General features: G+C 57.0%; 6 protein-coding genes across 15 annotated transcripts; 3 read left to right on the forward strand and 3 right to left on the reverse strand.

The window, feature by feature from the left end:
• Positions 1-30,155: 30,155 nt before the first annotated feature.
• Positions 30,156-31,726, forward strand: Ier5l (immediate early response 5 like). Its single transcript, XM_004849139.4, has one exon. The coding sequence runs from the start codon at positions 30,344-30,346 to the stop codon at positions 31,547-31,549; it is 1,206 nt and encodes a 401-aa protein (XP_004849196.1). The 5' UTR covers positions 30,156-30,343; the 3' UTR covers positions 31,550-31,726.
• A 1,560-nt stretch (positions 31,727-33,286) lies between these two features.
• LOC147826053 (uncharacterized) lies at positions 33,287-37,031 on the forward strand. Its single transcript, XM_087182725.1, has one exon. It carries the CDS (start codon positions 33,396-33,398, stop codon positions 34,467-34,469), a length of 1,074 nt encoding a protein of 357 aa, XP_087038851.1. The 5' UTR covers positions 33,287-33,395; the 3' UTR covers positions 34,470-37,031.
• Positions 37,032-51,355: 14,324 nt separating this feature from the next.
• On the reverse strand, positions 51,356-80,383 carry Ptpa (protein phosphatase 2 phosphatase activator). Of its 3 annotated transcripts, none has more exons than XM_087182726.1 (10): positions 80,245-80,383; positions 73,428-73,525; positions 71,404-71,490; positions 66,129-66,254; positions 63,845-63,962; positions 62,669-62,768; positions 61,750-61,874; positions 60,260-60,360; positions 56,089-56,196; positions 51,356-52,690 (listed from the first exon to the last, which is right to left on the reverse strand). In XM_087182726.1, exons 2-10 carry the CDS (start codon positions 73,449-73,451, stop codon positions 52,613-52,615), a joined length of 867 nt encoding a protein of 288 aa, XP_087038852.1. In that variant the 5' UTR covers positions 73,452-73,525; positions 80,245-80,383; the 3' UTR covers positions 51,356-52,612. The 3 variants fall into 3 exon arrangements, with proteins under 3 accessions (XP_087038852.1, XP_004849197.1, XP_012929121.1); XM_004849140.4 differs by lacking the exon at positions 80,245-80,383 and adding an exon at positions 78,163-78,398; XM_013073667.3 differs by lacking the exon at positions 80,245-80,383 and adding an exon at positions 78,163-78,373 and having other exon boundaries at positions 61,813-61,874.
• Crat (carnitine O-acetyltransferase) lies at positions 78,464-89,867 on the forward strand. 7 transcript variants are annotated; one of them, XM_021261894.2, is made up of 14 exons: positions 78,466-79,351; positions 81,165-81,428; positions 83,908-84,026; positions 85,351-85,404; positions 85,989-86,154; positions 86,261-86,435; positions 86,650-86,828; positions 87,216-87,316; positions 87,524-87,643; positions 87,726-87,848; positions 87,928-88,063; positions 88,387-88,449; positions 88,528-88,665; positions 89,055-89,867. In XM_021261894.2, the coding sequence occupies exons 2-14, from the start codon at positions 81,201-81,203 to the stop codon at positions 89,268-89,270; spliced, it is 1,818 nt and encodes a 605-aa protein (XP_021117553.1). In that variant the 5' UTR covers positions 78,466-79,351; positions 81,165-81,200; the 3' UTR covers positions 89,271-89,867. The 7 variants fall into 7 exon arrangements, with proteins under 7 accessions (XP_087038835.1, XP_021117553.1, XP_004849204.1 ...); XM_004849147.4 differs by having other exon boundaries at positions 78,473-79,105; XM_004849145.4 differs by lacking the exon at positions 78,466-79,351 and adding an exon at positions 80,346-80,540.
• A 2,029-nt stretch (positions 89,868-91,896) lies between these two features.
• Positions 91,897-99,764, reverse strand: Dolpp1 (dolichyldiphosphatase 1). The gene is made up of 8 exons (XM_004849149.4): positions 99,536-99,764; positions 96,356-96,456; positions 96,083-96,167; positions 95,894-95,993; positions 95,615-95,713; positions 95,047-95,175; positions 94,515-94,604; positions 91,897-93,103 (listed from the first exon to the last, which is right to left on the reverse strand). Exons 1-8 carry the CDS (start codon positions 99,609-99,611, stop codon positions 93,067-93,069), a joined length of 717 nt encoding a protein of 238 aa, XP_004849206.1. The 5' UTR covers positions 99,612-99,764; the 3' UTR covers positions 91,897-93,066.
• A 5,051-nt stretch (positions 99,765-104,815) lies between these two features.
• On the reverse strand, positions 104,816-121,597 carry Miga2 (mitoguardin 2). Of its 2 annotated transcripts, none has more exons than XR_015439730.1 (16): positions 121,472-121,597; positions 118,965-119,203; positions 118,023-118,233; positions 115,555-115,667; positions 114,944-115,061; positions 114,645-114,781; positions 112,613-112,730; positions 111,869-111,969; positions 111,326-111,441; positions 110,640-110,712; positions 110,442-110,528; positions 107,578-107,676; positions 107,330-107,464; positions 106,922-106,975; positions 106,460-106,649; positions 104,816-106,286 (listed from the first exon to the last, which is right to left on the reverse strand). XR_015439730.1 is itself a non-coding variant. In XM_004849154.4 (16 exons), exons 2-16 carry the CDS (start codon positions 119,058-119,060, stop codon positions 106,080-106,082), a joined length of 1,782 nt encoding a protein of 593 aa, XP_004849211.1. In that variant the 5' UTR covers positions 119,061-119,203; positions 121,472-121,597; the 3' UTR covers positions 104,816-106,079. The 2 variants fall into 2 exon arrangements, 1 of the variants encoding a protein (XP_004849211.1); XM_004849154.4 differs by having other exon boundaries at positions 106,460-106,576.
• Positions 121,598-121,896: the final 299 nt, after the last annotated feature.

The raw sequence follows: 121,896 nt of genomic DNA on the forward strand, positions 1-121,896 counted from the left end.
TTGCTCAGGAGCAAGCCAGGTCCCTCTCCTCTCCGAGGTGGCGACTTCACAGAGCTTCCTGTGCAAAGGAGGCACCTCAATCTCTGGAGGCAGAGAACTGAAGACCATGGGAGAAAACCCACTTCTCAGCTCCCACCGGCCATCAGACTCCCTACTGCCTCGGACCCTCTTCCTGTGTCAGCTGAGTCTGCACCCCTCGGATGGAGCCCAGGTGTCTGTGGCCCTCAAATGAACAGTGATGCCTGCTCTCCGGCTTTATGGTGCCACTCTGAGTCCTGGACAGGTCATCGGGCTGCCGGAGCAGAGCCTGGTGCAGAGCAGGGGCCCCAGGAAGACAGCCCCAAGCCAGGGCAGGCAGTGAGGATCCAAGCAGAGCCCGGGGTCAAGGGCCAGAGGTCAGAGGTCAGAGGCAGTCAGATTCAAGAGGAAGATGTGGTGGTGCATGCCTGTAATCCTAGCTCTCAGGAGGCTGAGGCAGGAGGATCACCTCAAGATCACCCAGGGGCTGGGGGCTGCTTCCTGAAGGCAAAAGCAGAAAGGAAAGGAAATTCCCTGTCCTCCTCCATCCTGGATCCCACCCTACTGGAGTCCTTCCATGCTGGGGTTACCCCGACAGCCCCCATCCATCCCATAGCTAGTGATAAGCCCTAGCTTAGTGTCAGCCCCACACCGGGGTGGGGCCACCTGCTGTGGCAATGCCAGGGCCCTCCATGCCCTCTGCCCCCACAGACCTCCACCCGGAGCCCCCACCTCCTCTTCAGAGATGAGATTTCAAGTCAGAAGCACCCCAAAGCTGGGCACGGGAGTGCACACCTGTCATTTCAGCACTCTGGGAGGCTGAGGCAGTACGATTGCATGTTCGAGCCCAGCCTCAGCAATTTAGGGAGACCCTGCCTCAAAAATTACAGAAATTTAAAGGGCTGGAGAGGTAGCTCAGGGAAAAGGCCTGGGTTCGATCCCCAGCATTGCATAAAATCTTTTCTACCAAGACGGGAACATTAGCCCTTCATACGTGGTGAAGTGAGCAGGGACCAGCATGCTTTGGCTCACAGCTCTGTGTGGTATGTGCCTGGCCACTTTAGCCAGAGGTCCTGGGTTCAAATCCCAGTGCTGCTACTTACTGGTCCCAGGCAGACTCAAGCTTCACCTGCAAAAGCCAGGAAGGCCCGGGAGCCCAGCATGGCTCTCTCCCCTTCTGACCCCTGGCCCCACACCAGACTCCTCAGATCCATTTCCAGAGCACGCTTGGCCCTGGCTGGCTGCCCCTACCACCAGGTGGCTTTTGTCAGCTGCTTGGGACCGGGACAGGTGGCCATGATATACCAGGGCCACTTGTCCAAGCAGCCTGGCCCTCTCTGGCCAGACAAGTCTGCCATCAGGGCAGGGCCAGCTGCCTATCTCACAGCACATGCTTGCGGGAGTCACTATGACAGTTTAGCTGAGAGCTGAAGGTCCCCAGCCGCAAGCTCAACAAGCCAAGGAGAGCATTTTAGGACAGGAAGCGGTGTGTGCAAAGGCCCTGGGGCAGCTGGAGCCTGACTCACTCTGGGACCTGAACAGAACTCAGAGAAAGGAAAAGATGAGGGAAATTGTGCAAAACCCAGCTCTGCACAGCTGCAGGGGCACAAATGCTTGTGCCTTCAGGTGGGCATCAGGCCCTAAACTCCACAGGTCTCCCACAGGCACCAACCTTGCAGGCAGGCTCCGAGCCTTCTCAAGTGGCAGAGCCACCATGACAGCCCAGGACCCGGGCCCGGGAGGCGGGGACCCTTCAAGCCAAATCCCTGAGCTTCCCGTACCTCCCTCCGGGCAGGCCGCCCCAGAGGGGCTGGGAGGGGGTGCTGTCGTCCACCCCTTCTCCCAGCCTCAGGGAGGTTATAGATTTCTTTTTCAAAACCATGGAAAGGGTACGGAGCAAGATGGTGCGTGGCTGTCATACCAGCACCCACTCGGGAGGCTGAGGCAGGAGGATCATAAGCTCGAGGCCAGCCTGGGCTACACAGTGAGTTTGAGGCCAGCCTGGGGCTGAATGAACTGAAAAAGAAGAAGGGAGCTGGAAGGCAGCAAAGCAGGTGGGACCAGGTGCGGGGTGGGTGGGAGCCGGGGGAAAGCGCCAAGCCGAACCTGTGTCTCCGAGTCCTCATCTCCCTCTTTTCTGTTCATGCGGCTGCAAATATTTGAAGTGAGGAATTTCTCCTGATGAAGAGAGGCTGATTTGGATTCCGCCTCAAGTTTTAGGATTTCGGGGAGCACCCGGGAGAGGGTCTCTGGCAGGTACTCCCCTCCCCCACCTGCCCCCGTTGGCCGAGCCCAGGCCCCCAGCAGAGTCCCCCAGGGCTGGGACCAGAGCAGGTGGCACCCGCCCTGCAGGGCTGCTCCTTCTCCTCAGCCTCCGGACTCCGAGACAAACCCTGGGCCTCTGGCTGTCCCGGGCTCAGTTTACCCCCAGCCTTCCCTGCTCCAGAGCTCCTCGCCCACCCTGGCCAGCACAAGCTGGGCCTGGCACCTCACACTCTTTGACACTGACACCCTCTGCTGATGCCCCGTCGGCTGGTGCCACTTGCGACCACAAGGAAGGTGGAGACCCCAGAGCTGGATGGGCCCTGGGGAGGGGCCCCGTGCTCCCCCCATCCTCCCGGGTGGCTCCCCGATAAATGGCACAGCCACGTGGCTTATTTCTGCCTAAGGAAACAGATTCTTTTTTGTTTGTTTTTTTGGTACCAGGGATGGAACTCGGGTCCTTGTGCTTGCCAGGCAGGGAGTGGCACTACTGAGCTCAATCCCCAGCCCAGGAAAAAGATTCTTAAGAAGAGTGTTTCCTGAGATCCACGCAGAAGATGATGGGGGTCTCTCTCTCTTCTCCAGTACTGGGGCTGGAACCCAGGGCCTCTGAACAGAGCTCCATCCCCAGCCCTTTTTATTTTTTATTTTGAGACAAAGTCTTGCTAAGTCACCCAAACTGGACACAAACTTGTGATCCTCCTGCTTCAGCCTGGGGCCTAGGAATGACGGGAGGACCACTGTGCGTCCTGGCTCCTCTCTGACAACCTTGCTCCTCCTTCAGGAAGGAATTCATGCACCCGGCCCAACGTCACAGATATCTGTCTGTTACTCACTCAGCAAACATTTATCCAGCACCTGCTGTGCAGGACACCCACCAAAACCCCAGCAGTATTGAACCCTACCTGTGGTGCTTTTTCATAGACAGATGAACTTTCACCTTTGCACTTTTTTTAATTTTTTGAGACAGGGTCTCACTGTGTAGTGCAGGCTGACCTTGAACTCACAGTGATCCTCCTGCCTCAGCCTCCTAGTGCTGGGATGACAGGCACTCGCCACCCCGCCCACCATCTTGGTACTGAAAGAAGCTCTTCAGGTTCTTCTCTGGCCTGTTCAAACTGCCAGTGCCACTGCTCTTGGGCCTCGGACCATTATTAAGTAGCATAAGGGTCACTGAAGTACAAACACTTCAAGCTCCAAACAGTGGATCTGACATCTGCGGCGGCTCCCAAGTGACTCGGGCAGGTAGTGTGCACAGCGAGATGCTCTGAAGGAGGCGACTCAGGACCTGGCTGAGGAGGAACAGCGTGATTCGTGATTTTGCCACACTCCTCAGGACAGCGCAAATCCAAACTTAAGAGTCATCATCACTGGTCATTTGAGAGATGCACATGAAAACAACACTCAGATTCCACCTCACTCCAGAAAGAATGGCTGCTATCAAGAAATCAACAAATAACAAATGCTGGTGGGGTTGTGGGGACAAAGGAACCCTTCTCCATTGTTGGTGGGAGTGCAGACTGGTGCAACCACTGTGGAAATCAGTGTGGAGATACCTCAAAGAACTAGGACTGGAGGTCCCATTTGACCCAGCTATTCCCCTACTGGGGATCTTCCCAAAAGAATTAAAAGAATCATACCACAGTGATATATGTGCACCCATGTTCATAGCAGCACAGTTTGTAATAGCGAAAGCTTGGAAATAACACAAGTGCCCATCAACTGGAGACTGGATAAAGAAGATGTGGGGTTTTTTTAATAAAATAGAGTACTACTCAGCCATAAAAAATGAGAAACTAGAGTCATTTATAGCTAAATGGATGCACATTGAGGTGATACTCTTTTTTTTTTTTTTTCCAGTACCAGGGATCGAATTTGGGACTTTGCGCTTGCGAGGCAGGCACCAGAACCACTGAGCTAAACCCCTGGCCCCTTGAAGTGATACTCTCAAGTGAAATAAATAGGACACATATGTAAATACCAAATAGTTTCTCTAGTGTGAGAAACTGAAAGTATAAATAAGGGTTAAAATGAATAATTGATAATTTGAAATAGGAACAAAGGTCCAAAGGGGTAGGGGAAGAGGGAGGGGAAGGGGAAAGGAAAGAAGGGAAAGGAAAAATTATGAGAAAAGAAAAAAATGGGGCCGGGGATTTAGCTCAGTGGTTCCGCCACCTGCCCTGCAAGTGCAATCCCTGGTACCAAAAAAAAAAAAAAGGAAATGAAATCTATGTAAACAGGGAAGGGTGGAGGGGGTGAAGGGCGCACAGGGAATGGGGAAAAAATAAGAACCCAGATACATCATGTTCAGGTACAAGCACCCAGTGATAGATGTAAATGTATTGTATACCTAAAATGCACCAATAAACGAATTTAAGAATAAAAAAAAGAGCTAGAGTTATTGGCTTCTGGAATTTTCTGAATTTGACCACAGGCAACTGGAACCTCAAAAGGCAAAACCACACCGGAGGAGCATGACTGTCTAATTATTACTAAAGTGTGAGCGGCTTACCTGGGTGTCTTTCGCAAAGGAGAGGGAAGAAGTGAGCCTCGAGGAGCCGGGGGAAGAGAAGGAGGAAATGATTCTAGAGATGCAAAATCCCCACAGGGGAATTTTCTACAGTAATTTTGCAATTTCCTTTTTCTTTTCAAAAAGTCTCTGCCCAGGCGTGTGTGTGGGTCCCGTCCTGCCCCACTGCTGTAAGATTAGAGGCCACGGCTTCAGGCAAGGGGCCTGGAGTCTCACCCCCAGGAAGCCCCATTGACCCTGCTTGGCTGGGGGTGGCAGGGCGGGAGGAACAGCCCTCACCCTGCAAGGGCTCCCCAGGCCCGGCTCCCCACAGCCCTCAGGACCCAAGGATGAACAGTGGAAAGAACTTGGCCTCTGACTTTGAACCTGGCAGCCCTCAGCTCCCCACTTTGGGGTACATCCTACATCCGGTCCCTGCCCGCTGTGCTGCATCCTGGTCAGTGTCATCCTTGGCATTGGGGGGGAGGGTGAGACAAGGTCTTGCTACATGGCCTAGGCTGGTCTCGAACTCGCAGTGATCCTCCTGCCTCAGCCTCCTGAGTGCTGGGATCACAGATGTGCATTCTGGCCCCCAGCACCTTTAGGACGCAAGTGTGTTGTCACCCCATTTCCCAGATGAGGACTTTGAGGCTGAAGAATCCCAAGGCAGGAGTCCAACCCTAGGACACATTGCCTGGGGCCAGAGACCCCACCCCTGTGAGCCTCAGTTTCCCTTTTTATAAAACAGGGGCAACCAAGACTCCTTTTTTTTTTGGTACCGGGGCTCGAACTCAGGTCCTTGCGCTTGCACAGCAGGCAGCGGAGCCACTAAGCTAAATCCCTGGCCCAACCAAGACTCCTTTTCCAGTTGATCTTGACAATTACTCACCTCCAAAGTGACCCATGGAAGTGGGACCCCAGGAGGGCTTCACCCAACAGGCAGCTTCCTTCCCTCTCTGGGACAGTAGCCTTGTTCTGCAGCCAGGCATGTCGCTGCCTCAGTTTCCCTTGTATGAGGGGGAGGAGGCCGATGCAGGAGAGAGGAAGGCAGCAGGCACCATGTGGGCCCTGTTCCGAATCCCCGCTGCCACCAAGGTCCCCAGGCTCGCAGAGGGCATTCGAGGAGGGGCCCGGCCACCCCCGCCCACCTCCCGTGTCTCCCCATGGCGTCAGGGTTTTCTTTGGGTGGGTTTTTTCCTTTCTGTTTTTCTCTTTTTCTTTATTTCATCCGCTCCGCGGTCCCGCCTCCTCCCGCCTCTTTGCTGGTGGCTGTCACTGACAGACATTTTTAGTGGTGACAGCTGGCCTTGTGGAACTCAGCTCTCATATGGGAATGGTTTTTAAAAAAAGAGCCAGCCAAACCAGCCCCACTTTAAATAGCTCTGCCGCGGAGGAGCGCAGAGAGCAGGGCTGTTGCAGGCTATGCACCAGCTCACGAGGGGGAAGGCCTTGCATGGGGACCTCGCCAGGAACCGAGGCCCAGCGTCCCTCCCAAGGCCGCAGGCTGGGGCAGCAGGGCGGCTCACCCCGGCTGGGACTCGACGTTCTGACAGCCTCGGGATTTCTGATGCTTGGTCTGCAGCCTGTCACCTGGCCCCATGTCGTCCCTCTGCATGGCCTGATTGATCAAGGCCCCCATGGTGCTCACCGTGGCCACAGACCTGGGTTCAAATCACCTCTCTCAGTGTGGGCTCTGCAGCTCACATGCCACCCCAAGCCTCCACTGCCCCTCTGTGAAATGGGAACGAGAGAATCAAAGCCAGGCGTGGGGGCGCACACCTGTCATTCCAGCACTCAGGAGGCTGAGGCAGGAGGATCACACGAGTCTGAGGCCCGGCTGGGCTACAGAGTGAGACACTGTCAAGAGACAGAGAGAGAGAGAGAAACAGATATATATATATATATAGAGAGAGAGAGAGAGAGAGAGAGAGAGAGAGAGAGAGAGAGAGAGAGAGAGAGAGGTAAGTTGTTCTTGGGAGAAGGCAGCAGGGCCCTGCACTGCATGGAGGCCCAGAGCCCAGACCCAGCCTGGCAAGTGACGCCCTCGGTGCTGACCCCAGGCCAGGGCTTCTCCCCAGCCAGGTCCCTGTCTCTGCCCCGCGCCCCTCTGCCTGTGCCTTTCCCTGGGGCCCGCCCAGCACAGAGCCCCTGACAGGGAAGGGACAGGACACCCCACCCCTGGGCCCTGGGAAGAGCCCCAGGCTCCAGGGACTGCCTGGCCATCCCTGCTGTCACCCGGTCCCCATCCTGTCCTGTCCGACACTCGCCCCCAGGGCGGCCGCTTCCCTGCGCCCCGCATCCCGCCCGGCCCAGAATGCGGGCACCTGAGGACAGGACCTTCCCCGGGGCCTGGGGCACCGCAGCGCATGCGCAAGAGAGCTCCAAGGGTCCCGATGACCGGGAAGGCCAGGGCTGCTGATAAATGCTGGAGCTGGGAAGCTGCGGCGGAAGAGGAGGACATGCACAGCAAGAGGGGGGTTTTCTATCCTGGGTTTTCTATCCTCCTTGTGCCTCTCCTGCTGGAACCTCCTGGGTTCTCCACCTCTAATTCTCATGGTGCCCCAGGAGGAGGGTTTTTTTAAATTACAGGGAAGGTCATTAGGCTCAGAGAGGTCAATACATTTGCCCAAGATCACACAGCAGTAAATGCAGGATCCCGTGGGGTTTTTTGTGGTTTTTTTTGGGGGGGGTTGCTTTTTTTGGTACTGGGGATCGAACTCAGGACCTTGTGCTTGCAAGGCAGGAGGTAGCACCACTGAGCTAAATTCCGGCCCAGGATCCAGTGATTTAACCCTCTAGCCCCAGAGCCTGACTTCTTGCTATTAACAACCTCCAGCCCCACCCAAAGGAGGCATCCTGCATCTGACCAAAGTGAGGAAGATTCCAAAATTAAACTGACAGGCATGTGAGGCAGTGAGCTCCCCATGGTCAGAAGGATTCAACCAGAGGTTGAGCAAGCACTGGATGGGACAGGGTGACCTAGATGTTTCTCAGGTCTCCATGCCAAGAGATTTCCATTCTATGATGCATATCCCAGGCTGTGGGCTGCATATATTATATCTGTGTTTATTTTTTATTTTATTTTATTTTTTTGGTACCGGGGATCAAACTCGGGTCCTTGCGCTTGTGCAGCAAGCAGTGAAACCACTCAGCTAAATCCCCGGCCCCTACCTGTGTTTATTTTTAAATGTAGCATCTCATTTAACCCACAAACAGTCCTGTGGGTGCACATTATTATTACATGTGGCTTAGTCAGGTTCGGCTGTGATAATGCTGTGTAACAAACAGCCCCAGTGATCTGGTGGTGGCCACCACGTTTATTTTCAACTCATGAGCCTGCAGGCCAACTAGAGGGACTTTCTTCATTCTGTGGCTGACTTGGACTCCAGGCCCCGGGGCGGGCGTAGGTCAGCTCCAGGATGCCTGGAACATCACCTCCTGGAACACTTTTGCCTTGTCACAGACCGGAGAAGCGCAAGCAGCTCTGTCACAACCACAGGTGGCTGTGGGCCATGGCCAGGCCCATACTTCAGAGAGATGAGGACGCGCTCTGCCTGCCCCAGTGGGAGGGGCAGCACGTCATTCTCCAAAGAGCGTGACATAAAATCAGGATGCCAAGGGAATTCCCAATGAGAATGCAGGGCCTTCCACAGGGACACAAATGGCCGAGGTCACAGCCGCTCAGTGTGATTCCAAGTGGGATTCTGGTCAGGTCCATAGCAGTAAAGAACCAGACCTTGGTTACAGTGCACTCAACAAACCTGGTCTATTGCAGTCAGTTAAACCTTAGGGAAACTGTTACAGTATTCCTAACCAGAATTCTCAGTGAACAAATCATCAATTTAGTGAATGAAATGTTACTACCTTCCTGCTATCTCCCCAGCCCTTTATAAATTTTACTTTGAGACAGGGTCTCGCTAAGCCCAGGCTGGGCTCGAACTTGCAACCTTAACTTGCAATCTTCCTGCCTCAGCATCCCAGAGCACTGGGATTATAGGCCTGCACCACTGCACCCAGCGCAAGAGGATTTTGAAAAATGTCAGCAGAGGGCTGGGCCTCAGAGCCCTCAAGTGAGAAGCAGGGAGGCTCGAGGGTCTTTGTGGAGCTCGGATTATAGAGAGGGGACAGCAGCCCCCTCAGGGAGTCTTGGGAGGCGAGGGAGGGCCTGGTTTTCTCTAAAAGCCAAGGCGGGGAGAGAGAGAAGGGGCTGGGGAAAAGGAAAGGCTGAAAAAGAGAGCCTGCCCTCCGGGACCCAGGGCCATGGGTCCTGTGACTGGAGACAGAGCACAGGTACCCAGGCCACGATTGGGCACAGGTGCCTACTGGACCACAGCCAGGTCCAGTATCCACCTGTCCTCCACCTCCCAGGCTGCAGGAGCAGCCAGCAGAGAGGCTGAGCAGCAGCAAGGTTCCGGCCTTGGCCAGCGGGGCCCTTCTGACCCAGATCCCAAGTCACACATCACCCAGAGCCTCCACGGGCAAAGTGAGGAGGCTGCATGACAAGAAAAGGACCAAGCTCAGGAGGCAGAGGCAGGAGGATCACTGTGAGTTCGAAGCCAGCCTGGGCTATGTAACAAGACACCATGTCAAAGAACAAGGCTGAGGGAAAAGGACCAAACTCGGGCCCTCCTTGCCCTGGAGAAACCAGGTCTCCTCAGCTGTGACAAGGCCGGGACTGCGCTCTAGGAATGGGATTCCCTGCACTCCATGCCCTTCCGGCCGGCAGGCCCAGCTCTGACCCCCAGAAGGAGAAGCCAGAGACTTCAGCTCCCCACGACGCTGCTCACCCAGTCAGCAAATCCGAGGCCCCAGAGCATCTGGACCGAAGGCTCACAGGTCAGCTCCCAGGGACGTAAGCAGGGAGACAGGGTGCTTTCTCAGGGACAAGCACATCCAGGGAGACACAGGGGCGGGCCCTGGCCGGAAGAGGCTGCAAGGACGAATCTGCCAGTTTCCTTATTTGGATCCACTCACGTGAAATAACGCCCATGGGTGACAGGTGTGTGTGCTTTCCCCCAGTGCTGGGGAGTGAACCCCGGTCTTCCCACTGAGCTGCCCCTCCACCAAGTTGCTAAGTTCCTGGGTTTGAACTTGTGACCCTCCTGCCTCAGCCTCCCAGAGAGCTGCTTCTATATCTCACATACTATGCAATTATGTAATATATTGCAATTGTACAAAAATATGCAACTTTAATACCTATATAGTTATATATTAATACATAAGTACCTTTAATGTATTAAATTTATACAGAGGGCATCGGAAGCTCGGTAACTCCTTACATGTGTTTAACATACATGATTATGTGTTAAATAATTTACACTTACAAATTGGGGTTTTCAGGTATTGTGGTTACGTGACAGGTGAAGCACTGTAATAGAGCCCCTTGGCTTCAGAGTAAATTGAGGACAGTCAGAATGACAGCGACCACAGGGTCCTGGTGTGGCCAGGAGGCAGCAAACAGCCTCATTACACCACTCGCTCTGGTTTGGGGAAATGCTTTAATCCCAGCTACTCTGGAGGCTGAGGCAGCAGGGTTTTGAGTTCAAGACCAGCCTGGGCCATGAAGTGAGACACTGTCTCAAAAAGAAAACGGGGGGAGATAAAAATTAAATAGAATTAAATCCTGGACACCCAGAACACCCCAGCGAGCAAGACAGCTGCACCTGGCCTGGGGAAACTGCCTTGCTCTATCCAGGCCCTGACAGGTCATGGACTGGCGTCCTGGCACTGGGGCTCAGGCCTGTGCACTCCGAGCTGGGCAGGGGGGCCGGATGGAGGGCGACAGTCCTCGCCAGCGCCTAACAAACTCACCGACACATCAGGGTGAGGGTGGGACCCAGTAGAGGGGCAGAGAGATAAGATGGGCCTGATTTTTACCCAGGGCACTGGGGAGCCATGGACTGTTCACCAACAGAGGCCCCATCGCCCTGGCCACAGCAGGAGAGACCAGAAGGGGAGAGGGCAGGCGGGAGAGACCTGCAGCATCCCAGAGGGGGTCCCTCCCGATCCAGGGCACCCAGCAGCAGCCTCTTCCGCCCACCCCTAGCCAGAAGCTCCAGAATCCCCAGGGCTGCTCTCTGGCCTCCACCCCACCCTCTCCCGAAGTGTCCAGGATGCAGAGCCCTGGAAGAGTCCACCTGCACCCCCAGAAGCTGGAACCCTGCAATCGAGGTCAGAGAGCCCTGCTGTGCCACTCGGTGTCCGCACAACCTCGAGAGGGTCGCCACCTCTCTGGGCCTCCGTTTCCCCGCCTGCAAAAGGGAGGCAATACAGGCTGTCTTTACAGGGCGGCAGAGTTAGTGAGAAAATAGATGTCGCCTCTGGCATGGCGCTTGTGAAACATCCGCTGGTGACTTATCGCTGGTGGTACTAGTGAGTACTGTTACACAGCCCCCAAGGCCCGGGAAACCCCAGCCCACCCACAGCACAGGACTCGAGGGTCCCGGTCTTTTCCACCTCTTTTTTTGTTTTGATCTGCTGTGAAAGGTCCCCTTCCTGATTCTCAAGCCATCAAAGCCCCGTCCAAAAGATACCTCCTCCAGAAAGCCCCCCTAGATTTCCCCAGTCCCCAAAAGTAGTGCTGCTGATCCCCGCAGCCCCCAGGCTCCAGCTCGAAGTGTCTCCTGTCCTAAAAAGCGCATGTCACTTTGTCACCTCCCACTTGAAACAGCTGGGAGCAGGTTGCTGCCCAGGGACCTGTAGGCAGCAGGTGGGCAGATGGACCGACAGATAAACGTGGGAAACAACTTCCCACAGGGGTCAAAACCAGCGCAAGAGCAGGAGCCCATGCCGAGCCGTCCTGCCCACAGGGACAGGTAGCCTCTGGCTGGGCTGCGCCAGGTGTTCAAGGCCCCCCACCCTGGCCCTGGCCCTCCCTGTCTCTCAACTGGCTGGGGTCACATGACCACCCCTCCCAGGAGCAGCTCGGGCTGGGCGGGGAGGAACAGCCACACCCACATTCCTGGTGCCTGGGGTTGGACCTGCAGGCCAGGCCCGGGTGAGGAAGGCCCGTTTTGCAGACAGAGCTGTGGGATGGGATGGATGCGGGAGGCGGAGGAGGCCCGTGCTCCAGGCAGGTCAGGGGCAGGCCCTTCCCATGTCCCGGCTCACTCCCACCCTGCAGAAGCTGAGACACCGGCCAGGCCAGCGTGTGCCCAGCCTCTCACCCACAGAGGCCTGGGGCAGCAGACCTGAGGTCAGTGCACGGCAGGGCAAGGGCAGGCGACCTCAAGCTCAGGTGGGGGGGGCATCGCAGCCCGCCACTTCCCGTGTGCTTGCAGCCTTTCCTGTACACAAGGTGTCTTCCTGCCAGCTGACTCCAGTCTGCCAGGGGGTTGCTGACTGACTTCCCCAGTTTTTATTAAGCCAAGACAACCCACAAGCAAGCGGGCTGGGATCTGGGGACTCCGTGTCCTGTGAGACGCCCGGATGGGGAGGCTGGGCTCCAGCGTGCTGCCTTTCTGGCCGGGGTGACGAGCGGAGAGCATGGCCCCTGGGTCTCCTGGCCGTCAGGTCCACAGGAGGCCGACAGAGCAGCCCCGAATCACCTCCACTTCTCCACAGCCAGCTCCAAACACGGCAGCTCCCACCCCAGGTAATGTGGGCTCCACGGCCCCCAACATCTTGGCCCGAATCCTTTCTGCCTCCGCCACACCTGGGGCAGGGGAGGGGCTCCTCCGGAGAGCGCCTGCAGCAGGGTCTGGACCAGGCTTTTCTTAGAGTCCCTAGAGGCCAGCCTCAGAGGGCCTCAGTTTCCCCTCCATGCAGCAGAAAGCCTGGGGTCAGGGCATCTGGGCTGCCCCGGGTGGGGGGGATCTGCCTGGATCCCCAGCCTCCGCAGTGAGCACCTACTGTGTGCCCGGCCCTGTGCTGACCTCCCTCGGGACAGACAGATGTGGTCTCTGTCTTCGCTGTGCCCTCAGACACCAAGAAGGATAGGGCATTTAGTTGACGGGTCTGAGGGAGAACACTGGCCAGGGCCATGAGCAAGGGGTGGGCACAGACGCAGACAGGGCAGAGGGTGGACTGGAATCGCACAAACTGGAAGGGTGAACTTGGTGGGCGGCTTGGGAGAATCTAGGATAGACCCTCTCATTAGCCCACTGAAGAAACTAGGAAGGTGGGGGGTGTCGCTCAGGGGTAGAGCACTTGCCTAGCACGTGGGCAGCCCTGGGTTCCATCCCAAGGATCAACAAAAAAAAAGAAAAAAAAGCCTGGCTTGGTGGCACACGCCTGTCATTCCACCACTCTGGGAGGCTGAGGCAGGAGGATCTTAAATTCAAGCCTAGTCTGGGCAATTTAGAAGCTTAGCGAGACATGGTCTCAAATTAAGAAATAAAAAGGGGGTGGAAAAAGGAGGTGTAGCCCAGTGGGAAGATCCTAGACTCAATTCCCAGTATCAAAAAGAAAGGAAGAAGAAAGAGAGAGAGAGAGAGGGGGATCGAGAGAGAGAGAGAGAGAGAGAGAGAGAGAGAGAGAGAGAGAGAGGAAAAGAAAAGAAATTGGCCCAAAGAGGTGAGGGCACTTGCCAGAGTGGAGTCGTCAGCAGCTCAGAGGCAGTTGACCCAAGGACAGGACCAGGTCTGGTGCCACCTGCTAGATGCCCCCACCCACAGCTCCCTACCATGTGTGCATGTGAGGGAGAACCCGGACAGAGGCATCTCGCGCCCGTCACTGGTTCCATGAAAACCCTCGGCCAGGGGCTGGCAGAGACCCCCGAGGGAGCAGAGAACGAGGGTTCCAACAAGGCCCCCAAGCTGAGCAGACAGAGGAGCTGCCCGGCCGGCGGCATCGAGGGCCAGCGTCACTTCTGCTCCGTGCCCAAAGCAACGCCAAGCAATGGCCGTGCGGGCCTGTGCAGGTACAGGCTGCCAGGCTGGGGGTGTGCACAGGAGAGGCCATGGGGCCAGGTCTCCTCTGAGCAGTTGGGGTTTCATCTGCACCCCGGGATTCCCTACATCTCCAAGCTTAGCTGGGCCTGGGAGTGGTGGCATGTGTCTCATGAGGCTGAGGCAGGAGGATTTCAAGCCAGCAACTTAGTGAGACTTTGTCTAATAAGTAAATAAATGGCAGCGCTTCAGCACAATCTGACCGCATCACCCTCCTGAAAAGCCACCCGTGGCTCCTCCGTGTCCCCCAAGATGAAGCTCCTGCCACTTCTTTCCTTTCCACCGCCTGATGTCACCCAGGCATGGACTGACACCCCAAATGCCATCCAAGTCCTTGCCCCTTCCTTTCCTCCACTACCGAGACCAGCACAGTTCTGTTTCATTTTGTTTTGTTTTTGGTACCGGGGATCGAACTCGGGACCTTGCACTTTCGAGGCAGGTGGCGGCACCACTGAGCTACATCCCCGGCCCCCAGCAGTTTTACCTTGCCTTTCCTGCCTCACCTGTAGGTCGAGGGATCCATGTGGCCGATTTCCAGCCAATGAGCTAGAACAAAAATCCCCAGGGAAGAAATTCCCTTTCTCAGTGACACACGGAGCCTGGCAAGAAAAGGCCCTCTCTTGCCAGGCACAGTGATGCACACCTATAATCCCAGCACTCGGGAGGCTGAGGCAGGAGGACTGCCGAAAGTTCAAGGCCAGCCTGGGCTACATGGTGAGTTCAAGGCCAGCCTGAAGCACATATTGAGACCCCATCTCAAAAAACCAAAAAAGAAAAGGCCCTCTCACCCTGTGCTCTTTGGTCTTCTACCCCTTTCTCACCTTTCTGCCTAGAACATGTACGTGAGGCTTGGAGCTGCAGCAGCTAGATTGTGACCATGAGGCAGTTAATGTGACAGGACAAGGCCTCCACACATGAGGATGATGAAAACAAAGAAAGCACAGGGAGCCTGGTGGCCTCCCTGACGCTCACTGCCCACCCCAGGCTTACTGTTGACTAAGTCAGGCTCCCTTGTCTGTAAGCTGAGCTGTGCTCAGGCCTCAGGCCTCAGGCCCTTTGCACCTCCAGGGTCCGATAAGAGCTGCTCCCTGTCATTCTTCCATCTCAGCTAAACTGAGTCTCCCCACCACCCCTGCCCCATGGCCCTGCGCATTTTCCACTGCCCTTGTGGTTGCTTTCTCCATACTTGCTTCTTCCTTTCTTTCTGCACCCAGTGGGAGCTTCCCCAGGGGACTGGGTTTCTTGCCTTCCTTGTTTGCCTCTGTATTCTCAGGGCGTGGCATACAGGGGCACTCCAGAAAGGCTAGTTGAATTCATCAATCCACAGATTTGCGAATGCTCCTCAATGTTTGTTTTCTTTTATTTTTGAGACAAGGTCTGGCTATGTAGCCCAGGCTGGCCTCAAACTGACATCGATCCTCCTGCCTCAGCCTCCCACCTGGCCACTACTCTAATGTGTTCACTCCCCCTCCCTACCCTGGGCTCCCACGCTTTCCCCTGGGCCACCTGCCCCCCTCGGGTCCCTTGCAGTGCCCAGGCCGGGCCGGGCGGCCCTGCTGTTGGCTCCCATGAGCCTCGCCCCTCCACCCCGCACACTCACAACGGCAGGGTGCTAGACAGCGTCCCCGGTCGCAGGGCATCTCCCCTTCTGGGCCATCAGCCCCAGGAGGGCGGGGATTCTTCTTTATTCTTTCTGCCCCTGGATAAATGAATAAATGATGGGCGGAGCAGCTCCAGTGCCTTGGTTCGCCGTCCCAGGCTGGAACACGCGGGTGTAGAGGGCCAGGACCACCCAAGTCCCGTCCCTGTCCACCCCCACGCCCTGCTGCCAGAAACCCTCTCCCGCCCGCCCGGCACGGATCTGCGGCGAACAAAAACCGGGACCGCAGCGACCCCGCCCCCCCACTGGTCCCGCTCCTCCAAGTCGCCCGCGCCCTGGGCCTTGCGCACCAGCGCCCACGTCGGGCGCTTTGCAAACGCGAGCTCATTAGCGCGGCCCCTGACACCGCGGCTCCCGGCGGGAATCTGAGTCACCGCTGCAGTTTACCCGCAAAAACAAGTTTTCCCACGCAGCAGATGCGGACGGGAGGAGCGGGAAGGCGTGGGGTGCGAGCACCGGGAGCTGAGGGCATGGGGTCCCCCAGGCCCCTGCCCGGCTCCTCCCCACCCCAAGCTCCCTCTGCCACCTTGTCCACGCCGACACAGCCCAGCAGCCACTGAGGGATTTCTTTTGCTTTGGTTTGGTTTTTTATTTTTTGAGGCACTGTCTCTCTTTGCAGCTCAGAGTGGCTTTGAACTCACTGTGTAGTCTCGACTGGCTTCAAACGCATGGGGATCCCCCTGCCTCGGCCTCCTGAGTGCTAGGTTTCAGGCGTGCACCACACCAAGCCCACTCCTGGTTCACTTTGGGGTTGAAGAGACCTGAGTTCAAATCTCAGTCCCACACTCAACTCACAAGTGGGGTGCAGTGGTAGTGACTTTGTTTTTTGGTCTGTGGAACGAGGGTCCCCTGGCCCGGGGGTATTTTGTGCGTGGTCTTGGCACACGTGGCATGTGGGAGGCGACTGTGTTCTCAGCAGAGGTGGCTTCCAGTGTCACAGGCTCCAGAGGGGACAGGGGCTTGTGACTCAGGGGAGGGCACAGGTCACAGAGGGGCCGAGGTTACGCTCCCTCAGGAGCCCAGCCACAGCACCCACCACCATGAGACGCAGAGCCAGGGCACCTGCCCCACCTCCCAGGCTCCATAAGTACCCAGGAAAGATGCCACCTACACTCCTCCTGGTCCAGGGGATACCGATTGGGGCTTCAAAGGGAGGCAGCCCCCAAATGTAGGCTCCTTGTGGGCGGGGGCCAACAGGCACCTGTGTCACCCCACATTCCTTCCCTTAGCCGGCAAATATGCCTGGATAAAATATTCACCTCTCCTGGCACAGTGGTCCACACCTGTAATACCAGAACCCTGGGAAGCTGAGGCAGGAGGATCACATCAACCTCAGCCAGGGCAACTCAGTGACTTAGCAAGACCCTGTCTCAAAATTAAAAAAAAAAAATTATGGTGGGGCTGGGGATGCAGCTCAGTGGACAGATCTTGGGTTCAATCCCCAGAGTAAAAAAAAAAATTTTTTTTAATTTTTAAAAAATTCCCCTCCCAGACTCCTTTGCAGCTAGCTGGTACACTTGGCCCAATTTTGGCCACGAGATGAAGTCAGGAGTTTCCTGTTAAGAATGTCCACAAAATCAATTATTTTTTTAATAAAAAGAGAAACTCACCAGGGAGATGTTTTTTGTTTTTGCCCTTCCCCTCTCCCCAGTCTCCATCCCAATTTTTCAGCCTGGAATGCTGTCATGATTGATGGAGATGAAGCAGCTGTTCTGTGCCACAAGGATGAAAGTGATGTGCTAGGGAAGCCAGAACAACCCGACTGACCTCTCCATTTAAGCCGTTTTGGGGACCTGGGGGAGCTCAGCAGAGGGACCAGGAGCCTAGACCTGAGGCCCAGGAACAGAACGGCAACCCCGGCCAGTAGGGGCGTGTACCCCCAGCAAGTTCCTTCGCTCTCTGGGCCACATTACTTGGAGGCACTTGGCGCTCTTCAAAGCGGCCTGTGGGTGTGAAGGAGCCCCTGTCACCCTCAGGTTCAGACTCCCTGCAGGGGACAATACGGGAGGAGCCACTGGGGGGCTATCATGGGGAAGAGGTGGCACTAGGAGCTGCCCCAGCGACAAGAGCCCTGTGTCACCTCTCAGTCTCAACACCACCCAGAAAACCGGTGTTGTTGTTACCCCTATGTGGCAAATGAGGAAACTGAGGCACAGCCCCAGGCCACAGAGAGACGCAGAGGCAGTTCCGGGACAGACCTGGCTTCCTCTCCCGAGTCTGTGCCCTGGCCACTCTTTACCCACTGGGAGGCCACTGAGGGGAGAAGGCTGGGAGGACCAGGGTGGGCCCAGTCCCACCAATGAGTGCTGGGCTGCACAGGCAGCGCCTGGGAAGGGAGAGCCATGGGCAGTTCTGACCGGGACCCTGAGGCGTGGACAGAGAGGGACCAGCTTCCTGGAACCGAGGACCACAGGGTGGCTGGAGCTGCGGAGCAGTGGCCTTGACCCTGCCTCTGTCTCAGAGCCCGCCCCGCCCCAGGCCTCCTCTCCCGCCCCAGGCTGGGGTGGCTATGTGTAACAGAAGAGGCAGGAGACGGGGCAGGCGAAGCCAGGTTCACCCATCCCCACCTCTCCCTCCTCCTGGGAGCCCCCAGGATCCCCAGTGGGTGGGGGCGGAAGTGCCCACTGGGGCGGAAGGTGAGAGGTGTTGGGAAGCTCTGGGTCAGACACGAGCTTGGTCAGTGTGGCCCTGCCCTCCCCCGGGATGGCCCAGCTCCTGGGCTGACTCCGAGGCCCTGACTTAACATCTGCAAGCTTCGGTTTTCTCATCTGGAAATGTGAGTGTGGCAGTGCCACCCCCTGGCATAGCTTCGAGGACAGGCACGGTACTGTGATTCCACAAACTACCATTTGTTTTGTCTTAAGACAGGGTCTCACTATGTAGCCCAGGCTGGCCTTGTACTCCTGGTGATCCTCCTGCCTCAGCCTCCCAAATGCTGAGATTACAAGTGTATGCCATCATGCCCAGCACAAATGCTGCTTTTAAAAGCCAAATTTTATCAATAAAGAGGAGAATGTAATGTGGTAATTAGCTGAGGGAAAAGCAAAAAAGCAAAGAGACCAGAAACCCAAACCCAGCCTATTCTACCCACCCCAAGCACACTCAGCGGGAGCCAGATATTAATTAACTGCTCCCTCCTTTTGGACTCCCCGTATGCAGGATTTGTTCTTGTTTGCTATAACAAACACCGCGGGAGCCGACCAACAAACCTGTCTCTTCAGAAGAGCCTGGAGTGGCTAGGAGAAATGGACACCTGGGCAGCTGGACATTGGGGAATTTTCTCTTTAAACAAATCACCTCAATTTTGCAGTTATTTGTATGTGATACCAACGAACACACAGGAGTGAACACACTTACCTGGATTACAAGTCTATGCAGGTATGTGGAGCTGTCAAAATTTTACAACCAGGCACACATGGTGGCACACACCTGTAATCCCAGCACACTAGGAGGCTGAGGCAGGAGGACTGCACATTTGAAGCCAGCCTGGGCTACAGAGCGAGTTCAAGGCTGGCCTGAGCTATACAATAAGGCTCTGTCTCAAAAAATAAAACCAGAAGCCAGACGTGGTGGCACACATCTGTCATCCCAGCACTCAGGAGGCTGAGGCAGAAAGATCACTGTGGGTTGGAGGCCGGCTTGGAATACGAAGTGAGACCTGTGTCAAAAACCAAAACAAAAAACAAAAAACAAAAACAGAGGAAGAAATTTACACCCTTGAAAATAGTAATCCCATGGAACATTTAAATGATGATCATGATTTTAGGACAATAAGACAAATGCAACAAGTTCCAAAGTAAAATACATTCTCAACAGTGAAACAAAAAATGCAAATGAATAGCTAGAGAATTCTTTTTAAACATTTAACTTGGTGGAAATTTGAAAACTCTTCCAAATGACTCTTGAGATAAGGAGGGAATCTGGGAGAAGATGACCTACTGGTGAGAAGCTTCACACTCTCTGGATGTTAGATAAAATGAGAGGCTCACACATGACAACCTAGATGTGGCCCCAGCCACACGCGGAGGAGAAATCGTATCAACATAGACCTAGAAAGTACTAGGTGCCCAGAAAAGAGACTTCACAGAACAGAGAGGTCGCCTCTCGTTCAACAGCCCCTGGTGAGGGGCAAATTCTGAGAACATCCGGTTCCTTAAAGCTTGTACAGGGCCAGGGGTTTTAGCTCAGTGGTTCCAGCACCTGCCTTGAAAGCGAAAGGTCCCGAGTTTGATCCCCGGTATCAAAAAAAAAAAAAAAAAAGCTTGCACAACAGAAGAATCGTTAATGCACAGTTTTCCTTCCAAAACAATTATACATAAAACTCCAGGAGCAGTCCAAGATGCATCCCTATACAGTTGGTCCCCTGCTTAGGATGGTTTCACTCATGGCATCATTTGTTTTTTTCAAGACATGGTTTTGCTATGTAGTTCAGGCTGGCCTCGAACTCACCGAGATCCTCCTGCCTCAGCCTCCTAACTGCTGGGATGACAGGCATGCGCCCCCATGCCCAGCTTACAATGGGTTTATTAGAACATGGTCAGTGGAGGAGCATCTGTATGTACATTGGGCTTTTCATCTCCACTCGGCAGATAGGGAAAACAAGCTAGAAAATGTACCTGCAGAGAACCCTTGCTCCCAATTCTTTTCTCATGGCTGTCTGCACTTTCCTGGAGCCTCCAGAAGGGGAATCTAAAGAGGCCAAAATTCCTCACCCTGGCTCTTCTACTCATTAGCTATGCAGACTTAAATTGCTTGACATTTGTAGAGCAGTCAGCATTCGCCCTAACAATGCTGTGTAACAAACATCCCCAACCCCCACAGGCTTCCTGCACAGACACACAGCCTGATTGCCTTTGGCTGCTCTAGCTGGGCTCAACTTGGTTTTGTTGCAGGTGGTTGATCGGCTTAATCTGGCTTTGGGTTGAGCTCACATCTGATCCACATATCTCCATACCCTTTGGGGACAAGTAGTTCAATGGGATTTCTTTTTCTTTGGTACTGGGGATCGAATTTGGGACCTTGTGCTTTCAAGGCAGCCGCTAGAACCACTGAGCTAAATCCCTGGCCCTCAGTGGGATTTATTTTTGCCAGGACACATTACAAATGCAGAGGAAGAGCAGGAACAAGCAACATGCTGGGTGTGGTGGCACACACCTATAATCCCAGCACCTGGGAGGCTGAGGCAGGAGGATTGCCATGAGTTTGAGGCCAGCCTGGGCTACATGTGAGTTCAAGGCCAGTTTGAACTAGATAGTAAGACCTTGTCTCAACAACAACAACAACAACAACAACAACAAATAAGCAACATTTCTAGGGCCACCTCTTAGCTGCTATGTTGTCTCCTCTACCCATAGTCCATTGTCCAAAGCATGCCGTATGTATGGCCGAGGCCAAAGCCAGTGAAGCAGGGGAATTTATTCTGCCCCAGGCAAATGAAAAATTGTTGAACCATAATCCAATTTAGCACGCTTTTTTAGCCTCAGTTTCCTTGTCTGTAAAATGGAACTGATAAAACTTCCGGCCTCACAGGAACCCAAGAGCACCTGAGCACCACACTGGTTGGCATTACAAGTGCCAGAGGGAGCTGGCAGTCCTGCAGCGGGGGTACACACCATGCTGTCCAACCCACAGAGCTCACCCTGAAATACGCCTTCTTGTTTTTTTTTTTTTGGTACCGGGGATCGAACTCGGGTCCTTGTGCTGCGAGGCAAGTGCTGGAACCACTGAGCTAAATCCCTGGCCCACGCCTTCTTGTTAACAATCAAGTTTAGGGCTAGGGATTTAGCTCAGTGGTTTCACTGCCTGCTGCACAAGCACGAGGACCCAAGTTCAATCCCTGGTACCAAAAAAAAAAAAACAATCAAATTTAGCTACTGGCTTCCGGAAATTGCTTAAGCCCAATGAAGATGTTTACAAGGGTCACCTCCATCACCAGGCCCCTCTGGTCACAACTTCTGTCACCTGCCTGTCAGCTCCGTGGGACTCTCAATCCTTCCCCATATCAGGACGTCCCCATCTGCCTATCCGGAGTCGGCCAGATGCAGAAGAGAGTCACTAGCATCTGAGTTCTGGGCAGGAAAAGCCGGGCTTCCAACTGCAGCCCTGCCACTCTCTGGGCTTGAAAATTGAAGCAGAGTAGGAGAGCTCCATGTACCTCAGGTCCTTCACCCAGGAAATGGGGTTGCTGGGGTGTCCCCAGGGTGGACCACAGCATAGTGGGATGGCTCAGGACTCAGGCTCTGCAGCAGGGTAGTGCTGGCTGGAACCTGTTGTGGTTAAAACATCCCTCATGTCTCAGGTATTCAGAGGTGGGGTGTTTGAAAGGTGATTGGACCATCAGCAAATCAGTAGTTATCCGTTAATGAGCTCATGGCTCAACATCCTGGCTAGAGGCATGGCCCGGCTAGAGGAGGGTCCCTGCGGACCCCTGGAGGGGTTTACTGTGCTCCTCCCTTCTCTCTCTCTGCTTCCTGGTTGCCATGAGGTGAGCAGCTGTCCTCCGCCAGGCCCGTCAACCATGCTGTTTCCGCCTTGAAGCCGCCAACCATGAACTAAAACCATGAGTCAAAATAAACCTCTCCTTCTTTAAATTATAGACATTGGGTATTTTGTCCTAGGGACAGAAAAGTGACAAGTACAGAACTGAGCGTCTTCTAATGAGGGATGCTAGAAAAGCTCTGGTCTCCTAATTGGTAAAACGGGTACAATACAAATGCTGGATGGAGTGTTTACAAAGTCTTGTGTCAGGCACCACAAGCACACAGCTCCGGATACATTCAGTTCTCAGTAAAGAACAGTTCCTTCCCTTCTCAATGGCCCTAAACTACGGACTAGGCTGCCTTAACCAAGCTATGGACAGCACACATCACAGACTGTGGAACCGTGAGGGGTGAGGTGTGTTGTATGATGCACCTGTTCCAGATGTTAACTAGCCCGTGAGTAAAGAACCCAACCTTTGTCAGCTCTAAGGTGTGCTTGGTGGTGAGATAGTTTCTGTCAGCAAAAATGTAGATGGGCAGAAGTGGGTGCCTGTTAGAGTGCATGGTCCATCTTTCTATTCATTAAAGTGAATCAACAATAATGACTCTTGTGCCCATCACCAGGGGAAGGGCAAGGCCAGCTACATATTTTTTAAAAGAGTGAGTTCCATGCTCAACTATGTTAAAATACATTTTCATACATGTCTGATACACACAAAGCTAGCCAGGGATGTAGCTCAGCAGTGCTGTGCCTGCCTGGCAAGCACAAGGTCCTGAGTTTGATCCTCAGTACTGAAAAAAAAAAAAAAGAATGTTGATACACACAGCACTGAAACAGTTGTTCATCAGAATCCTTTCACATAGATGTGTTGGTTCATTGAGCAAACACTAACTGAGCATCTATTATTTTCCAGAGACTCAGGAAGCTACCAAGCCCAGAGGTGGACAGCCCTGCCTTCAAGGAATTTACCATTTAACAGGGAAGACAAATAGGCAAAAAAATATTTTTTTCCACTGTCATTTGATATGTGCCCACCCCACCCCCAGCTAAGAGCATTTCAGCTTACTTTTACCACCCACAAGGTAGTCAAGGCACTTCATTTGCATCCCTCAAGGTCTTTGTGTCCATGACAATGCTGTGTATTATGCACTGACCTGGGTCATTTGCCACCTTAGTACATCTGAGGACTACATTTCCCAGGCTCCCTTGCAGCTAGGTGGTGCTGTGTGACTTGGTACTAGCCAGTGGAAGGAAGGGATGCTAATTAGGGATTCACCATAAAAGATCCTGCTTCTACCTGCCACACTGTCTCATCTCCCTTGTCTAGAAGCTCCAAACTCTGGGATGTTAGAGCCACACAATGAGAGGACCCTGGAGCCAGGGTAGGGGAAGGGGTCTGGCCTACTTTGGACTGCACCATGAAAAGGAAATACACTTTTATTGAGTCAAACCTCTACAATTTGGAGCGTTGTCTGTTACTGTGGCAAAACAGAGCCTGACTTATACAGACTGTATAAAACCACTCCTGCCATCTCATGAATGAGGCAGTGGGACTGAAGGTGTCCTTGTTGCCAAGCAGGAAAACCAGGAGCTGCAGAAAGATTCTGGTCATGAGGATGCACATGGGGAGCGGAGACCCAGGCTGGGAAAGAGCAGTCATGGTCAGAGCACAAGATGGAGCGACCAGGGTGGAGGGATGGATCAGGTGGTGTCAGAAGTTCACAGATGCCCATGCACCTGTGCTCTCAGGCCCAGAGGCCATCTTCTCCTGCCTGACAGGTGCCTCCCAGGGCTTAAAGGTCAGCTCTGTAAGCCTCCAGTTGAGGTCCTAGCCACTGCACCTCTCTGATTCTCAACCTCCTTGCCTGTGAGATGGGCCCAATAATGAGTTGCTCAATCAGAGGTCCCACAAGGATTCAGTAAGACCAGTCAACTGAGGAACTTCATGACCAATGCCCAGAAAGTACCCAGTACATAAGCCAAGAAGAGGGCATTGGGAGCCATCAAGTGGGGTACAAGACAGTAAGCCAGGTATGGTGGTGCAGGCCTGTCATCCAGTGCTCTGGAGGCTGAGGCAGGAGGATCACTGCAAGTTTGATGCCAGCCTGGGCTATACAGTGAGTTCAAGGCCAGCCTGAACTACATAGTGAGACTCTGTTTCAAACAAACAAATGGGCTGGGGATTTAGCTCAATGGTGCTGCACCTGCCTTGAAAGTGCAAGGTCCTGAGTTCAATCCCTGGTATCAAAAAACAAACAAACAACAAACAGCACAGGGCAGAGACATGCTCTGCTGTCCTGGGGTCAGCTCTGGGGAAAGACCACACCCTTGACACTCGGCTCCCCTCTCCTACCATCTCTCCCCCTTCTCCCTTCCCCTCCTCAGCCTCTCCGAGGCCTCAGCCTAGGCCCTCCTGAGGCCAGAGCTGAGATTTTAGGAGACACACTTTGCACGGCACTCTGTAGTGAGAAGGTCACGTCCACTGCCACCTCAGTTTCATCTGTATGACAAGGTGATATTAGTACCTGAGCCCTGGTGGGGCGAGGACCTGTGTCGCGTCTCTACCTCGTGCCCTTCCATCCGCACCAGGTCTAGAGCTGAAATCCCACTGGGCTCTGGGTTTTTCGTTTGTTTGTTTTGTTTTTCGTCTGTTAATTAAACAAGAATAGAAAGGAGCTTGCGGGATGAATTGAGGACAGACACGCAGTACTCATAGGCTGTCTCGCTTTCTGTCTCACTTCACACACACACACACACACACACACACACACACACACATATAGTTGAGAAATGAGTTTTTGAGAAATGCTCTCAGAAACAAAAACAAAAAACTCTGCTTTGTTCCATGGAACCAGCATTAAAAATTCACCAGTTGTGGGGAGCGGGAGAGACCAGAGAGCAGCCGGAGCCTCCGAAGCCTGCAGTGCGCAGAGGGGGCCAGGGACAGAGAGGCTGCAGGGCTCTGGGGGCCGATGCCGGCCCTCCCTCCAGCCCCTCTCCCAGCCAGGCTTGTGTCCTCCACCTTCCCCGCTTCTGGAGGCAGGGAAGTTTCCAGGCGCAGGGATGGCCCGGCCTCAGGCTCACGGTAGGCTCTTCATATTTGGGAAAGAACGGAGGAATGTGTGAGGACAGGAGCGAATCAAAGAATGGGAGAAAGAGCAAGGGTGACGCACAGCTGGTCCAAGAGGCGTGAAGACAAGGGGCCAGGAGTGTGGCTCAGTAGTGAGTGCTTTGCACACGTGTGTGAGGCCCTGGGTTCCATCCCCAGCACCACAAAGACAAACAAACAGATAAACCAAGTGGATGAAAAGGGCTTTCTCAGCTCAGACAGACTTGGGGCCTCACAGCAGCCAGGGCATGTCTGACCCTGCTGTAGAACTCCACTTCTGTGGGGCTCGGTTTACTCAACTCTCCAATGGAGATTCTAGTCCCCCCACGTCATTAGATCATTTTTGTTTTGTATTGTTTTGAGACAGGGTCTCGCTATGCAGTTCAGGCTGGCCTTGAATTTACTGTGTAGCCCAGGCTGGCCTCAAACTCACAGCAATCCTCCTGTCTCAGCCTCCCAAGTGCTGAGATCACAGGCATGTGCCAACACTCCCGGGTCTTGTTAGGTCATTTTGAGGATTAAGGAGAAGGAATTCACTCTCAACTCCATCCTGTCACAAAGGAGTCTGCAGTTGTTACTCACTGAGCAGGGAGGTGGGGAGGCAGGCAGCATATTCACCAGCCCTCCCTGCTCGAACGAAAAGCTAAAACTGCCATTCAGAGCTGAAGATCCAAGGGGCCTCTCACTCCTTGGAAACCCCCAGCTGAGTGGCAAGGGGACAAAGGTCTGTACTAAGTGAGTTATAAAAACAGCTTGGAGCCAGGAGCCGCTTCGACGACCCCCACCCACTCCCTCAGCCACCCCCGCCCAGTGTGTCCTGGTATTAACTCCAGCCTGGCCAGGCCCAGCTCCTGGCAGCATTTTGAGAAGGAGGAAAGAGGGGAGGGGGCAGCTTCCAGACCAATCCCCTCTGCCATTCTTGGCTCCACTTTGCAAAGCACCTGTGAGTCCTCTGATGTCATGGTACCTCCTAGAGGAAGGTGACAAATTGGGAAGCTGAAGCCTGAGAGAGCAATGCATGCTACCTAGGGATAACAAGGCCATTCTGGGGCTAAAACCCATTTCTCCTGACCCCCAGCCCTGCTCTCTGCCAAATCCAGATCAACCCAGTGTGATATCCTCCTCCTACTCTGCACACTGGCCACAGTGGCTCATGGCCAGCCCTTGGCAGACATCACTAATCGATTGGGCACAGGCTGAATCCCTGACAACCCAGAGCTCCAGCAGACCCTACCAGTTGATCAGATTTGGCCCAGGGGATTTAAAGGATCCTTCAGCTGACTCCAGGCAGTGAGATCTTCTTGGTGTTCTTCCTGCAGCACAGCACACACCTGCACATTGGCCCTTACTGAACGAGGGAGGAAGGGAATGAATAAATGAATGAATGAATGGCAAATGCACACTCAGCCTGTGCCAGCTGCTCAGACAGAGACTCAAAGTGTGAGAGGTCACCCTACATGTTATGCACATCCCACCAGTAAGTACAGTGTCACCCAAAGACCCGTTGGGGCCCCATCTGGCCCCAGAGCCCGGTTGCTCCTCGTTGTGACCCCAAACAAAACATCCGAGCTCTCCAGGCCTCAGTTGCTTCTTCCATGACACAGACGATATAACTGAACCTGGGGACTTGGGGGAGCTGGACTTGGGCCTGGTGAGAGCCAGAGCTCCGGGTGGCAGAGCCCCCGTGCACCTTTTTCCTTATCCTCAAACCCAGGCCTGGTGTCTTCCTGGGTCCTGGGTCTGTGCCAGGATTGTACAGAGCAAACACAGCCATTGGTGGCTCATTAACTTCCCCCACAGCCAGCGGCGGGTGTGGTCCTGCGGGGCTGCCCAGGCTCTGGGACCCCAGCCTCGCTCCCTGCTCCCTGGGGCCTGCTGGCCACAGAACAGCATCTCTGGAACGGAGCTCAGAGCCTCTGCACCCACGTGGCCCCAGTGCTGAGAGGACTCAGCAGGGACCCCCTTGCTGGCCACGCACCACTGTCCTCCCTCGATGCTGGCCCAAGCCCGGAGTATCCGTCCCCATGGCACAGTTTGCTCCAAGCTGTCCATTTGTGCATCCTGTCTGCTTCCCCCTGAATCGTGGCCTCCTGGGAGACTCATGCTTGTCCCCGCATCTACTTGCAGGGGCCCCAGAGAATGACTGCGTGAAGTCCAGATCTCTCTCCCCTTCTTTCAACACAAGTCCCTCCATAAGGTCTTTGCTTCTGCACCCTCAGCCCCAGCCCAGCCCTGAAAGCCTGCTGGGCAAGTCCCCATGCTGACCAGCCACCTCCTCACCACGTCACCCCCAGGCCTGGTGACCAGAGGCATCCCGGGCACCTGTACACTTGCAAGGCACTCACTGATGGCCACTCCTGAGGGCTGACAGGAGCCCAGGGCCCTGGCCCTGCTCTGTGCTGTCCCAGCAGACACTCAGGTAAATACTGAGACATTTACTAACTTCCTCCAGGGAGCGGTGACTCAGGCCAGATGCAATCTCCCAGCGAGGCTGGGGGAGGTGAGCAGCCCAGCCTTGCTCAGGTGTCCAGACAAAGCCAGCATGTTACCCTGACCGCACCCCCCAACCTATGCACATTTGTGACTTCCAGTTTTGTGTGCCCCCCCAGCCACCCTGGGCCCCAGGGGCCCCACACACTTCAGCTGCTTCCTTTCCTCCTTTGGTGTTTTCTTACAACAGCTGCGACAACTCCCCTGCCCAGGCCACCCCAGAAAAGATCAAGGGTTTTTATTAAGCCAGACAACTGCTGAGCCCTCCCCACCAACCACCCCTTGGTCCTTGAGGAGGAGAGGTCAAGTGAGCATCCGCCCAGCATCCCTGGGCCTCAGAAGGCCCAGGAAAAGGGAGCTCAAAATTTAGCCATGTGTGGTGATGCATGCCTGTCATTCCAGCACTTGGGAGGCTGAGGCAGGAGGATCGCTGTGGGTTCAAGGGCAGCCTGAACCGTGGAGTGAGACCCTGCCTCAAACAAACAAACAAACAAAAAGAGCTCAAAATTCACCTTGGAACATGGCTGGGTGAGGGTTGGGAGATACCAAGAGGAGTTGCCCAAGTGAAGTGCTGGCTCCCCTACCCAGCATGTTCCAGCCCTACCTTGATTCCCCAGCCTGGCCCCCAGAGAGTGTTGTGGGGCACTGCTGGAAGAAAGGCTCTGAGAGCTGGGTGTGGTGGTGTACATCGGTAATCCCAGCTCTCAGGAGGCTGAGGCAGGAAGGTCGATGTGAGCTCCAGGCCACCCTAGGCTACGTAGTGAGTTCAAGGCCCTGAACTACACATTGAGACCCTGTCTCAAAAAAAAAAAAAAAGTAGAAAGAAGAAAGGTTCCGAATAATGAGCTGAGACTGAGCCCTGCTTCTCCATTGACTCCTGCAGGCCCTGGTCCCCAGCAGTTAGCAGACAAGTGGTGGGGTCAATCAAGTCAAGACCAGGAACCAGGCCAGGAGAACAGCATCTCCCCGGCCCGCGAATTCATCTTTCCCTGGCTGTGTGAGCTTAAGCCTCCATTTATTTCCCTGATAAACACTCAGGTCTGAAGTTCACTGTGGGTTCCAGACTTCCAGTCTTCAAAGCTGGAATCAGGTACGAGTTCCTGACATTCCCAGTCTGCAATATCTGAAAGGTGAACCTCCAGCTTAAATAAATGAAGTCGCAGCATGGATTTGAAGCAGGTGTTAGGGAAGGAAGGGGGGGGGGTTGGTTTTGCTCTGACAGCTATCATCATGTGAGCTGGATCCCCAGCCTCTGGTGTCCCCAGGTCACCACTAGGATGTCGGTAAAATGTGCTTGCTTTGGACCCCCCTAAAATTTAACCCTGGCTGCTCTGGGCGGGGGGAGGACAGAGCTCTGAGCTGGAGCCAAGTGGTTTCCAGCAAAGCCCTTTGGTGCTCAGTGCCCAGGGTCCTGACCTGAAAAATGGGATAAACACCCCTAACTGTCTTCACCCTTGACACCCGGCAGTGAGAAGGTGCTGGAGAACACATCGTCATGATTGTTAGGCCTAAAAGGAGACCCCCCCCCGGGACCCCTGCCAAGGGACAAGAAGGTGCCGAGGGCCAGGTCTGCGGGAGCAGCCTGCACCGCACCCCAAGGCTCCATCTGTCTCTCGTCGTCGTTGTCTCCTGGGTGCTCCTCACACTGTCCAGTAGGCCCCGCCCTGGCCTCTCCATTCAGACAGGGGCCCCAGAGCCCCCCAGGAATCAGCCCCCCAGCTGGGGGAAGGCAGCTTGAGACAGCTCAGGATAAAGACCTGATAAGGCCTGGCCTGGAAGCTGCAGACCGGGTTCAAATCCTGAGCTCATCTCAGGGATGCCAGAACCCATGGTCCCAGCTCCGTCCCCAAGAGCGGTGGGACTGACCCCCGAGGCCCTCCACTCCTCGGCCTCAGCCCCCGCTCTACAAAGGTTATCGGGAGGAATTGGGGCCTTTCTAGCCAGGGCCTGCCCGTATTAGGCACATAATGCCCTGTTGTCATTGTCAGCAGAAGGAAGAGGTTACAGGGTGGTGGTTAGGGAGCTGGGACAGGTCTCCCAGCGCTTTGGGGCCTTAGATCCCTGGCAGGCCTGGGACCTTCTGCATCTGAAATCAAAACGCACCAGGCTCGGGCTTTTCCCGCAGACAGACAAGGAGGTCGTCCCTCCGGCGCCTCGGCCAAAAGTCAGGGGGCCAAGCCCAGCGCTGCCGGTGGGGAAGGGCACCCCAAGTCTCTCTCCCCGGAGGGCCCCCTGTCACGATTCCTTTGCAGCGACCTTGACTTCGCGGTCCCGGGGCCGGGAATGGGACAGAGGAGGCACCGCCTGCGCGGAGCGGGGAGCACCCACCTGCCGCAGGTGAGGCCGGCCGTGCGGAAGAGGGAGGAGCGTCGCGCGGCACCCGGGTGGACTGACACCCAGCTCCCAGGGGCCGAGCCGAGGGTGCCCAAGGGCAGTTATGGGCACCGACGTGGCCCCTGTGAGGCGATCCGGGCTGCAGACGCGGCTCCGAGCCCAGCGCAGCGCGGCAGCCCCAGGAGAACATTCGAGGCAGCGGCTGCGTTGGAGGCCCCGGTCCGTTCGGTATTTGAATAGCACAAAGGAACCGCCTTGGTCTGATTGGGCAGCCGAGAGGCCCGGGGGCGGGCAGCGCCTGTCACTCGGGAGGCTCCGCGTCTTCCTGTTGGCTCAGCTCGTGGGAGGCGGGGTCCGGGTTCCCGGCTAAATAGCTGGGGCCGGGGCCGGCAGAGGCTCATTGCTTTGGCGCCGTCTGGGGAGCGCGAGCCGGCGGGTGGTGCGCGGCGCATGGTGGCCGCTCCTCTCGGAGCGCAGCCGACCCGCTGACCCGGGCTCCGTTCCCCCTTGCCCGGCGCGCCCCGGCGGCCGGCTGGAGGCAGAAACAACAGCAGTACTAGCAGGAGCAGCCGCGGCTGCTTCGCCGCGGGAGCATGGAGTGCGCCCTGGACGCCCAGAGCCTGATCAGCATCTCCCTGCGCAAGATCCACAGCTCCCGGACCCAGCGCGGCGGCATCAAGCTGCACAAGAACCTCCTGGTGTCCTACGTGCTCCGCAACGCGCGCCAGCTCTACCTGAGCGAGCGCTACGCCGAGCTCTACCGGCGCCAGCAGCCTCCGCTGCAGCCGCAGCCGCCCCTCCATCAGCACCAGCCCCTCGCTTACGCGGCGGTAGCGGCGCCCGGCATGCCGGCCAGCGCCGCCGACTTCGGCCCGCTCCAACTTGGCGGCGGCGGCGGGGACGCGGAGGCGCGCGAGCCGGCCGCCCGGCACCAGCTGCACCCGCTTCACCAGCTCCACCAGCTGCACCTCCAGCAGCAGCTGCACCAACCTCAGCAGCACCCGGCGCCCAGGGGCTGCGCGGCGGCGGTGGCGGTCGGGGCGCTCGCGGAGCTGCCCGGGTGCGCCGCGCTCCAGCCTCCGCACGGCGCGCCCCACCGCGGGCAGCCCCTGGAGCCGCTGCAGCCGGGTCCGCCGCCGCCCCCCGCGCCTGCCTCGCTCTGCCCGCGGGACCCTCGCGCCTCCGCCGCCTGCTCTGCGCCCTCCGCGCCCTCCGCGCCCCCAGGGGCCGCCCCTCCGGCCGCCGCCTCCCCGCCCATCTCCCCGGCCCCCGCCTCCTCCTCTGGCTTCTACCGGGGCGCCTACCCGGCCCCCTCGGACTTCGGCGTGCACTGCAGCAGCCAGACCACCGTGCTGGACCTGGACACACACGTGGTGACCACGGTGGAAAACGGCTACTTGCACCAGGACTGCTGCGCCTCCGCCCACTGCCCCTGCTGTGGCCAGGGCGCTCCAGGACCAGGCCTGCCGTCCGCCGCCGCCGGGTGCAAGCGCAAGTATTACCCTGGCCAGGAGGACGAGGAAGACGAGGAGGAGGACGCGGGCGACTTGGGGGCCGAACCCCCCGGGGGCACCCCGTTCGCCCCCTGCAAGCGCGCCCGCTTTGAGGACTTCTGCCCGGACTCGTCCCCGGACGCGTCCAACATCTCAAACTTGATCTCCATCTTTGGCTCGGGCTTCTCGGGGCTGGTGAGCCGACAGCCGGACTCGGAGCAGGCGCCGCCGCTCAACGGGCAGCTGTGCGCCAAGCAGGCGCTCGCCAGCCTCGGCGCCTGGACTCGAGCCATTGTCGCCTTCTAGGGACCCCCGAGGGCACGGGGACCCGGGGCCCCGCGGGGCTGGGGCCAGACAAAGACTCGGCCACGGGGCGAGAGGAGGGAGCGAGCGGGCGCCCAGCCTCCCCGGGCTGAGCTGGGGGCGAGCAGAGGGAGGCGGCCGATGTTTTATAATTGTAAAATAAAAAAAAGAAATATAAAATCTTGGACTTTATTTTTGCAGAGAGAAAAAGCGCCTATTTAAGTATGCTTTGTGTTTCTCCTACTCTTTTTTTGCCCCTCTTTTTATTGTAGTGATTGCAGTGGTGTTTAGCGAGGAGCCTGCCACGTGAGGGAGGGCTGCGGCCCGGAGGAGGTGCCGGGAGGCCGGGGGCGAGGCAGGGCGCGCGGGCCACCAGGGCGCACCAGGGGCGCAGCGCAGGAGGGCGCAGAGCAGGGGACGCAGATTCCAATCAGTTGTCAGACGCGGGAAGCCCGACGTTCCGCTCTCCCGAGTCCCTCTGTGGGGTGAGGAATGAGTCTTGTGAAATCCTCAGCAAAAAACAAAGGCAAACTCTATCTCCAAAAGGGACGTTTGGGTCACATTTCCTCTCTGGGGGCGGCCTCCGAAGTTCTCCAAATGAGAAGGCAGAAATGAAAACACTTCAACTTTTTTTTCTTTTCTTTTCTTCCCGGGGCGGGTGTTTTGAACCCCTCCTCTCCCCGCCCCTCTGGCCTGGTTCCCCTTCCCTCCTCCACCCATCTCCCAGACTCGGGGTTGGCGTTCGACACCCCAATACTCTCTGGACACTGTTTTGGGAAGGGGTGGGGGGCCAGCACGGAGGACTACATTTCCCATCATGCCCAGCACTGCGGTCCTCACTAAACAAAAAAGGAAGTCCATTCCTTCACCTGGATCCCCGACGGCCCCGGGGGAGGGAGGGGCCAGGACCGCGACCGCCAACTGCGTCGGAGACTTCTCACTAAGTTCCTGGTCAGCTGTGATGTTTGTGTGTTTCTGAGTTGCACTGTCTTGGCTCAGCCTTCGGTTGCAGTTCACGAAACCAGCATTGTTCAAGCCTGTGAGAACCTCGTCCTGTGGTCTTCAACTCCGTATATTTGGTTTAATTTAAAAGCCTTTTGTTGTAAAAAGGTGAGGTTCATCTGCAGCCCCTCTAGCACCATGCAGACTCCAAGACAAGTTGCCAATCTTTCCCTTCCTCTGCCCTTCTCCCTCGTTCGCCTGTATTTTGTACACATTGGACTGTATGTCACTGGGTAAAACTGTTCAGATGATTTGTTTAAATTTATAATCTTAATAAAAAGTCGATTGTAGAGTATGGTGGTGCCTTGTTTTCAGATGGGCCTGGGGGGAGGCGCGGGATCTGCCCACATCCGCAAGGCCCGGGGTGGGAACGGGAAGGGGGAGGAGGCTGTCGGTTCCGGGGAAGGAACGAGCCGGGCTGCGCGCTCCTCCAGGTCCCCCTCCCTCGCCCTCGGGTGCTGACCCCCCCCCAACCGGGAACCGGCCGCCCCGGGGTCTGCAGCTGGAAGGTGCGCCGGCCTCATCCCGCACGGTCCCCGCGCAGCCAGGGGCACAGGGCCCGCTCGGCCTGAGTCTGAGCTCCCCGCAGCCAGGGGGACGCCGGGAGGCTCCCGGGCCACCCACACTCCCCGCCCCGCGCGTCCGCCTGCACGTCCGCACGTCTCCGGCTGCAACTTGAGGAAGTTTTTTCCTTTTTTTTTCTTTTTCTCTTTTTTTTTTTTTTTTTTTTTTAAGTTGAGTTTGTTATCACTGCTCGGTGCCACTTGGTGGTGTGCTGGCGGCGGCTCCCTCCCTCCTCCGCCCCTCCCCTCGCTCCCTCCGCTCCCGCCTCCCCGCCCCCCCCAGGATGGAGGCAGGAAGGCTCCGGGCGCGCTCCCCTCTGACCACCTACGGAATGACCTCAGAGCAGGAGAATGTGCCAAGGCCCGGGGGAAGCTCGCGTTCTCCCCGCTGCGACCCGGCGCACATCTGGAGCCGCGGCTGGGCCCGGGGCGCGCGAGCGGTTCCAGCTCTCGCGGAGGGGCTGGTAAAGAAAGAACCGGAGGGAGAGAAGGTGCTGGAAAACGAGCCAAGCGCTGCCTGCTGGCTGTGGCTGGTGGGGTCTCCCTGTCTCCATCTCCGGCTGTCTCCCCAGAGCTCCGTGTCCGTTAGGGAGATTGGCCTGCAGTTCTTTTTCGGTTGGCTCCTTCTCTGGTTTGGTATCAGGGTAATGTCCCCAAGCTCCAGCGTCCCCCTTTCCACGCGGGCCTACCCAGCCGCCGGGCAGGACGGCGCCGCCCCCACCCCAGCCTCCGTGCCTCCCGCCGCGGGGAGCGGCTGCTGCCCCGACTCCGGGAGGCGGGTCCCCGGGTGGGCTCGGCTCCGGATCCCGGTGTCCCGCGGGGCGAAGTTCTCGGGGACACCCTCCGGGACGCAGGGGCCACGCAGGGCCGCGACGCAGGTGGGGGAAGCGGGAGGATCTGGAGGCGTGCGCCACGGGGAGGAAAGGCACCTTCATCACCACCTCCCCCAGGGCTGTTTTCTCGGCCTCCCACGGGAAGAGGCTGGAGCTGCTGAGGAGGGGGAACAGTGCGTGTCCCCCCTCCCCATTTCTCCCTGCAAGTCCAAGGAAATAGCTGTTGGCAGCGCCGTTTTTATTGCATCCGCCAAGCCAGTTGCCAGAGCTCCCCCTAGCGCCGCTTGGAGGGCGCTGCAGCGGCTGCGGATAGGAGTGGGCGAGGCTCGGCCGGGGCGTCGGCGCTGCGGGGGTGGCTGTGAGCACCGGGGTGCATCACCCCGTCCGGCCCAGCTCTGGCGGGAGCGGGGCCCGGAAAGCCGCGAGCGTCCCCGATCCACGTCCGCGGCGAGGAGGCCACGTGCTCGGTCGCCTTTGTTGGGAGCGTGGGGCTGGGCACGGGAAGGGACCGGCCAAGGGGCCTAGGAAGTCCACGCAGGTCCCCCGGGATCCCCACGGCTGAGGAGTGTAGGTGGGTAGCGGGGTGCGAAGTCAGAGCTCTGAAATCGGCAGGACCCCAGCCCAGGGCTCCGCTCCCCACAGACAGCTTTCCAGAGCTCAAGCTGACAACACACCTAGTGAAACCCAGGTCCAGGGTGGAAAGGTCCCCACTTGTGTTGAAGACCAAGGCACGTGGGGCAGAGAGTTCATGCCCAGGGCACCATAGCGAGACCCAAAACACCAGCCACGGTACTGTCCCCGAATACTAGGACATGCGCACAAAACACAGACCTGGACCGCAGAGCCACCGGCCCCAGGCGCCCCTCACTGGCTCACGGCCCCAGCAGGAGCATGCCCAGGCCTGCGCCCCCCAGAGACCTCAGAAAGCTTCTCTGGCCATGAGGATCCCCAGAAAGTGGGCGGGGACAGACAAGCAAACCACACGGTCCACACACAAGCCCCTCTGCCTCCAGTAAAAAGACCAAGCCAGATCCCACAAGACACCCAGGCAGGATTTGGGGGTGCTCCTTGGGGAGCTGAGGGGGTAGGAAGAGATTTGGGGCCCCGGGTAGTGAGGAGAGGGAGCTTCCAGAGAACAGCAGCTCTGAAAGTGAGCAGCCCCCAGGCAGCCTGCTCCCGGCAGGGCCACTGTGTGGGCGCTGAGCCCTGGGCACGCATGTGTGCGTTAGAGAAACGGAGCCGAAGCATGCAAGTGACCACATGTGTCTCTGCATGGGGCCTGCACACCTGGAGTAGTTCCCTGTCCCTCCATTCCCCGGGCAGATGCTGACAAAGCGCCCACTCGGCACTGGGCCCATGCCCAGCACAAAACTGACCACCACCAATGAACACAGCAGACGCAAGAACAGCAAGCGGTTCTGTGACTGGCAGAGGCAGATGCTGTTAACATTCTCATTTTAGAAATGAGAATACTTAGAACTGGGCACAGTGACACATGCCTGAGGTCCCAGGTATTCAGTATTCAGGTGGCTGAGTCAGGAAGCTTGCTTGATCCCAGGAGTCCAAGGCCAGCCTGGGCGACATAGGCACATGCATCTCCAAAACTTAAAAATCTGAAAAGAGAAATGAGACGGTTTGCCCAGCGTCACACGACTGTCCAGTCTCTGCCTGCTGGCACTCACAGTCCTGTGGGGAAGAATCCGGAACATTATGATGCAAGCGGGCACAGGAAGTGGGGTCTGTGTCCTGCCACCCCATCCGGGGCAGGGACTGAGTTAGATGGTAGGGGACAACAGCATGACTGGCACCAGCTTGGACAAAAGGTAGGATTCCTTGACTCTTGCAGTAAACTGTGTAGCTGGCTTCAGGTACAGCAGGATCCAGGCACAAATCTCCAGGTGCTCTTTCTAGAAGTCCTGGGCTTTCTTCTCTGCATTTGCCCCTCGAACTCTCCGACTGCAGACCAGATCCTGCCTCCTCTTCCAGTTTCACCACCCAACAGGAACTGGCCTCTTCCCTGATTGCTAACTCAGAAAATCCCAGAAAAGGACTCTGTCTGGTCCCAAACTTGCTCCTGACCCAAGCCTGGAGCCAGGCCTGAGGGGCAGTTGGTAGCCCCCACTGGAAGCTCCTGGGCAGAGAAAAGTGCTACCCTTCACACCCCAGCAGGTAGGGCCTGGGGACATCCAGGATACAGGTAACACAATCTGTCCCCATGTCCAGTTAAAAAAGGCTACCTGCTGGGCATGGTCCACACCTGTAATCCTAGCGCTCAGGAGGCTGAGGCAGGAAGATCACTGTGAGTTTGAGCCCAGCCTGGGCCCCACAGTGAGTTCAAGCCCTGCCTGGACTATACAGTGAGATCCAGTCTCCAAAAAAAACAAAGAGAATTGCCCCTCCTGCACACTGCTTTGTAGTGTGGTGGTTTTGTGGGTTGGTTTCTGGTGCTGGGATGGAACCCGGGCCTCAGCCAGGCTGAGACAGGTGCAGTATTGCTGAGCCACACCCTGACCCCATACTCTGTTTTGTAACAAAGAAGAATGAGGCAGAAGCCCAGGCTGGGGGCGTGGCTCGGTGGTACAACGTTGCCTGGCTGGAGTGCGGCCCTGGCCTTGATGCCCAGCACCACAAGGAAAACAAAACACAAACACAAGCTCACCCCGGGACCCAGTCACTGCCTGTGTGAGCCATGTCCCAGCCCTACCCATTGGTCACGCAGAGTGAGGTGCCAGGGCTGCTGGTTGACAGGGTGGAGGGGAGCGAGAGGCACACTGCCCCCTACACCCTCAGGGTTCTCAGCCATCTGGGTGGAAGCTAAGGAGGAAGAGGCTGAGCTCAGCAGGAAGGACACTGGCCAGGCCTTCACAGAGCCCAGTGCAGGTCCTGGCCCAGCTCGAGACTTCCCTGGGCCCATGCTGAGTCACTTCCCTGCCAGCTGCATGCTCCCTCATCTGCACAGCTAGCGCTAGTGCCAGAGGACAGAAGTGTGATCCTGGGCCAGCTCCAACTCTCCCAGGGTCAGGACATGGCACCAGGGGCCAGGAGGGTAGCCCCGCAGCACAGCCATCACCTGGCAGGTGGGAGGTGCTGCACAAAAGAAAAAGGAAAGGAAGAAAAGCAGCCATGGCTTCCAGCTTTCTGATGAGGCCCTGTGTCCAAGCACAGTAAGAGAAGCACAGGTGGTGATATCAAATTCCACCTCTACCTGGGAGCGCGACATCTGTTTGTTCACACCAGCATTTGGGAGGCTGAGGCAGGAGAATCACTGTGAGTTCCAGGCCAGCCTGGGCTACATAGTTCAGAGCCAAGCCTGAACTACATAGTGAGACCCTGTCTCAAAAACAAAACAAAACAAAAAACCCCACAGCAAATCAGCATTTGTTCTTTCAATGTTATTTCTTTCTTTAGAAAGAGGAACAGTTTGAAGGGGATGAGACAGATTCAGGTGAGCAGAGGTGGTAATAGTGAGCTGGGAGTTGAACAGGGTAGTGTATTAGTCAGTATGGGAACAGCTGTGCTGCAGAAACAAATTAACCCCCATCTCGAAGATTTAACACAACAAAGCTTTATTTCTTGACCGTGTGAAGTCCGATTAAGACAACTCTCCTAGGCTAGAGCTCTCCGTGGGGTGACACAGCAATTCTGGCTACTTCTTTTTCTGTTGTCCTTTTTTGTTTTTGAGACAGGGTCTCACTATGTAGTCCCAGCTGGCCTTGAACTTCAAGCCATCCTCCTGCTTCAGTCTCCCAAGTGCTGGGGTTACAGGAAAGTGCGACCATGCTCAGCTGCTCCACCTGCTCCATGGTGGAGGCAGAGACTGTGAGCTGGGGCCTTGCCAGGGCTCCTCACAGCCCCATCATGGAAGTGATTCTCCTTCACTCGTTGGGCCGGAAGGAGCCTTGTGCCCCTCCCTGACTGCAAGAGATGAGCAGAGGAAGCGAGCAGCCCAACATTTCCAAGACTCAGGCTCCCTGGAGAGCGCTGGATGATTTGGTTATGACCTTAGAAGGGGCTTCTTCAAGCGGTACCCTGCTCCCAAAAGGCCCTCAAGAAACCAGCAGCTTAGTGTGGTGGCACATGCCTGTAATCCCAGGACTCAGGAGGCTGAGGCAGGAGGAATGCAGCCTGGGCAACAAGGCCAGCCTAGAATACATATTGAGACCCTGTCTCAAAAAACAAAACAAAAAAAGAAGTCTCAGCAGTTACAGGGGGTACAGGAACTTCCCTCCTTCCAGGGTTGTGAAGGGGAGGTGGCAGAGGGGCAGAGGTGGGGGAACCCAGCTTTCAGTCTGGTCAGCTGCCCTAGCCAGTTCCCCTGGTCGTGCCTGGCCCACTGAAGCTCCAGACCAACACAGGTCTATGCTCTGGGGGGAGGGGAAGGATGGACAGCCCCGTGGGGTGGGTGCTGGGCTGTGTTGGGTCCCTCCCTCCTGCCCCCCCCAAAGGTGTGAAGGAATGGGTGAATGGTGTGGACCAGCACCAGCGCCAAGCACTAGAGGGCTTCCGGGCCACCCTGGCTGGGGTGTGCATCCCAAGCCCAGCCTCCAGCCACAGATCTGATACAAACCAGGCTCCAGAGGCCCCAGTCCCTTCCTTGTCTGCAAAATAAGGAGGGGCGTGAGAATACCCACTTATGTAGTAAGGTTTCTACAGCTGGGAGCAGGGCATACAGCAAGTGCTCAGTAAGTGACAGCTGTGATGCTGACACTGGTCAGCTCTGTCCAGAGTAGTCCTTCAACAAAAAGCCCAGGACTTGGGACCAATTTCATTCAAGATACATGCTTGGCGATGAATGAATGAATGGACAGAAGATGGATGACTGAATGAATAAATGAATGAACGAACTATTTGTCCATTCCAAGGAGTAGCTTTAAGAGGAAACTGTTAGTGAGAGATCATCCACCTGTCCTCCCCTACCAGGCCTTCCTCACCCCACAACCCCATACCCTATGCCCCAATCCCACACACACACACACACACACACACACACACACACACACACACACACACACACACACACACTTTGACACCTCTTCAACCAGCCAGCAGAGAACTGAAAAGACTGGGAAATAAAGCTTTCCTTTGTTGAGAAAAAGCAGTCAAGGCCTACAACAGATAAAGCATGTGACCTGTGGCAGAACAGAGCCACATGGGGAGGGACAGCTAGACCTCTAAGCGACCTACAGACCTTCCAACATGGACAGGCTCAACATTCTTTTTTTTTTGCTACCAGAGTTCGAACTCGGGTTCTTGCACTTGCGAGTCAGGCGGCGGAACCACTGAGCTAAATCCCTGCCTCTGTCCAACATCCTTTTTTTTGCGGCAGTCTTGCTATGTAGTTCGGGCTGGCCTTGAACTCACAGTCATCCTACCTCAGCCGCCACCACATTACAGGTGCCACCACGCCCAGCAGGCCCAAGACTTTTTTTTTTGGTACCAGGGATTGAACTCGGGTCCTTGCACTTTAGAGGCAGGCGGCAAACCACTGAGCTAAATCCCTGGCCCCTAGGCCCAAGATTTTTTAAATCAAGAAAGGAACCAGGGGGTCTGGATCCCAAGCCTGGGTCCTCACCTCTGTGGGCTCCGTATTATTTATTCCAGCCTCAGAAACTCAACTAAAGCCAGCTTAGGCAAAGGGGTTTTATTTATTGGCTCAGAAACTGGGAGGTCCCCAGAGCTTTCAGCTTGGGCACAGCTGGAGCTGAGGCCCACATGATCTCATCTGCCCTCGCTTGCTCTCTTGGACTTCCTCTATCTCTTTGGCCTCTTCTTAGGTTTTCTGTGGCCTGAACAAGACTGGCCAGAAACAGTGCTGTTGCACAAGGCCTGTGTTCAAATCACATGCTTGGGGTTTAATGCTCTGCGGCTGCAGTCTTGAAATCCGTAATTGTTTTATCTTTGAACCTGTTTTGTACATGAAGTGTGGGGTGATGGGAGTATGAGTCAGAGGCTGAAAGTTTCAACTCCCGTGCTGCCCTGTCTCTGCCACCTCCCCACCTGCCACAGACAGCCCATCTGACAGCCAACCAGAGACCCTGCCCTGACGGGGGAGCCCCTCCCCCACCCTACCTGGGTTTGGGACCTCTGGGCACCAGCTCTGTGCTGTAAGGTGCAGGGGGCTATGGGAAGGGGAGGAGCCAGGACCCAGGACAACAGCTGACAGGTGTCACAGGTGGGCACACACAGGAGGAGGCATAGCAGGGGGGGCAGGGCAGGCACACACCTCCCATGGGGAGAAGCACCCCTTAGGGTCCCCTCCTCCTGCTGCCACCTGCTGAACCTGGCTCGTGGTTGTCTTTCTGGCCAGCTCAAGAGACCCTCAGGGACAAGCCACAAAATACGAACTGTGTCCTTTCAGCGAGTCTGTACGTGAAGTAAATGCTCTGATATGTGTATCGAAAACTGGTATGGTCCGATATAAGGATGAATGGCAAAAACCATGCTAGTCATTTAAAATTTTAATTTTTCCTTACTTCAAAGGTCAGTAAACAGAAAATTTAAAACCCATGTCAAGTTGCAAGAGAGACCAGGGAAGTGTCATTTTTCCTGCTTGATGGGTAACAGGTCCTGCATCTTTACCTTGCCCCGGACCCTGAATTATGTGCCAGCCTGGCCACCAGCATCGCCAGGACGCCATCTTCCCAGCTCACCAAGCCAGGCAGCAGGGCATCTTCCCAACTGGTCCAACAGGAAGTACAAGGGAGACCTCATTGGCAGGCCCGGGTCACATGCTCAGCTCTGACCCAATCACAGCAGGGGGGAGGCAGGAGCCCTCTGATTGGCCAGGTAGGGGCACGTGACCATCCCGATGCCTAGCAGGCTGGTCAGCCCCACTTCAGCCCCTCCTTCTCCCACCTTCCCTGGGGTTCTGGAGGGAGGAGCTCTGTTCCCACACAACCCTCTGCTTAGTTTGAAAAATGAAAATACCAGCAGGGCAGGAGAGAGCATTTTAGTTCCACTCTTCTGTTCCTGTCTCCTCAGTCTTGTTGCGGGGTGGTCCTTCCCTTCCCCTAAATGCTGGGGACCCCACACGGACAGCTCCCTCTGGAACCATCCCAGCACCCTGCTTGCCTCATCTCTGCTTTTGGGGTATCCACGTCTCAGAGCTGACCTGTCCGAACTGAAACCCCCCGAATGCCTCCCTCCTTTGCCTGCAGAATCAGTCAATCAATAAAAGCAGCTGGTGGGTGATCTCGCTCATAGCACTTGCCGATTTCGGTGGTATAAATGCGGCTGCCTTGGCCAATTCAGCACTGCCAGGGGGCCTGTCCTCTCCTTCCCGCCGTCCCCCGACTCGGCACACTCCAGCCTCCTCCTCACAGCCCACACCATGCCAAGGCTGTTCCCACCTCAGGGCCTTGGAACCTGCGGCCCTCTGCAGGGAATGCTCCATGGTCTCAGCTGTCTGCACAGGTAACACTTCTTGCACTTACTCAGGTCTCTTTCTGCTTGTCATCCTGAAGACCCTTGCCAAATTACACCCCTCCATCACACCCACCTTGTTTTTCAGTTTATCGCTGCTTGCTGTTTCCTGTAGGTTTGTTCACGCGTCTCTGTTGCTCATCCGCAGCCCTGGAGAGCATGGTGCGGTGCCTGCACACAGTGGGTGCTCTGCAAACTTCCATTGGTTGCAGGAAGCGTTTCCTGCAGGCCAGGCAGACACTGGGAAGATGGCAGCCCACACAGCATGGTGGCCGAAGGAGATGAGGAGGCTAGCAGTGGGGGCCTGGGTGCCACTTGGATTCTCTCCTGCTATGTCAGGTGCCAGGCCTGGGTTATCAAAGGCAGGGCAGCTTCTGCTCGGTCTCTGCCTTGCTGTTCCACCTCTACTCTTAAGAATGCCCTGACAGGGCCAGGGATTTAGCTCAGTGATTCCACCACCTGCCTTGAAAGCACTAAGTCCCAAGTTCGATCCCCAGCTCAAAACAAACAAAGAATGCCCTGGCCACTCAGCTACCCAAGGACAAGGCCACTCAGTCCGCCCCGTCTCTGTCAAGGGTGCTGCCCACACTTGGGAGTGAACGACAGAACCAAGTGCAGGGCCTGGGCAGGCGTCTTGCCCGAATGGCCCCGGAGCTCTGTCCAGCTCTTTCACTCATTTGTTCATTCATTCATTCCGTGTTCCATAAATAACTCTTGAGCACCTACATACTCTGGGCCAGCCACTGGGGACTCAATGGTGGCCCAAATGGGCCCACATCCTACCCTCATGAGCCCACTTTTGACTGAGAAAGAAGATGATCAACTGAACAAGGCACCAGAGTAAAATCTCAGATTATGAAGGGCTAGTGGAGGGAACTGGAAGATGGCAGGGTGAAGGACAACTAGCTTGGGGGTAGCTCCCTTGGCAGCAGCAATTCAGAGAGACAGAGAGGGTCATTGTACAGAGGCAACATCTGAACTGAGCTCCCAAAATCCAAGGAGGCCCTGCTCGGCCTGGTGCCAAGCAGCCTGAGCCAAAGCAGCAGCAGGTACAAAGGCCCTGGGTCAGCAACAAGCTTGGGATTTTGGAGGAAAGATCCCGATGGGATCCGCCTCTGAGCAGCTCAGGGGACAGCCCAGGTAAGGAGGGCAGAGGGGAGTCGGACCCAGAGAGGACAGCTGACAGTGGCTGAGACTAAGCTGGCCATGGTGCAGGTAAGAGAGAAGTAATAGGTGTGAATTACATGCATTCCTCACTCAGTGACCCACCGCTCAGACTTGCTTTTTTTTGTACATCTTGTTTATAGAGCCTCCATGTCTTTTTCTTGTACAGTATACCTTGTTTATACAATGCATTTTTGCTGATTGTACAGTAGGTTTTTTTGTTTTGTTTTGTGGTACCGGGGATCGAACTCGGGTCCTTGTGCTTTCGCAGCAGGCAACGAAACCACTGAGCTAAATCCCCAGCCCTACAGTACTGTAGTTTTATGCATTATACATTACAGTATCACATGTAAGAGTTATGCAAATAAAGCCAAAGTCAGCAAGTTGGAGTTTCCTTTGACCATTTTCTTGTTCTGAATATTGTAATGTACATACTATGATTCCTCATTTGGAGGGAGACCCACTAGCCCCTGCTCATGGGTTGGAGCCATGGTTTAGATCTAAAATGGTCCCCAAATGTCTCACATTTGGAGGTGGGGCCTGGTTACAAGAAGTGGATCAGGGAATGTGATCTGGAAGGCTGTGTTCTTGTCCCTGGCTCCTCCCTTCTCTCTATGCTTCCTGGCCACCATGATACGAGCAGCTTTTCTGCCAGGCCCTTCCGCCATGCCATTTCTGCCTTGAAACCGCCTGACCATAGACTATTAAACCCACTGAAACTCTGAGCCAGACCTGTTTTCCTTTTTATTTTTAGATCACAAAATTTTTTCATTTATTAATGTTTGCAGTACATAATACATTCCTTGTGGTAAGTTGGTACATGTACATAACACATCATCTTTATTCATGTCCTTCCTCTACCCTCTCCTCCCTCCATCCCTTGATTGCTTCCATTTGAGAAATATCTACAGTGATACCTCAGTTTACAAACTTTTTTTTGAATTCTTTATATATTGTAGTGATTAGTCCTCTCTCTCTGAGGAATAGCTGGGAAAATATTTTCCTATTCTGTAGGGTCTCTCTTCACTGTTGGTTTCTTTTGCTGTGCAGCTTTTTGTTTTTTGTTTTTTGGTACTGGGGATTGAACTCACTTGTGAGGCAGGCAGTGGAACCACTGAGCTAAATCCCCAGCCCCTAGAAGCTTTTTAATTTGATTTTTGATATTATTTCCTGTGCAACTAGAGTTCTGTTCAGAGAGTCCTTGACTTCGCCTTTGACTTCAAGCAAGAGTTTTACCTATTTTATCTTTCAGTAGACTGTGTTTAACATTTAGACCTTTGATTCATTTTGATTTTAGTTTAGTACATGTTCGGATATAGGTCTAGATTCAGTGTTCTGCATGTGGATAGCCAGTTTTCCATGCACCATTTATTAAACAGGCTATCCTTCCTCCGGTGTGTGTTTTTGGTCCCTCTGTCAAAGGTAAAAAAGTTGAATGTGTTTAGGATTGTTTCTGCTCCTCTACTTTGTTCCATTGATCCACAGGTCTGGTTTTTTTGCCAGTACCTCGCCTTCTTTAAGTTGCAGGTGTTGGGTATTCTGTCCCAGAAATGGAAAGAAAACTGGTACCAAGAGTAGGGTCATCGCTGTGACTGACCATGTTGTTCAGAAGCCTTTGGAACTGGTTTGCAGGAAGAGCTTGAAAAGGTTTGGAAATGCTGGCTAGAGAACCTCTTGAATGCTGTAAACAGAGATTGATGAGATTCTGGCTGGAATGCAAAGGCCAGAATGCTGATAGGAATAGGGATAGTAAAGGGCAGGGTCATGAGATTTCAGTTGGGAATGAGGACTCTATTGGAAACTAGACTAAATGCCATGCATGTTATATTCTGGCAGAAAAAATAAAGTCTACATTTTACCCATGCCGTAAGACTTTATATGAGGTTGAATTTAAAGATGGTGAACTAATTAATCTGGTGGAGGAAACTTCAAAGCAGCCCAATGTTGAGGCTGTGGGATGGGTCCTGTTAGGTGCTTTTACCAAGATCTATAGTGAGAATCAGTAGAAAGAACATAATGAAGGACTTGAAACTTTCTTCAGAAAGGAAGGGCTTACAACATTGGGGGAAAGAGGATTGTTGCTAAAAAGATTATCATTAAAAAGAAGGCAATATTTTGTACAGGGATAAGAAATATGCCTTGAGAGGATCTTAGAAATTAGTAAGACTCCACTCATCACAGGCTCAAGGGTGCAAAACTGTACATCTTTCATTTGAGAAGAGTCGTTAGGATGTCTGTTCATTCAGGGCCATGTAGGGAAGTGTTTAATCATCCAGGCACTTACGAACTAATGCAGCCATGGTTCACAGGGGCAAAGCTACTGCTCCAGCTGGAGGCTGATCTGAGTGTCATCCACAAGGTGCTTTTTCAGTCATGCAGATTGCAAGTTATGGGATCAAAGAGGCTTCCACCCAGATTTCAGAAGGTCTGGGAGACCAGGCAAAAATGTGTGACCGGACCCCATGAGAGGGCAGTGTGTGAAGCTGTACATGAAGCTGAAAGTGCAGTGGAGAACCCAGGAAGTTGGAGATGCCAGGAAAATGGAATGTCTGCTGTGGAAAGCCACAGGCAATGAGTGGAGCCTGCCCAAGAGAGGCCATGTGGGCTGCAATCATCAAGGCCATAGGGGTGGGGCTGTCCAATCCCTTTGAGGCTCACATCTCACCACAATTTGCCTTAGGTGCTGGACAAGCAGCTGCAGGACTGTTTGCCCTGCTAAGTTTTAGTCTTGCTTTGGTCCAATTTGTGTCTATTCCCTTATTCCTCCCTTTTGGAATGAGAATATTTAACCTGTGCCATTGTATGCTGGAAGTATTTAACTTTCTTTTTGATCTTTATTATTTTATTTATTTAGGTTTTTTGAGACAGGGTCTATGTAGTCCAGGTTGGCCTTGAACTCACAGCAACCCTCTGCCTCAGCCTCCGGTGGTGCCCAGCTTGTTTTTTTATTTTATTTTTGGTACCGGGGATCGAACTCAGGTCCTTCTGCTTTCGAGGCAGGCGCGGGAACCACTGAGCTACATCCCTGGCCCAGCTTGTTTATTTTTATAGGGAGTTATAGTCCAGAGTTTGCCTTGAGTCCCAGAGGAGACTTTGGACTTGTACTTTTCAGAACTGTTAAGGTTCTGGTGACTTTTAGAGATGGACTAGATTCATTTTGCATAAGGAGATGGACATGAGCCTTTTGGCAGCCAGGAGAGGAATGCTATAGTTCAGATCTAAAATTTCCCCCCAGGTGTTCAAATGGGAAGGGGAACAAGGGAGAAGGGAGGGAGGAAGGAAGGGACAAGAAAAAAAAGTGCAAACAGAAGGAAAAAAATGGAAACTTTTGTACATAGGGAGGGGAGGGGTCTTGAGGAGAGAATGGGATAAAATAAATTTATTAATTAAAACTCCCCCAAAAGTCATATTTGGAGGTGAGACCTGGTTGGAAAGGGTGGGTCACTGGAGATGTGACCTGGAAGGGTGTGTTCTCCCTTTTCTACTTCCTGGTCACCATGACATGAGCAGCTTTTCTCTGCCAGGCCCTTCCACATTGCCGTTTCTGCCTTAAAGCCAGCCAACCATGGATCGAAACCTTTGAAATTATGAGCCAAAATCAATCTCTCCTTTAAGTTGCAAGAGTCAGGTATTCTGTCCCAGCAGTGAGAAAGCTGACTAATACAGTTAGATTCTGTGGGTAGAGGAAAAGAAAGAAACTCAGAATAATGCCTGGGTTTGGGCCCTGATGGCTGCCCACCGAGATAAGGTGGCTGGGGCTGGAGAACCAGGAGCCTGTTTGCCCATAATCAGTTCCCACTAGGTGCAGGAATGTCTTTCTCTCGTTAAGCAGGGAGTGCCGTGTCTTGCTGGCCCTGATTGGACCTGACCTGTTATCAAACTAGGATGAGCTGGAGGCCCTGGATGGCCACCAAAAGCCTCCAAGCTCCACCTTCATCATCCCTAAAACAGGGACATGATGCCCCTCTCTCAGATTTGGGGACTCCAAGAGGGAACACAGAAGCCCATCTCACTGGCTAACACACCAAGACACATGTTGTCTGCCACATCTGTCCTTACTGCCACTGTTGTCCTGCCTCTTTGCTGCCTTTGTGCAAATCAGCACCTGCTTCCCAAAGGGGAATCAGGCCCTGGTGCCTTTCCGAGGCCAGTGCTGTCCTGGAAGGATAGGCTCAGAAGGAGGACAGGAGCTGCTGGCCATGAGTGGGGACAGCACAAGGCATCTAGGGTTACTCCAAGGCCTCAGGTCAGGCACCAGGGACAGACTGAGCATGAGGATCCATGGGAAAGAGGCCCCCTGGCCAGCAGTGACCTGGGCCGTCCTAGCCTGTTTCCTCCTCTGTGACACAGACATCGCTGGCCATGGTGAGGATGAGGTGAAACCAGCTTCCAGGCACCTATCCCAGGGCCCCCCACACACACTGGACTCAGGAGCCACTAGCTCCAAAGTTTGCAGAAACATCCAGGGGCCAGGGTCAGGCAGCATCTGGGTCAGGAGCAGCTATGGTCATGAGAACACAAGGGCCAGGGGTCTGCACTGACCTTGGCAGGAGCCACTCCTGAATGATCTCATGGAGCTGGGAGGAGGCACTAAGCTAGCGTAGCCCAGGCTAGTGACCTGGCATCAGAGCCAGCAACAGGGCGACTGCCTCTAGCACCTGGTACCCTGCAACAGTGCAGAGCCTTCCCACAGGAATCCTTATTGCTGGGGGTTCTGGCCTTGCCCCCCACCCTGTGCCACGTCCACAGCTCCTGCACACCTTCCTGTATCCCTGAGACCCCCACAAAGGAGACCCAAGCCTTTGTCCTCCCTCATCCTTAATGGCACCTTTTGCATAGAGCCAGCACCAAGTGGGCTCAATAGATATGCAGAGGTGGATTCCTGGTCACTGCTAGCTCAGGGGCCACATGTCCACATCGATCCCGGTGGCTTGGGTTTGGACACTGCTTACCAAGGAAGTCCTTACCCTGTGTGTGCCCGTTACCATGTGCCTACCTCCTAGGCCTATGAAGATCAGATGAGACAGTGCCACAATGCCAACAACACCCGCCCGTCAATGGCTTAGACCTGAGAAGGCCTTGTTCATTTATCCCACCTGTACCTGAGGAAACTGAGGCTCAGTGGGGTTGAGACCAGATCAGGTTTACACAATGGGAAGTGCAAGGGCCAACTCCAGAGCCCTGCACGCCTGGACCACCACACTCCTGCCCACTGCAGGGGTCACCCAGCTCGAGGAGGGTTGGTGGAGCCCCAAGTCCAGGCACAGGCAGCCAGTTTGTCCTCAAGTTCAGGTCTGAGCACCCGGTCCATGTGGCGCAGCCCAGCCTGCAATCTCGCCTGTGCCTGTGTGTCAGCGCCCCTACCTAGCCTCCAGCATTAAGGAGGGCAGAGGGATCTGTCCACACATTGGCTGATGAGAGGACTCGAGTCAGCAGAGCCCAGCTGGAAAGGGTACAGCATGGAGACCAGGGTGGGGCAGGGTGGGGCTCATGGGAGGGAAGCGCTGGGGATACCACCTCACATGCAGAGAGGTGCTCGGGGCTCAGTGGAAGATGGGCCCACCAAGATCTCTGCCCCTGTGCTGCTCAGGAAAACACCCCAGCAGAATCACTGCCCCACTTATAACTACCTCCACTACCCACATCCAGGCCACAAGCAGGAAAGAGGACTGAACTGTGGACTGCGGGGGTCCTGAGAGCAGGGGCCGGGTCCCAGAGGTCACCCCCAGCCAGTGAGGCTGTGGGTGGCAGGCAGGTCCAGCCCATCATCCTCTCTAACACTGTACTGGCCCTCACAGCCCAGCCTTCCGGGCCTGCTCTCAGGGGTCTCTGTGCCAAACACCTGCTGAGGCCACATTGCCCCTTCCTTACTAGGCATCGGAGCGACTCCCTCCTCTCTGGCCTAGTGGACACATCCTCCCCTCCCCTCCATAAGTGCCCCATTCTCCAAGCTCTTTAGGGGGAAGATGTTTTTCATCAATTTCTTTTTTGTCCCCTCTGTACAAAAGTACTATTTGGACATTGTGGAAAGATTTAAAAATCAAATATGAAAAAAAAAAGCAAAGTTAACACATACCCACAATCCCTTTCTCCTTTGCGGCTCAGTGATGTTTAGCATTTTCCTGGCTATCTTTGGAGGCAGGAAAAGCAATGGGATTCTCCACAACTTCCCCAGCCCCATTAGCAGGCATAAGCACATTGCTACCTTTATGCATGCGGATGGGTGAACCAAAAAACAGAAGGCTCAGGAAGGCAGATCTGTGCTGTTCTACAGAAAGGGGCTGTTTTCCCATTACCAACAGCTCACAAGCATCTTCCAGAAGAAACACACAGCAACCATGATGGCCCAGTACCCACTGGCTCCATCAAGCCTCTAACAAGCCCCAACTGCTGGGGCATTCTGAGTTTTCCTGGAATAAGTCACGCTAGAATCCACTGCAAGAGGGTGGGCCCCGGGGGCCCCACCCACGCACGAGGAGCTCCTGGCTCAGCTCTAACCTGGCCTCTCGCGTGCACCCTGCTCATGCTCACCTGTCACCTCCCGTGGGCCCGGGCCTGCAGTTGCACTCCAGCTCCTCCTCTTCTCTCCACAGCCCCTGGCACCTCTCGAGCCCCAGTGCCCTCAGAACTGTGCTGTCTGAGGGCGTCTCCTGCACTGGCCCTCAGCAAAGGCTCTATCTCCGTCTCCTCCTTGCCTGTGCCAGTCTGGGGGGTGCCCAGCCTGGCTTTGTCCCACATCCTCCAAGGCGATCTCACCCTCTCCCATGTCCCTACCACCCCTCTGTGGGGAGGGCCCTGACCTACCCTAGCCATTCACAGGTAAGTCCCAGCACCTGGGTCTGAAGCACCCTCCTGGGGACAGATGAGGCCCTGCCCTGCCAGGGCACAGCAATGGTGGGGCTGAGCCCACCTCCCACACCTGCCACAGACTCCATCAGCCTCCCGAGGACTCCAGGGACAGAGGAGCTCTGTCTGCAGAGCAAACCCCACCCCAGGTTCAACCAGGTGGCTCCTCCCTTTCCCCCCAAAGCTCCTGGGGCTGCTGCAGCGCACAGGGAAGTGCTGTCCCGATTTGGTATGAGTGCAAGAGGGGCAGGGGCAGCATGGCCTAGGAAGCCTCCTGAGGCCTCAGCAGAACCTGGAGGGGCAGGGCTTCCCTTGAGGGCTGAAGGGTTCTGGGCACAGGGCCAAGCTGCTCAGTGGTTAGGAGAGTTTCAGGAGCAGAGAAGGCTGGTGTAGGGGAGGCCAGGGAGCCCAAGGCTGGAGCACCTGGGGTCCTGGGAGGATCCTGGGAGCCACTGCAGCCTGCCCCTCCCTGTCCACAGCCCTGCCAGCTCCCCAATCAGCCAGACCCACCACGTCTGCCCAACAGCTCTTTTCAGACTCTCTGCCTCTCACCGAGCTCAGCCCGTTCCTCCCTGGGGGCCCCGGCACAGTGGGACAGCCCAGGGTCAGAGAACTACCCTAATCCCACTGTCTCCCTCTCCCTGCTGCACAGTGCCTCCGCCCGAAGCCCTGCTACTGACAGCCAGCTGCCCCACTAGGTGGCCACCCAGGTCCGGCACCTGCAGCCTCTGCCCTGGCTTCACAGCTTCACTTGACTCTTCTCTAAGCGTGGTCCACACTGACAGCTGCATGCCAGGCGCTGGTTGGCACTGAGCGTGGGACGTCTTTCCCCGCCCTCCTGTCAAGGTGGTGTGTAGAGCACTGGAGGACTCCACTCCAAGGGACCTGAAGCCTGACCCCAAGTCCCAGGGGGCCAACTCCAGCCTCTGCAGTCTGGCTCCTGGCACCACACCTCTCTCCGTCACGGGCCCCCAGGATGTCCTGGGTCTGTGTCCACTGCAGTGGGCACCAAGCTAGTGGAGCTCACCAAGTTGCCTTTGCGAGGAAGCACGAGGCCAGGCTGCTGGCCGTCCAGGGGAGGGTGTGGTTGGCCTGGGAGCAGGGCAGCACCCTGGGGTCCAGACCAGCTCCCCAATGCTGGCCCCCAGATGACAGGATTCTCCCCTCCTCCCATCTGCACATTCCCCTAAATGCCTTTCATATGACTGGCGCTTCATGGTTATTAGTCAAGAAAAACTTTCCTCCGGACTCGGACTCCAGGCCCTCACTGTTTTCCTTCCAGTCTTGTGGGCTTTCCTCCTGGAAATGGTCTCTTCCTCACCTCTCACAAGCAGTGGGACACACACTTGCACACACATACACACAGCGACACCAGCTGAGTGCTATACCGGCGTATCCAGCGGCTGCCCCACCTCCTAGAAGGCAAGCAGGTAAAGCTCTGTCTGACTTCCCCAGCAGAAGGGCCTTGAGCTACACACACCAGGCACTGGGTTCTTGTTGCTCCTGTGGCTCTCACTCTTCCCTCCAACATCTGAATGAACCATTTCCACCCCTGACTCCAGGCCTCCAACACCCTTGTGCTCAGCCAAAGCTACAGCCCCCTAACAGGCTGTCTCCTGTCTGCCTCCCCACAGGCCAGCAACTGAGCTTGAACTGCGGACTCCTCAAGGCCAGGCTGTGCTCCACAGCCCCAGCTCCCTCGAGGTCTCTCCTGACCTCTGGCCCGAAAGGCCCCCAGCCCTTTGGCACCCTCTACCCAACAACTGCTCCCACCTGCAGAACACACACTCTGCCCGGGCTCAGCACCTACCCACCTACACTTCAGGGCTCGCAGTCTCTTGTCCTCCTCCAGGAAAACCAACCCAACTGAAGCACCTCATGCCCCACACACTGTGGCCTAAGGGGAGGGGACCGAATGGGGACAAAGTGATGCAGAGATGAAACAAGCACCTGGCAGGAAAAGATGTCTCACACTGGCAACAGGTGCAAAACAGAGGCTTTAATCCGAACAGCAACACAGGTGCAGGGGCTGGGGCCCAGGGGACAGGGAGCCAGGAGGGCCAAGGCCTGGCCTGGGAGGAGGCTGTGCCGGCCTCTCCAGAATCTGTCTTCGAGTCTGACAATCCTGTCCCAACCTCTGCCCAGACCACTGAACCCCTGGGTCGTGCTGCTCGGAGTGCCTTCCCCACAGGTTCTACGGACCCAGACCCAGGAGGGGTGGTGAAGGGCAGGCTAGGAGGGCAGGAGGAAATGGGTAGGCACCTAGCAGCACAACTTGTGCCCCCGGCCCGGCCCGCACTGAGAGCCAGCACCTGGGCCTGGGCACCATCCCTTACCTCATCCCATCATGGAGGCAGGAGGACAAGGAAGCATAGGGTGGCTACCCCCAGCCTGGTCACGCCAGCACCCACCTGCCCAAGGGAGCAGAGCAGGCTGAGTGCCCCAGGGAAGTCACAGTAGCGAAGTGGTGCCAGAAGCAGCCAGGCCTGGGCGCCCGGAGGAATCAGCCCCAAGCCCCTCCCTGAGTCTCTGCTGCCTCTCCATGCTGGGAAAGTTCTGGAAAGGCAGGCCTCACACACTCCAGAGCCCTCCCAGAGCCCAGCACCTACCCAAAGGGCAGCTTTCACAGCTGGGTGACCTCTGGGGAGGGAGAAATGTGGTTATGGCCAAGCCAAGGGCCGGAGAACACAAAAGCCAAGCTGAGGCCCTGGGCCCAGGGGCAGCCTCGATGAGGAGCCTGGGAGCCCGCCAGCTGGAACAGCAAGGCCTCTCCACACCCACCCCATGGCTGGCCACCAACCTCAGCCTCCAGCCCTGCAGCAGACACCCAGATACCCACCCAAACAAGGCCTGGGGAGCAGACCCACCCTGCAAGGAACAGAACTCTAACCCTCGGAAAGGCATGGGTGGGAAAGGGGAGAGAAAGCAATGGAAAGCAAGATGCCCCTTCCCACAGCCCCTGGTCTCCAAGTGGCACTGCAGGAGAGAAGGGGGAGAGGGAGGCCGGGAACAGGAGTCAGGTCCCAGTTCCTCTCTTCTCGCCTGACCGCCACAGAGAGGTCAGGACACTGGCCACACTTTGGTCACTTCTCCCAACCCAGGTCCTTCAGCCCAAGCCCTGCTTAGCACCCACCCCAGTAAACAGCCTCTCATCAAACAGAACACAGGGTGGGGCAGGGGCATCCGGGGTCAGGAGGGCTCGGGAACCCAGCCTGGGTGACTGCAACTCAGCCCTGCTAGCTGGAGGTGACAGGGTGGATGGGCAGCAGGCTCCCAAACTTGAAGTGCTGGATCACGGGGAACTTCTCCAGGCACTGTGAAGGAAGGCAGAGTAGAGAGTAAAGGCCCAAGGGGATCCAGACACCAAGGGTCCAAACCAGAGCCACCCCAGGGGTCTCCATGCTACTCCATGCAGTCGGAGTAGCCTCTGGGCCTTCAAGAAAGGGGGCACCTGTCTCTCCTGCTCCCCACAGCTCTTCCCACCCAAAGAGCCCCCGCTGCAGCAGTCAGACCATAAAACCACATGGGGGGGGGGTGACCCTCCAAAGTGGAAGCCAAGTCCAGATGACAGCAGCTAAGTGACACCACTGGGCCTGGGGGGAAGCTGGACACAAGAGGTAAGAAGGACCTTCCTGATACCGGCACCCTCAGCCTAGCCCTGGTTTTGGCCTGGCAGCGAGGGACATTTGAACACAAGCCTAAGCAGAGGCCAAGGCCCATTTTCTTTTTAGTACCAGGGATTAAACTTGGGACCTTGTGCTTGCAAGGCAGGCGCTGGAACCACTGAGCTAAATTCCCTGCCCTATTTTCTTCAGTTCTCAGTGGTCTGGACTGAGAAAGTCACTTGGCACTTCAAAGTGAGACAACAGGAACCAGCTGACAGCTCCCCAGGCTGTTCCCAGAGCCTTGTGGGGGGCAGGGACACAGCACGCAGGGGTGGCGACCCAGAGCCCAGGGGACAGGGCCTACCAGGGAACTGGGCCCCAGGCCACCGGCAGGGCTGTACCTCCTGTCTCCCGTGCCTGGGGCTCTCAGCCACAGCTTGGCCAGGGTGAGGCTGTTCCCACACCAGACAGGGCTCCTCCCACACCTCCAGCCAGGAACAAGACCTCCTCACTGGGGTGCAACACGAGGCCTGCCTCACTCTAACTTAAGAGGGACAAAGGAGCACCATGACCAGCCCCACTTCCTTCACCCGAGAAACCAGCTGCAGAAGAAGTGGGGAGGGGCACACAGGTGGTCAGCAAGGCCAGAGGTGCCGGGAAAGTGGGGAGCAGGCTGCTGGGGTGGCCCCAGGGGGGTTGGAGCAGCAGATCCAGGCCAGAGGCAAGGCAGCTGCCATTGTGCTGATGTCATCCAGAAGTGGTGGGAGTTTACAAAAGGGCCCCCAGGGCCCTGAATTCCAGAAGGGGTCAAAAGTCAACCTGCCTCCAGCTCTCACACCCGAGAAGCAGCGAAGGCAAGGAGAGCAGAGGCAGAGGGTTCTCCACTCAGCCCTGAGACCCAGGGCCACAGGAGGCCAGGCTGGGCTGAGGCAGAGAAAGTCTACCGCTCTGGGGCAGGAAGTGCCTAAGGCACCAGAGCCTCTGCCACTGAGCCAGGTCCTTCAGCCAGCCCCTCACAGCCTTCCGGGACCAGGGGCCTACATAGCAAGCCTTTAGGCCACCCAGGACCCATGAAGGCACTGGTTCTTCAACTCAGAAAGACCAGGTCAGAGCCAGGATGGTAGCCCACACTGTAATCCCAGCACTCTGGGAGGCTGAGACAGGAGAATGTCATGTTTGAGCCCAGCCTGGGCAACTCAGTGAGACCCTATCTCAGAATAAAAAGAACTAAAAGGGCTGGGGCTGCAGCTCATGTTGGAAGGCTCTGGGTTCAATCCCTAGTACTATAGGAAAAATATAAGTAAATAAAAAGAAAACATATTGGAAACACAAGGTAGTCCCAAATCCTGAGGTCACATAATGCCACTCTTGCCAGCAGCCAACTTAGGCAGGTGACTCTGGCCTTGCTAATCCCTTCTGGACATCAAAGCTGGGGCCCTCGAAGGTCCTGTGGACTGAGAACAGGCCAGAGAAGCATGTCCTTCCTGGGGGTGTGGGGACAGCACACAGCTCCACGGACTCTCGGAAACCAGACACTAAGGGCTACTTCCTAGGACCCCATCGGTGAGTTCTGAGCACTGCAAAGACTTGGGGTTCATAACCAAGTCAGGGAGCTCCAGCAGTGGCCTACAAAGCAGTCTGCCTTACACAGCACCAGGACAAGCAAGCTCCTACCGCCCCTGTGTGCATCAGGGCTCGGAAGGATGCCTCTGGAATTCATGCAGTTTCCAGCTCCAATCTTCTGGATACAAACAACTGTAGAGTCTGGCTACCTTTACGTCATGGACTAGAGTCTGTTCTGTGCGCTGCACCACTGTTTCGAATTTTTTCACAGCATAGAGGATAAAACTCAGGGCCTCACAAGGGCTAAGCAAACCTTCTACCACTGAGCTACATCCCCAGCCTTTTGTAAATTCTGAGACAAGGTCTTGTTAAGTTGCCCAGGACAACCTCAAGCTTGCCAATCTCCTGCCTCACATCCTGATCTTAAACCTTCGTTTTGCCCCTCCCTCAGCTTGTTGCTCTGTAGCTCTCTGCCTCTGGAAGAGGGTCAGGGCCAAGCAGCCATGGAGCCCTCCCTTGCTGAGACAGCCCCCAGCAGCAAGCGGGCCGCAAGGTGGCAGCGTGGCCCAGCAGCACCACCGTGGGACTGGTGGGAGAGGCCAGTCAGGAAGGACAGGACAGAGGGCAGTGACCTGGGCTCTCAGGACAGGGAGAGCTGGGTGGGGCAGCTGTGGAAGGAGCCTGGGCACCCCCAGCAAGGGAGGCTCAGATTAGAGAGGTATGTAGGCTGCAACCTAAACACAGGATGTGAAGTCCAGAGAAGGGAACCGAGGGGGAGGGGCTGAGGAGGAGGGCCAGGCGGTCAGCAGCAGCTCCAGCACTGTTAACCCCTTCAGAGCCATGCATGGAAGCCTCTCACCCCTGCGGTGCTGTCCTGCCTCTGGTGAGGGAAGAAGGAAGCAGACCTTGGGCATCCTCCCAGAGGAGAAGGAAGGAGAAACAAAAGAAGGCACTTTGGGGGCCCACGGCTCCACTCCAGATGAGGGGGCACTGCGCATGCAGGTCGTTCCTGCTCAAGGCCAAGCCCAAGATGTAGGTAGAAAGACATTTGTTCCCACCCTTTTTGGAAAAGGGCAGAAGGCACCAGGCAGGCGAAGGGCAGCAGCATCGAAGCAGCAGGAGCTCGGGAACCCATGGCCTGCCCGGGCACTGGAGGCCACCAGAAGTGGTCCTGAAAGTGCCAGGTCCAGCGTCCCCTGGGCCGTCACCAGCCTGCAGCTACAAACTATAGCTTGACAGAACCATTTAGGATGACGCCTCCAGGAGGCCACTCCACTCCAAGAATGCCTTGCTTCCAGTCACCATGGGAAACACCAGGCTGCTAGCGTGGAAGGGCCTCTGGCAACTGTGTCACCCTAACTCAACAGGACCAGGCAGGAAGAGCCCTGCCCCCAGCAGCAGGGTCTTGCTCAGCCTCTGCACTAATGAGGGCAGAAGTGGGCCTCAGCCCAGCACTTTTCAGACTCCCTGTGGAGAGTCTGAGGCCCCATGTGTCAAGGGGCTGGCCTGAGGGCCACAGCAGAGCAGTGGGCCGCCCTACTCACCTCAGCCTTATACATGCGGATGAGACCTTGGTTCACCTTGGACCACGAGGGGACCGCACTGATGTTCCACAGCTGGTTGGAGTGCTCTGCGAATGGCCCGGTCTTCATCTAGACAACAGAAGCAACAGCTGGGGAGAGCGCCCTGCTTCGCCACAACAGGCACTTTCTGTCTCTCTCACACATGCACACACACACTAGAGCCAAGCCACAGAGTGTGCCCCATGCGGCACACACAAAGCAAGTACAAGTGCCAGAGACGGGGGTGTTCGAGCCTCATCCACCCCCAGGGTCTGTCTGTCGGTCTGTCTCCGGCCCCCCCCAACCAAAACAGAGTCCAACAGGTACTACCACCAAATCTACCAGCCAATGGGAATTAAAATTTCTCCCAAGCCTAGTGTGGTGGTGCACACCTGTAATCCCAGTATGGGGGATTCTGGAAGCTGAAGCAGGGAGATTGCCATGAGTTTGAGACCAGTCTGGTGAACTACACAGCGAGACCTTGTCTCAAAAACAAAAACCCTCTCCCGAAGTCTCTGGTGTGGCTCTTTCAGCTTCCCCAGCCACAGAGCACCTAACCTGCCCGGCCCCACAGCAGGCCTGGTCTGCATCAGCCAGGCAGGGCTAGCAGGGCAGAGGAAGGGGCTGGGAGGGCCTGCCCTGTGCCCTGTGCATGGCAGGTGGCAGGAGAGAACACAAGGGGCCAAAGTGAGGCAGGGCACTGCAGGAAGAAGGCCAGGCTGGCCCACCCGAGAGGCCAGGGCTGACAACCACAGTAGACGCAGGACAGTCCGTCCAGGTCCCTCCTCTTGCCCCAGAGCCTGAGCCTCCAGGAAGGAAGAGAGCGCTGTGCAAGCCCAGTGCAGTTCCCATGACATCAGAAACCACGGTGCCCAGAGGACAGGGGGATGTGCCGAGCTATTAGCCATGCAGTTCACAGCGCCCTCGCCGTTCCTCTGGGCCGGCAGCAGCCTTATGCTGAGAGCAGCCTCAGCACCTGGGCCCCAGGCTGCACAGAAAGATGGAAAAGCAAAGAGGCTGAGTCTGGCAAGGGAGACTTGGGCCTGGAGTGGGTGGAAGTTTCCAGAAGCTGTGCATGAGGCCTGGGAGGAGGGGAGGTCTTTCCAGGGAGAGAAGCCTAAGCTCTGTCTCACAGTGGGGCAGCCTCACCAGCAGGCCCCACAGCTGCTGCTGCTACTGACTGGTTCCCCACTCCCTCGGGCCTTGTACTGTCCAGCAAGGGCAACGCTGGCTAAACTTCTCAGATTTGGGTAAAAAGCTGTCCCTGTCATCTCCTTTCCCTGGCCTATGTCCCCAGAGAGTCTCCAAGTAGCAAGGATAACAGACTTCAGCCAGGCAGGGTCAGGGTGCCCCTTCTACCATCCCTGGAATCCTCCCAGGTACCCCAACCTGCAGGGGCCAAGCCTCCTCGGATCCGGATCCGGAGGAGATGCCCCTCCACAACTCCACCCGGCCTGGCCTCTCCCCTCCCCCAGCTCCCAGCAGGCTCCCAGCCCTGCTGCCCCTCCCACTAGGCTGGGGACCCAGGCACTCTGGGCACACTGTGGGCTCTGTCCCTGTACAGCAGCAGCACCAGGGCTGCTCAGCAAGGGTCCAGGGAAGGGGAGTGAAGGGACAGGGCTCTGCCTTCTGCACCAGCCCTGCCTGCTGGGCTGAGCCAGGGCAGGGCCATGCTGCAGACCCCCGCAGGCCGTCAGTACTCCAGGCTTCCCTAAGTCCTTCAGAAGGAGACTGCATATTGGAAAAGGAAAACAGACGAAGGGAAAAAGGAATCAGGGGCGAGGAGACCAAAAAAAAATGAGCTCATTCTAGCCACAAAGGGAGAAGATCGAGAGCGAGCGTGTGAGCAGGCTGCAGTCCCGCAGTGACCCCAGGGGAATCGTGAGTCAGAGCAGCCATATTGAGCAGGAAATTACTCACAGACGCTGCGTTCCTGCCTTTCCACTCCCCAGAGAATCGGCCTTTTGTAAATGGTTCCTCTGTCAGTAACCGAGGGGGATGGGTGGGGTGGGGGAGGCTCTGCTCTGCGCCTTCCTGTCAGCTCCTTCCCTTCCAGCTGAAATCTGATCCCTCCCTTCCCAAAACTCCAAATTTAGAAGCCAGACTAAAACTGAAATTCTTTTCCTGCCTGCCCTGGGCTCTTAAAGGTACCAGAGCTGCATTTCCTGAGGCAGCAGAAGCCCTGCAGGGTGGAGGGTCCTCACCTGGGATGCCCAGGGGTATAAGGGGTCCAGCAGGAGACTGGGCAGGGCAGCCAGGTTCCACCTCAACTTCTCAGTGTTTTATCTCTGTTACACCAACCCTTAGGATTTCTGGGTCTCCAGAGGCAACACTGCCCCTCCCAAGCAAAGAGCACAGAAGCACCCGGCAGGCTTCGGAGCCCCAGGGTCCAGTAGGTAAGGCCAGGCCACTCGCTCACTGACCAGGGTGTCAAGGATGGCAACCCACGGAAGCACAGGGACTCTGATGAAAAGGCACAACGTGTGCTGCAACCAGCAACCACTTGGGCCCAGCCTCACTGGCCAGGTGGGAAAAGGGGCCCTCGGACGGCAGCTCCTGGGGCAGACCCTCCTAGCACCCACGCTGTCATGGTGCCCAAGGGCCCAGGCCCAAAGCGAAAGCCAGGCTTTGTAGAGAAGATGCGGAATGGCCAAAACTATGTCAGCCCACCCACCTTCTCCCCCCACCGCTCGCAGTTAAATGTCACTGGAACCAAGTTCAGTGTGCCTTTAGCGCCACCTAGTGGCTCCTAGGCCTGACTTCCTGGAGAGGACCTGGGTCTCAAACTTGGGAAGGTTTTGGGTTTTTACAGCAGCCTAACCAACCAACCAAACAAAAACACAAAGTTTCAGCGTGGAATTGATTCTCACAGACCCTGGAGTGTGGCCTGTGCTGGCCTGTTCCCTTGTTAGAATCACTGACAGGGACCCCAGGGCTTGAGCAGCCACCAGGGGGAGCCCGGACAGCTCAGCCAAGCATGGAGCTCAGGGTAGACTGTCCTTTTCCGTTCCCCACCTTGCTCCTCCTCATCCTGGGGACTCCCCAGGGTCTTCAGACCCCCCCCACTCCACCACAGAGAGAGCGCTGTGTGACTGGTTCACAAGGCAGCACCCGGGCTGCCCTTGAGTCCTTTCAACCTTGGGCCCGCGACTGTGCTGAGGGCAGCAGATCTTGAGAAGGAAGCAGTGGGCTCCCAGCCGTCAGTCCCGGCTCCATCTGCTGACTTGGAAAAAATGTGTCATTCCCCTCTGGCCCCTGGAGTTTGGCAGAAGCCTAAGCCGAATGCTGACCAGGAGGAGCAGGGATCTGAGGCTGTTACGCAGGCGTCTCCCCTCTTGGGGGCTGAGAAGAGGCAGCCAGGAGAGCACCCCCTACACAAAAGGCCCCGGGGAGGCAGGCACAGACAGAGGGCAGGCAGCAGACCACACAGCCAAGGCACCCCAGGCAAGTGTGTGGCGGCACAGGGGAGGGAGAATGCAAAGTCCTGCCACCACCCAGAGCAAGGCCCTGGGAGCCAAGGGTCCCCAGGTTTCCTGTGCAATAGCCTGGCAGATGGCTTTAAAACAGGACCTGGCTGTCGTACCCTAAGATTCTGAGTCAGAAAGCTGAGGTTAACAAAGTCCCCAGGCGGTCCAGGGATTTGGCTCAGTGGTTCCGCCACCTGCCCCGAAAGCGCCCAAGGACCCGAGTTTGATCCTCAATACCGAAAAAAACAAATGGGGGGCCGGGGATTTAGCTCAGTGGTTTCACCGCCTGCTGCGTGAGTGCAAGGTCCTGAGTTTGATCCCCGGTACCAAAAAAAAAAAAAAGGGAAAAAAGAAGATTACCTGGGGACTTTTTTTTTTTTTTTGGTACTAGGGATCAAACTCAGGACCTTGCGCTTACGAGGCAGGTATGGTGCCACTGAGCTAAATCCCCAGCCCTTCAGGGCAATCTTGATGAAAGGTTCAAGTCTTAGGCCCTCAGCCGCCCTGTGCAGACAAGGACATCCCAGCCAAGGCTAGCAAACCTTTCCCAAGAGCCGAGTGGGGCTTCTTTTTCTCTTTTTCCTGGCGGGGATGGGGGTGGGGAGGTCCTTCTCAATAGCCACCTCTGGGGCCAGCCGTGCCACCACTGGGCATCACCTTCGGCTGCTCTAAGCCACCAGCCTCACCTCAGTAATGAACAGGATACACTCCAGGAACATGTAGTCCTTGTGGTTCTCGTTCACGGCCTTCTCGTCCACAAAGTGCCTGGGCTCCAGAAATGGGTGGTCTGGGAGGAACAAGAGCCTGGGGTTCAGAACCAGGCCCTCACACCCCTTGGGCACTCAGCCTGGCATACGGACACCACCCGAGGGCCACAGCCTCACCGGGTGTCCTCACACCTCACCTTGCAGGGCTAACACAGGACCTCGCCCTGAGTGCAGCCAAATGCATGTGGTCGTTCTGGTCCGTGAGGGACCACACACACATACACACATACACGCACACACGCACGCACACACGCACACAGCGGTGGGCCCACAAGACTGTAATGGAGGGCTTTGGCAGGGCTCAGTGACAGAGCGCACGCTCAGTGGTCATGGGACCCTGCATTCAACGGACAGCAGTGAAAAAGACGATAGTCACAAAGCTGCAAAAGTCCTCTCACCTAGTTACCCGGCCACCATGATGCCAAAGCGGGGCCTTGTTCCCCACAGCTGTGTGGTGAGGCCAGAGTAAACAAAGCCACTGCAAGCCAGTCGTAGAAAACCAGAGACGTACAATTGAGCACTGAGTGTAATACTCAATAGTGGTAAGGAACACCTGTTTTTAGTGTATTTACTTACTACACTATCTCTTCACTGTTTAGAGAATATGCTTATTTTTAAAAGCTACTGCCAAACGACAGTATGGCACCCAAACAGCCTAGGACACCTCGTGTGCAGTCTCTATTGTCAGGAGGGCGCACCGAGTGACTGCTCTATACAAGCTTCCACTCAGCCTCCCTATAGGCGTGGGGCCTGGGACAAAGGACGTCAGCTTCCAAGGCTCCAGGACATCGAGGACCATGTGGACAGGGCCGAACACGCTGGCTTCAGGACTGGCAAAGACCCTTCACAAGGTCACGGAGCAACCATGGCAGCTGGGTAATCTACCTGGGCAGCAGCAGCAGGGCCTGGCCTGGGCAGTTTGTCCCATGTCGAGAGAGACAACACCCGCTTGACCCAGTGGCCCCGAGCAGCTGGGCACCCGGAGAAGGGCTGCAGCGCAGGGGTGTCCCAAGCAGGCCCAGGCACAGCACTTGGCAGCAGCTCCCTGACGGCCCCCTGGACACAGCTCCACAGAACAGTGGATGACGCTGGTCACCAAAGCAAAGGGCCCCTCATTCTCCACACAAAACCCCGCAGCTGCTACCAGGACCAGACGTGCTATGCACCAGTCCATCATGCACCAGGCGTGGCCCTTGCTCCAGCCCATGTCACCTCCCATCGTCTCAGCGGCACTAGGCTCCCACCATCCCCAGTTTGCCACTCAGGGTCGCAGCAGAAGGTCGACAGCCAGCAGTCTCCATGGGCAGCCACTCTAACACCTGCTTACAAGCTGCTCCCACCTGTCCCGGGCAGGAAGGGAAGGGGGAGGGGTGCAGGTCGCAGGTTGGGGGTTGGCAGCCCCCCAGTACCTATCAGCTGCGAACTGCCCCAGATGAAGGGCAGGAACTGGAAGTCATCCAGGCCCCACACACCCTGGCTGCCAGCCGGCTCCATCCTGTAAGTCTTCTGGAGTTTGCGCATAACCTCCAGGTACCTGCACAGGAGGGGGAGAAAAGGCAGGGGCCTAAATAAGAACTGCTACCTCCCTGTGTGGCCACTGAGGTAAGAGCTCAGCTGCTGTGCTCCAAACAACAGGGCTCCCCCACTCCACACTTGCTCTTCCGGCTGAGGAAAGAGACAAACCCTGACTTGGAAAGTGGGTTCTCACGCCACGAGCTGCTGACAGTTCACAGGGCTCACGGGAGCTCCACTTCCCTAAGCTCGGGTGCTGTTGAGAAGGGCTGGGGTCCAAGGAGAGCAGTTCGTCGGTCCCTCCATACCTGTCCGCCACATGACCAGTGGCCATGTGTCTGAGTCACCTGCAGGCCATCACACACACCATGCCTGTGACCTCAGCATGGCCAGCATGCGCTGGGAATGGTGGCTCCATACAACCAAGGGCTGCCTGGCACGAGGGTGCAGATTAGAGTCCCTGCCTGGCCTGGGATAACTTTGGCAGAGCTGAGCTCTCTGGGCCTTGGTTTCCCTGCTGCTTCCCAGGAGCATGGTGAGGATGCAGCATTTAGGAGGAGGCTCCCGGGACAAGGACCACATACAGGCTCCTTGCCCTGCCACTCCTGCTGGCTTTCCTGGGAGCAGAATGTGAAGCTGGTGGGAGGAGAGGCCTTGGGCCTCATCCACAGCAGGCTTGGTCAGGACAGGATGAGAGCCGTGAACCATGCGGGAGACCCCTCCAGTGTCCCGTCTGCAGCCTGACCAGAAGGAGGAGGAAGATAGAAGAGACCCTTGGCCCCTGCCACGGGTGGCCACCCCACCCTCCCTCCTCACCGATTGAACACCTTGAAGACAATGGCTATCTGGTCATCCACCTGCAGCACCCCAATCTTGCAGAGGCAGCAGAGGAAAGCAGCAAAGGCTGCCTCATGCCCTGGGGAGAAAGAGGCTGAAGTTGACAGTGTTGGAGAGTGCTGGGAGTGCTCTTCGTCTCCCTCCAAGGAGGAAGGCCACTGCAGAGAGAATGGGGCCTCTTCCATGTCCAGAACGACCTCGGTCCTGTTCAGAGCTACTGTGCTGTAATTCTACTGCTAAGAGGCCCAGAGGCTGATGCCAGAACAAGGTGGCTACCCCACCCGGTTTACTGAGCACCTCCACTGGGGAGTCCCGGCCCCTGTCAAGCACCAAGGAGAGTGTGATGAATGGCCCTGCCCTCGTGGAGCAGATGGTCTGGCAGGGATGCTGGACGGTGGCTATCTAGTCACTGCTATGGTTCTGCTCCTGAGGGAAGAAGGAAGCGGAAGGAGCAGCAGCTCTTCCAGTTTTGTAAAGCAGGGACTTCACCAAAACAGGATCCCCTGGGCTTGAGGCCACCCCCAACCTAGGGAGCCCCTGCTTTTCAGGTGCCCATATGGTCCCTTTCTTCAAAGTGCAGTCAGCCAGCTGGGCATGCCTATAACCCCAGCACTTGGGAGGCTGATCACCGCAAGTTCGAGGCCAGCCTGAACTACACAGTAAGGTCAAGGTCAGCCTGAACTGCATAGTGAGACCCTGTCTCAAAAAAAACAACAGAAAAAGTCCAGTCAGCTTGACCAAAATAGACAACAGGGCCAAAGAGCTCAGCAGCAGAGAACGGGGTGGGGGATCGGAGGCATCAGGGAGAGGGAGAAACCACCAAAGCACTGCTCTCAGCCACATCGAGAGCTGCAGGAGGTGCCGGAGGAAGGGTCACTAGGGTGCTAGGGTGCTGCTGCAGGGCCTGCAGAGACGCCTTTAGAGAGAAGCAGTCAGCCCTGCACTCGTGGCATCAGTGCCCCTGGTGCGCCGACCGGGAGATGCTGCGCCAGCCGCCCACACCCACGACTGTGCCCTCTGATACAGGCACCCTGCTGGCCCCAAAAGCTGCAGGGGGGTGGCAAACTCTTGCTGGGCTGGAGCAAGAAGAAAGCAGCCCTAGAAGGAAAGCAGGGGAACCAGGCCAGTGCAGAGCCCGCCAGCAGGCGGCGGTACCTGTGCCATAGTCGATACGTGTGGAGTTGCCCACGGACTCCTTCAGGTAAACAGCCACTTCGGGCACAGCCGCTGCCAGATGGGTGGGGACCACTGTGGCCACAAGGTTTTCTGCTTCCTGATAACATGAGAGACACAGAGCAGTGGCAACAGATTAGGCAGTGTCTCAAGGGGCAGTGACGGCACCATGCCAATGGCCACGAGGCCAGGGCATGTGCCCCCACACAACAGGAAGACCACCTTGGGGTGGCTCAGCACCTGCTGCCCCCCCAGTCAGCACTGGGGGGTCAGGACTATCATGCCCACAGCCACCCTCTCTCTCCATACCCACAGGGCAGCAAGACCCTGTGCCATAAATCCAGCAGAAGGCTTTTATTTTGGGGGGTTCTGAGCATTAACCCTGGACTAGTCAAATGCTCTGCCAACTGAGCCACTTCCCCACCCTGGCTCTTTTTAAATTTTTCTTTTTTTTGTTAACTTTGAGACAGGGTCTTACTAAGTTGTCCAGCCTGGCCTTGACTTGGGATCCTCCTGCCTTATCCTCTCAAGTCACTGGGATCAGAGGTGTGTACCAGTGTGTCCAGCCAAGTGGCATTCTTCATAGTGGCCAAAATGAAATGTCCATCAATGATGGAAGGAATAAGCTGTGGCATACTCCTCCGATGGAATACTACACACCAAAGAGAAAGATCTACCACTATACATGACAACATGAACAAACTTCATAGATGTAACATCAAGCAGAATAAGCCAGGCATGGATGTGAAGTTCAAAGACACCCAAAGGAATCAATGTATGGTATAGAAATCAGGGGGACACCAATTGGGCGGGCACTGCTGCAGAGACGGAATATCTGTAGCTTAACATGAATGATGTAAAAACATGCAGAGACCCACCAAGCTGTAAAACTAGGACTCGGCAACTCTCTTCTCAGTTAGACCTTAGCACAAGTCTGCAGGAGCTGTGCACCCGAGGCACCCTCCCAGCACAGCACTCCCTAGGTCCTGGTGCTGCGTTCTGCTCTCCAAGCTCAGCTAGACCTGGCACAGGAATCTCCTGAACAGCTGGCAGCCACCTGCGGCCCTAGGCTCAACCCGGCCGACAGGACCCTCACATTTGGGGCACTGGCCTGAGCCCGGATCGTCTGCTCTGAACAGGTAACATCTCCAGAGATAAAAACGAGAACACGCACAAAGGGTGCAGAAGCCCTGGCTGCCCCAGCCCACACAGGCCCACACTCCAAGCCTCCTGTGGGGCTTCTGACCTAGGAGGCGGGGTGGGGTGGAGTGGGGCAGAGCCGTCTGGGGAGATGAGCGGGACCTGTCACAAGACCCCAGGACCCCGCACATAGGGCTGCTCGGGTGCCCACGAGAGACTTGACGCCACGAGAAGCCACCATCGTGACTTCCCACCGTAGCCCATGGTGCATTCCTCAGATGAAGCGGGTACTTTTATTTTTGCTTTTATCTTCTTTTCCTTTTGTTCTGTTCAAGTTCACTCTGCAGAGCTGGTTTCTCCCATACACATTCACCCTGCACTTTTCAAATAAACTTTTGGCACTGTTTTCGGCCCAATTCTTTGTTCGAGGTGAGAAGGGCTGGAAATACTTTTGATTGGCGAGCCCTTTCTGAAGGAGCTTCCTGGTAACACTTCGCACACTGCTGAGCCGCACAGGCGCCTACTTTCACTGCCCCTCGCCACAAGGCAGAGCACCGTGTATGGCACCACACGGCCCCTCTTGAACCTAGCAGTGGATCACTGGGTCCCTTCCACTGAGCCTTAGGCAGCGTCCTTGTGCTTTTTCACAGCTACACAGCATTCCGCAGCCTGGCCGCACAGGTGTCTCTCAGTGAGCCTTCCAGGGGGCCCATCTGCTGCTAACACAGTAACTTAGTAAGCAGCCTTGTAGCTGGGGGCATAGTTCAGTGGTAGAGAACGTGTTTAGCCCTCAAGAGGCCTGGGTTCCATCAGCATTACCAACCAATCAATCAACTAGCCAATAAATGCCTCATGCAGCCAGGCATGGTGGTGCATGTCTGTAATCCCAGGGGAGGCTGAGGCAGGAGGATCACCATGAATTTTCCAGGCCAGCCTGAACTGTAGCGTGAGACTGTCTCAAAAAAAAAAAAAAGCCCCACACAAAGGGTTGTGTAACCATAGCCAGTCCCAGGAGATGAGATGGCTGGGACATGGGTGAACGCGTGGGTATCTGGGGACACAGAACGGCCCTGTTAACAACCCCTGCGATGTGCCCTCCCCACCTGCCCCGCCCCAGCGGCCTCACCTCATGGAGCTTGGCGTACCAGGTCCTGAAGGCCTTGTTCCCAAAGCGTGAGGGCTGGTCCACCGGAGGGGTCTCGTCAATCCACCTGTCCAGCGTGTTGAGAAGCACGACCAGCTTCTCGATGGCCTGTGGGGTAACAGGCCCAAGTGACCAGGGGCCCAGCCTGGAGCCACAGAGGGGCCCAACAGCTGCCAGGCAGTGACCACAGGTGTGCCAGCTGTGCCCTGTGCTCCTGTGGGCCTCTGCCCCAGTCCCCTGGTCCCGAATAGGAAGCAGCTCAGGGGGGCCCGGAGAGCTCGCCAAGGGAGGAGCAACAGGCCAACAGGGCCAGGTGGGCAGCTGCAGCACTGTTCCTAGACCCAGCCGACCCAGGAGAGGCTATGGGAAAAGCACAAACTCCAGCCTGACCTTTGTTAAGATGGAGTCTATTCAGGCCCCGAGCCTGCTGCACAATACCTACCCCTGCAGAATGCCAAAGTGTGAAAGGAAGAAAACAACGGGAGCTGGCCACCCAGAAATAAACACTGTTGACTGACTTTTTTGTTTTTGAGACAAGGTCTTGCTATGTAGTCCAGGCCAGTACTGAGCTTGGCGTGCAGCCGAGGCTGGCCTCAAATTCCCAATCTCCCTGCCTCAGCTTCCCAAGTGCAGGGATTATAGATGGGCACCAACAACCACACCTAACTAACACTACCCACATTTCAACACCTCTTCTGTTTTGCCTCGTTTTTGCAAGGTATGGAGATGGAACCCGAGAGCACTGAGCTACATTCTCAACTCTTCGCATTTAATTTTGAAACAGGGTTTTGCTAAGTTGTCCAGGCTAGGCTTGAACTTGCAATCCTCCTGCCTCAGCCTCCTGAGCAGCTAAAATCAGGTGTGTGGCAGAATTGCCTGCTATCTTGTACTCATACACTGTTTGCTGTGGTCTGGCCAGGTGTTGTGGTTGGGATCTAAAATGTCCCAGCTTCAGAGGCGGGGCTTGTGGGAAGCTGCACTCATCTGTGGGGGATGCACAGCTGAGTGTGCTGCTAGGCAGTGGGTCTGGTTCAAAGAGGTAGGTGGACAGGGTGGCCCAGAAGGTGCCCCTGGCCCCTGCAGCCATGGCATGAGCAGCTGTCCTCTGCCACGCCCTGCCATTGTGCTGCTTCTGCCTTGGAGCCAGCCAACCACGGACTCAGTCTGCTAAAGCCCGAGCCAAAATGAACCGCTCCTCCTCTAAGCCATACTGAGTACGGTGTCTCGGGGCTAGGAAGGTGCAGACACCCTGGCAAGGACTAGCAAGGGAGAGGAGTGGCTGTGAGCTCGGAAGCCGCCGTGTCTTCATCGCCAACTGAGGGCAGTGCACTGCACTTTCTGAGGCACAGAGGCTGCAAGGCGACGCCCACTTGTGGCCTCACTCCGCAGCAGCACACACCTCACTCCTAGCCTGCCACAGAATCTCACGAGTAAGTAGTACAGGGCTGATGCAAGGTCAGTGGTTCAAAGGGTTCCTCACTGTCGAACCCCTGGGTCACTTCCCATCAAGTTGCCACCACAGAAAACACCGTGGGAAAGAGCCTGGCAACCAGCCTTACTGAAGTGCTGTAGAGGGCATCGGGTCTGCAGCCCGGCTCGCTACGCCTTTCCCACAGGAAACCGCCCGGGAATTGGGACTGGTGACACAGGTTCGAGGCATCGGGACAGAAAATGTGACTGGGGAGGAAATCGGATGGGACCTCCAGCCCAAAGCAGGTCGGCAAGGGAGGCTGGAGTGCTCCTGCATGTGGCTCAGGGAAACAGACCAGTGCAGAGGGCTGTAAAGGCCATTCAAAGTCAGGCTGCCCTGCGGAGTGGGGCCCTGCCAGAAGTGATCTTGCCTGTGTCTACAGGAAAAAGCAGCTTAAGGAGAAACCTCAGCCAGGTGTGGTGGTGCACCCTGTAATGCCAGCACTCTAGAAGGCTGAGAGGAGGACTGCCCAACCTGGGCTACTTAGTGAGACCTTGTCTCAAAATTAAACATTGAAAACAACAAAAAAAATGGAGCTGAAGCTATAACTCAGGGCTTGGGCGCTCCTGGGGAACCAGCATGGTGACGGCCACAGGTAAAGCTGTGCTGGAACTGCAAGACATCAAGTGCAGGCCCCCACGGGGCACAGAGCACCCAGGGCGCCAGTCACTCTGAGGTGGGCTGGGGCTGATGGATGTGCTGGGCTCACCCCTGGCTGCACAGCTCCCATGATAAACAGAGCCCCTGCCTGCTGTGCAACCCGATGCTGACCTGCTGCTTTCCCCTCTCCTATGCTGGGGGCACAGGAGGGGAGACATTTCCTGCAGGGGGTGCAGCTTCCCTTTAACACCTGCCTGAGGGCAGACGGCTGGGGCACAAAACTGCCTTTCAGCCATGTGACAGCAGGTGCTGCCACAGCCTAGCTTTTGAGGTGCAGGTCCCCAGGATCTGCTCAACAGTCCTGACCTCCTACAGCAACTGGGTCTATGGCTGCTGGGGAAGCACCGGGTCCCTGGGGAACCCGGTCTCAACAGGCACTGAGGGGATAAAGAAGGTGGCTGGAGGCCAGCGGGACCAGGCCCCAGCTGCTGCTCTGCTGGCTGGCCATGAATAATCAGGACTCTACTCCCTGGGGCTGCCCCTTTGTCTGGCGGGCTGGGAGGAGGACTGCAGGGGACAGACTGTGGGCCAGAATCCTTGGAGCACAAAGGCAGATCTGAGTTCCCTACTCCAACGAACTTTCTGGATTTCATGGGTCAGGAAAATCTTCCCTAAAATATTAGTAGCCAACTTTTTTTTATTTTTGGTACCGGGGATCGGACTCTGGATCTTGCGCTTGCAAGGCAGGCAGCCGAACCACTGAGCTAAATCACCAGCCCACCAATTTTTAATTCTGCCCCCTTAGCATTACAACAAACAAAAATAACCCTCCCATCTACTATCACCTTTGTTTTACAAAAATCAGTATTAGTTCCCACACAGTAGGGCAGGCATTATGAGAGAGAGACAGCTCCTAGTCACAGAGTAGACAACCAACCTCGCCCTTGCTTGTGCTCTGCTCTGGGGGATGGAAGCTGCTGGCCTAGACTGCTCTGCTCTCAGGAGCTGCAGCTGCCATCTGTGCCGTGGGAGGCACAGGGGAGGATGTGGGAAGAGAGCTCTGCATGTTGCCACCACCACACAGCCTGAGCCACTGACAGCCCTGGGCAGCAACTGGGAGGTGTCTGGAGACCAAATCAGTCACCTCTGCGCCCAGAGAGAGGAGCAGCCCCTGTTCCAGTGAGGGATGAAGACTTTCAGCAGCAGCAACAGCATGGCTGAGGGTCAGAACTGAAAGTCACTCATCCCAACTAGGAACAGCACAGGCACCTGGGTGTGTGGGCATGGGCAAAGACCTCCAGTGTGGGGTCTCCATGGTTCCTCACCACGGGAGCTGCGTGCATCTGTTCCCACTCTAGAGATGAGGACACAGGGTCAGATGGGACAAGGTGACTCGGCTCAGAAGTGGCACATCAATGAACACTCTTGCCTCCAGAACCCCAACACATAAATGCGCTGCCACCCTGCCAGAATGACAGCTCTTTCAGGAAGGCAACACCAGATCAGTGCAGTCGTCATGTAGAGTCTCAGGCAACCGAGGGACCCAAAAGGGATCTGGCAGCCAAGCATTTGCTGGGGTAATTAGCTACTGCCCTTTAATTAGCTCTCCCCATGACAGCCCGGCCCAGAGATCAGCTGGGCATCCTTTGCCACAGGCCCCAGGAGAACCTTCTCCTCCTTTCCAGCCTGTGCCTGGAGCCATGCCCAAGAAGCTGCCCGGCCCCAGCACAGCAGACAGAATAGGCCCGGGCCACCAGCAACCAGCGTGGGCCAGAAGAAGTGGGTGCACCAGCAACACAACAGTGGGCAGACAGGGCTGTGCTGGCCTCAGGTCACATGGAGAAACTGGGCCAGGGCAAGCAGCCTGCACGTGTGGCCAGAGGCTGGGCAGCCCAGGCACAGGGAGACTACTCAGGCCCTGATGTCTCAGACAAGAGGCTCAAGGTGGCTGTGGGCCAACTGGGCCATCACCCTAGGAGGCCAGTGGGACCTAGTCCTGGGAGATGGCACTATGACAGCCAACAGCCTGCAAGACCACAGCCTCCAATGGCCCCACCGCCTGCCCCCAGGCCCTGCCCTTCCCACACAGTAAGCCTGGGTCAAAGAACCACAAAGCACACAGGGCAGTGTGAACCCAAAGGCGGGAAAAAAGCACCTGCCCTGACTCAGCACTGCCACTGCAGGCCAGAACCCTCAGGAAGGCAGGCCACAGATGTGTGACAGGACCCTTTGGAGCAGCACCTACAGTGGGGGCTTGTGTGGCAGCCGCTTATACCACAGCAGAGCAGGAGCTCGCAATGTCCTGAGATGCGTGCTGGCACTGGGGCCGCCCAGGAGCTGGGCATGAGGGGAAACAGGGAGAGATCAGTTTTGTGTTCACTTATGTACAATTCCCTAGTGATCTCTCACTAGGGTGGTTATTTCTTTTGGTATGGTTTGGTTTGGTTTTTGGGGTACCGGGAATTGAACCCAGGGCCTTCACACTGAGCTACATCCCCAGCCCTTTATTTGAGATAGAATCTCAATAAGTTCCCCAGGCTGGGCTTGAACTTTCAATTCTCCTGCCTCAGCCTCCAAGACTGCTGGCACTGCAGGTGTGTACCACCACATCTGAATGTCATCTTTTTTAATTTCAAAAATTATATTAAAAATACCAGTTAACAGCCAGGCGTGGTGGCACATGCCTGTAATCCCTGCACTCAGGAGGCTGAGCCAGGAGGATTGCCACAAGTTCAAGGTCAGCCTGAACTACAAAGGGAGACCCTACCTCAAAAAACTAAAAAAAGGATACCCATTAGGGCTGGGGTGTAGCTCAGTGGTATTATTTGCGTTCTCGAGCCCCTGGGTTTAATCCCCAGCCCGGCAAACAAAACAAAACACCAGTTAGCAAAAATGCAGGTTATTAAACTGTATGTTTGTCTTGATCCCCTTTATAAGTATTTGTCTATACAGATTTAAAATAGGAGAGCAGCCAGGGATTGAGCTCAGTGGTTCCGCCGTCTGCCTTGCAAGCACAAGATCCCGAGTTTGATCCCCAGCACCAAATAAATAAATAAATAAATAAATAAATAAATAAATAAATAAATAAATAACAGGAGAGCAATGACAGCAAAACACACACACATGTGCTCGGGCAACCTGTCTTCTGCACGGCCCGATGTGTGCAGCCACCCCACCTGCACCCACCTCCGAGACTGTGTACTCCAAGCTCAGCTTCTTCCCCTTCACACCTTCGTTGAGGGTGAGGATGAATCCGATGTAGTCAGCGTACGCCTACCAAAGAGAGGGGCGTGGGGGGCCGGAGATTTAGCTCAGTGGTGCTGCTGCCTGCCCCGCAAGCGCAAGAACCCGAGTTCGATCCCCCGTACCCAAAAAAATAATAATAAAGAAAGGGGTGTGGGGCCAGGAGACAGGTAAGACGCCCACCCCAGCTCCCCAGGCTCCCACATAGTGCAGCAGTACACAGGGGAGGCCAAGTTCTCGCACCCCTCAACAGAGTGGTGATCCAACCACACGGACCCAACCTCCAGCCAGTCCACTGAGTGCACCCAGCGGCTCCGGCAGCCTTTACATGACATCCCACGAGGAAGGCACCGTTGTTGTTCCCACTCTAAGGAGACCAAGTATTGGGAGAAGAGATTTGCCCAAGACCTCCTCAGACATGGAGCTGGGAGCCCACCAGCTTCTCCCCAAAGTGGAGCCCTGAATGTTCCCCACCACGCTATACCACTAGGAGGTCAAGACCACGCCAGGATTCCCAGGAACATGATCAGTCCCGGCCCTAGTTCCAGGCACAGGCCAGGGTGTCTGGCTGCTGTGCAGATGCCCAAGAAGGAGGTGCTTCCTGCCTATAGCCAGGCCAACCTGGTCCCAGCTTCCAGCTTGAGCCTTTCTTCCATGCTTGGCTGGCAGGGAGCAGAAAGCTCTGAGGTCCAGGCCCCTCGGGAGGCAGACGCTAGGGGCAAGGGACTCCTGCCTGGTCTTGTTTCTTCATTCCTACTCCCCCTTGCTTTTGTCTTTCTCCTCATTCAAACCTGGGACCAGCCCTGAGAAGCAGCATGGTTTCTAGAATGGAGCAGTCCTACCCCAGGACCCTCCAGCAGACCACATGGGTCCTCACCAGGCCAGGGAAACTGTCCTTCAAAGTACGATGGGAGGAGGGGCCGGGGATTTAGCTCAGTGGTTTCACCACCTGCTTCTCAAGCGCAAGGACCTGAGTTCGATCTCCAGTACCAAAAACAAAAACAAAACAAACAAACAAACAAAGTACAATGGGAGGCAAGAGCCAGAGTCAGGTCTGGGTTCAAGTGAACCAGAGGTTCAGGGCGATTTGGCTCCCGGAGGGTGTTTGGCAGCAACAACTGGGGAAATGAGCGCCTACTGGGCAGAGCCAGGGGAGATGTCCCCAGGCTCAGGACAGCCCTTTGCAAGAAGAATCATCCACCTGCGATGTCACTGGTGCTGAGCTTGAGAAACTCAGAGGCAGAGCAACCCAGATGATGAAAGGACCCAAGCCAGGTCCCTGGAGCAGCCGACGGGACTGAGGTCTCTAGCCCGTGAGGACTCAGAAAAGGTGTGATAACCATCTCGGAATATTGAGAGGGCAGGCTTGTGAAAGAGGGAGCCTCACGCTATCCCAAGCCCCGGTGAGAGCCAAACATGGAAGCCATGGCGCCTGGGCCCAGTGCAAGCACAGCAGGTGCACCGTGGCGAGCCCACTCAGTACTCAGGGCCCTGCGCCTGCCTCCCAGTCTGTCCGTCTGTCTGTCCGAGTGAAACTATCCACCCAGCTGACCAGTCCAGGCCTAGGTACCTGGCTAGAAATGGGCCCAAAGCCTGCCCTGAGCATTTGAAATTATTCTTCTCAGTCTCCGTCTTTCCACAGCCTGGAACACAGGCCTGGAGCCACAGGCTGCTGCCTTCTGCCCACCCTTTGCGCTGAGCAGCAGAGAAACTCAGTCTGCCACCCCTTGTGCTGGGCCTGGCTCCAGCTCTTTTTAGTCACAGCCCTGGGCAAGATGGCCATGAGACAGACTCTCCTCCCTTTGCACGCTACCTCCCGCCTCTGCTATTACTTCGGCCAAGAAGCGCCCACTATCACTTAGGACACTCAGGTTCAGCCAGAACAACAGCATCAGGCCGAGAAAAGCACTGTCGGAAAAGTCCAGGTCCTCAGCCCGGTTCTGATGCCTCGGTGCAGACCCCAGTACCTGAGAACGCTTCCATTTGCCCATGTCCGGAACTGTGTGGATCTCCTTCTTCGGAATGATGAAGTTCTGCGTGGCTGGAGGGGTCTCCTCTGAAGACTCTTGAGAAAGGAGCCAAGAAGGCAGTTAGGGGAACAGAATCCCCCCAGCTCTTTCTCCTTTGTAACATTTTTTGTCTGGGTACATTTTTGTGGTTCATAATGCATACATTCATCAAGGGGAGTCCACACATACACTGTGGCATCTTAGTCCTCTTCATTTCCCCTTCTCACTCCTGCCTCCATCCCGAGACCCATCTGCAAAAGATCTTTCTCACTCTTAAACCAAGACTCCAACACCTGAGCCCTAGTAAGATCAGAATCGTCCTCCAGGACAGACTGACGCGTGTCAGCCAGACCTGCTGGCCTCCTGCCTTTCTTGCTCTGCAAGAAATAAAAAGCCAGTCACTGGTGTTGTCTTCAACAACCATGCCTTCGCCTCCTGCTTGCCTACCTGACAGGACAGTCAGAAGGAAAAACAATACATGTTGCACCAAGACTGGACACCACCACCCCCAGCCTCCTGAATGAAAGAGAGGTGACATGCCCATGATCTCCTGGCCAGGGAAGGCTGGCAGCTGATCTGGGAGGGAAACAGGAGCTGTCTGGCACGTCTGTGGAAGTGCAGGTCGGCATGGCCTGCCACGGGGCAGCTCAGCTCTACCTTTTGAGTACAAACTGCACATAGGACCCGCCGGGCAAGGGCCCTGCTGGCGGCTCTCCCTTCAGATGGGCTCACAGACACATACAGGGAGGTCACCGCATCAGGAAAAAGAGAAATAAGCTGAATATCATCTGATACGGTGACAGGTAAGTAACACAGCCCTATAACGGGGCTCTTCAAAGCTCTTTTTTTCTTTCTTTCTTTTTTTTTTTTTTTTTTGGTACTGGGGATCGAACTCGGGTTCTTGTGCTTCAGAGCTCTTAAAAGGAATAAAACCTGTAGTATAGACACAGAAAAGACAACCCGCATATTAAAGAGAAGAAAAAATTACTGTGTCATATTTAGTATAATCTCATTTTTGGCAAAAACATTTGCGGCCTCGTATAAATAACACATACACATATCAGTATACACACTGGAAAAAATCTACAGCTTAAACAACAAAGGTGCTTATGGTCATCTCTAAGGCTTGGATGGAGTCCAAGCTGCCCAGGCTGCCTTCAACTTGTGATCCTGCTGTCTCAGCCTCGAAGGAGCTGGGATTTCAGGCATGCACCACCACGCTTGGCAAGACTTCCATTTTTAAGGCAAATACTACTTTTAACAAGCATGTGGTGCTCTTATAACATGGGGGGGTGGGGTTTGCACAATTTTCAATGGAGTTTCTGTATTTCCAGAAGTCGAGAGAAAAGGAATACTCAACACTGTTCTATGTGGTGACCTCGAGGCCAATTTCACACCACAACCAAAACATTTCGCCTGTACCACAGAACTCCCTCCACTGTGCAATGGGGAGATACAAACCCTGATTCCTTATTCATAATTCCAAAACCCAAAAAGCTCCAAAACCCAAAGTGGCTTTTTTTTTTTGGTACCGGGGATCAAACTCAGGACCTTGTGCTTTCGAGGCAGGCAAGGTGCCACAACTAAATCCTCGGCCCCCAAAGTGGCTTTTTAAAAAGCTTATCATAAGCTCATCTAGAACAGAACCTAAACTGACAGGAGACATTTACAGGCTTTGTGTAAACCACTTAGTGGGGGTATTTATATGTTTTCCTGAAATAATTTTGACTATGAGGTGGTATTTTCCAAACTATGAGCAACTCTGAATTTCAAAATATACCTAACCATCAAGGTTTGCAATAAGGAGTTTGTGGGCCTCCATCCACAATTAAAGATGTCCTAGGTTAGTAAGCACTCCCCACCTCCTTTTTTTGTTGAGACAGAGTCTTGCTATATAGTTCATGCTAGTCTCAAACTCCAGGTGATCCTCCTGCCTCAGCCTCTCCAGGGCTGGGATTGCAGGAGTGCGCCACCATGCCTTGCCAGCATTTCCTTTAAAGATGCAAATTCTCAGCCAGGTGTGGTGGCACAGGCCTGTAACCCCAGCACCTGAGAGGCTGAGGCAGGAGGATTGCCACCAGTGAAAGCCAGCCTGGGTTACATAGTAAGTTTAAAGCCAGTCTGAACTGCACAGCGAGACCCTGTCTCAAAAAATAAATAAATAAATGAATTAATTAATTCTTGAGACTTGTGAAGGACAATCAGTCACTCAACATAACATAACCACACTGCCTTCCTCCCAAAACCTAGCTGATATCAGCTGCATGGAGAAAAAGGGACAGGGACCTAAGGAAAGGGAAGGTTCTCAAACATGTGACATTTGGTGACTAGAACCTGCCTGGAGAGATCTGAGAACAGGAAAAGTGCCAAGAGATCTGGAGACCTAAGGAGAAGGACAATATCTAACTCAAAGTGCTGAAGGCCTCTTCCTCCTCCCCTACAAGCCTGTTCACGGGGCTGAAACCAAGGCCCCCACTATTAGTAAATTGCTACTTCAAGTAAGATGCTAAATAATAAGCTTTGCACGCTGGGCTGGTAACCCAACCACATTGTTTTATTTTGTTTTGTTTGGTACTGGGGATCGAACTTGAGACCTTGCCCTTGAGAGGCAGGCAGTAAAACCACTGAGCTAAATCCTTGACCCACCGCATTGTTTTTATAGAAAAATGTGTTCTGCATCCCAAATAATCAATCTGCAAAATGATCTCTGAGAACACAGACAGCTCTTATGTACAAACGCGTGCCTGAAGGAACTGTTCCCTGCAAGGAACAGCCCTCCAGTCACTGCACGGGCAAGAAAGCCACACAGCCAGGGCAAAGGCTACCTCACAGGAACCCCTCAAAACACTGCTGAAACATGAACAGGTTGCCAGAATACACAACCCCAAGTCAAAAAAGAGTTTTCAAAGACAGAACTGTGAAGGACCCAAGTTTGATCCCCGGTACCAAAAAAAAAGACAGGACTATGAGAAATGAGGTTGTACCCACAGTCTCTTCAGCCTTAAATCTGTCTCTGACAAAGGAACCCTTGACCTCCCAGTTTAAGACAGCAATATCCAGAGTTTTAAAGATGTTCCTGAAAAAAAAAACAATAAAATCCAAGAGTATCCTGGATCATGACCTACCACTGGAAAACAGGTGTACATGTTCGACCTGTACAAGACTGAGAAACACAGCAGTCAGTGTCCAGGGACTACCCACTGTGTCCCATGATTTCTCACATCTCCGGCAGGAACACACACTACACCTCCATGAAGAGGATCTTCACTTTAAAAGACAGCTCCTGGGTGTGGTAGTGCACACCTGTTACCCCAGCACTCGGGAGGCTGATGCAGGCGGATCACTGGGAATTCAAGGCTGCAGCCTGGGTTACAGTGACTTCAAGGCCAGACTGAACTATATAATGAGACCCTGTCTCAAAAAGCAAAATAAATAAATAAAAGACGCCTGAGGCTCATGCAGGCTAAGACTCACCAGCCAAAACCCAGTTTTTACCACCGCACTAAGCAGAACTTCTTTCCACCGATCCAAAAAGTTGTTTCAAACTTCTGGCCACCTCTGGGGACACGTGGATCTTCTACAGGAGCCATAGGTAACTCCTGTGGGCCTTTCTCTTTCAGCACCCAGGTTTCCCACATTCATCTCCAGAGCCACATGCATGTCACTCATTAGCCTGGCTGCTATGTATCTCACATCTCCTGATCTCATCGCCAGAACTTGTAAGGCACACTTGCAGAGTTTCTGTACAAACTAAAACAAATGTCTGCTCTCCAATTCCCTGGCACTTTGCTCATCATGGGGGGCGGGTGGGTTAGTAGGGAATGCCTCTTCTGATTTTCAAAATTTCTCCCTCGTGAGATGCAGGGCAGAAGAAATATCAAATGCTTTCAAAACATTAGCTGTGTTTGGCCAACCTATTTGCTCCTGTCCGAATTTTCAATGTTATCTAAGTCCAGTTCTTCTTAGCTCAAAGGAGGTCAGCAAGCAGCCTTCTCCTCCAGGAAAGGGATCTGTGTACGATCCTTCCCTGGTATCTCCAACCCAGTTATCTGAGCCGAACTAAAAAGAGGCCACAGTGTAAACAAGTTACAGACAGAGACGCCAGACACTCATCTCCTTGCACAACCAGCCTTTTTAAATTAATGGTTTAGACACCAACGGCAGTTTCTCCCCATAAACTCTCAGCCACTGAAACCCCAGAGTCCGGCCTCCAAGAGGGACAGAGCGAGGAGGTGGGCTGGGGTGTGGAGGAGTCTGAAACTGGGCAAGGCAGGCCCAGACCCATCCCAGCAAGGTCCAATGAGAAAAGCAGCCGCCTCAATCCCTTTCACCCCCATCGCTAGCAACTGTTCCACCAGGTCAGGAGCGCCACCGAAATACGAGCTCCCCAAATGTGGGAAAGGTCCCCCCTATAATACATACCTGGAGCCGGCTCGGGCAGTCCAGGCTCTTCAAATCCTGGCTGCACCCCCGACTCCCCCTGGGCAGCCTCGGTTCACGCCCTTCCCCCATCCCCCCAGCTCCTCTTCCCTGAGGCCCAGCAAGTCCTGTTCCTCCCAGGAGCCCGTCAGCCTTTGGCTCCCCCAGTTCTCCATCTCGGGACCCGAGGCCCCCACTTCGAGTCCCACATCTCTTCCCCGCCCTCACGGGCGCTGCCCCCGCCCCGGCCTGGGCCCGGTCTCGCCGGCCCTACCTGGGGGCGGCTGCCGCTCAGCCTCAGCCATCTTCTGCCAGCAACCGAGCCGGGTCCCCGAGGGTTCCGCTCAATTTCCGCGGCTGCACCCTCCCTTGCCCCGGCTCCTGCCACAAACTCCGAGCTCGCGGAAGAACAATGAGCACCGGCTGGCTACCACCGAAAAGGGAGAGCTGAAGTCACCCCTCCAAAGACGGCCGCCACGCCGGCGCGAGGCACGCCGGGAGCAAACCTCCAACTGCCGGCTCGCTGCGCCCGCGCACACCGCGACGGCGGCCGAGTCGGAAGGGCGCGCCGTGGCGCATGCGCAGGGATGGCGGCCGGGCGCTGGAAACCCGGCGTCCGACTGCCATATCTTTGCGGGGCGTTGGGGAGGTGAGGAGGCGGCCATGTCTTTGCGTGGTAGTACCCCAGCTGTCATCCTTGCACGTGCCATTGAGCCTAACGCGAGGAACACGAGAGGTCACTGCCCCGTTAAAGTGGTTGGTTGTGTTTTCCTGCCACTCTGAGAGGAACGCGTAGGGCCCCTGGGCGGAACGCAGCACCGCCTATGGAATTTAGACCGCGCTGGAGAGTGGCGCAGAGCCAGCGGGACTGAGGTGTCGGCCGGGAGTCCCCGCTGAGCCCCAACGTCTTGCGCGGTCTCCAACCGCCAACGGCTTCGGCCCCGCCCCGGCCCCGCAGGCCCCGCCCCGCGCCCCGCTAGGCCAGCTAGCCTCCTGGTCGCTCGCCCGAGGCCCCGCCCGCGGCCCACTCGGCCCGTGGGTGGGCGCCGGGCCGCCGCTCCCCGCTAGTGGCAGTGACTCGACGACCTTGGCCCCTGAGCCCTAGCGGGGACCCAGTGATCCGGCAGGGGCGCGGACCTTGTCCAGCGCGCGGGGCCGAACGGACTGAGTGTCCGTTGGGGACCGCAACCATGTTGGCCTTTGCTGCGAGGACCGCGGTGAGTGCGGCTGGGGCGCGGGGACGGGGACGCAAGAGGGCTGTCGAGGGCCGCGGGATGGAGTGCTGGGGCCTCCCCGAGTTCGGCGGAGGAGATGGCCCGCAAGGTCGGGACGGACAGTGACAAGGACCGGAAAGGGCGGCGAGACCCCGGCCCGGTGGCCCCGCATTCGACTGGCGCCCAGCCGCGCACGCCGTGTGGCCCGCCCCTGCCCAGCCGCGGCCAATCTCCAAGCCTGTCCAGCGGGTCAGTGCCCTTGCCCCCCAGGGATCTGTGTGTGGCCAGAGAAGCTCACGTGGAGGCTTCGAGCTGAGCTTGGCAGAAAGTCCTGGGAACTGGCGGAGGGGCAAGTGGCGGCCCCGTGCCCTGTCTCCCCACAATCCGTCTTCCCCTCCTGTCCACTCTGCTCACCTGTCCTCCCAACCACAAGCTGCTGTCCTCGTTTGGGTCCCTTTCCTCTCTGATCCTTGCATGTCTCTGCTTGCCGGGCTCTGTCTCCCAGGGACAGCCAGCGGCTCAGGGCTCACTCTGGGCTCAGACTGACTTGACTGGTTAGGAGTCCCAGGGTCTGAGCCCCCTCCTCCCTTTTTCTCGGCCAACAGAGCCTCCTGGGCATCCAGGACCACCAGGTTGGCCTGATGACCCCACTGCTGGGAAAACTGAGTCAAGAAGGAACTTGGCCAGGTGCCCAGCATCTGCTAATTCAGATCTAACGCAGTCCTCAAACCAGCAACCTTTGGCTTATTTTTCCTGCCAGACATCCTGTATTCTGGGCCTCCAGCTGAAGGAACAACTGCTTGGAAAAACCAGGCTTTCGTAGAGACCAGGAAGAGCCCAAGAGTCCAGAGGGAGGAAGGGAATGGGTGTGGCTCTTGGCTACCCTTTCCAGGGGTCTGTCCCCTTGCTCCAGCCCCATTTGGAGGGCTGATTTTCAAAGCCACTGTGGTTTATAGGCCTGGCTGTTTCCACCCTCCAGCCAAGTTTCCCCACATCAAAAAGATCTACATGAATTTTTAGCAGGTGGATTTTTTGTAATACCTCTTGGCCAAGGCACCTCCCTGGCACTAGGCCCATTCAGAGACGAAAGGGGAAGCTTTCCAGGTTCCCTCCTACTCCAGTGCCCACTGCCAGCCACTCACCTGTGTCCCATTCCTCATCTGGAAATTAGAGAGGTGGGAGCAGCTGTCGAAGTCCAGTAGCTTCTGCCACTGTCACAACCCCAGATGCCACCCCAGTTGCCATGCCACTGCCATTGTGCCTCCCCGCCCTGAACTTTGGCTCTTGTCTTTTCTTTCCAGCCCGGGCAGGTAGCTGCCTCTTGTTAGGTTCTGCTCCCTCCCTGGGTAGCACAGTTAGGCTTAGCGATCCAGCCAAGGCAGACAGACAGGGTCAGGGCCTCAGTCGGGCTGTGGAGGACAGGCAACAGAGACAGCAGGTATGGGACAGACTTGCCCGCTTCCTGCCAGCAGCTGGGGTCCCTCCTGTCTCTCTCTCTGCTGCCTCCAGAATCTCCTGGACGCCGTCTCTGCCTCTGTCTCTGCCACTGCTCACACTCCATGCCAGGCCACTCAGCTTTCTCTCACTGCCCCGCACCCTGGCCCCCGCCCCGCAGACAGGAGGAAAGCCTGAGGCCTTGCTGTCCGGGTCTCTGTGCTTCTCTTTGATCCTGTTTCTCAATCTAGAAGGGATGAAAGAAAAGGAGGTGGGGAGGGAGAGGAGAGGGAGCCGTCACCGATCTAGGTGACCTGTCTTCCCAGGCAAAGAAGGCTGGTGTCTGTGCTTCCAGACAGTAGGGAGCTCCCCCACACTTCTACCACCCTAACAGTGACATGTACCCTGACTGGGGTCCCCTGGGCCACACCCCACCCTCCCCGTGCCTGCCTGCACGTCCAACCCTCTCGGGAGGCGGGGGCATCACAGCCCTGGGGGGCTGGGAAGCCTGGGTAAGTGCCACCCATGAGGCCACCTCGCCCCCAGGGGCAGGCAATAAGTACCCAGGACTTTGGCTTGGAGAGCACAGAGCTGTGGAGGGAACAGACAAGGTGCCCTGTTCCCCTAGGTGAAGCCGCTGGGCTTCCTCAAATCCTCCTCCTTGATGAAGCTGCCTGGCAGGCTCAAGGCGCACCAGGATGCACTCCCTCGGCTGCCTGTGCCCCCGCTCCAGCAGTCTCTGGACCATTACCTCAAGGCACTGCAGCCCATTGTGAGCGAGGAGGAGTGGGCCACCACCAAGAAGCTGGTGGACGAGTTCCGGAACCCGGGGGGCGTCGGGGAGCGGCTGCAGAAGGGGCTGGAGCGCAGGGCCAAGAAGTCGGAGAACTGGGTGAGTGCGGAGGGCTCCCTGGCACCACTCAGCATGGCTGCTGCTGGCTGCACCCCTGGAATCTCTCACGACAGCCACCCTGGCACATGCCCTGGTCTGCTCTGTGGAGGCTCCTGGTTGCTCACCCTGTGCTTGGCACTCAGTGGCCACAGGGTGGCCAGGGATGGGGGCAGTCTCTGGGAGCTGGAAGTCACATGGGGGCAGAGTGCAGGTCTGTGTGAGGCCCTTTCAGGAAGGGAAGTCCTGTGCAGGGGAGAGGGGGGAGCCCGTGGGCGGGCAGCTGACAGCATCTTTCTGTTGAGTGGGCAGGGAGGGTGGGAGGAGGGTGGTAGATCTGGACGAGGGGCAAAGGGGCAACAGCCTGGCGTGTGCGACCAGGCTGGAAGGGAGGGTGACAGCGGAGGGGACGGAGCACGGGCTGGCACTGGGCTGTGTGCTGCTGTGTTCCTCTGGTGCTGGCTTTGTCTGTTGGTGTATTTGGTATTCAGTGCACTTCCTGCCCTTGGCTTTTACTTCCACACCGAGAACAGAGATGCTGCTTGGAGGAAAGAGTGGGAGCCAGGGCGGGTGCCTGCGCCCCAGGGAGCTACAGGTGCCCTGGGCCAGGGGAGGGGAGGTCAGAGGCCCAGGATTGTCTGCAAGGCAGTGGCCAGACAGCTGTCCGCGAGCCACGCCCAGGGCTGTGGGAGAGGGGCTGCCACATCGGTGGTGGCTGAGGAGATGCCGATGTGGGAGAACTGGGCAGAGTTCTGCCCGAGGAGCACTTGGTGTCCACAGAGGACTGGTCCTGGGGCCCCGGCAGAGACCACAATCTCCAGCCCTCAAGTCCTTTGTCCAAAGTGGCTTAGTGTTTGTGCCCACCTTCTACATACTTTCAGTCCCCTCCAAGTGACTTGTGATACCTGTGTTAGCGCTGTGTGGTCACTACCCTGTGTCGGGACAGTGACAAGCAAAAACAGTCGCAAACGTTTACATAGATGCACTTGGGTATTTCTTCCACTCAAACATTCCCTGTCCTGGCCTGGTTGGATCTGTGGGGAGGCTGACTGCACTAGGAAGTAGGAGGGGCCATGGGGCAGGCAGGTGGAACCCCATGGGAGGTGGGAAGCAGGTGGGCTCAGCAGGGCAGGGCCTTCGGGTTGAGAGTGAGGATGCTGGCCCTGAAGGGCTGGGGCTGGGGTTTTTCAGGTGGTTCAGCCAGGGACTCTCAAACCAGAGTTCACAAGGCAGGGGTCAGCCCACCTGCTCCCCAGTCGGGGTGCTCCTGACCACCGAGAAGTCTCTCTGGGAGACGCCTTGCCTGCAGGCTCTCCTGTGTCCCAGGTACAGCCAGAGGCTCTGATTGTCCTGTCTGCCTCTCCCTGCTATTGAGGAAACTGAGGCCCAGAGAGGGGACCAGAGCCCTGCAGCAGCTCCTGCGGAGGCCCCATGCCACACAGGGAGCCTGGCTGACCCAGGGCCCATCCCCAGGCTGTGAGCCAGAGGGGAGAGGTGTCCTACCTGGAGCAGGTCACCTCCCCTGCCTCTTGCTGAGGCCTGGGGAGTGGCTTGGTGCCAGGGACCAGCAGTTCCCCACGAGGAGTCTGTGGGGTGAGGAGTGCAGCAGGGCAGGGGAGCGAGGCTGTGCGTGTGGGGTGTGGACAGCAGGAAGGCCAGGGCTGAGTTATGTGGGTGTGCGGCCCCGGGACAGCCTGCAGCACAGTGTCCATGGCTGGCCCCGGACAGGCCCTCAGGACATGTTATCCGTACATTGTCACCAGCACAATCACTTGTCCCTGCTGTGAGCCCCTCAAGATTGCCCTGACCAAGGGGTTAGGGTGGGTGTCCCCTTCCCAGCCTGTCACTGGCAAAACTGAGGCCACTGAGTGAGTCTCTTGGGCTGCCCGGCAGAAGGCCCTTGTCTCCTTGGACGGTTCCCAGCCTGAGAAAGTCAAGAACTCACTGGCTGGACTTGGTTTTCATCTGACTTTCCCTTCTATTCTTTCTGTTTGTCAGGGATGCATTTTTTTGTTTTGTTTTGTTTTGTTTTGTTTTGGGTTTTTTGTGGTACCGGGGATCGAACTCGGGACCTTGCGCTTGAGAGGCAGGTGGCGGAACCACTGAGCTAAATCCTTGGCCTTGGGATGCATCTTTTTTCACTAATGTGTTGTGACCATTGACTGAGAACTTGCAAGATAAAGCAGACTGGGGGCAGGGTGTAGCTCAGTGAGTGTGTGCTTGGCATGCCTGTGGCCCTGGGCTCTCACCCCAGTGCCACTAGAAAGAAAAGAAAACTGGTGGCCCCTCCTGTGCCCCGCCTCAGGTTTCCTTCCAGCCTTTCTGCAGGGAGACTGTGGGGTGCGGGGCAGGGCAGGGTGCGCTGGGTCTCGGTGGTCATTCGGACACTCAGTGCTGCAGAGCAGGGCCACCCAGGTCCCTGGGCCGGGAAGGAAGGGGCTGCAGGTCCTGGCACCCCTGACGTGGTCTGCGCCTTCCCCAGCTGTCCGAGTGGTGGCTCAAGACAGCCTACCTCCAGTACCGCCAGCCCGTGGTCATCTGCTCCAGCCCGGGTGTGGTTCTGCCCAAGCAGGACTTTGTGGATCTGCAGGGCCAGCTCCGGTGAGTGGCCAAGGTTGGGAGGGGCCGGGAGGGGCTGGGGCTGGGGCTGGGGCTCTGGGTGTTTCCAGAGCCACAAACCCATTCCCACCCAGCGCTGCTGTCCTTTTATCCCTATAAACACCTTCAGGAGGACCATCCCCTTTTACAGATGGGGAAACTGAGGCTGGGCATGAAGGGACCTCCCCAGGGTCACCCTTCAGGACAGGAGGCAGAGCCTCCCTTAGCAGAGTGTCGTAAGTGTCCTCTCCTTCCCACTGTCTTCAGTTGGGCACAGAGGTGACCTTTATACACAGTCCCCTTTTCTACATCAGCCACGTCACCTGCCCTGGCCCCTGTCCAGTAGTACCAGAGATAAAAATACCAGCAGCAGGGATCCCTGCACAAGGCCACCGCTCTCACCACTGTGCAGCCACCTGCTGCTCTTAAAGGGACAGGGCAAGTAAAAGACAAAGAAGGAAAAGGGGGGGGGGCGGTGCTCAGCAGGAGAGCACTTACCTAACTAGCATGTCCAAGGCCCTGGGTTCCATCCCAGCACTGCAAGAAATAATAAAGGGGCCAGGACACCCCGAGAAGGGCCAGGGCTCAGTCCCAGAAGTACAGTCAGTGGTGCCTGTGTTAGGGAATTGTTAGTGGCTGGTCTGGGCCAGGAAATCCCTCTTCAGAAACCCAGATGGTCCCCCTGGATCACACCTGCAGTCCCAGCTACTCAGGAGACTGAGGCAAGAGGATGACAAGTCTGAGGCCAGCCTGGCCAATTTAGCAAGACTTCATCTCAGACTTTTAGCCATGGTGGTGCACACCTGTAATCCCAGCACTCTGGGAGGCTGAGACATGAGACGGTAGGATCACAAGTTCAAGGACAGCCCAGGCAACTTAGCAATTAGGGAGACCCTGTTTGAAAACAAAAAAGAAGGGCTGGGAGGTAGCTCAGTGTGAAGGCCCTGGGTTAAATCCTGGGCTGGGAGTGTAGCTCAGTGGTGGAGCACTTGCTTAGCATATGCACTACAAATCTGTAGCACTACAAAAGAAGGAAAGAAGGAGAAAAGGAAGGAAGGAAGGGAGAGAGAAGGAGAAAGGGAAGGAGGGAGAGAGGAAGAGGAGAGGGAAAAGGAAGGGTCTGAGCAGAAGAGACACCCGTTTCACTGCCTGCCCCTTCCTATGCCCTGGAGACCCCAGGCAGCTTGCACCTGGGCTCCTCGAGGGCAGGGAAGGTGAGGCTGGAACCCATAGGTTCTTCTGTGGCCACCCCTGCCCCCAGCCCGCGTCCCTGGCCCAGGGGCCCCTGGGTGTCCACACAGCTTCATATCTCTAACCGATCCCTCAGGTTTGCTGCCAAACTCATCGAGGGCGTTTTGGATTTCAAGAGCATGATCGACAAGTGAGCACCCCACCCTCAGCCACCCTTGCCCCTGGCCAGGCCGAGGTCAGCCCTCTCCTGTTCCTGTCGGTCCAGCTTCCATGAGGGTTGGGAATAGCGCCTACTGGTGACTGGGACACTTAAGGTTCTCTGCTGTTGCTGCTGGCCTTGTCCCGTCCCAATCAAGGATGACCCCAACCCAGGCATGCGGGCGCACACCTGCAATCCCAGCACTCAGGAGGCTGAGGCAGGAGGCTCACTGGAGTTTGAGGCCAGCTTGGGGTACATAATGAGTTCAAGGATAGCCTGAACTGCATACCAAGACCCGGTCTCAAAACAAGAAAAGAAAAAGAGACCCTAGAAGTTGACTTGCTGCCTTATGTTCCCCATAGCAAACTGAAGCCCAGAGTGGGAGTTTCTGGGTGACTCATAAACAGGGCCCGCCAGGGGATCACAGGCCTCCTGACCCCTTGGTCCCGATGGCCCCTGCTCACATTAACAGGGAGGAGAGGTGCTGGGGTCAGGCCCTGGTGTGTGAGCCCCACTCGCCCACCCTGCCTGCCCCCTTTCTGTGCCCCTTGGCCTCACTGTCCTGTGCCCCACAGCGAGACCCTGCCTGTGGAGCAGCTGGCGGGGAGGCCGCTGTGCATGAACCAGTACTACCAGATCCTGTCCTCCTGCCGTGTGCCAGGCCCCAAGCAGGACTCCGTTGTCAGCTTCCTAGAGGCCAAGAAACCGCCCATGCATGTCACTGTGGTGCACAACTACCAGGTGGGCGGCACCGCCTGGGCCTAGAGCCCTGCTCAGCTGCTTCCCCAACATCCGACCTGCACTGGCCCCGGTGACCTCCCCTCCCCTCCCACCTTGCCTCACTCAGTTCTTCGAGCTGGACGTGTACCACAGTGACGGGACGCCCTTCACCTCAGACCAGATCTTTGTGCAGCTGGAGAAGATCTGGAACTCGTCCCTGCAAACCAATAAGGAGCCGGTGGGCATCCTGACCTCCAACCACCGCAACACCTGGGCCAAGGCCTACAACACTCTCATCAAAGGTGTGGGCTGGGCTGGGGGTCAGTGAAGCCGCGCTGCATGCTGTGCTGGCGGCCACAGGCCTCACATGCTGGATCCCCCGTCACCCGGGGCTTCCAAGCCGCAGCGTCTGCAGCAGGCCTGGGGTGTGGGAGGCAGGCAATGGATGCCTAGGGGGCCCAGACTGGGAACCCCCACCCTAGCCGGTGAGTCTCATCCCACCCCTGCTGCCCGCAGACAAGGTGAACCGGGACTCGGTGCGCTCCATCCAGAAGAGCATCTTCACTGTGTGCCTGGACAAGCCAGTGCCCAGGGTCTCGGAAGACGTCTACCGAAACCACGTGGCTGGCCAGATGCTGCATGGGGGCGGCGGCTTGCTCAACAGTGGCAACCGCTGGTTCGACAAGACGCTGCAGGTGAGGCCTGGCCTGATCGCTGCGCCTCCGCCTCCGAAGCAGGACTTCCTCCCTGCTGCTCCAGGCTGCTGTCCCAGCCTCCTGCTTGTAAAGCAGGGTGCGCCGTAATTACCTGTCATTATCCGAGCACATCAGAGAAGGTCAGAGGTCAGACCTGACCGTCTCACTGTGCCCGGAACATGGGGTGACTGGAAAAACGCCACATTGCGGGTCCTTGAGGACTTGCTGGGGTATGGAGTTCAGGAAGGGCCGAGGGAGGGCAGGCTGCCTGACAGATGGCAGCTGTCACTAACAGTGGAAAGTCAGTGTCACCCCTGAGATGGCTTCAGACAGGCCCTTCCCCTGAGGCCCCCAGTTCGCCTGACAGGCCCCTGTCCCTCCCCGCAGTTCATCGTGGCCGAGGACGGCTCCTGTGGACTCGTCTATGAGCATGCGGCAGCCGAGGGGCCCCCCATCATCGCCCTGGTGGACCACGTCATGGAGTACACGTGAGTGTGCTGACTCCCTTATCCCCAGCTCCTGGGACGGTGGCCTGGGGGTGGCCTCACTCCTCCCCTAGGCCTAGGCGGCAGTCTCAGGAAGGGGAGCAGGCCGAGGCCGTGGTTGGAGAGTGAACCCTGACCCTGCGGCCTCCCACTGGGAGCCTGGCCCAGCCCAGCCCTCCCCAGCCTGGCACTCCGCCCCACTCTGCACAGGAAGAAGCCGGAGCTCGTGCGCTCGCCCATGGTGCCCCTGCCCATGCCCAAGAAGCTGCGGTTCAACATCACCCCCGAGATCAAGAGCGACATTGAGAAGGCCAAGCAGAACCTCAGCATGTAGGTGGCTGTCATTGTGCCTTGGGGCCCGGGGGCAGGGGCTGCTGGGCGGCTCTCACCCTCCCTCCCCCGTCCCGCCCAGCATGATCCAGGACCTGGACATCATGGTGCTGGTGTTCCACCACTTCGGGAAGGGCTTCCCCAAGTCCCAGCAGCTGAGCCCGGACGGCTTCTTCCAGATGGCCCTGCAGCTGGCCTACTACAGGTGCGGCCCTGGCCTGAGGGGGCAGGCGGGCGGGGACCTCCCCTCCCTCGAGCTCAGCGCCCCTGCCCCTCCTGCCCAGGATCTACACCCAGGCCTGTGCCACCTACGAGAGTGCCTCCCTGCGCATGTTCCACCTGGGCCGCACTGACACCATCCGCTCGGCCTCTGTGGACTCGCTGGCTTTCACCAAGGCCATGGATGACCCCAGCGTGCTGGTGAGAGCCTGGGCCAGGGAGGCACCATGCTGAGCCATCCCCTTTCCCCTTTGTTCTGCCAGTGTGCACTGGCCGGGCACCTGTGGGATCCCAGCCCTGTGGTGCGCAATGGGAATCTGACAAGATGGAGCCATGGCTTTGTTCTGAGCTTCCTGACAGCCAGAGGAAAGGATCCATCCATTCAGCCATTCACCCACCAGCAATGAGGGCCTGCCCTGTGTTGGCCCTGGCCGGGGGCCGAGGAGATGGCAGCTCCTACACAGTGCCTCGGATAGTGGGCAGGGAGGGACAGCATCTCAGTCCCTCTCACCCACACTCCCCAGGAGCACCAGAAGGTGGAGCTGCTGCGGAAGGCCGTGCAAGCACACCGAGCCTACACCGACCGAGTGAGTGGGCGTCCAGGCCAGGGGGGCAGGGGACGGCCTGTGGCCTCATACCTGTTCCTGACAGCTTCTTCCCCACAGGCCATCCACGGGGAGGCCTTCGACCGCCACCTGCTGGGCCTCAAGCTGCAGGCCATTGAGGACCTGGTGAGCATGCCGGACATCTTCATGGACACCTCCTACGCCATCGCCATGCACTTCAACCTCTCCACTAGCCAGGTGGGCACTGCCCCGCGTACAGAGAACCCACTGTGGCTGGGGCTTGGGGCCGTGTGGACGGGCCCACACCAGAGCAGCTGTGGTGCCCAGGAGGATCTGGGGGCAGGGGGCACATGGCAACTCCGGCACGTGAGCAGACGCCCCCAGCCCTGTGAGGGAATTGGCTTTGTCATTCGCTGGTCAGCTACAATCGCCTGATCCGTGCCAGCCTGCACTGGGTGCTGGGAGGTGGCAGGGACAGACAAGAAGGGAGGAGGGAGAAGCCAGGGCCCTCACAGAGGAAGGGCCCCCAGGGTCACACACCCACGGATGAGAAGGAGAGCCGTGTGCCAGGGAAGGTGGGGGCAGCTCGGGCAGGCAGGGGGTGAGTGTGCCCCTGCTGTGCCCAGGTGCCCGCCAAGACAGACTGTGTCATGCTCTTCGGGCCTGTGGTCCCCGACGGCTATGGTGTCTGCTACAACCCCATGGAGACCCACGTCAGCTTCTCCATATCGGCCTACAACAGCTGTGCTGAGACCAATGCCGCCCGCCTGGCGCACTACCTGGAGAAGGCGCTGCTGGACATGCGCGAACTGCTGCAGCGCCACCCCCGGGCCAAGCTCTGAGTCCCTGTGGCCAGGCCTGCCCGCGCCACAGTGAAGGCTGTGGAGATGGGCACCTGCCAGGGCTCTGCCCCTGGCTTCCACAGCTCCTGGCCCTGGGTCTGACCAAGCCAGGGACAATGTCCTCTCGTGAGGTCTGCAGGCCCAAGCCAAGTGCCTTCCATGACTGTCCCCAGGAAGTGCCAGAGCCCAAGTGCTGGGTAGATTTGAGACTGAACAGGACGGAAGACACAGGCCCCAGGCCCCGGCGTGTCATCCTTGGGCCTCCCTGGCCAGGAACAAGTCCAACCCCGAACTGGCCAAAGCAGGGACCTAAAAAGAGCTCCTTTCTTCCCAGCTTCCCATCTCCACGCCAAGCCAGGATCTGTACCATCTCCCATCTCCCAGTGACCCGGAGACAGGTTTAGCTTTGGCCGAAGGCTCTAGGCCTCCCCGAAGCAAGGGACAGATCAAGGGGACGCTCGAGGGGCTGTCCTCATGTGGCCGCCGTGGATGATGTGGCTCGGGAGCCCGGGCCTCTCCCTGATCCTGACGCGCACCGGTGGTGTACAGTGTGAAGGTGCCATGTGGCTGAGTAATAAAGGAGAAATATGCTGGTGAGCTCGAGTTGCAGCCGAGCAGCACCCTGGGGACAGATGCCTGGCCTTGCTTGGCTCTAGCTTTCCCTCCAGGGTCTGGGAGCTGTTGTCCAACCAGCCAGTGCCCAACGGCTCCCAGAGATGCCAAGGAGTCCTCAGGTTGCACACAGGGGGCCACAGCTGGTCCCACTGAGCCCACTGGGCCAGGTAGTTGTGGCAGCGGCAGCAGGCATGTCCCACCCTGGCCACAGGCCAAACACCCACCCAGTCAGAACTGGATCTGTCCCAACCCATGCACCCTGCAGAGGCAGAATGTGCTGCCACAGTCAGGCACAGAGCTGGGCACAGCATGCACTCCTACAATCCCAGCCCCCTGGAGGCCAGCGTGAGCAACTCAGGGAGACCCTGTCAAAAACACTGCTAGGGGGCCGGGGGTTAGCTCAGTGGTACTGCCGCTTGCCTCGCAAGCGCAAGGACCCAAGTTTGATCCCCAGTACCATAAAAAACAAAACAAAACATTGTTGGGGATGTAGCTCAGCAATGGAACCCTGGGTTCAATCCCCAGTACTGTTTTTTAAAAAAAAGCAGGGTGTGGGTGACACACGCCTGTCATCCCAGCACTCTAGGAGACTGAGGCAGGAGGATTGCTTTGAGTTTGAGGCCAGCATGGGCTACATAGTTCAATGCCTGCTTGAACTATGTAGCAAGATTCTGTCTCAAAAAAAAAAAAAGTGAAGTGGGCACATGGGAAAGCCCTGAGCAGGTGCCGGGCAGGACCTGCAGCGGAGTGGTGAAGGCTAACCTGAGGGTGTGTCCCGTGGTTTGCTTGGGTTTGTGGTTTTGTTTTTGGCAGTACTAGGGATTGAACCTAGGGTCTTCATGCTAAGCTCCTTTGCCAGCCCTTTTTATTTTGAGACAGGATCTAAGTTGCTCAGGCTGGGCTTGAACTCACAGTTCTCCTGCCTCGGCCTCCCAGAGTACAGGGATTATGGATGGGCATGGCCATGCACCAGCTTCCCTGTTGTTCAGATGAGGAAACTGAGGTTCAGAGAGGTTAAGTCACCAGGACACTGAATGGCTGGGCAGAAATTCCAAGGGGACACCCTTGATTCCTCCAGGCCAGGGTCCGAGGAGCCCACATGGCTAAGCTGCTGCCCCCTACATTGCCCAGCTGTCCGGGGACAGGGGAAGCTGCAGCAGTGGTGACAGCCCCGGGCCTGGCAGGCCTGGCCCAGTCTCCTTGGCCATGTGGGGGTGGGGCTCACAGCACCCTAGTTCGGGTAGCCACTTGCCCAGCCCAGGGAGCAGGGCATGGAGCCCCCCAGTGGGCTGTGCCTGCACCGCACCTGCTTCTTTGCCATTTGAGAACTACTTGACACAAATCTTAAGCCCTGGACGGGCCTCCTTCCTCCAGAAGTGTTTGCTTCTGCTAGAACAGGGATCACTACCTGTCAGGAGTCGCCTTCACTGAGTGTCAAGGTTCTGGGGGACCCAGTCCAGCCGAGCACGTGGGCAAGGACAAGGTCCTTCCAACTGGGCCACCCTCTGGGGACATGGCCACGGTAGCCAGCGAGGGCCACTCAGCGCCTCTGCAGCAGCTGTTTCAAAATGCCTTGCTGAGACCAGCAGAGCCCCCCCACACCAGTCGACCCCAGTGAGGCCACAATCCGGAACCAGACCGGGCAGGTCCAAGTGGGAGATGTCACAGAGCTCACCAAACCCCTGCTCTGGGGGCCACAGGGGTCCGGGTCCCTTGACTTTGAATATTGAGGGTTGAACCTAGGGCTTTAACACTGAGCTACATCCCCGGCCCTTTTTATTTTTTCAAACAGGGTCTCACCAATTCACAAGGTTGCCCAAGCTGGGCTTGAACTTGTGATCTTCCTGCCCCAGCCTCCCAGAGTTCGGGAATGACAGGTGTGCAGCACCACATCAGGCTGGGAGCATATACCGTGGAGAGAGGATTATAATTTTATGGTCTCGTCCGCACCCTTGTCCAAGGGTCATGTGTCCTCAAAGCCTCTCAGGCTCAGTCAGCATGTGCTCCAGCCGCCAGTTTAAGATTTTATTTTAAAACAACAGTAAACAATTTCATTGATTTTTTGTTTTTTCTGAAATCAAACCACCTCACACTTGGCTTATCTCAGGCAAAAAGTACAAAATAAAAATCCTAAGGGGAGGGGAGGAAAACACGGGCACTGACCTGCCTCCCTAGAATCAGCCCTGGTCCTGGCGTCTGGAATGGCTTTGGACACTGCCTTGATCGAATGAGAAAAGAAAGCACCAAAAAATTGTGCTTCAGCAGCAGGTTAGAAACCTCCACAAAGAAAAGGGGTTGTCGGACACAGGTCTGCAGGGCCAGCGCGGCTCTGGACACTCCGAAACTGGGCCCATCTGCAGGGACTTCCAGGTCCCTTGAGCGCCCTCCTGAGCCCAGCCCCAGGCCCGAGGGTGGCCTCGAGCAGGTCCTCCGTCAGGAGGCACAAGGACAGTTCCCAACACACAGGGAAGGCAGGGCTCACTGGTTCTGGCCCCTGGTTTGTTCGAGCAGGACAAGGACTGCTACTGGCAGGACAGAAAGAGCTGTAAACAGCCTGGGTGTGCACACCCACATGTGCAGGCTCTTCTGTCAGAAAGGGACAGTTGTCTTGGGGAGACCAGAGAAAGCCCTTGTGGTGTGGGGCGGGGGCAGGGAAGAACACAATGACAGCAGGCGCCAGTCTCGTGCTCACTCCAGCCCTGCCCCGTCCGGGAAACACTGAGAGGTTCTGGGGTGGGCAGGGGAGGCCCCTCTGCACGGGAGCCACCGAGCAGCAAGCTCCACCTGCCTCTGACAAAACCAAGAAATAAATAGTGTGCGCGTCTCACGCCACCTGGGGCTCCAGCCCCCAGCCTAGAGGCACAAGCCCCCCACTCTCTGCCACACCCTGGTGCCCGGGCCAAGGGCACACGCCACCCTGCCGGGGACTGGCAGCAACACAGCGAGGGTCTCTGGCCACATGGCCCTGGGCAGCAGGCCCTCCCAGGGTCCCAGCCGAGGGGCTGGCTCAGCCCTTTGGTCCACCTTCTCCGTTAAAATTAAAATAAGAAAACAAAAAGGCTCCACTTGGTGACTTGGGTCTGTAGATGTCTCTGCTTCGTCCCTCTGTCCATCGTGCCGTCTGCCCTTTGAGGCGTCACGCAGGCCAGATCTAGAGGCTGGACCCAGCCACGCCCACCGGTCACTGCAGCTTTGTCCCCAGCTTGCGCTGTCTGTTCCTGCAATGGGCCAGGGCGAGGTGTGAGGACGCCTGGGGCTCGGGGCTGGGCCAGCAGGTGGCCGCCACACCAGCTGGGCCACTCCGAGCTCCCCCCAGGACTGGGACCTGCAGAGCAGAGCTCGGGGCTGTGCCCAAGCTGGCCCAGCTGCTGGCCCCACACAGAATCTCAAGGCAGCGGTGCCCGCAGAGGCAGCACTGATGGGACAGAGGGACCCAGGCAGTCGCTTTGGGGTACGCCTGTGTCCATGGTGGGGTAGCCCAGGAGCCCCGGGGCAGTCACCTTTATTTCCCAAAGATGCTGGCTGAGACGCAGGAAGAACAGGACTCGTCTAGAGCTCCAGTTAAAACCCAAAGCTTCCCTGTGACTCACAAGGACCCCCATGCTGTGGCCGCATCCCCCTCCCACCAGCTGCTCTGCCTCCCTCAGAGGCTTCCCGCCTGCAGCTCCCTCTGCTGAGAGCCCCTGCTGGCAGCCACCAGCACCCCCACCCCTACATTGGTCCCACCAGCTCAAGCCGCCACACTCATGCCCATCGAGAATCACACTGAGGGGACGTGGCCCTCTCACCCTCACTCTGCACCCCAGCACCCTGAGCAGCCAGGGCAGGGTGGGTGCAGACGCAAGTGAATGAAGCCAGTGGGCTGGGCTGGGCTGGACTGGGCTGGGCTGGGCTGGGCTGGGCAGGGCAGGGCCAGGCAGGGCCAGGCAGAGCCAGCCCCTCTGGGGGCAGCCAGGTGGCAAGCTCAGCAGGGCCAGCTGGGCCTTTCTGCCACTAATGGGATTGCCCTGCCCTAACCCTCAAATCCCCTGTCCTCATGGATCCCGGCTTTACCTTAAGCTCGTTAGGCTCATTAGGATCCTGATGCACTAAAGGCTGTATCACTGCGGGGCGGCCCGCCCAGCCCAGCCCCTCTCCCACCCCTGGGAAAACCTCCTGGTGTCCTCTGGAGCCCGAGCTGCCGAGCTGCCCTCTGAACGCAAAGGCGCTGGCCCTGTCCACCCCAGTCTTCTGAGGGAAGACAGTGAGTTAGGATGCCCTAGAGCCCAGCCTTGCTCCGACTTGCTGTGTGCCTGCAGCCGACCCCCAGCTCAATGTGCCTTGGCTTATCCTGCCACCCCAAGCCACTGGCCCGACAGCCCATAGGTGCCACACACAGGCGCCCCGAGCACCTCAGGGCCCCGCTCTGGGTTCCGGGCTGGACAGGTTCCATGTGAGGGCTCTGGGACACCCCCTCTCTGAGAGACCTCAGGTGGTGACTCCCTTTCTCTCTAAGCCTCGGTTTCCTCATCTGTAGAGTGGGGACCACAGGAGAATTAACGAGGCAATGCAAGAAAATCAGGCAAAGGCCTGGCTCTTGGGGAGCCCTGCAGGTAAGGGGCAGTGGGGACTGCTGTCCCCTTAACTCACCTGGCTTCTGCCCGGGTCACTGTGTACTCAAACCAGAGCACATTGGGGATGAGGCTGGTGTCCCGGATCAGGAAGAACTCGGAGATTGGCCTGCAGAGACAGACAGATGCTCGGACAGCCAGCGCTGTATCGGGTGCAGCTGCCACCAAGCCAGAGCCTCCCCAGTTCCTGGGGCTGGCACTGACCCCTCCCCTGCTGCCTCCAGTGTCATTGCTGGGCCTGAGGCCCCAGAGGCCCTGAGAGACCCATCTCTGTCACCTCACCATCAGGCAGGGACGCTGCCCCGGGGCGCTTCCAGCCCAGCAGGACTCTGGCTGCCTTCTAGTCCCTAGGCCAGGACCCAGGCTGGCACCTCCCATCCCTGCAGCAAGTCCCTGGGGAGCAGGAAGCAGGTGGGTGGCCTGCAGCTCCTGCCACCTGGGCCCGGGCACTGGCTCCCTGGGGGGACTGGGCTGAGGTCCGGACACCTGGGCCGCCCACAGGAGGGGACAGGACCACAGTGCCGGGGGACGGGAGGGACGGAGGCAGTTACCAAGCTGCTATCCTGGGGAACAGTGGGGTGAGGACCTCCTGGGTGAAGACGAACCAGGCGACGGCCATGAGGCTTCCAGCGATGCCCCCATACAGCACCTGGCTCCAGGTGTGGTACAACAGGTAGACCCTGGGTCAAGGCCAGAAGGGAAGTTTACGAGAGCCCCAGGGACAGGCAGCACAATGCCCCACACCAGGCTGGCCGCCAGGGACCTGTGTGAGTGTGGGGAGACCCACACAGCGGGCAGCTCCCTTCAGCAGGCACTGCACCCCAGCGGCACCCCAGTCTCTAGAGGGTGGCTTGGCTAGGGTCCACCGCCCTCCTATCCAGCAGCTCATAAACTCTGGGGAGCTAGGAATACATGTCCAATGCACGCTCGGGGCCCCAGAATCACAAGGTCAGCAAACCGGGCAGGAGGGGTAACAAGAGTCCCATCCCTTTAGAACAGGCTGGAACCCCCCAGCCTAGCCCTCTGGGCCCTAGGAGGGGTCACAATAGGTCCCACAGGGAGCGAGATCTCAGCAGGGCCCTGTGTGGGTGGGGTGCAGGCAGGGTCCCTCCCTTGTACCTGCTGTAGGAGACCAGAAAGGCTGCAGTGAGGAGTCCCAAGGACAGCACGTGCCGCCACAGCAGGTCCAGAAACCTGGCATTATTCGTTTGGTGCATTCTGGGAAGACAGACCCATCAGGGCTCAGCCTACAGCTGGGCTCCAGGTCCCCTAAAGAGCCCCAGCCCCAGCCAAACGCTCCTGAGCCTTCTGTACCCCCTGCAGCTCCCCCACCCCAAGGGGCATCTGGAGGGTTGGCAGTGAGTTCGAAGCGGAGCCCAGCCTGGGCCAGAAGCTCACCTTAAATACAGGAAGAGGAAGGAATAGACGGAGAAGAACCACATGAACTGGGAATGGCTGGAGGGCATCCCGTACTTAGTGCCCACTGCTGTGTGGGGGCCTAGGGCAGAAAGTAGACCGGACATCAAGGGCTGATGCCCCAGCCGGGAACCCAGGCTCCCCACCCCCTCACCCCAGCCCAGGCCCTACCTCCGCAGGGCCGTGGCTCCTGGATGACGTGTTTGATGAGCCAGTTGACCCCCTCATTCAAGGCCAGGCCCCCGAGGAAAGAGATCTGTTGGGGGACAACACGCTCAGCTGGGTCTCCGCGGACCTGTTGGCCCTGTCCAGTCCCAGTGACCATGACTCCGACTGGGCCTCCAGGCCTGGCAGCAAGCAACCTACCCCACAGGGGCTCCACACCTCGGGACAGGCCCGGGCGGGGTTGCGGAGCAGTGGGGGTCGCTGCAGGGACAGACTCACCGTGTGCAGCTCCCGCTTGAAGATGACGAGGGTCACAAAACCGACGATGACAAACACAGGGCTGAGGCTCAGGTAGGCAAGGAGGTGGCCAGAGAGATCACCTGTGGGAGAAAGAGGAACAGGATGGGGACAGGCACAGGCATCAAAACAGGGGCCCCAGGTGCCTTCCTGTCCCCACTCTGCAGACGAAGGAAAGGAGCCCCAGAGGGGTTCTGTGACCTGCCCAGGCCCACAGCCAGAGAGAAACGGGACTTGAGGCTCCAAGACTCTAGTCCAGATTCTATAGCCATGCCCTCGCTCAAGCAGGAACCTGAACCCCGCTTGGTCTGTCACGGGAGGAGGGGCCCTGTGTAGGGGGCAGCCTGGCGGGCAGGGGAGAGGTGGCTCTGGGGCACAGTGCCATGCTGGGGCTGTGTCAGTCCAGTCCTGAGCCTCCAGGGAAGCCTGATACTCTCGGGACATCATACAGCCTGGGTCCCCAAGACTCCAAGGGTCAGTGTGGCCGCCCAATGCAATGAGCCGTTTCCTGGAGCTTCTCCACTGGCCAGAAATCCCATCTCCTGCACAGCGGGTCTTTACCCTCCTGACAAGCCTGACTGAGGAGCGTGAGGACCTGTGGGCTTTGTGACATATGGGGACACCAAGGCCAAGAGATGAGAGCCACTTTCCCCCCAGCGCACAGGCGTGGCTGAGTCCCAAGGTCACCCCCACTGTTTACTACGACAAGGCAGCCACGTGGCCACTCTGGGGTCAGGGTCACAGTTCAGTTCCTGTTCTGGCACATGCTGCCCTCTTGAACCTCACCCCTGGGGTCTCGGCCTGGCCCTGACACCTGGACACCTCCGTGCTGGGACTCGGGGAGGCTGGGAGGACCCGGGAGGAAGCAGCTGCCATGAGCAGCAGGGACGGCACCCACAGAGGGCTGAGCGAGATGTCGAGCGGAAGCATCCCGGCAGGGGCTGGCTTTGAAGTGGCTGACAGGACAGCAATGCAGGCTCAAGAGCTGGTGCCCCTCAGTTCTGGTGGGTGACACTGATTGAGTCCCTTCCCTCATCAGGGCCTCTGTCTCCCCTCCCCACCCCTCCCAGCTCTGAGATTCTGGGCTACGAGGACACAGGGTGGCAGGTGTCACCAAGCCTTCAGCAACCTCCTCAGTCTGTCCCACTGCTGCCTCAACCCCAGGGCGTTCCTGTGGCTGCTGCCAAGGACTCTGGTCTCGCCAGGCCCTACCCTAGCCCGCTATGGCTCCCACTGCCCTTAGGGCCCACTCTCCTCAGCCTGGCGCCCCAGGCTCAGCAGAGTCTCGCCCTGCTTCCTGCCACCTTTGCCCCAGATCTAGGGACAGGACTTGTTCCCTGGATGCACTTCATGCTGTCCTACTTCTGGACCTTTGCACACACTGTTTGCCCCACCTGGGATGTTGCCAGGGTGACCTCAACATGAACTACCTATCAGAGCGGCAGCAAGAGAGAGAGGTGCAACTCTGCCTGTGTAATGGGGTCATGGCTCAGGACTTGCTAGTTGATACAGCTACTGGGCCGTGTCTTGTCTTCCTCTCCTCCCTATAGGCCCCCAAGAGTAGGAACCAAGACTTCTATGTCCCATTCTATTCCTCGGGCCCAGAACAGTCCTCGAAAGCTGTGATAAATGACGGGTGAAGGAAGCAAGTTCAGTGCAATGAGGATCGGAAGAAGTGCAGGGGATCCCACAGATATTTACAGGGGAGTCAACCATGCCGGGTGTCGCCAGGCTCAGCCAGGTCCCTTATTACCCACTGCAGATATGTTGGTCCCACATGCCAGGTTCCTTCTTGATTGTTTCAGAGTGTGCTTCACAAGAAGCTGCTCTGAAGCCGGGGAGAGGAAGTCATGAAGGAGCTGAGGCCTTAGCCAAGTGTCCCCCCCCCCCCCGTCTGGGCCTTAGTTTCCCTCCTCCTAGAAAGCATAGATTTTCCCCAGAGCAAGCAGTGCAGGGGCCTAGCAAGCCTGCTCACTAATCAAAGACCAGAGGTGGCCCAGGATGCAGGCTTGGGAAGTGCACAGTGGGTACCGGCTCAATGAATGAATGAATGGTGGGTGGGCAAGCAGGTAGGGCCCAGCACCTGGCAAGGCCACCCCACCCCCAGGGTAGCCCAGAACGCCCAGAGTCAAAGTTCTCTGGCATCCAGCCCTGGGTCCCTAGGCAGGGGAGGGTTCCCACATCCCTGCCCATGGTAGCACCAAAAGAGGCCCTTCCTGGGCAATCGGGGCTCAGCGAGGGGCTCCCAGACTCACCCTGCTGGAACCCCTCCCATAGGGAGGTGCTAGAAAGACAGGCAACACTGACTGCAGGTGTTTACGGGTGTTTACTGTGTGTACTGCGCTGCGCCCAGCCCTTCTCATGCCTGCCGTCACCAGATTCACGCAGAAGGGAGGTACCATGCTTAATGCCACTTTAGAGATGAAGTAATTGAGGTGGGGTGGGGGGAGGCATTTGCACAAGGCCTCAGCCCCCACTGGAGCCCAGGTACATCTGACCCCAAGGCCCAGGGGCTGCCCCTCCCCTAGATCTCCTGCAGCCAGATCGGATCGCTAGTAGGCTTCCCAAGTGGAAAGCTCTGCGCTCCTGGAGGTGTGTCTGACGGGAAGCTCCATCCCGGGGGCTGCCTGCCTCCTCGCCCGCCAGGCGCTCTCCGAGTGCGCTGCTCAGGGCGTGGCACCTCCAATACTCACAAGCCTGGCCTCGGGTTGCACACTCCCTGCAACAGGGAGCCCTTTCTCTAGCAGGCAGCCCGGAATAGTGTCTGAAGAAAGAGGCACTCCCTGCACCCCGGGGACGGAGCGCGGCCTCTCCAGCTCCGGAGAAGCCAGGGAAGAAGGGCCAAGGTCCGAGCATGTGATTCTTTCCCGCCTCACACAGACCCTTACCCCACTGCAGCCCACCCGAACCCCGGGACTCCGGGGAGCGCCCGGCCGCGCAGCCGCGGAGTACGCGAGCGAGCGCCTCACAATTTCGCCCAGCTCATCGCCGCCCCACTGCGCCTGCGCGGTGCGCGCCGGCCGAGCCCCTCCGTGGCTCACTATTTGACAGTTCCCACCCGGGTCCCTCGGCGCCTCCTCTGCCGGCCGGTGCAGGCCAGGGCGCCTGGGGCCGAGGGACTGGCCCCAGGAGGGCGTCCTCGGAGCCGGCGCCGCCTTTTACCTGCAGGATATTCGACGTGAGTGAGGGTCACCGGCCGCCATGAAGCGGGGAGCGAGCACTGTCCGTCCGCTGCCATCTTACCCGGAGACCGGGCTTCGCGGAGCAGCCAATGGGGAGCCAGGGGGGCGGTGGTCCTGACCTATCACGCAGAGGAGGTGCCACGCATCCAATCGGAGCTCGAGACAGGTAGCGGCGCAGCCATTCAGCGTGCAGGCCGTGTGGCTGGCCCGGGAAGCCAACCAGGGAGCGGGGCCCCTAAGAGCCTTCCAGACCGCCCCTCCGGCACCCAATCCATGGCTAGTGCAGGTAGTTGTCGAGCCAATCAGTAAAAGGGAGGGTTCCAGCACAGAACAGAAAGCAGGACAGCCAATCAGAAAGTGAAACTGGTTCACAGTGTGGGCAGGGCGGACCAATCAGGAGCTAGTTTAGGGGGCGTGTTGAACTTTGGTGGGAGCTTTGGTTTGGCTGGGACCTGCGCCCAGCAGTGAAGGGTTCCTCAGTACCCGCAGCCCACCCGCGGTCGGCGGGAGCTGCCTGCCAGTGATAGTGCGGCCCACAGTAGAGAAGGAACCTCAGCACCACCGGGTCTGAACCGACACTCTTTCCATTATGAGTAAACTGAAGCCAGAGATCCAGGGTGAACTTATTTTTCCCTTTCTCTTCAAAGTGTGTGAGCTGGGCAGGAGACTCCTGGGGCGGGGCACAGGAGACCCCTAAACGCCTTAGAGAACGGAAACTTCACCGGGAATGGTGTCACACACCTGTAATCCCAGCTCTCTGGGAGGCTGAGGCAGGATGATCTCGAATTCAAGCCCAGCCTAGGCAGTTTAGTGAGACACTGTCTCAAAAAAATGAAGGGGGCTGGGGACATAGCTCAGTGTGAAGGCCCTGGGTCCAATCCCCAGGACCAAGGTGGGTGGGGAACGGCTTCATTGAGGTTAAGGACAACTTGGCATCTTTTCTTCATTAACAAAGAGGTACTGGTTGAGCCTTATCTATGCCATGTAAGGAGGCATCTTAGGGGCACATTAAACTGGAAAGCGGTACCCTCAGTTTCCCCAGACACCCTGAGCCGACAGCTTGGCCTCCTACTCACCTGCCCCTCACCCTGCTTTCTCCACAGTGGGACCAAGTTACAGCTCAGCTGCATGTGGGGTTTCCCTGGCCTGCAAGCACCTCCCCTCCGCCCCGTGCCAGCCACGTCTGCGGGGTTCCACGGCCAATGAGGGCCTCCCCTTGGCACCCCCTTGGCTATGCTGGCCCTCACCGCCCTGGACTGTCTTCATCATATGTCATGTGGGAAATGCAGATTCCTGGGTCCCACTAGGGCCTGGGTTGATTCATTAGGTCTGGATTGCTCTCTTGACCTCTGCTTTCTCTATATTTGTGGCACTGGAATTGAACCCAGGGCCCTTGGACTGAGCTGCATCCCAGCCCAGTGGATTTTTTATTTTGACAGAGTTCCACTAATCACTAGGTTGCTCAGGCTGGCCTTGAACTTGAGGTCCTCCTGCCTCAGGCTCCCAGAGTGCTGGGATTGCAGATGTGGACAACCATGCCCAGCTGGCCTCTGCATTCTCCTCTGTTTCAGGGTTCCTGATACAGCTGATTGCATGTGAGAATGAATTGGAGAATCACACTGACCAAGTGGCAAATCTGCCAGCTGCCTGGACCAGGGCCTGGGAGACAAGGGTGGCCCAAGACCCTGCTCAGCTGTGCCTGCGCCCCTTCCCTCTACCCCTCCAGGCCCAGCCTGGCTTGTCTGGGTCACTGGCCCTACTCCCGTCACCTGCCTGCAACTACCTCAGGCATTGCTGTTATTAGCCTCCGAGAAGCAGGAGGTGTGACCAAGGGGCTGTGAATTTCCCAGAATAGTTTCTGGGGACAGGGCTGCCACCCTCCCACTGCAGTCCACAGAGCAAAGTCCCTGGTTCACAGCCTCATCAGGCCCAAATCTTCCTGCCTTAGCAGCGTGGGCCCAAAGAAGCGACAGGAACGAGGAAGGGCAGATGAGCAGGAGTCTCCAGGGCAGGGGTTTCCAGGCAGAGGGAAGAGCAGGAGCAAGTGTCCTGGGGCAGGCAAAGAGAAAGGGGAGCAAGGGTTGGGGTGGGGACAGGGGCCTGGCCACCCAAAGGTCTGAGGGCACTGTTGCTGTCAAGGACAGAGGGTGGCTTGTTTTGATTTTTAATTAAAATATTACATTCAAGCCAAATGTGGTTGATGCATGCCTGTAATGCTAGCACTTGAGAGGCTGAAGCAGGAGGATCGCAGCAAGTTCCAAGCTAGCCTGGGGTACATAGTGAGACCTTGTCTCAAAAATAAATGAATAAATGAATAAATAAAATATTACATACAGAATGTTCCAGAAGTCAAAAGTGTACAGTGTAGGGCTGAGGATGGTGGCTCAGTGGTACAGCACTTGCCTTAGCATGCATGAGACCCTAGATTCCATCCCCAGCACCACAAAAAAAAATATGCAGCTTGATGCTGCCTCGTAAGACAAACAGTTGGTGCTGGTGCAGGCCTGTAGTCTCAGTACTGGGGAGGCTGAGGCAGGAGGATCACTGCCAGGTCAAGGCTGGGAAGTGCAGGGTGGATACCTGGAGGCGACCCTGCCTTCCCCATCTGAGCTGGGATTGGACAGTGGCGTCCCCAGGTCCTGCTGAGCCTCCTGCAAGGTGCTCTCCCTTCGTCCATCCTTTGGCCTTCACAGCAGCCTGGTCCCCAGGCCCAGGATACAGGTGAGGCAGCGAGGCTCGGGCCCTCTGACCGTTTGCCCTGAGCACCTGGCTGGTGCGCAGCAGAACCAGGACCTGAACCAGGGTCAGCCTGGTGGGCAGGGGCAGGCTCAGTGCCACCCTGTGTCTCCGGATGGCTTCTTCTCCCAGGGCCCTAGTGGATCCCTTGGCAGCTTCTCGAGGGCCTGTGTCCCAGGTCAGGCTTGGCCTGGCCAGGAGTGGGCCTTGGTGACAGGGACATGGGCAGTCCAGGTGCAGCCTCGAGGAATGGCATTTAGGAGTGGCTGTCACTCCCGGGTCCTGAGGACGCTGGCGAGAAAGGCGAGCGGTCTCAAGCCGCGGTCATCACCAGCTTAACGAGGGGCCGGCCAGGCCTGTGTTAGCTTGGGCTCTGATGAGGCACTCGAGACCCAAGGGTGGGCATCAGGGCCCCAGTGCCAGCTCTACGGGGCTCCTGCCGGCTAACTGTGACTATGAGCACTCCAAAAGAACAACCGTCACCGAGTGCGAAACACTGAATAATTAAAATCCGCGAGTCCACAGTGGTGGTAAAAAGGAGGGCAAGAGGAATTTTGGAACACCACGCAACAAGAGAACAGAATACCAGCCGAGTGAGGGGCGAACCTCAAAAACATGATTCTACAGGGAGAAACCAAAGCCAAAGACCCCCAGTTGCATAATTTCATTCATAGAAAATGTTCAGGAAAGATGATTCTGGAGAGAAGCAGGTGGGCGGTGGCTGGGGACATAGTGCAGTGAGTTTCAGGAGTCTTCCTGAGGTGATGGAAATGTCCTAGAACTGCATGGTGCATGGATGTGGTGGTGCACACCTGTAACCCAGGCATTCGGGAGGCTGAGGCAGGACTGCTGTGAGTTCGAGGCCAGCCTGAGCGGCATGGTGAATTCAAGGCCAGCCTGAACCTTGTCTTAAAAATAAATAAAACTGTATTGTTGTGGCTGATACACACCTTTACGTTTACTCTAAATTATTAAAGCAAGTAACATTTTATGGTATACACATCATACTTTTATACTGTTTAAAACAAATTGACGGGGGGGCCGGGTATTTAGCTCAGTGGTTTCACCACCTGCTGCACAAGTGCAAGGACCTGAGTTTGATCCCTGGTACCAAAAAATAAAAAATAAAATAAAATAAGAGTTTAAAAAAAAACCAAAAAACAAATTGACGGGGAGGAGCATGAGAGCATGTGCTTAACATGCATGAAGCCCTGGGTTTGATTCCCAGCACCAAAAAATGATTAAAAAAATCTGACTTATTTACTGGCATCAGAAGTGATGACTTCAGCTAGCACTGCTGATGGGGAAAAGTCATGAATGTGTCCTGCTTTTTATTTTTTATTTTATTTTTATTTTTTTTCTTTTGGTACCAGGGATTGAACTCAGGTCCTTGCGCTTGGGCAGCAGGCGGTGAAACCACAGAGCTAAATCCCTGGCCCCTCTGCTTTTTATTTTGGAGATGGGTGTCACTGTGTTGCCCAGGCTAGCCAAAGAGCCCTCCTGCCTCAGCCTTCCCTGGGTGTAAAGCTGGGATCACAGGTGTGCACCACCACGGCTGGTGTGGATTCTTTTTAGCTGGGGATGGGTTAGGAAAAGCTCTTCTCTTCAGAATCGCAGCAAAGGCCAAGGATTTAGCTCAGTGGTTTCACCGCCTGCTGCGCAAATGCAAGGACCCAAGTTTGATTCCTGGTACCAGAAAACAAACAAACAAAAAACAATCCCAGCAAAGATGTTAAGAGACTCCATAGTTCAGGTGCAACTTTGGCTATACCTTTTTATTTGTTTTGGTACCAGGGATCGAACTCAGGTCTTTGTGCTTGCGCAGAGGCAGCGAAACCACTGAGGTAAATCCCCGCCCCTGGCTATACCTTTTTAGATTCTGTTCATTTAAGTGTTCTGAGCTGAAGTTCATGGCTGAAGTATTACTCTTAAGTATTTTGGAAAATCTGTACATAAAGTAAATATGACAAAATGTGCATTACTGACTAGAGCTGTTGGTTTTATGGGTGTTCTTTATGGGGTTTTGCTTTTTGCAGTGCTGGGGATAAACCCAAGTCCTCAGACTAGGCTGCCACTCTACCACTGGGCTGGTAGATGTATCCCTAACCCATTTTGGAAGGGTTTTTTTTAACTTTTCTGAACACTCGAACTTGTGTTTTGGTGTTTTTTTGGTACCGGGGATCAAACTCAGGTCCTTGCACTTATGCGGCAGGTGGTGAAACCACTGAGCTAAATCCCCAGCCTAAACTTGTGTTTTTTTGAGACAGGATCTTGCTTTATGATTCAGGCTGGCCTTGAACTTGAGATCAACCTGTTGTCAGCCTCCCAAATGCTGGGATCACAAGCTTGAGGCACCACGCATGGCCTGACCCTGACCACTGCATTGCCTGGGGACGTGTGGACACCACCAGGCTGCCCAGTGGCCTCAGTGGGATGATACCCCCTTCCCCAGGCTTCTCCCGCCCCGGAAACTCCCTCCCACCCAAGAGTGGGCCCCCATGCCCAGCAGCAGCACACGGCAGGCCAGGGCTCAATCTTTTATTTGACTCAGGTCGAGGCCAGCGCTGTGCGTACAGAAGGTGGGAGCCATGAACGCGGCAGCACGAAGACGTGTAAACAAAGATGAACACAAATGCCACTTCCGATGACTGGGGCAAACCAAGCGGGCCGGGCCACGTTCATAGCTCGGGTAAGTGCAAACAAACGGAATGTGAGGTGCAGCTAGGGGGAGGAGCCTGGAGCCGGAGCCCCGCCCAGGGGCCTGCAGGGTGGTACCAGGTTCTGCCCCTGTCCTGCTGCAGCCCCTCCCAGCTGTTCCGCCCCAAGGAGAGGCCCTAGTCCCAGGCGCAGGGCGCCAGCCCCAGCCTGGAAAAGGAGCCAGTTTCTCCTGCAGGTCCTGAAACCTGGAAGGGGCAGAACCTCCAAGTAAAGTGTTAAGGCAATAAATAAATCTTGCGGCTCCAGCAGAAACACTGTCAGAGACGCAGGTCTGCAGGGCCAGCAGAATCCCTGCAGCCATGGACAGGCGCAGGGCCTGGCTGCAGGGGCCTAGCCCCACCCTCCCGGAGAGCCTCTGTCCAGCTGCGAGCATCTGGGCCTCCCCGGGGTCCCTGGGACCCTCGATCCTGGGCTGTCAATGGTGGCACAGGTGACAGGGGCTGAGGGGCCTGGTCCCGGCCCCATCTCTGCCACCCAGGACGTCCAGGATCACAGGAGGGGTGGGCAGGGGCGGGGGACCCAGCGCCCCCACAACCTGTCTTTGGTGGCAGCACTGGGGAAGAGGAGGAATGACATTGTTTGGCAGGGGCAGGAATGTGGGGGGACAGAGCACCTCTGTCCCGGCCCGGGTGTCCCCCACCTGCAGTTAGCCACAGGATCTCCAGGGAGGCGGCCAGGGCGGGACAGGCAGACACCTGGACTCAGACACAGCTGCAGCTTCGAGGCGCTCTAGCTCGGACACTGTGACCTTCGCCACTGAGCCCTGCCCACCTGTCCTCAGTGCCTCTCTCCTAGCAGCCTGGCCCTTCCGGTCTGGACTGTCCCTTGCCCTCCTTCCTCACGACCTTCCTCTCCTGCTGCCCCCAGAACCACCGGGGGGCCCCAGCCTTGGGCTCCACCCTCTCTGGGAATGCTGCCCTCTGAGCCTTGGGAGGCCAATGACGGGGTGGGGCCCCTGCCCTTGGCCATCAGGGCCCTCGGGTGCCACCCAAAGGGAGCAGCAGCTTCTCTGCCGTCACCAGTGCTCGGGGGCCTGGGCAGCCAGCATCCCCTCCAGCCTGCGCCTGCCGCTACTGCAGCTCCGCCAGGGGCCCGTTCCCTCGGGGTAGTGCCCCATTCAGGCCGATGCTGCTGGCCAGCGGCGCCCCCAGGTAACCCAGCAGGATCTCACTGCGGCGCCGGGACAGCTGCAGGATGTCATCGGCCAGCGCGGGCACCGAGGTGTAGCGCACATTGTCCAGGTCGAACATGTCCCGCAGGTACTGCACGATCTGGTGCTGGGGACACAGGGCGGCAGTGGGCCCGGGTCCCCAAAGACATCCTGCAGAGCCCACGAAGTCCCCCTCCACCACCAGGACCCCACCTGCTCCCTCAGGACCCCAGTGCTGCCAGCACCTGGCTTCTGGGTGGGGACAGGGACGGGCAGGGAGAGGAGCGTGGCACCTTGTACCTTGAAGAAAGCACAGACTTCTGCGAGCTGGGGCTTGGGGCCGAGGAAACCGAAGGCCAGGACAGGGCTAACGTGCTCCGATACGGAGTAGAAGTGGGAGATGAAGCCGTCGGGCACCTGCGGCAGGGGGCGGCTCAGGGACAGGGCTGGGTCAGGAGGGGGGGTGACCCGGGCAGCCTGCTCTCCACATCTGCAGAAAGGGGTGATGGGGCCTGGTGGGTACAGCGAGGGGCACAGCAGCTGGCACCTGATGGGCAGCAGAGCCACAGGCAGAGGGGGCAACAGGTGGCCACTGCCCTCCCGCCCAGGATGTCCCTACGCCTCTGCTGGGTGCCTGGATGGTCCCCACGGCCTGGCTTCGGGGAGGGGCGGAGGGGACTTACACAAGGACAGTCGACACTATGGGGTGATAAAGGCCAAAGGGCCCCGCCCTCCAGCCCTCCAGGGCCCGGGCCCACTCACCATCAGGAGCCGCCTCTTGGCTTTCAGGACTGACCAGCACGCAGTGGCCAGGGCCTAAAGCAGAGAGGGGGACCCCACTCCATGAGAACAGCTGGGACCACCAGCCCCGACTGCCCCACCCAAGCAAGAGGTCGCCTGCCTCAGCCTGCTGAGATCACAGGCATGCGCCACCAAGCCTCAGCTTGTATTTTCCTGGTTCAAATTCAATGGCTATGTCAGCAGCTAGTGGGGTCAGAGCCAGCTCAGAAGGAGCAGCAGTGACCAAGTGAGCCCAGGCCGCAAGAAATGCCTGCTTTGTGGGTCTGATGGGCCTGGGGGAGCACTGGGTCGCCCTGGAAGGAGCCCTAGGGCGCAGCCCCAGACCTTGGGGAGCACTGCGGCCCTGCTGGGGACAGGGCGGCAGCCTACCGTCTCCTTGAAGCTGTCGGACAGCCAGCGGTTCCGCAGCACGGCGAGCACAGAGGATGGCGGGTTCTCCAGGTCCTCAAAAGCGTCCATGAGGATGAAGTCGAGCACGATGTCGAAGAAGCCCATGCATACCACCTGCAGGGCCAGCACAGAGGGCAGCTGGGGCCAGGACACGGGGTGGGCAGGAGCCACACACCCCAGCAGGCAACCCTCTCCCCACCCGGAGACCACAGCAGGGACCAACTCACCCCGCGGCCCTCCAGCTCCAGCCTCGTGGTGGCCCAGGTCTCAGGCCGTAGGGCGTAGCTCAGCATCTCCTCATAGCTCTCCAGGAAGCCCTTGGCACTCTGCGGGGAGAAGCGCAGTGGGTCGGGGAGAGGCTGCGAGGCCCAGCTGCACAGTCCACAGGGCCAAGCTGGCGGTGCCTGGGGACCTGCCAGGGCAGGGCTGGGGCCTCGCTGGAAGCAGCAGCCAGTGGGAAAACAAGAGTAGGCAGGGTCCTGCCGCCTGCAGTGCACTTCACTGGGGACTGGGCGGGCCGCCTCCCCAAGTGTGCCACAGCCTCCAGCTTGGCCTAGCTGCACAGGGACAGGGCTGATGTGCAGGCAGCTGAGTGTCCAAACCGCCATGGCCAGGGCCTCAGGGGCGACAGGGGAGAAGCCACAGCCTGCCCTCCTGAGGCAGCGCTAGGGAAGCTGATGGACGAGAATCCATAACGCACTTGGCCCAGGCACCAAAGCTTCTGATCCCCAATGAGTGAGGCTACTGCAGGGCCTCATAATACAATCGGCTGGCAGGCATGGGGGTGCATGCCTGTAGGACCAATGCTCGGGAGGCTAAGGCGGGAGGCTCACTATTATGGCTAAGCCAGCCTGCAGTACATAGTGAGACTTTGTCTCAAAACAAATAAGCCAAACCAAACAAATACAATTTGCTGCTGTGGATCTATCTGTACTTAGGGACAGAGAGTACATGACGAGGTCTGCTCTAAGCAGGAATGAGCTCATTTAGCTCCTTGCGTCCCATCAGGGACTTAGGCCCACCTCACAGACAGAAACCCCAAGGCTTTGGTTCACTTTTTTTTTTTTTTTCTTTTTTTCGTGCAGGGGATCAAACTCGGGACCTTGCGCTTGCAAGGCCGGCGCCGGAACCACTGAGCTAAATTCCCGGGACCCAAGGCTTTGGGAGATTAGCGACGTGCCCAAGAACCAAGCAGGATGAGGCTGTGTCCGAACAGGGAGCAGGGACAGGCTGATGACATAAGAACACAGTGTGGCCAGGTATGGTGGTGCAGGCCTGGAGTCCCAACTACTCAGGAGGCTGAGGCAGGGGGATGGCATTCAAGGCCAGCCTTGGCAACTTGGCAAGATCCTTTTTCAGAGTATAATAGAAAGAGCTGGAGACGTAGCTCAGTGGTACAGGGCTTGTCTAGAATGCTGGGGCGGCCCCGTGCCATCACTTCCTGTCTCTGAGCCTCAGTTTCCTTCTCTGTAAACGACAGATCACAGATGACATGATTTTTTTTTTTTGGTACCGGGGATCGAACTTGGGACGTTGCACTTGCAAGGCAGGCGCTCGAACCACTGAGCTAAATCCCTAGCCCACAACATGATTATTGACACTGACAGCTGTAAGGCTCCCGTGGCAGTTTTGGGTTTTGGGGATTTTTTGTTACTGAGGACAGAACCTGATGTCGCATGGGGGAGAAGTGAAGAGTGTGCCAGCATAGAGGAATAGCACACGGAGGGACACCAGGCAGGGCTCTGGTGCCCGGAAGCCCCGTCCTCCTGTCTGGGGCCGGCACAGCGGCCCCAGAGGCAGTGAGGGACAGAGCTCAGGTTGCTCACTGGGCAGCAGAACCAGGAGGGTCTCAGGCAGGCAGAGGATGAGGGCAGATAAGAGCTTCATAATCATCTCCAGCATGCAGGGGGCAGGCTTTAGGAGAGGCCTGTTTGAAAGCTCTGCTCCTGAGCAGGGCGTGGTGGCGCATGCCTGTGATCCCAGAACTCAGGAGGCTGAGGCAGAAGGATCACTGCCAGTTTGAGGCCAGCCTAGGCTACATAGTGAGACACTATCTCAAAATAAGCAAACAAAAAAAGCTCTGCTCCAATCCATTAAAACACAAGTGGCTGATAAACATGAAAAACTATACAGCCTCAGCCGTAACCAACAAGCAGAAGGAAACAGATAAAATAATAAAGATTTAAAGATTACTATTATCGTCATGGGGCAAGACACGGGGAAACCCTCTCTCGTGCAGGTAGGGCAGGGTCAAGGCCTGTCCGAGGGCAAAGTGGCAAGACCTGCCGGCCTGCGACATGTCCATCGTGGCCCGAGACACTGCAGGGGGATGACTGAGCAGTGCCCCCTGGTGTGTGAAAAGCAGATGCCACCCGAAGATCCCATGAGGGACCCAGACCCACACAATGGTGCACGATGCAACCAGCGACAGCATCCCCGCCATGCTGGGAAGGGGACTGCCTACTCTTCTGCCCAAGGGGCCAGGATGCAGGCCAGCGGGAGGGCACAGGGTGGGAAACGGGATGCAGTGTCCAGGGCTCATGGTGCCCCCTGGGCAGCAGGAGGCATGCATGCCAGGTGGGTTCCTGCAGCCGGTACCAACGGGCAACCTTCTGCAGCCCATATTTTACAACTGGTGAAGTTTGTACAACTGTGCTATGGTGGAATCTAAAATTAAACAGTAATGCAGAGCACAGATTTTCAAAACTGGCACAGGGAAATAAACCTCAACCTGGAAGGTGTGGTGCCACAAGCCTGTTATCCTAGCATGGTGGGAGGCTGAGACAGGAGGATTCCAAGTTCCAGCCTACGCTGGACAACATAGTGAATGGTAAGACCCTGTCTCAAAATAAAAAATTATTGCCTGGGTCTGTAGCCTAGGGATAGATGCCCCAGCACCACAAAATGAAACAAAACAAAACAAAACAAAACCTGGGCCCTCTTCCCATCCCCCCACGGCCACAGTAGAAAGACAAACCTCCTTTGCTTGACTTTAAATATTTTTTTCAAACAACAAAAACCCGGAACTGAATACAAATGTGAGAAACAAGGATATGGAGAGGAAAAGCTGAGTCCAGTTCCTGCCCGGTACCTTCTCAGCCTTCGTCATCAGCCCCATCACCATCTGCCGGCCGACTTCCCCAAAGAAGAGCTGGTTCCCTGGGTCCTCCAGAAGGCCCTGGGGGGGCGCAACGAGAGGGAGGGACGACAAGGGACAGGTGATGCCACAAATCAGCTGGCCAGCCGGCCTGTTCCTCCCCCTGGCCCCACCCCAGGAGGCCACACCCACCTCAAAGGCCTGCCGGACGCAGTGTAGCTTGGCCAGGAAGTCCTGGTCACTGTAGCAGCCCAGCAGCTCAGTCCTGGGGCAGGGTGGGGAGGCGGACAGCGTCACACCATGGCCCAGTTGCCCTTTATCCAAATCTTCACGGCTTCAACCAGAGCTTTCTATCATTTCTGATCAGTGGGCATTTTTGGTTTTGAGATGGGGTCTTGCTAAGTTATCCAGCTTGGTCTTGAGCTTGAGATCCTCCTGGTTCAGCCTCCCAAACCACTGACATTATAGGCATGCCCTAGCATGCCAGGCAATCAGTGAGTTTTTAAACACATTAAACTTGTAAGCCACGATCAGAAAACCAAGCTGTTTCATTGCTTCGGAAACGTTCACGTAGGACACTGAGACAGCTGCAGAGGACCACAGGTAAGGCCGTCAAGGCCGCAGGACACAGCGGCGGAAGCTGGAGAGCCCGGCCTGTCCTCCCGTGGCCTCCTTCCTGACCCCCGCCACAAAGGGTTGCATCAGGGCAGGGCTTGGGAGCTCGGCCACTCTGGTGCTGTGGCCGGGCCCTCTGAGGCCTGGGATGGCAGAAGCCATTATGTGACTGATGCTACACGCCTGTCACTGTGATCCTGACCACGGGACCTGCCTGTCTCGGGTCTCCGCCCCTGCCCAACACCTGGCCCTGCGTGCCTCACCTGAGGGTCCGGCAGGGCACCCTGCCCTCCTTGGCCAGCTGCAGGGCCTCCTCGTAGGCTGCGGCGGGCCTGGAGAGGGGCACCAGGTAGTCTCCCACCTGCAGGGACTCAAAGAGCTGGGCAGGGTGCACAGGAAGGCAGGAGGTGAGTGGCCCCCTTGGGGCAGGGACCCACAGGTGGCCCGGGACCCTGTCTGCCATGCCGTTTCATGGGGACCCAGAGGGTCAAGTCCAGCGCTGGCCCCCAGCATCTTCTCCCACTGAATGGACACGGGCTCTGTCCTGTCCCAGGCAAAGGCACCACCTGACAACGTGGCCACGGCAGGCGACTAAAGCCAAGCACAGGCCGGATGGTCTAGAGAAGGGAAGGGACAGCATGGGCTGAGGCCTCAGGGCCGGGACCTCGCCATCACCACGGGGCTGCAAGCTCCGGCTTCCTAGGCTTCCCTCGTAGCAAAGTTACCGCATCCCCAGGAAGCAGCGCTTGGTTTCCGCCAAGCTCTGCCCCAAGCCACTGCCCTGCCCAGCGCCCAACCCGAGTCACCTCGGTGGCGGAGAAAAAGGAGTCCTCGGAGGTCAGGCTGTCCTCGTCGTCAGCCCGCAGACGTAGCGAGCCCTCGGTCAGGGGCAGCATGAGCGTCCTCTCTGCAAGAGCGGGACACGGGGGCTGAGACCAGCTCGGCCCCAGCCCAGGCAGCAGGCTCTGCATGGACTCGGGGCTCCCTCCCGGCCACAAGTCCCCCGCTCGGTCCTCGGCGCACTGGGCGTGGGCGCTGGTGCTGAGGTTGTGCCTGGGCCACGCCACCGCCCTCCATGTCGGCTAAAGTCAGCCTTGGGAGCCCACAGGCCGCGAGCCCTGTACTCCTCTCCCTGCCTGGGCCGCGTAGGAAAGGCCGGTGGGTGGCTCAGCAGAGGCCTCAGCCCCTAGTCACACAGGAAGCCCAGGCGCAGGACCCTCGGCAGGCCACGCCACGGAGGCCACGTGAGTGCACAGCCTCTGGGACCCCACATCCCCGCTGCAGTCCAGCAGGGGTCTAGTGCACCAGGTTGCCGCTGTGGGGCCGTCCTCCCTGGGATGTGCTGTCCCTCTGCCTCCGAGGGGCACCTAAAGGGCTTTCTGTGGTCCCCAGGCCTGCTCTGGGCCACTGCCACACAAGCCACGCCGTCTACACTGAGAGCCAGGCCTGCTCCTGCTCACCAAGCCCATGCCTCAGTTTCCCGATCCGTACCACCAGACACCAGGCGGCACAGGGCCCAAGGCCATTGACCCCCTAGCACTGTGGCTCACCCAGGTCGAGCAGCACGCTGTCTGCGGGAAAGGTGGAGCCGAACTCCTCCTGCAGGTGGTAGGCGCGGTGCAGCAGTACCTCCAGCTTCTCTGCAAACTCCCTCCGCTGTGACTCTGGCTGTGGGTGACACAGGAAGGGACAGCACAGGCCATGACCTGCACCCAGTGGAGCACCGGGAGGCTTGGCCACGAGCAGCCACAAGTGGTGACGCACAGCCAGGCCCCACCCAGACGCTACGGGAGCACGGCACACGCAGCACCACTGCCACTGCTACCGAGGGGACAGAAACTATCTCAGCAGGCTTTCCTGTGGATCCCACAGTGAGATGGTCAGACCGGGGACAGAGGTATAGTATCACAATTAATTTCGACCATTTGTCTTTTTTTTTTTTTTTTTTGATGGTACTGGGGTTTGAACCAAGGGCCTGTGCACTGAGCGGTATCTCCCAGGGCCTCCCACCTGCTAGGCAAGTGTTCTGCCCCAGAGCCCTTGATTACATACTTTCGAGCACAAAACATTTTCATTGTGTTTCATTCAAAACTGCCAAGGAGAACACAAAAGATTGCTCTAAGAGGGTGAGGCAGGAGGATCTCCGTGAGTCTGACCAACATAGCCAGACTCTGTCTCAAAAAAAGGGGTTCCTCACAAAGGGATGAGGCACAGATTTTACTGGCCATAGAGGCCACAGGTCTCACACCCACAAGGGGCCAGGGGCGAGCAGTGGTCCTGTGTCCTGTCCAGAGTGCGTGCTGCTGGAGGCTGAGGGCTTTCACCCCACAAAGCAACCTCCGAGTCTGGATGCATGCGCCGACCTGCGGCATCTGCGGTTTTCACTGCTCTATGATGAATATCGAATTGCTTTCACAGGATGGGGATAATGGCGTTCCACCATCTCAGGGTGTAGTCTTAGCACTAACTTGTGAAACCCTCCCCTTCCCAACAGGCAGCACGGGAAGTCCCCGCTCACCCCAGCCCTGCCTGGCAGGGCACACTGCAGGTGGCCTCCTGCCTACCCTGCTGGTGCCCTGCCCGCCTCCACCCCAGCTGGCTCCAACTCCCTTCTGGTGCTGTTTCATTTCCAGGCTGGGCCCAGCTGAGCCCCATGTCGCCATGCTGCTCCCCAGCAGGGGTCTCTTCTGACCATGCTCCTGGGCGCTCTGGGTTTGCTTTTTCTTTCTGGTACTCGGGACCTTGCGGTTGTGAGGCAGGTGGCAGAACCACTGAGCTAAGTCCCCGGCCCTGGGTTTGCTTTTTATTTTTGCCAGGACAGAAAGGGCATGAAGGATAAAACCAAAGCAACCCATAGTATTACTACCTACATGAGGCCCTGCCATAAGCATGTGCTCAAAATTATAAAAATTAAAGAGAAGCCGCACGTGGTGGTGCACACCTGTAATCCCAGCACTCGAGAGGCTGAGGCAGGAGGATCACTGAGTTCAAGGCCAGCCTGGGCTATTCGGTGAGACCCTGTCTCAAAAAAAAAGTTTAATTTTGGCCTTATGTTTATTTTTGTTTCTTGATACTGAAATAATAAATGCTCATTATAGGAAACTTGGAAAAAGAAAAGAAAAAACAAAAGCCTTGTGATGCAATCACCGCGCATAGAGGCCCGTTTCCTCCCAGGCTTCTGCCAATGCCCACTTTTCCTTCCCAGCGCTGGATACGGGTCTGACTGTCCTCACGGGTCCACGTCTGAGCAATACAAAGCTACTCTGCTCTACATGGAGAAACTTCATCTAAGCTGAGTGCTGCCCACGTGGATGGGATACTGTGGGTCAGGAAGGAGCGGCCGGGCGGCTAACAGAAGGCAGAATTGGGCATGGTGGCGCACATGTGTAGTCCCAGCATTCAGGAGGCTGAGGCAGGAAGATCGCCTCAGGTTCAGGGCCAGCCTGGACTACATTTGAGACCACCCTATCTCAAAAAACCAGAAAAGGCAAATACCCGAAGGTGGGCAATGAGCCTGCCTCTCTTCTGCTCTGCTAACCCCCCACAGGGCTGGGAGACAGCAGACTCTGGTGAAGCGCCCACCTCTGACGGCGCCTCGGAGGCCGGCTCCACGTGCCGCAGGGGGTCCCCAGGTGCAGGGGTGCCGCCACTGTCTCCACGCTGGCCCACGCTCAGTGCCTGCTCCCACTTCTGCAGCGCCTCCTCAAACAGCTCCATGCCTGGGCACAGGAGCAGAAGCGCAGAGTGGGCAGGAGGCCGCCGGGGACCGGCTTGGTCTGCTTCAGGGGCTCCATTCGGAGCAGATGTGTCCTGGACGGGCTTGGGGCGGGCCAGGCCAGGGGAGGGCAGGGCAGGGCAGGGCAGGGCAGCGCCCACCGCACCTTGCACATAGAGGCTCTCGGCACTCCCTTCGGTGGCGGGCACGGACTCCTCCATCCCACGGGCTTCCCACTGTCCGGAGCACGCGGCCGTGGGGCTGGATGAGTTCACCGCCATCATCTGGGGGCCAGGACAAGGGCAACGAGCGAGGCGTCGCCGCCGCTCTGCGGAAGCCCTCTGGGCCCACCCCGCAGCCCAGCCACGCACCAGCACCACACAGCCTCCCCCGGGGCCCCGCGCTCCCAGCAGCCTGGATCCAGACTCAGGCGCCTCCCCAGTGGGAGGGTACAGGGAGCCGGGCCGTCCCCAGGGTGGCAGTCACCGGTGACACCACCCCAGGCCTGGCATTGGCAGCCCTGCTCCGCTGGTCAGACTGGGATGACAGAGAGCGCCTGTCACCATGCACCCAGCCACCATCCCTGGCAAGAGGACAGACCCCTCTGCCGCTCACCCCATGACCCCGTGTGGTGCCAGCCTAGGGCCACGTGTGGCGCCTGCTAGTGGAGCAAAAGATCCCGGCCTCGCCAGGAGAAAAGGGCCTCTCTGCCCTGTTTGTCTCCAGGTCCCCAGCAGCCCCAGCCCCTGTCCGCTGGCAGGGCTCCCAGCTGCTCACCGAGGTCAGGCTGTGAGAGGAACCCGAGTGCTTGCTGGGTTCAATGGAGGAGATGCCGCTGAGGGTGTCATTGCTCTTGCTGCTGGGGCTCTGCACCCTCCGGCTGGAGTAGCCTGTGGGGAGGAGGTGGTCACGTTGCTGCCCCCACTGGGACCCAGCCATCCTGCTCCTCTGGAAGCTCACTGCCCTCCTAAGTCGGGTCACAGGGCACCGAGTCCACGCACAGGCAGAGGAACACAGGGCCCCTCCTGCCATCCTGCTGCCTGCCACATGGCTGTCACCCGGCACAGGGCCAGGCCCACATCTGCTGGGAAGAGCTGAAAATCAGCCCAGCCGCCTCCCTGCCTCATCAGTTTTCCTGTGTTGCTGACTAACTGAGGTTGCTCCTCTTTCCAAAAGGGATCGAGACGACTTTTTAAAATATATAATTGGGAAGCTGAGGCCGGAGGATTATAAATTTAAGCACAGGGCCGGGGATTTAGCTCAATGGTTCTGCCGCCTGCCCCACAAGGGCAAGGTCCTGAGTTCGATCTCCCTGTACCAAAAACAAAAACAAAAAAGATTCCAACTTCCTTAGTGCCGGGGGTTTAGCTCAGTGGTTTTGCTGCCTGCTGTGCAAGCACAAAGTCCTGAGTTTGATTCCAGTACCAAAAAAAAAAAAGTTTGAACCCAGCCTAAGCAATTTAGAAACTTTGAGTGAGCCTGTCTCAAAATAAAAAGTAAAAGCCCTGGCAGCTGGGCATACACCTGTGATCCCAGCACTTGGGAGGCTGAGGCAGGAGGATTGCCTTGAGTTCGAGGCCAGCCTGGACTGCATAGTGAGATCCTGTCTCAAAAGCCCAGGAAGGGCCAGGGATTTAGCTCAGTGGCTTCACCGCCTGCTGCGCAAGCGCAGGGACCTGAGTTCGATCCCTGGTACCAAAAAAAATAAAAAAATAAAAGAACCTATTAGGGCCGGGGATTTAGCTCAGTGGTTCCGCTGCCTGCCTTGCAAACGCAAGGACCCAAGTTCAATCCCCGGTACCAAAAAAAAAAAAAAAAAAAAAAGCCCAGGAAGATTTTTTTTAAGTGAGAAAAGTGGGGACTGGGGCGGGGGTTGGGGAGAGCTGGGCTTGGCATCACAAGGTCCTGGGTAAAGGAGAGCAGGAAACAGAAGAGGTGAAGGTGAAACAGGAGACAGCACAGTGGCACAGTGCAGGCAGGTGAGAGGCAGGGTGCCCAGGGCTCCAGGCTGCCCGGGGCTACTGTGAGGTAGACGAGGCCACCTTCAGAAACACATCTCAGGGTCTAAAGACCTCTTTTTACAACTATGAAGATAAAGCTTCCTTTGCAATGACAGTTCATCATTTTCCCAGGGGACTTGCTTCCATTTTGTTTTAGGTTTTTGTTTTAGCTGGGTTTTTTTTGCACTGGAGATTGAACACCAGACCTTGCGCTTGAGAGGTAAGCAGCGGGACCACTGAGCTACATCCCCGGCCCTGGTTTTAGTTTTTTTGTTTGTTTGTTTGTTTTTGGTACCAGGGATCGAACTCTGTTCCTTGTGCTTTCGAGGCAGGCAGTGGAACCACTGAGCTAAATCCCCAGCCCCCTGGTTTTAGTTTTTTGAGACAGGGTCTCGCTGTGTAGTCCAGGCTGGCCTCGAACTCAAGGCAATCCTCCTGTCTCAGCTTCTCAAGTGCTAGGATCACAGGTGTGCACCACGACACCCAGCCGAGACTTGCTGCTTAAAATAGGTTTCTCCCACGATGATGAGTGCCTGGGAGAACTCCCTGCCTTGGAAAGAGATCAATACGACACTCAGCGTGGGAAACAGCGGTGGCACAAGATGAAGAGGGCAGTGAAAGTTTTCCAAAACCACAGCCCCAGCCACAAGACAGGTTAGCACTGCCAGGGATGGGGGCAGAGAAACAGGGTAAGGATGAAAGGACACGAGGAGACTGGGGACACACAACAGTGACTCTTGATCGTATGACTGTGTGTCAAAGCTCAGAAATGAGCCAGAGAATGGTGCACACGTGTAATCTCAGCACTCCAGGAGGCCGAGTCAGGAGGACTGCAAATTGAAGCCCAGCCTGGGCAACTCAGCGAGAACTTACCTCAAAAAAAAAACAAAAACCAAACCCAAGGCCAGGGATTTAGCTCAGTGGTTCTGCCGCCTGCCTCAGAAGCGCAAGGTCCTGAGTTCCATCCCTGGTACCAAAAAACAAAAAAAAAACCCCCAAAAGGCCCCAAAACAAAAAAACAGGCTGGGGATGTAGCTCCGAGTGAAGGCCCTGGTTCCATCCCCTGTACTGGAAATAAAGAAGAAACAAGCTTGCTCTGTGCCACATGCTCCGCAAGGGGCCTCAGACCTGAGCAGCTGCACAACCTGCACCACTGACACGACCCTTGCGACGCTGGAGGAAGAGGTCCCCAGTCATCCGCCTCACAGCGAGGGGAGCCGGGTGCGAGATGGGGGTGCACACTACCTTTCTTCACCGAGGGCACCTTCCGGGCCATGAGGAAGGGCAGAGGCACCGTGCCCAGCTGCTCGCTGCCCACCTCAGGCCCCACCTGCTTCTTCCTCCGCCGGCGCCTCTTCAGCTGGTGGGCAGCCAGGGCCAAGGCCACGGTCCCCAGGGCGGTGGCAAAGAGGACTTTGCGCAGGCCTGGCGTCAGACGAAGCTGTGAGAATGCAGACTGGGGAGAGAGAGGGGCTGGGTTGTGTCGTGGCCGGGGGGGGGGGGGGGCGGGGGGGGGGATGAGCGACAGGCAGCCACCACCTGCCGGGCCGGGCCCCGCCTCTCTGCAGCAGGGACCACAGACAGAGTCAAGAGGGCCGGGCCAGGGGTGCGGTCTGAGGCCCAGGAGGCATCCTGGTTGCCGTGAGCCCCATGGTCATGGCTGTGTGCCAGGCTCCGCACCAGGCCTTGGCCTGGCACCTGCTGGAGCCCCATCACTTTTCAGATGGGGAAACTGAGGCCAACACACATGCTCAGGGTGACAGAGATGCAGAACTAGAATCCAGTGCTTGAAGACAGTGACATTCACTCCATTGGGCCGCTTGGTCAGACGCTCCACACACCCCCTCACCTGCTGCCCTGGAGCCCTGGGGTGGAAGCGTCACCCAGGACAGAGCTGGAGGAAGCGTGGAGCCCCAGCCAGACCCGAACCCCGAGGCTGTCAGGGACATAACACTGATCCCTTCTCCAGACAGATAAGTGGGGTTGGGACTTACAGAGCCTTGGGCGAAGACTGGACCTAACCCGGGCCTTCTTCCTCTGCTCTAAGAAGACACCAGTTGTGTGGGATGCACAGATGAGGGGAGGAGGGCCCTGGTCACCCAAATGCGGGGGGCCCCAGGCTGAGCAGCTCAGGGCTTCACACTGTGCAGGGGAAAGGGCAGGACCTCAACCCGCCCTGGTCCTCACCTGCCCGAAGGTGGTATACAAGAACACGGGGATCTCGGCCACAGTCATGGCCAGCGCCTGGATCATGGACATGCCCTCGGTCCGCCGGAACGCCATGGCAGGGTGGGCACCCGGGCCAGAGCCTGCGGGACCAGGGGCTCCCAAGTAGGACGTCTTCAGCTGGTGGCTAGCCAGGTCCTGGGCACCATCCACACCTCAGCAGGACAGGGACACGCATACCAGAGGGTCCCTCCACAGGGCTGAGGGACAGAACCAATTCAGACATGAGAACATTCACACATGGGTCAAAATGATCAAGTTGTAGGGCCGGGGATTTAGCTCAATGGTTCCACCATCTGCCTCGCAAGCGGAAGGACCTGAATTCGATCCCCGGTACCAAAAAAAAAAAAAAAACCAAAATGATCAAGTTGTGATACGCACGCACACCAATCCCCCAAAACATATGTAAATGTGAACACACACCAATACGAAAGCGAATAACCACAGAGAGATGCACAGAGTGCTTGTGGAGCCCGAGGACACAGTAAGGGCAGCATCTGGACACTGTCAGCGGGCAGGCACCCAGATGCCAACAGACCCTGTCCCCACCTTGATCCCTGAGAGAGGAAGACAGCAGCCCAGGCGCACTGGCCTGAGAGGCTCCAGGGTCCGGGCTATGCACACCTCCTTCATAGCGGGGAATTCTGGTACTGTTAGCCTCTTTAAACTCACAGGCCGGGTGCTAAACAAAATTGCAGGCCCCAGACTGGAAATCAGGACATCTTTCTCCCTTCCCAAGAAGCCAAGTGCGGCTCACTCCCTATGGACCATACCATGAAGAACAGCGGCTCTGGCCCTAGAGGGCAGCCACTGTGGGGGCCACTTCGTGTATTTGTACAGAGTCCTTTCACCAAAGCATCACAGTTCGGGGACACAGGTGTGGCCCACCCCGCCCCGCCCCACCTCCCTCCACCTTCCAGTGAGGAAACTGAATCTCAGGGAGGCTGAGTCTGGAGTCCAAGGCTGCAAGGCCGATACTGATGATACTGATGAAGCAGGTGAATCAAGGTCTCGTAGTCTAGACTGCTCGATGCAAACCTTCCGGCTACATCTGACATGCAGCAGGAAGTGCAAACCCAGCAGAACCACAGAGACAAGGGCAGCTTTTCCAGGACCTTCTGAGAAGCCCCCAGGGTACCGAGAAACACCAGCACCCAGCCCAAGGATGCCTTCAAGGTCGCCAAGGACCTCAAGAGGAAGGAACACACAGGCCAGGGAGACCCTGTCTTCTGGGAAGACGGCCAAAACATAGGGCCAGCTTATCCCAGTGTGTGGGAAGGCCGATCAGCCCGTGCTGGGCTGGGAGTGAGGCAGGGTAATTAATGTTCTAGGACAAAACCTGACACACTGTCACCCTGCCAGGTGGCTTCGAGCATTGAGCTGTGACCCTGTGATTTCCAGTGTCGGGCCACTGTAAGGCCCTCCACCGTCACCCAGCCCAAGGGCCTGGGAGGGGGTACAATAAGACCCTTGGGGGCCAAGTGCTGTTCTCTCCCAGGCCAGGTCCGCAGCAGGCGCTCTGCTGAGGGCTTGGAGTTCGGTCACTCACAGAACCCTCGAGGACAGAGAGACCGAGGTTCTGGAGGACAGCAACCTCACCAAGATTGCTCCGGTGCCCCCAGCTTAGGGAGCTGGGGATCCCACAGCTGCAGGGGTGCTTCCTAGCCAGTGCTTTCTACAACTGCCATCCCTTATCTGTACCACACGTGAAGGCCTGCAGAAGTCGGCACAGTCGTATATCCCAGGAATCCAAGAACCAGGCAGGTGCTGACGGGACTGAAGCCAGGTACCCTCTTCTAGAGAAGGAAACCGCGCTGGTCTTCCAGCCCCACTTCACTGCAAGGAGGGAAGGGGTCCGTCCCCCGGGCGCAACCCACGCCCGAAGCGGGGAGGCTCCAAGGTGCAAACCTCTTTCCCGCATGAAAAGCCCACTGCGATCCCCCCGCCGGGAGACACTTTTGATGCCCAGAAAAGCCTGGCCACCTGGACAGTTGCCTCCCGAGCTCCAGGCTTGGGCGGGCACCTCCTCCGGCCGCCTCCTCTCTGAACGCTCCCTGCCTGGGCGCCGCCTCGGCCCCGCAGCCCCGCCACCTGCGATTCCCCGTGGACTCCGCGGCCAGCCCTGCGCCGCGTCCCGAGCCCCTCGGTCCTCAGCACGGTCCCGACTGCCAGGACTTGTTCTTCCACCCCAGGCTCCGTGCGCGGCCCGGCTCAGCCCGTCCTCTCTGGCCCCGACCCCCGGGAGCCCTTGAGGTCGCCCGTGCCCCGCCGCGCTGCCCGGCCGGGTGCCCGCTGCTTCTAGCTGGGGCATTTTCCCCGGCCGCCTCGGCCCAGACACCTGTGCCCACCTCGTCCTCTGCACAGGCCCGGCCCCCGCCCGCCCGGGCCTCAGTCGCGGGCCCCGCCACGCTGTCTCGCGGGCCCCGCCACGCTGTCCGGCGGGCTCACCCCTACCGCCACTTGCTCACCCGCGAGCCCATCGCTCCGCGCGGAAGGGCAGCGTCTCCTTCCCCGCCGGCCGCGCAACCAAACCCACGCTGCCAGAGGGCGTGGCCTCGCGCCAGCCCAATCCAGCTCTAGCCAATGAACGTCGCCAAACTACTCCCCGCCCCTGGGGCTCTTGGCCAATCAAGTGGGTCACATGACCACGCCGTTTCCCGGTCTCCCCCCCCCCCGCCCGTCCCCTAAGTGCGGTTGAGGTGCGGAAGTAGTCTCTTCTCTCCTACGATTGGTCCTGAGGATTAGATTGACACTGGCGGTGAGTGGGGCGGAGCCACTCTAAAAGGGATGAGGCAGAGCAGTCAGCCCTCCGACGAGCTTGCTGCACATCTGATCGTTAGTGTTTGCTTACTCTACCGCCACTGCGCACGTGAACAATTCTATCAAACTCTTC

The sequence above is a fragment of the Heterocephalus glaber genome, unplaced genomic scaffold (assembly GCF_053883595.1).
Source record: "Heterocephalus glaber isolate CG9 unplaced genomic scaffold, H.glaber_assembly_v1.0 deba00001479, whole genome shotgun sequence".
NCBI classification, from domain to species: domain Eukaryota; kingdom Metazoa; phylum Chordata; class Mammalia; order Rodentia; family Bathyergidae; genus Heterocephalus; species Heterocephalus glaber.

Bases quoted from the DNA above. Each gene is read 5' to 3' on its own strand.
- LOC147826053 (XM_087182725.1), top strand. From the start codon at position 33,396: ATGGAGGCAGGAAGGCTCCGGGCGCGCTCCCCTCTGACCACCTACGGA.
- Miga2 (XM_004849154.4), bottom strand. From the start codon at position 119,060: ATGGCGTTCCGGCGGACCGAGGGCATGTCCATGATCCAGGCGCTGGCC. The intron at 111,442-111,868 runs GTGACTCGGGTT...CACCCTGCCCAG, and splicing joins CCTTTTTCTCCGCCACCGAG to CTCTTTGAGTCCCTGCAGGT. The intron at 110,713-111,325 runs GTGAGGCACGCA...ACCCTGCCCCAG, and splicing joins GTGCCCTGCCGGACCCTCAG to GACTGAGCTGCTGGGCTGCT.
- Dolpp1 (XM_004849149.4), bottom strand. From the start codon at position 99,611: ATGGCAGCGGACGGACAGTGCTCGCTCCCCGCTTCATGGCGGCCGGTG. The intron at 95,714-95,893 runs GTGAGCTTCTGG...CTGTCTTCCCAG, and splicing joins TTCCTCTTCCTGTATTTAAG to AATGCACCAAACGAATAATG. The intron at 94,605-95,046 runs GTAACTGCCTCC...CTGTCTCTGCAG, and splicing joins TTCCCCAGGATAGCAGCTTG to GCCAATCTCCGAGTTCTTCC.
- Crat (XM_004849145.4), top strand. From the start codon at position 80,346: ATGCCACTGCCATTGTGCCTCCCCGCCCTGAACTTTGGCTCTTGTCTT. The intron at 86,829-87,215 runs GTGAGGCCTGGC...CCCTCCCCGCAG, and splicing joins GGTTCGACAAGACGCTGCAG to TTCATCGTGGCCGAGGACGG. The intron at 87,644-87,725 runs GTAGGTGGCTGT...CGTCCCGCCCAG, and splicing joins GCCAAGCAGAACCTCAGCAT to CATGATCCAGGACCTGGACA.
- Ier5l (XM_004849139.4), top strand. From the start codon at position 30,344: ATGGAGTGCGCCCTGGACGCCCAGAGCCTGATCAGCATCTCCCTGCGC.
- Ptpa (XM_004849140.4), bottom strand. From the start codon at position 78,193: ATGGCTGAGGCTGAGCGGCAGCCGCCCCCAG. The intron at 61,875-62,668 runs GTGAGGAGGGAG...CCTCCTGTGCAG, and splicing joins GTCTTCAAGGTGTTCAATCG to GTACCTGGAGGTTATGCGCA. The intron at 56,197-60,259 runs GTGAGGCTGGTG...TCTGTTGTCTAG, and splicing joins GTATCCTGTTCATTACTGAG to ATGAAGACCGGGCCATTCGC.